General features: G+C 41.5%; 1 protein-coding gene and 1 pseudogene across 1 annotated transcript; both read left to right on the top strand.

Moving 5' to 3' along the window:
- Positions 1-31,160: 31,160 nt before the first annotated feature.
- On the top strand, positions 31,161-140,050 carry Atp10b (ATPase phospholipid transporting 10B (putative)). The gene is made up of 22 exons (XM_052197450.1): positions 31,161-31,441; positions 32,822-33,016; positions 50,008-50,212; positions 74,269-74,354; positions 77,248-77,354; positions 80,543-80,674; positions 84,008-84,135; positions 84,871-85,123; positions 85,842-86,080; positions 95,260-95,448; positions 98,835-99,435; positions 101,719-101,828; positions 104,418-104,544; positions 107,762-107,946; positions 112,718-113,039; positions 116,792-116,868; positions 118,468-118,593; positions 126,474-126,674; positions 128,515-128,595; positions 129,977-130,081; positions 133,853-134,040; positions 139,561-140,050. The coding sequence occupies exons 1-22, from the start codon at positions 31,167-31,169 to the stop codon at positions 140,048-140,050; spliced, it is 4,422 nt and encodes a 1,473-aa protein (XP_052053410.1). The 5' UTR covers positions 31,161-31,166.
- LOC127695725 (uncharacterized) lies at positions 96,113-96,207 on the top strand (annotated as a pseudogene).
- Positions 140,051-144,179: the final 4,129 nt, after the last annotated feature.

The raw sequence follows: 144,179 nt of genomic DNA, 5'->3' as shown, positions 1-144,179 counted from the left end.
CCGATGTCAAGCTGAACAGAGCTTCCATATCCTCAACTGGCCTTCCTGATGTTCTCTGAAATGATCTAGCAATTTGTAGAAAGAAAAATCTTGCCTAGACCCATACCCTGCAATGGGATAAGCCTTCCTTCCATGTAAGCTGTTTCCAAAATCCCTTGTACCCCCATTCTCCTCCCCTAAGCTTTATGGAACTGTAGTCATTGAAAAAGCAAAAGACAATTTTGTAATTCAAAGCTTCAGTTTCCAAGCTGTTGAAATTCTGACTGAGTCAAAGGTTTTACCATTTGCTTCCCTTCAAACCTTTACAAAACTGTCACATTCAGATTGACCAGTTACCATGGGACCTACACACTGTCCACCTGAGATTCTAGTGGTAAGTCTGTGATGCTGATAGGCAACTGAGCCTGATAAGAGGACTGGATGTTCATGTACTGCTCTTATCTCTGCTGCAAGAGCATGATAGAGAATGTGCTTCTCCAAGCTCACAGCACGGTGATCTCTGAAGAGTAACTGAAGTACACTTAGCCAAGCATTTGTTTCTGTATATTCAACCTACTTATACCTTGCTTCTCCGGCTTAGCTTCAAATTATACTACTTCTGTTAATTGTCCTTCATCTGTCTCATGGTCATTTACTTTCATTCTCTTCTAAATTGATGGACATCATCTTTTCCATTTGTAAATTCATCAAGTCAGATGAGTAAGTCTTCTTGCTTAACATATTACTTCAATGGGTTATTACCTCCTGCATGCGGAGAATTTGTCTAGGCATTCTAAAAATGAAAAGATTAATGGCCAAAATCCCTGCCTTTGTTTAGTTTATTTTGTATTAGTTTATTTTAGCAGTGGAAAGTAAGCTATAAACAAACAAGAAAATAATAAAAAAAAATGGCTTATCAGACAATGACAAATGCTTTTTGTTCCTAATATATTTTATTTCAATTTCCATAATTACTATCTGCCAGCAATTATAATACCATTATTTTTCTAATTTTATATATTATATTTTTCAGTATTCATTTTTCTTCTTGAGATTCTAATGTAATCGAGTCGTTTTCCTTCCCCTTCCCTCCAAACCTTCATAAATAACTCTCCTTGTTTGTTTTCAAATCATGGATTTTTATTCATTAATTATTGTTACAGACATATATACTCCAACTATAACCTGCTCAGTCAGTATCACATTACTTGTATGTTTCAAAGCTGACTATATGGAATTGGCTAATCAGTTGGTGTGTTCTTCCCTGGGGAAGACTGTTTCTCCTGCTGTCAGCATTCCTTAGTTGCCTGTAGTCCTTGTGTAGGACCTCTGGAGCTTTTCCGCACCCCTGTCCACTTTAACATGTCTCTTGTTGTGGTCCTTGTTTAGCTCAGGTTCTGGCAGGCATGTTGTTGTCATGTGCTACCCTGGAGTGCTGATTTCCTTTGCAGAACTAAAACTAGTCTGATAACATGATGCATTGTCCTTCATCTTCTCATCAAAACATAGGCTTTGTGGGGTTGAGGACTTCATCCACATTTGATGAGTATTGATCAATGTACATTTGATGAGTATTTATGAGAAGCGTGAACAATACCAACAGTCAGGCAGTTAGCATTTCTCCACATTGCTATTGTGAGAGTGAACACAACATGGGCACTGTTTGTCTCACATGATCACACTTTTTCAGTTGTGGTTTGGAAAAATTGATGGTGGCCACTATTCTAACTAAAAGAAAAAAATCTTTCCTTGCCTCATCTAGATCAAAGGAAAGTTCAGCTACTCATCGACATCAGCAGGAACTCTAAGATTCCAGGCACAGCAGTGTAGCCTGCTCCTTCTGAAACTGAAATCAATGTACCCAGTTGGAGTCTAATTAGAAGTGTTCCTACCCTGCCTCCATCCCTGGATTCTGCTGTCAAGGTGTCCCACATCTCCGGGCTTGCTTGCCTTCCCTAGATGGTTTAGCTTGCCATGCATAGCTGGAGAAGTCGAGAAAAGGGCATGGAGCCAATTAGATTGAAATGGAATGTAGTCTTCAGAGGCCCTTGTCAAGGTAAAGAATATTGGATGTTCCCAAAGATGACAGATGCTTCTTTATTTGGGCTGACCTCAAGGGTTAAAGGTCATTTGTAAATAAGATTTGCTCCATTTGTTATGGCAAGTCCTGTTCTCTGTGTCTGTTTCTTTTTTTTTTTAAATCCCCGAGTCTTTCCCTGTATATTGACATGCCTACTTGCTAACAGAAAGGCCAATTGCTCTAGAATTAACATTTCATGTTCTTTGTGACACCTGAGATAGTAACCAACAGTTAGGGTGGATTTGGAAGGGCACTGGTGATTGCCTTACACTGTACTGGGACATCACATTGGAAGGGAAAAAGGAATGAATGCTATGGTGATACCATGGATGGGTGAGCCCCTAATAGTTATTTCTCCTGGATTAGCTGGGAGAGGGTAAAAATAGGCTAAACCTCATTATCAAGACTTATGCTGTTGATGAGATCTTTGATGTGGATGATACTCCATGGAATGTAATCTTCGAAGGAAATAAGACCACATTCTATGTGTGAACAATCACTTTTAATCCAAATTAACCCATATTTATGGACTCTTTGAATCCATGAACTCATCGACATGTGTGTCAAATATATTTAATTACCACTTGGAGGAGTGTGCTTACTGCTCACTTAGAGCATGGAGGAATAGCAATTGTTCCAGTGCTTTGGAATGCTATTTCCTCCAAGTGGATCAAGGACCTCCACATAAAACCAGACACACTAAAACTAATAGAAAACTGGGGAAGACCCTTGAGGACATGGGCACAGGGGAAAAGTTCCTGAACAGAACACCAATAGCTTATGCTCTAAGATCAAGAATTGACAAATGGGACCTCATAAAATTACAGTTTCTGTAAGGCAAAGGACACTGTCAATCAGACAAAATGTCAACCAACAAATTAGGAAAAGATCTTCACCTAACCTACATCCAACAGAGGGCTAATATCCAATATATACAAAGAACTCAAGAAGTTAGACTCCAGAGAGCCAAAGAACCCTATTAAAAAATGGGTACAGAGCTAAACAAAGACTTTTCACCTGAAGAATTTCAAATGGCTGAGAAGCACCTTAAGAAATGTTTTTTTCTAACAGTCAATGACTTAGAGGCAGTTAGTGTCAGTGTTACATAAAGATCTTGTCTGAGGTCCTCAGTGATTAGGAAGGACTCTTTGGGTCTATGGGTTGTAGCATGCTTATTCTTTACTTAATGGCTAATATTCACTTATAAGTGAGTACATACCATGTTTGTTTTTCTGGATCTGGGTTACATCAATCAGAATGAACATTTCTAGTTCCATTCATCTCCCTACAAATGTCATGATGTCATTATTTTTAATGGCTGAGTAATATTCCCTTGTGTAAATATACATTTTCTTTATCCATTCTTTGGTTGAAGGACATGTAGGCTGTTTCTAGCTTCTGGCTATTACAAATAAAACTTCTATGAACATAGTGGAATAAGTGTCCTTGTGGTATGGTGGAGCTTCCTTTTGGTATATGCCCAAGAGTCGTATAACTATTCCCAATTTTATGATAAACCACCAAATTGATTTTCAAAGTGATTGTATAGGTTTGTACTTCCACCAGCAATGGAGGTATGTTCCTCTTGTTCTATGTCCTCACCAGCATGAGATGTTGTTTGAGCTTTTTATCTTAGCCATTCTGACAGGTGTAAGATGGAATCTCAGGGTCATTTACCTGCTAAGGACATTGGACATTTCCTTAAGTGCTTCTCAGCCATTCAAGATTCTTCTATTTAGAATTCTGAGTTTAGATCGGTACCCCATTTTTAAATTGGGTTATTTGGTTTGTTGATGTCTAGTTTCTTGTGTTCTTTATATAGTTTAGATATCAGCCCTCTGTTAGATGTGGAGTTGGTAGAAATCTTTTCCCATTCTGTAAGCTGATGTTTTGTCCTTTGATGGTGTCCTTTGCCTTACAAAAGCTTTTCGGTTTCAAGAGGTCCCATTTATTAATTGTTGATCTTTGTGCCTGAGCTGTTAGTGTTCTGTTCAGGAAGTGACTCCTGTGCCAATGTGTTCAACTTTCTTTTCTATCAGATTTAGTGTATTGTTTTATGTTGAGGTCTTTGTTTGAGGTTGAGTTTTATGTGGGGTAATATATATAGATCTGTTTGAATTCCTCTATATAAGACATCCAGTTGGACCAGCACCATTTGTTGAACAAGGATGGAATACTTGGATCTCAGTGAGAAGGGGGAAATATATTAGACATCAGGTGTGGATGGATGATGACTTGGTGGGAGAAGGGTAAGGATGGGAACAGTAGGGTTGAAGTTGGAGGAGGAGAGAAGGAAAGAATACTTAGAGAGACCATTGAATTGAGGGGCACCTCTGGGACAAGCTACAAACAAACCTAGAAAAATGGACACTCCCAGTACTCTATGGGGGTGACCCTAGCTAAGACACCCAGCAATGTGGGATATAGAGCTTGAACCAGCCATCTCCTGTAACCAGGCAAGACTTTCAATAGAGGCATTGAGACACCAACCCAGCCACAAAACCTTAGACCCACAATCTGTCCTGCCTACCCCTACAAGATGTGTAGAGGTAAAAGACAAAGCAGAATTTAAAGGAAAGGCCAAGCAGTGACTGGCGTAGTCTGAAACCCATGCCATGAGAAGGTCCATCCCCTGACACTATTAATGTTATTCCACTGTAGGAGCCTAGCATAAACTGTCATCAGAAAGACTTCATCCAACAACTGATGGAAACAGATGCAGAGAACCACAGCCAAACATTAAGTGGAACTTAGGAGATCCTGTGGAAAGAGAGGAGGAGGATTGGAGGAGCCAGAGGGGTCATTGTCACTACAAGAAAACCAACCAGAATCAAGAACCTGGGCCTATTGGGGCTCATAGAAACCAAACTGCCAACTAGGAAGCATACATGGGACAGATCTATGCCCTCTGCACATATGTAATAGTTGTGCAGCTGGGTCTTCATGTGGGACTCCTAAAATAGGATCAGGGGCTGTCTCTGACTCTATTGCCTGCCTTTGGATTTGTTTCCCTAACTTGACTGCCTTCTTCTAGCCTCAATAGAAGAATATGTGTCTAATCTTATTACAACTTAGCATGTCAAGGCTTGTTAATATCCATGGGAGACCTCTCCTTTACTGTGGAAAAGGTGGGGAATGGACGTGGGGGGGGGGAGGTGAGAGGGAGGTACTTGGAGGCCAAAAGGGGAGGGGACACTGTGGTTGGAATGTAAAGTAAATAACTTAATCAATAAAATACTAAAAAGGATTCAGCCATTATGTGGCAGAGCTGTATGTGCAATGGAATAAGATACATAGAATTGTAGGAAAAGAGATTGAAATCAGGTTCTGAATTGTATGTTCTATATAAAGATAATATGCTGTAAGTTATCAGGGGAATCTCAGAGAATTTGAGAACAAAGACATCAAGTTTTTATATAAAGAGCTGGTGTCAGACAATGGAAAGTCCTCAGAAGTCTTGGCAAGCACATAGCTGGTCTCTTGGATCCTGTGTTTTCTCTGCAACACTGGTCTGTTAACTCCCAGCTGGAAGGCTGCCTTCCTGGGGATGAGCACAGGAGCCCCCATTCCTTCACTGCTTCCATCTAGTCTGAGACTTACTTCTCACCCGTCTCCCAGTCAAATGTGACTTCAAAGATGACAAATGTTAACCCAAACCAACAGGTGTTTGTAAGCTTAACTGTCTAAGCTCCATTAGAAATACGCAGTTATTATTTCAGCATTTCTGAACACTCCTCAGATCCATTCCTCTTCTGCCTTTATGTTCTAACACGTGTGACAAGGACTTAGGCACACAAAGGCACATGTATATGATTTATCCCAAGCACAACCATATTAGAGATCTAACAGTGCCCATTTTATACCTCCAAATCCTATTTTCCCATTTTATAAAAACCAACACAGTGGAGACTAGAGGGATGTAAAGTCCTTTTCCAGAAAACCCAAGTGTGGTTCCTAGCACTCCCACTAAGCATCCCATATGTCTCTGTAACTCTAGCTCTAAGCAATCCAATGTTCTCTTCTGATGTCTGAGAGCACCTACATACATATGGCAAAACCATACACACTCATACATAAAAATAAAAATAAAAAATAAGTCTTGAAAAAGAATCATTAACAGGATTATTCTAGGAGTATCAACATAAGGACAGAGCCACTGTACCCATGACTCTCTGTATGTTCTGAAGCAGTCAGTGCTATGGTTTAAACAGCAATACATAGATAATAGATATAGATGTAGATACATATCTCAACAGGCCAAGCCTATAAAGCCTCAGCTGCCAACTTTTCCACATCTATACTGTTTATTTCATATGATTGTTTAGCCAACTGTTCCCTATAGAAACAGAAGAGAATTCAGGATACCCTTGGAACTGAAGTTACAGATGGTTGTAAGCTACTTTTTAGGTGCTAAAACTCAAACCTGTGCCTCTTGTAAAAGCATCAATTGGTTTTCAGTGTTAAGGACCCCACCCACCTTGTCTCTTTTGAGAAAAGATCTCAACCACCCTGGGTTAGCATGAAATTCATAGAGATTGCCCTCTATTTGCATTTCAGGTACTGGGATTAAACCAAACCTGGTTTGGTATTTTTCTGGCCAGTGGAGGGAAGGGGAGGTTGTTTTGTTTTGCTTTGCTTGTAAATAATATCTTGGAACACAGACTTCTGAGGAAACCCATTTACAATGGCTTACTCATGGCAACGAGCTCTTATGCAAGCTCTCCTCAGAGGGAACCAGCACCAAGCCAGCATAATCAACAGTCATAAGAAAGGACGATGGACGGAGTCCCAAGATGGAATCGTTTTTAACTACATAGCTTTGGAAGAGAGCTTTGATACCCTGGGTTTCTCTGCTAAAATAATGCAAGTGACCAGAAACGAAAAACCCACTTCTGAAAAAAACAAAGAAAAAGAGATATGGTATGGCATGGAGGAAAGACTTCTCAGCAGGAACAAAGAGTGATTCAGCCTCTACAGGAAGAGGGGTCCACACACTCAGGACTCAGCTGCAAACAGAGCGGGAGCCAAAGAAGCATCTCTGCCAGCCTTACCTTGAAGCCACGTCTAGGACTTGCAAAGTGTATTTTACTTCACAAACAAATGACAAGATTTCTTCTCCAAACCCTGGTTTCTAGGGCTTTGAGTCATATCGACTCATAAAGAAAAGGTTTTAAGAGAGCTAACTTTAATCTGAATTCCGATTTTAAGGACCCTGGAATGAAGAAGAATACTTAAGAGGCCTGTCAGATCTTTTCTGGAAAAGTAATCTGGTGTTTTTTCATTTCAAACTTCATTGCGTTTAGGTGGGGTTTTTGTCTTATGTCTTTTAAAATAGAAACTTAAAAATTATAGTACACCTTCACCATTCAATATTTGGTTTTTGCTCCTTAGTATGTGTTTGTAAAACCAGGTCATTCTGGGGTTCATTTTTCTCTTCGCTTATGTTAATGATTAATGCTGGTATTTTGTGGCATGCAAAGAATTTTGATATACATAACAGCAATTTGCAACCTCACACCAATGGGAAATAAAGGCTTACAGTACATGAGTAGATTTGCTGGCAGGAAATAAATAGGTTAGGAATTGCTGCTGGAGTATAGAGAGCTACATTGAAGAGTGTTTTCTCAAGGAGAAATGTTCCTTGACTGCCATATTGTTGATGCTGCAGCCTATCATTTAAAGGGGGAAAGAGTTATCTGTTAATAGGGACAGCAGAATTGTAGAATTTGGGGTTTAAGAGACATGCCCACATGTTGATTCTAAATGAAATGACCCATTGAGATTTGATCTTTGATAAATCAATTTACTCTCCTAAGTCTGGGTCTCCTCATGGTAAAATTTTAATAATGGTGGTGGTGGTGGTGGTGGTACTATTCCAGGCAACACTAAGTTTTAAAGATAATCTTCTTACTAGAGTCTAGCACACAGGATGGACCAAATAAATGATAGTCACAGGTTTGGGGTTTTGTTTGGCTCATTACAAATTTGAGGTTATTTTACCTAATGGCAGCTCTTTATTTATGTTTTTGTTATTAATAAAAGAAGGCAGGTTTAGAAAGGATGCTGAGTGAACTGTCCTCAGACATGCTGTATCAGGAGAGCTAGGCATAGGCAGCTGCAATGAGGCTCTGAAGGGGAGAGAGCAAGCCTTTGGGTCCAGAGAAGAGGATTTTAGGAGGGATAGCACAGATACCATGACAGTGGTCTTAAAGAGAAAGAATGTTGAGTTTTCTTCACTTCTTAGAATATTAGGACAGATAGAGTCACCATGGAGAGCATCGTGTGTCCTGAAAGGAGACATCGTTTTATTCCTAAGGATTAAAGGAAATCCCTTGACCTCATAGATTTGGGACAGAGAAGAAGGAGTTCTATACCACGTGGCCTAGATGATGTGTCAGGAAGGTGCTAGACCAAAGTAAGGTTATAATTCAAGGTTATCTTGGGCCTGAATTTGGAACAGGGAGCTGAGCTTGCAGTTACAAGGAGGAGGCTTCAGTTCTGAAATGGGCTGCTTACCAACTCTTTTTCCAGAAAAGACAAGGTTTTTAGGGGGTCTGACAAGATTTCTGGGAAAGAAAGCTAAAGGATCTATGTGCTAAATCTATCTGTGTGAAATACTCCCCTACTATCTCTGCCCAACATTAGAAATCCTCTTTTTATTTGATAACCCATCTTGGTTCAATTTTGCAAGCCCAGGATGGTAGTACATGCCTGTAAACACAACACCTTAGGAGGCTGAGACAGGAAGATCATGAGTTCAAGGCCAACCTGGGCTATGTAAACAGTAAGTCTTATCCCACCTTAGGGTCCCTGTCTCAAAAATAAAAGAAGACCAACTCTTTTGGGGCACAAAGCTGGGGAAAACCATATAAGTAAGAATAATGCCTTGGTCTTTTCCCTACTCTCAATTTCAGAACTCTGGTACCTCAGTTTATACTCTTCTCAGCAGGACTGCCCAACCTCAGTTGCCTCCCTGGATTGTGCCCTGAAGAGGCCAGGCTGTGACTAATAAAAGATTGCCTTTCTTGTGTAACTTCTGGACTAGCATTTTCTGAGTGATTTGTCCTTTGCTTGCTTTTTCCTTCACTTCATCCAAACTCTATGCAGGCCTCCCAAAGTAAGACTCCACCAGACACAGGGCAAAGCCAGCCTTTTCTTCCATTCTAAACCCAGCACCCCCACCTTCACCATTGCGTGCTAGCATAAAAACATACACTTGCAGTGTCACTGTCCAGTGTGATATTTTCCTGGCCAGGTTCTCAAGCCTCCTGGGTGTGACTTCCAACCTAGGTCCTGGCATTGTGACGTGTGCAGTCTGAGGGAAAATTCTTCATTTCTTTAATCTCCGGTTTCTTCATCTGTACAGATGAAAAAGATTGTTCTTTTTTTAACACCAAGTATTCTTCTGAGGATGAAATAAGCTAATACTTAAAAATAGCTTATTTTAGTTTAGGATGTTTAATAGCATCTCAGCAAGTTTATTACTATAAGGCATGTGTTCCACAAAAAGAAAGAAAAAAAGAAAGAAAGAAAGAAAGAAAGAAAGAAAGAAAGAAAGAAAGAAAGAAAGAAAGAAAGAAAGAAAGAAGAAAGAAGGAAGGAAGGGAAGAAAGAAAGAAAGAAAGAAAGAAAGAAAGAAAGAAAGAAAGAAAGAAAGAAAGAAAGAAAGAAAGAAAGAAAGAAGAAAGGAAGGAAGAAAGGAAGAAAGAAAGAAAGAAAGAAGGAAGGAAGAAAGAAAAGAAAGAAAGGAAGGGAAGAAAGAAAGAGAAAGAAAGAAAGAAAGAAAGAAAGAAAGAAAGAAAGAAAGAAGAAAGGAAGGAAGAAAGAAAGAAAGAAGGAAGAAAGAAAAGAAAGAAAGGAAGGGAAGAAAGAAAGAAAGAAAGAAAGAAAGAAAGAAAGAAAGAAAGAAAGAAAGAAAGAAAGAAAAGAGAGAAAAGAAAGAAAGGAAGGAAAGAAAGAAAGAAAGAAAGAAAGAAAGAAAGAAAGAAAGAAAGAAAGAAAGAAAGAAAGAAAGAAAGAAAGAAAGAAAGAAAGAAAGAAAAGTTTGGCACTATCTCACATCCGATGAGGACTTGAGATTCCAACAGGAGAAATCAGTTCTTTGAGATGAAGACTCTTTCTACACAGACAAAAAATGAGACCAGAAGAGTGAGTAAACTAGACAAAACACAGAGAAACCGGCACACTCACATGTCCCATGGACATACATAGGCCTTAACCTCCATCCACCTGATCAGGTTTCTTGTCATTCTTGAGTTTGGTTTTTTAAAATTGGTTTATCACATATCCTCCTTCTTCCTCCTTGAAACATATATTGTCCTAAATTTGGTATCAATTTTCATACACACACTTATTTAAGTATGAACTCTAAAAAGGTATCTATATATGAATAATACATAATTTTGTTTGAAGCATTTTATATATATAATTATACATGTAATAGTTAAAGCAGAAACTTAATTGTTCAGTATATCCTTTTTTCTATAAATAACATGGAGTGTATTCTAGATAACAATGTTTCTAACTAAAGAACTATATACCCCAACTTCTCTTGAAAAGAGAGGGGCAGCTAATGTGATTAAAGCTTTTAGGTCACAAAGCCTTTCCTTAAATCATCAGAGGGACTACACTGGCAGGTGTACATTAGCCTGTCCTCCCATTTTTCTTTTTCCTGCTTGCAGGGAACATGACTGATGGATGAAGCTCTCAGAGCCCTGTAGTTCTTAGCATTAAACAGCAATTCTAAGGATAATGGAACAGAGAAATCTAGATCCCTCATGACTTAGGAACCCCCACATATGCCTTAGATTACCTTCTCAAGGTGTTGTATGTCATAAGTTTATGCCACTTGTTTATGCCACTATTTTGTTAAATGCAGCTAAACCTAACACTAAATGAAATCTACACTATATATATCACGTTCATGGTTGAAAATTTGACCTTAGCTATACTTTCATTTGTTTTCTGAGATGAGTGTAGTGATTACAGTGGCAATTCTAAAGCTTGTCTGTGGCTCTATTCTGCCACTAACAACTGGGAGATATGTCAGTAATTAAATTTCTCTGTAACTTATTTTGATCATCTATAAAACACAGATGCTAATAGTGTCCCTGTCATGGGGTTGTCATGAAAATGATAAGTTAATATACACAATGTTTATGGAGGTACCTAAAGGAAAATAATAACTCATAGTGAGACTCTCTCTATTTTTTACTATTTTCTGTGGTCTACTTCTGTCTTCCATACAGAATCCCATTCTATTTATGTTACCATTTATTTTTCCTTCTATATTAACACTTCCATTTATAAGTTTCCTAAATGATGATGGAATTAACATTTCCAAATATGTTTCCTTATACATATTTGGATAGGTTACTCCAGGGTACTCACTAGAAGTAGAAATACTGAACTATGAGCATATGCACTTTCAACCTGCCTTCAAAAGTTATATCACTTCCAAATGTACCATAACAGTTTACAAATGAAAATGTCTGTTGTATCCCATCTTTGCCAAATCTAAAATTCACTAGGCTTTTGTACTGGCTGATTTTGTGTGTCAACTTGACACAGGCTGGAGTTATCACAGAGGAAGGAGCTTCATTTGGGGAAGTGCCTCCATGAGATCCAACTGTGGGACATTTTCTCAATTAGTGATCAAGGTGGTAGGGCCCATTGTGGGTGGTACCATTTCTGGGCTGGTATTCTTGGGTTCTATAAGAGAGCAGGCTGAGCAAGCCAGAGGAAGCAAGGCAGTAAGAAACATCCCTCCATGGCCTCTGCATCATCTCCTGCTTCCTGACCTGCTTGAGTTCCAGTCCTGACTTCCTTTGGTAATGAAGAGCTGTGTGGAAGTGTAAGTTGAATAAACCCTTTCCTTCCCAACTTGCTTCTTGGTCATGATGTTAGTGCATGAATAGAAACCCTGACTAAGACAGCTTTACTCTGTTTGCCAATCTGGTGTTATGACAGTTACCACTTTATTGTTTTAATTTGTGTGACCCTGATTACTAGCAAAGCTAGGAATAACTTCGTATGGCAGGCACCATGTGGGTTTTCCTCTTCTGCTTCTTCATTCATCTTTCTCCAGCCTTGTTGAGTATTTCCACATTTTAATATGGAAATGAATCAGATCTATCAATCTTTAGTCAAATTATTGATGTCTTCACCTTTAGCATTTCTTCCATGCCTCAGAATTATAATGCTGTTCTCCTGGGTGTGTTTTAAATCCATCCCTCCTTCCCTCAAGAGGTATTTGATATACCGTGAATTTACTTCTATGTATGATAAGAGGTGAAACTGTTCCTTCTTGTTATTACAGATGTTAAGTTACGTATCAATGAAATCAATATGTATGAGTCCATGCATCTGTACTGATTTACAAGGCTACATCTGTCACAGGCTCAGTCCATGCTTACATTTGGCTGCTGTGCTATTCTATAGTGTGTATTATTTGTCTATTTGCTATCCCAATGCTGGTACTCACTGTGCAAATCTCAGTCTCCTAAGGGTCTTTAATCTACAAGATAATTCACAAGCTTTGTTTGGTTGGCATTTTGCACATAAATTTTAGTTAAGATATACTTCCCTGGTTAGACTTCCAGCTCTATGCAGGATACACATAAGAGCCACAGGTACCCAGTAGATGAGAAGAATTTCTCATCTCATTTTATTTATATTTATCAAACTGTATTTATTTATCAAAATAATATTTCTCATCTCATTTTATTTATATTTATCAAAATTTATTATATTTATCAAAATTGCAGTTTGCCTCCCTTCTCAACACACCCTTTGATGCCTCCTACCCCAAACCTATCACCCCTTCTGCTATCATCAGAAACTGCCTCACATGACTCTGTGCTCCACAATAGTCCACCTCGCGTTGATGGATAGCAAAGCCATTTGCCTTACTACTGGTCTGTAGACAGAAATGTTTGTTGCCTGGATACAACATTTATAGCCTTGGTAATTGGGGAGCACCTGTTACAGCAACCATTCTATATGAGATGTGAGACATCAGCTAACTTTACAGCAGCTGTTAGAGGAATCACAAATGTGGAAATGCATTTCTACTCATCAATTCAACCTTTCGTGAAAGGACAAAATGAAATTACTAAAGGGTAGGATAGGCAGTTGAATACAGCTACCTGCAAATGTTTATTTACTTTGATTTTTTATTTCCTATATCAGAAAACCCAAAAGACCCCAAATAGACCACTGATTCTGTGCCATGAATCAGATAGTGAAGCCTCCATAACACACTAAACCTGGCTAACTGGATACCAAGTTCCCTAGGCATCAGGAAATGCATTGGGTCAGCGTCTCCATCCTCACTCAGAATGAAATCACAGTATACATTTCTAACACCAGGAATCTCTTGCCAACAGTTGGAGCTTAATGAAATGGGAAAATTAAAGCCTTGGAGACTGAGTCTTCAAGAGGATGTATATCCTGAAGACCTATGCATCATCCCTAGGCCCCTTTCATGCAATCTGGCCTGGGGCCACCCTACTATCTTCCTGGAGGCAACTGGTTACTGGTAGCAGACTCATGACGACTCTGCTTTCTCTGTCTCCAGAGTCTTGCCAAGTAGGCCAGGAGAGTATTTAAGTGATAAAGTCATCTACACTTCTTGACATTCCTTTTTATCTGTTTCCTTTCCTTGTTGCTGGGCTTATGATTTCATCAGAGAACATTCTTTTAAAAAAAATTAGTAAGCTTTTTTAAAAATTTATTTAATTTTATGTATATGAATACACTGTCACTATCTTCAGACAAACCAGAAGAGGACAATCCCATAACAGATGGTTGTGAACTACCATGTGGTTGCTGGGAATTGAACTCAAGAACTCTAGAAGAGCAGTCAGTGCTCTTAACCACTGAGCCATCTCTCTAGCCCATCATAGGACATTCATAGTCATATTCTCTTTTACAATCATATAAAGCCTCTTATAGGGTCTTATAGATTTTTATAGGATTAAGGGAGAGACAATCTCATGTGAAGGAACCTTGTTTTATCTTTGCAACATAAAAGATTATTTTAAAAAAATATTCCCCCCGAGGACCCAGCTATATCACTCCTGTAATAAGGACACATACTCCACTATGTTCATAGCAGCCATATTTATAATAGCCAGAAGTTGGAAACAACCCAGATGTCCCTCAACAGAGTATTGGATACAGAAAATGTGGTACATTTACACAATGGATTACAATTCCATTATTAAAAATAATGACTTCATGAAATTCACAGGCAAATGGATGGAACTTGAAATTACCATCCTGAGTAAGGTAACTCAGTCACAAAATAATATACTCACTGATAAGAACATATTAGCCCAAAAGTTCAGAATGCTCAAGATTCAAATCACAAATCATATGAAGCCCAAGAAGAATACCAAAATGTAGATGCTTTGGTACTTCTTAGAAGGGGGAACAAAATACTCATAGGAAGAAATATGGAATCAAAGTGTGGAGCAGAGACTGAAGGAAAGGCCATCCAGAGACTGCCCCACCTGAAGATCCATCCCATTTACAGCCAGGAAGTGCTTGCTGACTAGAGAGCCTGATACTGCTGTCTCCTGAGAGGCTCCGCCAGAGCCTGACAAATACAGAGGCAACCAACAAATACAGAGGCTGTGAGTATGTACTTACAGCTAACCACTGGACTGAGCACAGCGTCTGCAATGGAAGAGTTAGAGAAAGAATTGAAGGAGCTGAAAGGATTTGCAACCCCATAGGAAAAACAATATCAACCAACCAGACCCTCCAGCGCTCCCAGGGACTAAACCACCAACCAATGAGTACACATGGGGGGACCCATGGCTCCAGCTGCATATGTGGCAGAGGATGGCCTTGTTGGACATCAGTGGGAGGAGCCGCCCTTGGGCCTGAAGGTGTTTGTGTTTGATGCCCCAGTGTAGGGGAATGGTATGGTGGGAAGACAGGAGTGGGTGGGTAGGTGGGGGAGCACCCTCATAGAGACAGGGGGAGGGAGGTGGGATAGAGGGTTTCTAAAGGGAAGACCTGGAAAGGGGAAAACATTTGAAATGTAAATAAAGAAAATATCCAATAAAAATAAAAAATAAAAAAATAAAAACTGAAAAAAATTATTCCCCCAGGGTAATCACAGACTGTGAGGTAAACATAGGTATATTTCTAGTTCAAATACGTAGAACTAAGAACCACAACATACATGCTGAGAGTAAAGCTGGTTTGCTTCTATTGCTCATTGTCTTGTGACTTTGAGCAAATCATACTACTCCTCTTCATCTTTTTTATCATTGCGAGAACTTGCATATATATTACATATTTAGTATTATCATGTTATATTATACATCATATGCTATCATGACTCTTATTCCAGAAGAAAGGGAAATTAGATTCATCTACACAATATAGACAACCTCTGACTTACCCACAGTCATACTCCCTAAGTCAGAGTCCATCATATATGATAATTCAATACAAGTGCAAACTCACTTCTGAAGCTCTTCTAAATGACCTAGTCTATTTCAGTTCCAGTCTATACAAATATCAAGTCACTTATAAGGAAAGAGGGAACTAAAGGCTCATGAATAATGAAGGCATCTGAGAAGTAAAAGATAAGGCGCAGTGAAGATTGTGAATTTTGACTAGGAAGCATGCCCTGAGTCACCTGAAAAAGAGCTCATAAAGATGGCAGGGGCATCCTACTGTGAGTACTTAGAGCAAGAGTAAAGGGTTTTTAATCCTGAGCAATGGGGACAGGCCACAAAAACTTACCAATTAATTCCTCTATCTCGAAACTCCAGTCACTCTTAGTCACTAGGATCCCAGGGGACAGAAGTGATAAGATCAAAGTACTTTCATTAAATGCTTTGAAACAAGTGTCAGCTATGGAGAAAATTAATTTCAAGTTTGTTGTGTCAAGAGAGGAAAACATTAAAAACTTCTAGGGACTAAGTCCTCGATGAAATTGAATCATATATTATTTAAGTGAATTACATGTGATTTATTGATGTTAGTTACTATGCTTCCTGGATTGTTTCATTACAATGCTTCATATTATCCTATCAAAATGTGATCCCAAGCCAAAGGTCTCAAGTTCCTTAAACTGGTACATATAGGAATATTGAAGAATTTCATTCTGATGTTAAGAAGAATCGCTATCACACAGATATAACTAACCTCAAAGAACTATTTAGGGAGAAAAGTTCAATAGTAAGGATGCTTTTTGGAAAGTTTTTAAATCATTGCTAAATCTAAATTATTGGGTTTTTTATTCATCAAACAAACCCAGTGCTTCTTAGTATTGGTCACTGTACCTTGGGGCATGTAAATGAACAATTGTTCCCAGGAGGCTCTGAGATAGAGTGGTGACTGTTCCCAGGAGGCACTGGGTTAAAATGGTGACTTTTCCCAGGAGGCACTGGGAGAGAATGGTGACTGTTCCCAGGAGGCACTGGGGTGGAGTGGTGACTGTTCCCAGGAGGCACTGGGGTAGATTGTGAACGACATGCAAAAGCCTTCAATTCAGACAAGCACGTTGCTGATTACACAGGACTAAGAGCTAAAACTAGATATGGGCAGAGCACTACAAATCAATCACACTTTTCATGAGAATAAACATAAATGAGCCTTTCCAAATGGATGTAGGGATGCAGAGTGCTGGTGTTGATGCTGAGGAAAAGATGTACATGAAAGGGAAAGAATTCCCCATGACTTGATTATTGAATGAGTAAATAATGAAGCAGAAGCTGAGAAGACAGGCTAGGTGTGATAGAACATTCTGAAAATTATGTAAAAGTTTTATTGGAAGTTATATTACTCATACTTTATTTTGGGAAATTCAAAGCCAAGAAAGCGTAGTACAGTGATAGTTTGAATGGATTTACACTTAAATAATGTCTTCTAACTTACCTGAAGAACAAACTGGGTGAGAGAAAACTTACTTAGAAAGAAAGGAATAAACTGTAGTAATATTTAGGCAACCAAGACAAGAAGGGAGTATGGCCTGGTGTGGTATGGTAGGATGGAGTATGGTGTGGTTTGGGGAGGTGGGGTGGGGTGGGAGGTGCAGGGGTGTGGTATGGTGTGCTTTGGTGGAGTAGGGTGGGAGTGTAACAGGGTAGGGTGGGGTGTGGTAGTAGTGGGTCCAGAGAAAAACAGACAAAACTGACAAGTGTTTGTGGTTGGAATCAATAGGACATGGAAAGTGTTTCAATACAATACAGTCAAAACTGAGAGCACTCTGCCAACCCATGAGCTATGAAGGATAGATATCACAAATGTATCAGGAAAGATAATGAGTCTTTTTGGAAGCAAAATGAGATTTGCATCCTTAAGATAGCCACATGGCAATGTCTAGAAAGAACTGGTTTCTTGAGATTCCTCCTTGTGTTGGAATGAGCTATTTTAAAATCTTGTTATATGTAAAGATGATAGAGATGAAAGAGTTTAGTTGTTTATTTTTAAAATCTGAGAATGTCCATACCCAAACACATATGCAAGTAGAGTAACTCAAGCAAAGCAAAGTAGATGAAAAAATGTGTTCCTTTCTAGAAAAAGAACAATGTCCCGTGAGTTCCTTTTTGCTCTAAAAGGAGCCAAGGCTGTAATCTGGATGCAGGTGGCGGGGCAGGTTCTCATTAGGCTGTGATGTGAGGTCGATGTGAGAACCTGAATGAAAACATAGGAAATATGCACGGGCCATAGCAATGCCTTTGTCTTATAAAGGAAGGAACTAGGGCCAATAAAACGTCATATGGGATGCCATCCCAGGGTCACACAGGTGAGTGTAGGATGAGTATACAGACAACGTCACTTGGCCTACCCTGACCTTAAGGATCACCATGAGGTCAGCGTGAGCCCTAATCCCATGTCCCTACTTGGTCCGTGGTTGGACTGGTTAGCCTTTTCTCTTTCTTCCTCCCCTCCTTCCAGCTGCCTTTCTCACGGTCCTTCCTCCTTGTATCTTTTCCCTTGTGTTGTCCTAAAGCAAGAGACAGCTCCTCTTCCTTGCCTTGAAGACCTCCTCTCCCAATCAAATGATATCATTTGAGGTCGACAACCCTGTTGTAAAGTTTTAGTAACCATTTTAAGGTTACATAGAAGGACATTATACCTTATTACCATATCATATATATTTTAAGTGAGCATTTCACTCTTCTGCGTGTAGTCCCAATACCTATCTTTTAATTATAATTTTCCTAAGTGATTGTCCTCCCCTTGCCTTTTCCTCTTCTTCCTCTTCCATTCTTGGACTTCCTCCCCAGTGTGTGGTCATAGAACATTTCTTCAGGAAGGATCCTCTGGAGGCAGCAATCCTGCAACATTTTTTTTCTCACTTTACTTCACAGGTCTGGCCACACGTTCATTGTGCAGAAACAGGTAGTTAGTTCATTTGCCTTTGATAAAGCTCTTTCCCAAATTTCTGTCCCCTGCTGCCCCCACCTTTATCTTTCCTGGATGTATTTATCAGTGTGTGCCTTGTTCCACGTGGACGTCTCGTCAATCAAGCTGGCCTCTTGTCTTTTAATTGCTTGTAGCCCTAATGAACTTTGTACAGCTTTCTCCACCCTTCAACTAAGCACTGATTTATTCCACATCTGTGAGCAATTTATTCCCTTTTAATTAGACCCAACTTAATTATTTTGCCATTAAAGCAAACCAAAAGAATCTATAAAGCAACTTTTAAGTGAAATCACATTTCTGCCTGGAGGGATATTATCATGAAATTATGACGTTCATTTTACCTGTCTCACACAAAGAAAAGATTGCCTGCATTGTCTTTTAATTTCCCCTGATCTTTTATCTTTCATCAGAAAGATAGCTGGGAAATCAAGGTTAGACTAGGGAGGGAAACTGGGACAAGGAAGCTTCAGTTTTCAACAGAGAGCAGACATCTGAGTGCAGGTGATGGTGTGGCTTCAGGTTTGCTGTGTGGTAACTTCTCTGCAATGGTTAAACAGGTAAGGGTCTCACCTCTGTCCCTCCCCATAGCTCATTATGCACAATTTACCTAGGTATGATGAAAAGTAGAACTTCCCCAGTTGCCTATTCTGGCACTTTCTGGATCCTTGCTTGCCTCTAGACACCCAAATCTGATTCACTGAATTGCCAATTTTACTTGTTCAGAAATCATGCCTTCCACTTCTAAGAGTCTCCACATCAGTCATTTATTCAATTCCCCATTGACTTTTTCACCCAGCTAACTTTGCATGTGAATATATCCTATCTGTCCAATTATTGCACTCACTGGCTCAAGAACCCTGCCTTCTGGGGCATTCTCCCTGTGATAGCCATTTCTTTCAAGAAATCCATAATAGCCTTGAAGAAATGTTTAGTACATGCAGCACATATGAATTTTCTGTTGTCTGATTATTAGTAGACTACCTCAGGTCAATGTGTTTCAAAGCTAATCTCTTGAGTTCAATTTGGGCTATATCACTCAGATATCAGAGAAGGAGAATAGAGATAGAAATTGTAGACTATCTATTGGCTAAAATAAAGAGAAGGATATGCCCATATCCTGTTGTCAGGCTGCACACTTCTCCTGTGGATCTCACTGGACTCCTTTCCTAAATGTCCATGTTCTTTCAAAGGAGCCAAGCCTCCACTGCAGTCAGGATGAGGCTTGTTCTGTCTTTGAAAATTAGACTATGAATTAGTGCTATATATAACTTCTGAGTCCCTGACCTGGCTATATATACATGTTGAAATGACAAGGTGGAGGGAACTTGGATCCCTGAGTCACTGGATAGAGGATAGTCACCTCCACTTGAAAACTCTTCAGAGGTTACTCTAAGCCAATGAAATTTGTTCATTGATGTAGTTCCTAGCTTAGCTTCTCCCACTTTGACTCATGCCAAACAGCATGAACAAAGACTCTTCAAGGAAGAGAAGTAGTCAGAAGTCTAGGTACACACGCACAGTAGCATATGGAGACTACAGAGCCAGAAGGAAAGAGGTAGGCAAAGGCAGCTAGACCATATGAAGTCACAACACAGATAACAGTGGAATCTAAAACCTAGATCTTACATAATTACAAAGCTCTAAGAAGGAAACTGTTGTGGGCTGACTTACTCATTAGAACATAACTCTGGAGCTATTTGGAAGCTGATGGCAAACCGGAGTGAGCAAGGATGCAAGAAGTTAGAAGCTTATGGTTTTGTAAAATATTTAGGAAGCAAATATGGATGGAACTTAAAAATTGACTGGCCATAGTAGAAGAAGGGGAATCAAGATGGATGTTAACTCATCAGATAGAGACCCTAGAGTAGAAATGGGAATTCCTAAAGTCAAATTGATCTTTGGAGACAATCTCAGTTTTAGGAACATTCATGATGTAACACCCAGAATGCAAGAGAAAAGACAGTGGGATTCTGTGGTCCAACTGATGAGAGACTTCTGATCTCCAAAGATACCAAATGGGAGATAAACTTGCTGGGTAATAAAGATATCATGAATTCTAGTGAATTTTAGAGATGGGGTATAGCACAATAGACTAGAAGTACCTTTTTGTATATTTAAAAGTGATTTTCCCTTGAAAATCTGTTGGAGTAAAATTTACTAAAAATAAAAATCATTAACTCATTGTTTTTAATGGCTAAATAGTACTCCATTGTGTATATATACCACATTTTCTGTATCCCATTCCTCAGTTGAGGGACATCTGGGTTCTTTCCAGCTACTGGCTATTATAAATAGGGCTGCTATGAACATAGTGGAGCATGTGTCCTTATTATATACTGGAGAATCCTCCGGGTATATGCCCAAGTAGTATTATGCCCAGTTTTCTGAGGAACTGCCAAACTAATTTCCAGAGTGGTTGTGCCAGCTTACAATCCCACCAGCAGTGGAGGAGTGTCTATTGGGGATGCCCACAAGTGCTGGCTGACCAGAGCCGCATATACCTATCACCTGGGAGGCTCTCCTAGTTCAAGACAAATATAGAGGGGGACACTCTCAGCCAGTCATTGAAGTGAGCACAGGATCCCCAATGGGGGATCTAGAGAAGGGACTCAAAGAGCTGAAGGGGTTTGCAGTGCCACAGGAGGAACAACAGTATGAGTCACCCAGTACTCCCAGAGCTCCCAGGGACAAAACCATCAACCAAAGATTACACAAGGAGTTACCCATGGCTCCAGAAGCATCAGCAGCAGAGGATGGCGTTGTTAGACAACGAAGGGAGGAGAGGCCCTTGGTCCTGGAAAGACTTGATGCAGTAGCGTAGAGGAATACTAGGACATGGGGGGGGGCAGGGATTTTTGGGGAAGGAGAGACAGGAGAGGGTAACCAGGAAAGGGGACAACATTTGAAATGTAAATAAATAATATACCTTTTTTTAAAAAAAAAAAAAAAAGAACAATTTATTGCAAAAAAAATCATTAACTCAACTAGTGATGGCTGAACATGGTCTGCTGGTGATTTGAGAGAGTTTTAGAGGTCTTCCTTTTCATCATTTTTCTCCCATATGTTGTATTATCTTCTGCAGAATTGTATCCTTTGGTTAATTTTATTTAAGGTCTCTATGCTTTCCTTTTCACTCTTGCAAAGGCTCTATTCTCTCCAACAAAGACAGCAATCCCTTCTTTGCACTCATTCTAATGTGGTATTTCCTCTTCTCTGTTAGATAGCATCAGCATATGGCACCCTAATTATAATTATATGTCAAATATTATAATTATAAAATATATATTATAATTATAAGACAAGCTTTGTCATCTGTGAATGAGGCATAACCACAGCTCATACCCTTCCCCCGGGAAGATTTTTAGTGCCTAAAAGATCTGGTTGGGAAGATGACTCTATTATAGAAGTGCTTGTCTTGTAAGCATGAGGACTCAAATTCAGTCCCCAGGACCCACATTTTTAAAAGAGCCAGATATTGTGATACAAAGTTGTAATCCCAGAACTGGGGAGAAAGAGACAGATGGATCCTTGGGCTCCCTAAAAGGTTTCTACATATCCAGGCATCTTTATAAGTTATTCGGTCTCTGGCTAAACTAGTCCCAAGAAAACATTGTTGACTGCATGGGTCTCAGAATCATAAAACTAACTAGGGAGTCTCTCCAATACTGATTTCTGTCTTCTAGAGTATGCTTTTACAACTGAGACTATTTTCTTAAATTTTAATCACAATTTCTGAGAATGAAAGTAATAATAGATGATACGTTAATTATGTGATATAGCCTAAGTTTAAAATGTTCAAATATGGGCAGGGAAAAAAAAGGACATCTTGGAATCTAACAGACATAGCTTTTCCTAAAAGAGACTAGAAAGAAAGAAAATGTTCTGGAGAGAAATCATTCTGCCCTCCCCTGCTGACATCCATCTCTGCACCTGTAAAATAAGCAAAAGACTACAGGCAAAAAATTTTGAATCCAATCAAAATAAGTGAAAAAAAAAAAAAAAGAAACAAGATAACTAAGATTTCTTTCCTAGCAGTCCTCTGGCCTGCTTGAATACTTGCATAATATAAAGGGCCAAGGGGAGCTGAATTTTAATTTATTTCAAGGCTAATGAATATCTGCTGTTGTGGTTGTTTTGACCCTTCTGTGGGAGTGGAAAGGCTCCAAAGCTAGGAGCTTCATCCCTGCTAATAGGCAAGCTTCCATATGAGAAGGACCAAGGCTTCCTGGGACATTGAAATGCTTCTGAACGGTGTTCCCAGGACATCAGAGACTGAGATGGTACAGACCGATACTCTAATAGACCAATAGTTTTTTAAGTTTTTTATCTTAATGGATTCAGATCCTGTTCATGCCTACTTATGACATTAAAAAGCACATCGAACTCCTTAATTTCAGTTTACATGTAGTCAAAGTCAACATTTAAGCCTCAAAATCAGTTGACTTAAATTCTATCACATTTGAATAAACAAATGGTATTTGGACAAGCTGGAAAATAGGAAAGTGATTCAAGACCAATTGTAGTTTAGGGGTAATTGATAAAATGGTTGATTTGAAGCTATGTCCACACGCCTACTCCCGATCCTTTCTTCTAAGGTGGATACTATTAGTTAACCAGCTGTTAAATAGAAAAGTGTTTTTTTGAGATTCACCCATTTAGCCCTCAGTATGTAGCACTTAGAAAATTCCTGCTTATTGATGGATGTCTGAACTTTCTTATATTCTAATTCAAATGTCAGGATAGTATAGTATTTATTAAGAAATACATAGTGAGGGTCTGTGTCATGTCTGAAGAGGTTAGGGGAGTATTACAGGTGCACACATACATGTGTGCACACGTACATGGATGCCAGGGATCAACCTCAAATGTTGTTACTCAAGACGGCTATCCGTCACTTATTGCTTTGTTACTTTACTTTTGAGACAGGGATTCTCACTGGAACCTGGGATTGCTGTTTAGGCTAAGACTGAGTGACCAACAAGCCCCCAGGACCCTCCAGTCACTGTCTTCTCAGTGCTGAGATTATAAGTGAGCCAACCAACCTGCCACCCCTCAGCATTTTGTGTGTTCTAGAAGTTGAACCCAGGTACTTAACGGTCACAGAGTCAGCCCTTCATAGACTGAGCTATCTCTTTGGTCCAAGAAATTGAGTTTAAATTTAATTTTAGAGTTCTTCTTTCCTCTTCATGATCCTGCTCAACTTGTGCTTTTTAATATTTATTTTAGAAAGTTATAATATGAAAAGGTCTGTCAGTGTCTGGCTTTTCTTATTCCACTTTCTAGCTTTCTTGGGTTACTTTCCATCCCCCTATCCCCAATATGACCACCGATTCTCAGAACCCTGAGAATCCCCGCCCCCCCCATCCTTCTCACTCATATCACACCTATACATCCCTCCCTAACTGCCTCCCATTGATCTCCTGACCTCACGGAAGCCTCACCTCCTAAGAAATAAAAATCACATCCTCCCTGCTGAGTGTGAAGTCATTGTCCAGTCTTCCTTTGCAAGTTCCTCGACACTGGTGAATAGACATGCTTGCTTCTATAAATGGGTACTTAAAATTTCTCAGCTACAGTAAAGTAATTTCAGGAGAAGGACACCCATGTGGGTCTTACTCATCCTGTTCAAAGCAAGGGTCCAATAAGCCTCTGTTGACTCCATGAATAATAGTCAACTCCCTACATGAGAAAATGAAGTGTGCCAACACTGAAAAAGGAAAGGAAAGGAAAGGAAAGGAAAGGAAAGGAAAGGAAAGGAAAGGAAACGAAACGAAACGAAACGAAAGGAAACGAAAGGAAAGGAAAAGAAAAGAAAGGAAAAAAGAAATCAATAAGAAATATGAAGCAGACAAAACAAGGAAGTTAAGGTCTGAGAAATAACATTCCTTTTTAATGTACTAGACTAGGCTAGTACCACTTCATGAGAATGACCCCTACCACCTAGCAGACATTCTGCACAGAGAAAAATAATTCTGGTACTTCAAGGCAGGGTGGTTTTGTGTGTAAACTAATGGATCTAGGTAATCCTCAAGTTTACTGGTAATGGGAGGCACCCTTTAAAAAAGTGGAGCGAGAGACATGACTTTACAACAGGAAGGACCTTGGACAGTCAGATATGCCCTTCCTGGCCATTCTGAGAGCAGCAATAAACCACACCTCAGATAAAACATCATACACTCCTGTTTCTTGTTCCACAGTTGGGAGGAAGCATATAACTGAGAAGAACATCAATGGGGTGGAAGGCTACGGAGCTAGCTGCCAGCCCTCACTCGCAGTCCCTCAGATCCTCCCATGCTTGCCATCCACGCTCTCCATCCCATCCTACTTTAGCCTAACACTCGTCAGGACTCCCTCCTCCTCTTCCTCACAGCATAAAAGCTTAACTAGTCATCCCACCCAGCCCAGCCTTCCGGTCTCAGCCTCTGGCCTCTGCCACTGTGAGTAGCCAATCTTCTTGACCTCTGAAGAAATTGCAATTTCTGCTTCTAGGTCCAGCCATCTGCCTGCAACACCATTCCCACTAACCTGCTTGACTTTTCTCAAGGAGTCTCCTCTGGCTCAGGAAATGTGTGTGTGTCCATACATATCTGAGTTCATAAGAAACACATTTTTATCAACCATTGTGCTAGCTTGTCCCCATTCTTAAATAGTTCAGAATGAATAACCTAATAACAAGAATATTTTTATATAACCAACATGTAATCACTGAAAATAGCCCAAGTAAAATAATTAACATTACTAAGTCACTATACTACCAAATCTGCACTTTGTTTTCAAATTTTACCCATGTCCTAATGATGATTGTATTTTCTTAATTCATGGAACCAAGTCTTTATTTCTGTAGGATTTGTTTTGATTTTGTTGTTTGTTGTTGTTGAGACAGGAGTGGGCCATGTATCCCAGGCTGGCTTTGAACTCTAAATCTTCCTCTTGTCTCAGTCTCTTTAGTGCTAGGATATTAGGTATGGTCCACCATGCACTGCTCCTTATAATTCATGTATCTCTTGCCCTCCAGGCAAGAATCCCATTCAGAATAATATTCTATTTTGCCTTTAAACTTTCATCTCCCACAAGCAGTTCCATGGCTTTCTTTGATCTGTGACACTTTAAAAGCACAGGCTAGTAATTTTGTGAACTAACCCCTAATTTGAGGGTTTTTAAAATAATGTTTCTGACTCATACATGATGTCATGTTCTCTTTATATCATAGCAGAAAGGCACAAGATGTCAAAGTTTCCCAGTATTATTCTTTAAAACTATGAAAGTATCCAATCCATTCTCAAACTTTCCTCCATTAATTTGACACCCATTGTTCGTATCTGTTTTCCCTCCTCCCTAATGCTGGGGATTAAGTCCAAAACCACCATGTGTACCTCTAAATGAACAACATCCCGGCTCTCATCTGCCTAATTTTAAGGAAGATTATCATACTTCGCATATTTGTAGGAATTAAGTCCAGGGTCTTACAAGTGCTAAGCAAGCCGTGTACCTCTGGCCTGCATTTCACTTTTTTTTTTTTAATTTTAATTTTAACTTTTGTTTTGTGGCTGTCCTTCTCTAAGTTTCCAGAGCTGGTCTTTAACCTACTCTATAGCCCAGAGAAGCCTTAACATTGTGATCCTCTTTCTTCAGACTCTTGAGTAACTAGGATTGGCCCTGTACCTCAAGGCCCAGTCTTTTATTAAAAACAAAAATGTTATTACAACAAAGAGTGTTTAAAACTACCCCATAAACAAACACCTACATCTCCTGTATCAGTCCAATGTCTTTATTTTTAAAAGTCATACCACACAAAAGAGAGAGATTTCTGATGTGTATGGCATTAGCCAAGGCAAGATTTCTCATTTACATTTTCAACTCTGTTCATGAATTATCTTTTCATTTCCTTTGCCTTTGCAATAAAAAGGAACCCATGAAAAGAACATGTCTTTTTGTAATGAGAAAGAAGATACACAATATTCTTTCTGGCTTCCAAAATGTCATAATATTGCTTTTGGTCCCATTATGATGGGCATGTGTAATTACATCTACTTTTTTTCATACCCGATAACAGGGGTTTATGTAGTCTCTGAAGAGCTCCCCATAGCTCTGGGGTCTGTAGATTGAAAAAAAAAAGTTCAGATTGCTTAAAGCCAGGAGGAGAATGAGGATTAGGATCAGGTCATGTGAGCATCAGGAAAGTAAAATATTATCATTTAAACTACAAATGGAGCTTTTTTTTTTTCTTCCACTAAGTGAACAGATTTACAATAGCAGCCTGGGTTGTTCATTGTAAGATTAATAACAGCTGACATTAAGTCATGTATTTATTCAAGAGAAAATAATCCCATGAGCCCAGTAAGTGAAAAAGACCATTATATACAGCTTCTGACTTCACAAAGTACATCTTTGAGTTATTTGCTTCTAGGATTTCAAGCAAAATTAGTCTAGAGGAACTTTGAGGGTTGAGTTGTGGATTCTGTTAGAAAGCCTGGCGTCTGGGAGATCTGGAGCACAGCACCCTGCTCTACAATTGCTGCTTACTTTTAAATGACTGTGACCAAAAACCCAACAAAAACGACTTCTGCAAAGCAGCCTCTTCATGGCTCATTAGAGTTCAGTCCGTGTCCTATTACCATGCGTGACCAAGGCCACTTCTGAAAGGAGCATTTAATATGGGGCTCCAGTTCCCAGAGGATTAGAGCCCATGTCCACCATGGCAGGGAGCCTGGCAGCAGGGAGGTAGGCATGACAGATGATGAGGCGGTGACTAAGAACTTACATCCTGATCCACAAAGAGAAAGCAGAGAGAGAGAGAGAGAGAGAGAGAGAGAGAGAGAGAGAGAGAGAGAGAGAGAGAGAGAGAGAGACTGGGAATGGTGTGGAATTTTTAACCTCAAAATTCACCCAGAGACACATCACCAACAAGACCATACCTCCTAATCCTTCTCAAATAATTCCACCAACTAGAGGCCAATATTCCAAAATATCTGCCTATGGGGCCATTTGCCATTCACATTCAAACCACCAAACTTCATGAGCTTAGGCAGAACTTTGTGGTAGAGGGAACAATGTATAGAGGCTCTGGCAGTGGCTAAGCTTCTTCTGGGAAGGGCCTAGTGTAAAGCAAACTTATGGCCTGAAGAACTGGGTCCCCACAAGACAAGGGCCTTTGAGGATATTTGTGCAGAATTTCCTGACCTTTCCAAAGGGATTGCTTGGTTTTTGCAATTTTTTGACTTTGCCATTGGCAGTTTTTACTTATAATCTGTCTGTGACAGACATTTCTCTAAAACCAGAAAAAGAAAGCTTGAGTCGTGATTCACTCCTGTTCATCTCTGAGAATTGTGGGAGCAGAAGAGATCATATTCCTATGCTTGTTAATAAGGATGATTTGGTTGAGTCAACACAAGGGTCTGCTTTGGGTATGTCAGCTGATGTCCAGATGTTCTCTATCGATGGGAACTTGGCTCTGACAGCAATTTGCCCACGCAACTATTACAAACAACAGTTAGGTAATTATCAAAAATTGAGAAAGGTCCTGCTAGATCATTGGGTCCAAAAATAAATGGGTACATTCAGAGATGCTCAAAACACGAGTGAGCAACTGTCTCGGGTTACTAATTTGCTAGGGACCCTAGGCATTAAAGGAACTAGATCTTCTGATCAAGATGTAGAGAGACATTAGGTTCCAATAATTAAAGCAAATTTCCTGGATATGTAGTCTATCACCTCTTTATACAGTAACTGTAATTGCTGCCTAGTACAGTCACTTGGCTATGTACAGCTGTACTGGGTTAGATATTAAATGCTTGCTGAGGCCAGGTATATTATGGGTTAGCAGAAAAAGCAGGGATTGAGGAGGAGAAGGAAGGGAAAAGTACACTGTGTACATTATTGATGAATGTAGGAAGTTCTTGAAAGAGGTTGTTGATGAGAAAATGAGAAAATGAATGTAAAACCTTTTCAGTTATGAATAAATGGTGGCCTGAGTGTATGAACTGCACTCCTTGGTACAAGTCTTCTTTCACAGACTCCACACATCTTCCTTCAGGTCCTAAACCCACTGGAGCTGGGCTTCAGCCTCTCTTCTTCATTTTCTGATGGATAGGAAGCAAAAAGAGAAGATCACACAGGCCAGGGTCAAAACAAGTTACCTCCCTGAGACCTACTTTATCTGCAAATAGGTCCCACCTCCAATTTACACCAACTCACAATAATACCTTCACAGTGCAAATACATCAAGAAGCTAATTTATTGACTGGAGCAGGAGCCATCAGGGGCACAGGCATCCCTCAAACAGGGATTCTCAAGCTTCCTAATGCTAAACCCTTTAATATAATTTCTATGTTGTAGACCCCAAATTTACTTTTATTGCTACTGTTATAAGTTATAATGTAAATGTTTTTGGAGTCAGAGGTTTGTCAAAGAAGTTACAACCCACAGGTTGTGAACTGCTGCCCTAGACATGTCTTAATCCAAACATAGTACCAGTCAAATCAGCCATCTAGGAAGAATATCTTGGCCAGGCATTCAGTTTTTAGATCTGCCAAATAGAGTTATGACCCCCAGGCCAAAGAGGTTAGAAAAGGCTAGCTGATATTTATGATACTAGCAAGGGTCACCACAGCCCCGTCACTTCATGCCCAGGTGTTCTACAAAAGTATCTTTCTGCCTCATTCCACCTTCCATTCTCATTTAAAGGTGTTGAAACAACAACAACAACCAAAACCAGAAAGATGGAAAGAAAAAGGAGAGAGGAAGAGAGAGAGAGAGAGAGAGAGAGAGAGAGAGAGAGAGAGAGAGAGAGAGAGAGAGAGAGATCATGTATCCATTCAACCTACTAGGCTACATTAAAGGTGCTGTATAGTTCACAATGACAATGCGCTGCTGGGCCTCCTGCCTGTCTCCTGAGTGCTGGGATTATAGACGTGTACCTCTACACCAGGTTTACGTATGATGGAACCCAATTTCTCACGCTTTCTCTACTCTGACTCCAAGCTACATCCCCAGCCCATCCATTTGATGTCCTGCTCTGAAATGTTATGAGGTTAAAAATTGTACAGCCAACGAAATCCTCAAGAGTAAAGAGCTCTTGGTACTAGAATTCATGGAAGCTGAAGGAGGCAGCTATGAAGGGGGGAGGAGAGGACCAGAAGAAGGAAGTACAGAGAGCACCCAGAGGGAGGGTGGGTGGGGCAATTACAACAAAGCATGGTGACATAAATGGATAAAAATGTTCTAATAACGCCGGGAGGTGGTGGCGCACGCCTGTAATCCCAGCACTCTGGGAGGCAGAGGCAGGCTGATTTCTGAGTTCGAGGCCAGCCTGGTCTACAGAGTGAGTTCCAGGACAGCCAGGGCTACACAGAGAAACCCTGTCTCAACAAAACCAAGTCCAAAAAAACCAAAAAAAAAGGAAAAAAAAGTTATAATAAAACCTATTACATAGTAGGCTAACTTTTTGTTTTGTTTTTTTGTTTTTTTTTTTGGTTCTTGGTCTTTCAGACAGCATTTCTCTGTGTAGACTTGGTCGTCCTGGAACTCTCTCTTTAAATACAGCTGGCTTTGAACTCATAGAGATCCACCTGCCTCTCCCTCCCAAGTACTGGGACTAAAAGTGTGTACCACCATAATCCAAACCAAATGTTAACTAATGTGTTTTTTTAAAAAATCAATGAAAAAGTATTAAAAATATAAACATTTCTCATTTCATCTTAAAATATGTCAACACAATTTCATGTACTGCCCAATTTGTTCCTACATAGATAGGGTTGAGAACATGACTATTCTTCTAGAGGACACGGGTTCAGTTCTCATGCCCACAAATTACTGTCTGTAAGTCCAGTTCCAGGGAATCCAATAACCTCTTCTGGCCTCTGCAGGCACCAGACACATAAGTGGTACACAGACATATGCTAATAAAATACTCAATATATAAATAAATTTTCTAAAAATTTAAATTAATCACATGAACAAAGGATGATAAAAATAGCTTTCTTCATTTTTCAAATGGAGAAATAAAGCCACTTCATTATTTTGAAAGTTTATTTGTTTTATATCATGTATATGTGTACATGCCTAAATGTATATATACATGCATATATATATATGTATGTATGTATGTATGTATGTATGTATGTATATGCCATGTATACCTAGTGCCTACAGAGCCCACAAAAGAGTATCAGATCCCCTGAAACTGGATTTGCATGTAACTAGCAGCTATCTGATATCTGGGAACTGAGCTTGGGTTCTCTACAAGAATAGCAAGTGCTCTTAAGCACTAAGCCATCTCTCTGGCCCCTCTTTCTCCTTTTTATGTTGAAGATAAACAAGGTAAATGGAGGTAGTTTACCATTAAGAATTAGTCAGAGCTCAAATTTAGCCTCCCAGAATCCCATGCTTGCATACCATGTTTGACATTTTAGTGACAGTACCAACCATATCAACACCTGTCACATTGACCCCATCACTCAATTTCACAATACTGATCCTTGTGGTAGTAGTATATTGTTTTTATTGGCTATTTAATGTATCTGACCTTAAAATCGATGCACTGCAGGGACTGTTTCTATTTTTCTAAGACTGGACCTTGCATGGACAAAAGAAGAGGTGCCATGCTATATATTCCTTTCTACTGTAGTAACTTGTTGTGTTCACACTCCATTCTGCTCTCCTGACCACAGCAACTTCCTGTGTGTTTGCAGACTGTTATCACCTGATTCTGGAAATGACTTTCTCCCTGGACTTTTCTTGGCTCCGGTGGAAATGGCAAACCCAAAATGGCTTTTCTCAGTCCCCTTCAGAAACCACACCACTGCTTTCTCCAGAGATGGACAGGCAGAGCTACAACCCAACAGAGCAGCGGTTGGTGTACCCCAACAACAGCATGTGTCACCAGGACTGGAAGAAGGTCTCCAGGAGGTACCCAGGCAACAGCATCTGTACAACCAAGTACACTCTCCTCACCTTCCTGCCCCAGAATCTCTTTGAGCAGTTTCATAGGTATGCAGCTGTGTCTCCCAACAATACATACCTTGGCCTAGCATTGCCACTGAGATGATGCAGTTCCCTTTGATATCCAAATGTACATATGGAGCAAGCTTCTCTCATTTATCAAGTGATGACTTGTCATGTGATGTGTTTGCATGGCAAACGTATATGGGAAAAAAGAGACTGAACTCATTGTTTACCCCGTCAACTGAAGGAGACACATATTAATTTTTAAATTACCAAATAGATTTAAATCTATTTAAAAATAGTTGCAAGGAAAGGTCTATGGTGCTTTACAGTGTGAATTTGGTGGACAAAGCAGTTAACAAAGACATCCTTGAAGAAGTAATAATTCAGATGTGACTGGATGAAAAGATAGTCACCCTGGGTAGATGACTCACTGAGGGGTACAATATTCAATGAGTCAAATGTGAGGACCAGAGAGTTCAGATCCCCAGAACCCCTCTATAATCTGGGCAAGTATGAAGGTGCCTGCCTGTAGGCCCAGATCTTGGGAGAGGGAGACAAGGGTGCCCCAGAGCAAAATTGGCTTATTTAGGTCACTGAAATCAATGTGCTGTAGAGTCAAGTAAGAGACCCTGCCCCATTGGTAAAGTAGAGAGTGATGGAGGAAGACTCCAAAGAGCAACATCTGGCATGCACATGTGTGCATGTGTACCCCACATACAGGTGGACACATTACATATAATCCACACCTTTTTTTTTTATTTTTTAGAGAAAAGAGTAAACAGAAAAGTAGGTGAAGGGAACCAGGAAAATGTTTCTGATCACATAGCTTCATGTGAAAAGACACTGTAGCAGAGAAAATGAGTCACTTAAAAACTCTGAAAGTATAATCTGTCCTTTTCAAACAATGTGCAAAATATCATTATTAACTAAAAAAATCAGATATTACTTTAAAATCCTAAAATGTATTACAATGTGTAACTAGCATGATCAGCTGTTATGCTTCAGAAGTCTTTCCCACTAGTAAACAGTGGAAACAAGGCTGGTGAGATGGTTCAGATGGTAAATGTGATTGCTACCAAGACTAATGCCCTGAGTCAATCCCTAGGAGATTGAGAATCCACTCCCGCAAGTTGTCCTCTGACCTCCACATTCACACCATGGCAAAAGGCACACACACACACACACACACACACACACACGAGAGAAAAAAAGAGAGAGAGAGAGAGAGAAGAGAGAGAGAGAAAAGATGTTATTTTTAAAAAAAATCTATAGTATTTTTCTCTAAAGCCTTTACTTTTTGACTTGAGTTTGCAGTAAAAGAGAAGATGTTTGAGTTGGATAAGAGCCAATAACTAGGAAGAAACTGGAAGGGTATAATTTTCTCCTCCAGAGTCCCCATTCCTACTTTGCTTGTCCCTCTAGGTGGGCCAACCTCTACTTTCTGTTCCTGGTGATTCTGAACTGGATGCCATCCATGGAAGTCTTCCACAGAGAGATCACCATGTTACCACTGGCCATTGTCCTGTTGATCATCATGGTCAAAGATGGCATAGAGGACTTCAAGAGATATTGCTTTGACAGGGAGATGAACAGTGCCAGCATTCAAATATATGAAAGGTAAGGGACCCTACTACTGTTTTTCTGCTGCAGAAGGTTAAATAAACACACCAGCAGATTTAAGGGACTGATCTTCACTAGCAATATGGCTTTTAAACTTTCTTTCTTTCATTTCTTTACTTTTTTACTTATTTCTGTGTGTGTGTGTGTGTGTGTGTGTATACCACGCATGCCAAAACAAACATATGGAGGTCAAAGAACAACTTTTATGAGTTCGTTTTCTCTTCTACCACATAGGGTCTGAGTATTGAACTTAAGTTATCAGACTTAGTGACAAGCACCCTTACCTACTGAATTAACTCTATATACTGGTTTTAAACATTTTTAAAATTTCTTTTAAATTACTAACTTTATTTTTTAAATTATAATTATACCAGTTCCCCTTCCTTATCTCCCTCAAATCCTTCCACATACCTTCCCTTTCTCTTTTTAAAATCCATTGCCTCTTTTCTCGTTAATTACTGTTATGTATACATATGTATATGTATATGCACATTCTTAAGTACGATCTGCTAAGTCTGCATAATGTTAGTTTTGTATGTTTTCAGGGATGACCATTTAGTATTAGAGAGCCAACTGGTAGGCTCTTCTCTGGGGAAGACTATTTCTCTTGCTCTCAGCATTCCTTAATTGCCTGTAGTTCTGTGTGTAGGGCTGGCGCCTTGTAGACTTTCCCTAGTGCACGTTAGCATGCCTATTATTCTCATTCAAACTTATGTTTGGGTATTCATGTTGGTGAGACTGGATGTGTTAACTTCTGACATTATCTCACAGCAAACTACCTCATCCCCTGGCTCTTATATTCCCATGCCCTCTTCTCCAAAGTTTCCTGAGCCTTCAGTGAGGGAGTATTTTGTAGATGTATTAGTTGACCCTGGGCATTTTTATTGGTTGTGGTTTTCTGTAATGCTTTCTACCTGTTGAAAAGACAATCGGTAGAAATAAGTCCTTATTCCTAGATGAGAGTATAAGGACAAACATTTAAAGTGTAGTTAGGGATTATGCTGGTTTAGTAAAGTGAAGGTTGTGGGCTCTCTTCCAAGATCCATGACTTCACTAGCCTTGGGTAATTAGGCATTATTTCCCTCTTGTTGTGTGGGACATAGTCCAATGAGATTTATTAGTTATTCCCAAGGTGTGTGTGCCACTACTGAACACTGAGGGTTAGTTGTGCCATGCTGGTCACTGTTGTTCATAGGTATTAGAGTAGGGCAAGACTGTCGTTGGTGTCTCTCCTTTGGAAGCTTGAATGGCGCCTTCAAGCTATCGTTCGCCTTCAGGGCTCTTTCTTTCTTTTTTTATTATTATATATTTTTATTTTCTATATTCTTTGTTTACATTCCAAGTGATTTCCCCTTTCCCAGTTCCCCCTCCCCATATGTCCCATAAACCTTCTTCTCTCCACCCATTCTCCAATCACCTCTCTCCTTTTTCTCTGTCCTGGTACTTCCCTCCAATGCTAGTTCAAGCCTTTCCAGGACCAGGACCCTCTCCTTACTTCTTCATGGGAGTCATTTGTTATGCTAATTGTGCCTTGGGTATTCAGAGCTTCTGGACTAATTAATATCCACTTATCAGAGGTTGCATTCCATGTGTATTCTTTTGTGATTGAGTTACCTCACTTAGGATATTTTCCAGATCCAACGATTTGCCTAAGAATTTCATGATTTCATTGTTTTTAATTGCTGAGTAGTATTCCATTGTGTAAATATACCACATTTTCTGTATCCATTCCTCCATGGAGGGACATCTGGGTTCTTTCCAGCTTCTGGCTATTATAAATAAGGCTGCTATGAATATAATAGAGCATGTGTCTTTATTGCCTGCCCGGGAATCCTTTGGGTATATGCCCAGGAGAGGTATAGCAGGGTCCTCCGGAAGTGTCATGTCCAGTTTTCTGAGAGGGCTCTTTCATCTATCATGAAAGCTAGGCCTCAGAGAGCAGCCTTTCAGGTCAATTCCAGCTCTAGGACCTCTGGACTATGTGTCTAAAGTGCATGGTGTCCTTATCAATAGGGACATACCTTTCACCTCTAGCAAGTAGACTGTAATGTTTTGAGAATCTCTTATACAATCCCTGAACAACAACTCAAGACTTCTTCCAATGCCTGGTGTAGGGGGGTTGTTAGATGAGCCTTCTTTGCTCTTGGAGGGGACATTATCAGTTCAGATAAGAAAATTTTATTTAAAGTATACTATATATATATATATATATATATATATATAGAGAGAGAGAGAGAGAGAGAGAGAGAGAGAAAGAGAGAGAGAGATGTTGTAGGGCATTTCTTAGATGATAGTTTGATTGCTTAAGACTCTTTTTTTTAGACATTAGGTTTGCTTAACTCAGTGATGATCAGCTGGAGGTGATTTTGACACATACCTCCTCCCTCCCCCACCACCCCTTAACCATATGGTGATAGGTTGGGGATAAGTTGTAGATAGAATACTACTGGCATCTAGTGGATGGAAGCTGGGGGTGCCAGTACGTATCCTAACAGAACAACACACACACACACACACACACACACACACACACTATCTAGGGCTGAAGTTGAGAAACCTTGATGTAACTCATGAAAACCCTCATATTCTTAGCTACCCAGACATTGTGTTCTTATTAAAATTGGGTTAGAAACCCAAGAGGTAAACTCCAGAATGATTAGGTCATTTCCTAAGAAACTCTTTTGAGGGTGTTAGGTGAAGTGTCTCACACACACACACACACACACACATACACACACACACACACAATGTATGCCATTTTAAAAGCAGCAGGATGCACCTGGATAGAAATCCATACTGTTGCTTAACCTGGTAGGTTTTAGGACCCAGCGTTAGTGCACCTGTGTAGGAAAGGAAGACACCTGTGCCTGATGACGCCTACATTCCAACAGGTGGAGTCTCAAACGGGCAGAAGGAAGTGCCAGGTGACACACACCCATTCTCACCAAGCTCCTTCCAGAGAGTTCTCCCACGCTGCTTGCAGACCAACTTGCTGTTTTTCTTTTTTCTTTTCTTCTTTTTCTCCCCTAACTTTTTTCTTGTTAGTTTTGAAAGAAGAGAGAGAAGTTTTAAGCAAAGAAGGGGAGTAAAAGATGCGAATTAAATTATGAGAATCAAAGAGGCAGGCTTGAGTAGAGATGAGGAAGGAAGGGAGGAAAAGGAGGAAAAAGAAAGAAGACAAGAAGAGGGTCGTGGTCTCCAACCTACCTTTCGAAGGATGGCCCCTCAAAGAAAACCCCAACGGCCATTATCGGGGGAACCAAGTCAAGACCAGCAAGTACACAGTGTTGTCCTTCATACCCAAGAACATTTTTGAGCAGCTGCACCGGTTCGCCAATCTCTATTTTGTGGGCATCGTCGTTCTGAATTTCATCCCTGTGGTCAATGCGTTCCAGCCGGGGGTGAGCATGGTTCCGGTCTGCGTCATCCTCACAGTCACGGCCATCAAGGATGCTTGGGAAGACTTTCGGAGATACAAATCTGATAAGGTCATCAATAACCGAGAGTCCCTGGTCTACAGCAGGTAAATCTAAGATCTCTGGGCAGTCTCATTGTGATTATCGGCCTAGCTTCCTCTGGCTGCCACCCCTGACAGCAGAAAGGATAGGGGCGGGGCTCTCATCATTTTACCTGAGTGAAGTGTTAGTGCCCCAGTGTGAGGACTGTAGTGGAAAACATGAGCAAAAGAAGACTAAGGAGGGGTTTTCAATATAGGAAGTCTTCGTTTTATGGTATTTTTCTTTGAAGATTTTTTTCTATGAATTTTCTTACCTAATTAGTCCGGTGTTGTTGTGAGTATGTTTAATCCCAGGAGGAGAAAAACATCTGTGTTTCAGGAGAGAGATGGAGCTTTGAGTTACAACTGGAGCCTGAGGAAACATCCCAGGCTGAGCACTGTCTGCAGTCATGTGGTGGCCTTAGGCAAGTGATGTAAATGTCCTAAAACTTAAGGAATTCTTGATGACTTCAAGATACAAAATACTCCTAGGGATGGCTTACCGTTAATGCCAAACACGTAGATAGGAGCCACAACTGACTTTTAGAATGCCCAGACTGCCTGGGTCTCGCCACACTGTTTACTAATGCTTTTGGCTTTGTTTTAGTTTTTGTTTTTGTTTCCTTTTTTTTTTTCTTCGCTATATTCTTTATTTACATTTCAAATAATTTCCCCTTTCCTTGATCCCCTCTCCCGGAAAGTCCCATAAGCCCTCTTCCCTTCCCCTGTTCCCCCATTCACCCCTTCCCACTTCCCTGTTCTAGTATTCCCCTACACTGTTGCACCATGCAGATATTTTGCAAAAGTCTGTTGGCCAAATAGCCCAATGGGGCTCTTTGGGGGCGTGCTTTTCTTTGATCAGGGGAAAAGGACAGAGCTAAAGTAAGTTTCTATTTCATAACAACCGGGGTGATTACAAAAGAACCAGGGGAGCTGAGCTCAGGCTTGATGAAAGAAGGGGAGATTGCCTGTGGAGTGAGCTAACAGCCTGAAGCCTGACCGGCTTGGAGATGAAAGGCTTAGTTTCTTATCAAATAAGGAAAGTCAGTCATCTCGCTCATTCATTGATTCCTTTTCCCTCTTCCCCTTCTCTCTTTCCTCTCTCTCTCCCCTATCTCTCCTCGCTCTCCCCTCTCTCTCTCTCCTTCCTCTTCTCTCTCTCCCCCTTCTCTCCCTCTCATCCCTCCCTTTCTCTTCCTCTCCCCCTTTTCTCTCCCTCTCCTCCTTCTCTCTTTCCTCTCTCTGTCTCTGTCTCTCTCTCTCTCTCTCTCTCTCTCTCTCTCTCTCTCCTCTCTCCCCTCACTCTCCCTCTCCCCCCTCTCTGTCACTCTCTCTTTCTGTCCTCCCCCCTCTCTGTTTCCTCCCCCCTTTCCTCAGATCACCCTGGGACTATTTTATTCCCTCTAACTTTATCGCCTGCATCTGCTCGGGGTTTCTCTGATGCCCTGGTCACAGGCTGAAATGAAAGGGAATTTACTCTGAAGTGTGCACTCTAGCCGATTAGGATCTGCTAACTTAGAACAAATTCTCTCCCCCGGGGAACTGAAAGCTTAGCTACTAGAACTGGATTATGGAAGGGTTTAGGAGACAAGGTCCACTGGAGAAGTTATGGCCAGGGGGAAGCCTCCAGGGAGACTATCACATACAAAGAACCCCTCAGTGAAACCCTGTGCTCGCTCCCCCACGTGCTTAGGTGCTGAAGAACACTAAGTTTTGGCCATCTTTGCTGACAGGTCCACAATTTTATGTCTTGAAAAATTAGTATAAGGGAGAGTTACAAACAAACAAACAAACAACAACAACAACAACAAAAAAAAAAAAAAAAAAAAAAAGGAAGGCCTCTCTTTGTATGCCCAGCTGTGGTGGTGCAAGCCTTTAATCCCAGCACTTGGGAGGCAGAGGTGGGCAGATTTCTGAGTTTGAGGCCAGCCTAGTCTACAGAGTGAGTTCCAGGGCTACACAGAGAAACCCTGTCTGGAAAAAAAGACACAAAACAAAAAAGGGAAGGGAAAGTTACTTACTTTGCTTTTGTTTCTTTTTTTCTTTCTTTTTCTTTTTTTTTCCCCCTTCCCAGCTAGATCTAATTGTCAGGAGCACACCAGTCAGTTACAGGAGAGGAAGGAAAGACTGCCTGGGTACAAAGCCTTTCCTTACAGGCAGAGCTTTTAAGAAAACATTCCTTTTGGCTCCCCACACACCCATCTTACTTTTTTTTTCTCTAACCATCTTCCCTTTTTATTGTTCCTGTACTGTGGCTCAAAGGCAAGCAGGAAGTTGTTCCGTTTCTGAGGAATGAGAATCCTGCTCTTCCTGCTTGGCTGACTGTCCCAGCCCAGTGCCCCTCTTCTTGGCACCAACCCTGAGGTTGATGAGACTGTAGGCTCGCCTACGCTTTGAGACAGGATGACCTGTTCTGTTCTCAAAAAGAACTAGGGGAACTCAAGATTATATCCATCAAGGATAGGTAATAGCATGATTATCTATTAGATATGTCTAATAGATAAAGTATGTTGCACATGCCTGTAATCTCGGACCTGGAGAGGCTGAGGCAGCAGAATCAGGGGTTCAAGGCCACCTTGGCTATATAGTTCAAAGCTAACCTGAACTACATGAGAACCTGTTTCAAAATTTAGGTGTTAAACCTCTCACTGTTAGGGAGAACAAAAGGGGATTTTAGTGTTTCTAAAGGGATGTTCACTAGAATGACTGCAAAGGACATGTTCTTAAGACATCCCATTCTGAAAGAGTTGCTGGTCTTCACAAACCATGACTCATGGATGACACAGATCACAGTAAAGAAATCTGTATACTTTTGATCAATTTTATGTTGCTCAAAAATACTTTTAGAACCTAAGTATGGGAATGCTTACTTTTTTCCATTACAGCAAGATTATTAACTACGGGGACCAGAGAGGCAATCAGTGTTGGGTAGTGATGGAGATGGTGTGACCTCCGGGGGATAAGTTCTGAAGGGTTCATCTCACAACAGAGCTGGCTGTTCAGCTAACGTGCTTTGTTCCATGTGGAGATCCAGCCCAGTGCTCTTGGGGGGAACTAAAAGTTGCTACTTCTTTATTCTGGCAAATTCGTTTCTCCTTTTACAATTTCATGCGCATATATGAACATATATAAATAATTTGATCATATTCCCCCATCATCCTTTCTTACTCCTGTCCATCTCCTATTGAATGCTTTCTTCTCCCCAGCCTCCTCCTCTCCTAGTTCATGTCTTCTTCACTCTCTTAGGTGCCAGGCATCCCACTGCACTTAATTAGAATTGCATACATGAACTTACTTAAGGCTGGGGTATCTGATCCCTGTCCTCCTCCAGCAATCATTAACTGCCTGTTGCTCCTCTTCCAGAGTTGCTAATGACATAATGGATATAAATGCTTCGGATAGTTTATTTGTCCTAAAGTCCTGTTCTGTCTGGAAGCCTCTAATCTCCCCCACTTTGTTTTATAATGTCCAGGGAATCAGAAGTGATGCAAAAGAATAATTATGTTCTTCTGAGGCCAACCTTCCAACCCTCAATGAAGGGATGTCTTTAGACACAAGGGGCTGTGACTTTTAGGGGAGAGCAGGCTTGGGAATCAGCTGCCTGTCCTCCAGGCCCAGATCCTCAATTATGAATATACCGGGAAGGTCACTTGAATCTCTGCATTCCTTAAGGCTTGTGGGTCCGGAAAGATGTACTGTTAAAAAAAGAGAGAGAGAGAAAGAGATTAGAATCTACAGCCAAATAATTCAGAATATAGCATCTACATGCCGCTGCTCATTGGTCTAATAACATGTGGTAATATAATTATGAGTCAGGTACAACCCTCAGTGAGAATCATGTCTGGCACTATGTTACCTCAGCTGTTTTCTCCCACCAGTGGTAGAAACCTCAATCATAGAGATGTATACAACAAGAGATTATGATGACTGAAGCCAGCACAGGTGACATGAGAGGAACAAGTGCTTCAATGAGCTTCTAGATCCAGACTCAACATTTCTCCTGTCTTTGTCAGCTGGCCCCTCAGACAACCGTGCTTCATGACAATGACAGAGCTGCAGAAGGATTAGCCCCCAGAACTACTTCTCATAACCCACCAAGGGCTAAGATAGATATTTCTGGTGGCCTTCATAGAAAGTCCAGGGAGGGACGGGCAGTGATGGCACACGATCCCAGCACTTGGGAGGCAGAGGAAGGCAGATTTCTGAGTTTGAACCCAGCGTGATCTACACAGTGAGTTCCAGGACCGCCAAGGTGACACAGAGAAACCCTGTCTCTAAAACCAAAAAAGAAAGAAAGAAAGAAAGAAAGAAAGAAAGAAAGAAAGAAAGAAAGAAAGAAAGAAAGAAAGAAAGAAAGAAAGAAAGAAAGGGGGGAAACTTGCTCCTAGCTCCTTTCATCTCCCCACTGACTCAATCCCTGGGAGCAGGAAACAAGATTATGATAAGTTATGCCTAAGGCAAGGTCCTCATCCAAAGAGCCCAGCCATGATTTCCAGGAAGAAATAAAACCCAAATCAAATAACTTCTGAGAGAGAGAAACGGACACTGAAGAGGCCACTTCTATGCCCCTCAACTCTGTCACTTCAAAATTCCAGTCTCTGTCAGTTGTTTTCCATATAGTGATGGGAACATACCCACCCTGGAGGACCCTGTACTAGAAAGCTGTTTGTCTTATTCTGGAGTACACGAGTTCGGTGAAAAACCATGGCTGGTGAAGCTGAAATGCAGCCTGTGTTAATGATTATCTGAACCAATAGATACTAAGGGCCCTACCCCATTACAAGAGACCAGTGTCACAGGATAAGCTATCAGAGGACTGAGAGTAGAGAAAGTGACACATTTGCTGAGGAACACTGAGAAACGTGTGTCTCAAGCACCGGCTCTTCCCTCTGATTCGGGACTCTGTGAACCTTTCTATACTGTTCTCCGCTTTTGCAATTAAGTGCAAAGGCCTGTAGACTTCTGCTCACTACCTAATCCCATGCATCTTCCAGTCTAGACTCGTTTCTCCTGTGAGGAAATGCCTTTTGCGAACAGCAGAAGCCTTGTTAACAGAATTACAATCCTGTTAGAGCATTTTCTTTTAATATAGCAACAGCGCTTATGGTCGAGAGGTGACCCATTAATCAGATTTATGGAACGACTTGGAGGGGAGATTAGCTTCGGAATTGTATTAGCTTAGCTTCTCCCAGGGCTCTGTTTAATGAATCCAGAAACTATACCCAGCAAGAGACTTGTATTTTTTCCAGCTAGCTTAGGGAAATTGTATTTATATTCAGAAAGCACGTTGTATAGGAGGAATGTGAACTGAGGGAATTGGGGTGGGATTTGTCCACAAATTGAAATAAAGAACAAAGTGCAGCCTGAGTTACAGCAGTCAGTCACTGACCTATTCAACTGTCTAGCAAAGTGTGTGTGTATTAGTGTAAATATGTCTATGCATAGATATACATGTGTGCATATGTATATAGAGGCCAGAGGTTGATATCAGGTGTCTTTTTCTTTTGCTCAGCACTTTATTTAATGCAACAGGGTCTCTCACTGACTTAGCACTTATGGGTTTGACTGACTATCCATCAAACTCTGGGAATGTGCCTGTCTCTCCACATGTGATGCTAGAGTTACAGCATGTGTGCAACTCACTTGGTAGTTTACATTGGTGTTGGGATCTCAACTCGGAGACTAATGCTCATATGGCAGACACTGTCCAAACTAAACCACTTCTCTATCCCCTGTTCAGCAAATATTAACTGGTGCCATCATTAATAGGTACCATCATGACAGTGTGTCCTCAAAGGGCTCTCAGTCCAGGGCACATGAGATGCTTACAATTACAATGCCCCCTTGTACTTTGGTGTCCTATATACAAGGGGCCAGGGGACATGGTACTACAGAGGAGAATGTAGGGATTCTTCTACCTACATGAAATGTCAAAGCCAAGGGAAGCCTTCCTCAAAGAAGTGACCCTTCAGGGGACATCAAGGCAAGGGAAATGTTTGGCTAGGCCCAGGGAGCACCGTTCAGTTTACAGTCTGGTCATATGTCAACTGAAGACTACATATGTGGATTATAGTGGTATCAAAAAGACCAGAAGGGACCAAAAATGCTTCAAAGTTGAGAGTAAATGAGAGAATATGTTACTGGTTTTTAGCCTTATTCTGTGTGTGCGTTTCATATTAGTATGAACATGCCCATGCAGCTTTGTGTGTGTGTATGCACACACTTGCTTTCCGGGGTTCAATGTTAGGTGTCTTCCTCAATGTTCTCCTTGTTATTGGTTGAGACAGTGTCTGCCACTCATCCTGGAGCTCACCAATTGGCTAGACTAGTTGAGCAACAAGTGCCAATGATCGTTCTGCCAATGATGGCTTATCTGAACTCAGGTTCTTATGCTGACATGGTAGGCATTTTACAGACTGAGCCATTTCCCCTATCCCTCAGTCTGACTTTTTAGCAGGATATGGAGAGTCTTCCTTCTAGAAATAAGATACCTTTGATGTCAAGATAACTCCATGTGCTGCAAGAGAGGCCAGTAGTGCTGGCCTGGTTGTGCCTTCACCATGGTTTTGACAGTTGCCTGTCCTGCCAGCATCCACAGTGGGCAACCTGGGGATGAAAGAACTGAACATGCTGGCACTGATTGCCTCCCTAATTATCTAGTGACTTAAATGGAGCCATTTCAATAATGGAACCCAACTGGTCTTACCTTTCAATACTGATCATAATTCTCCCTAATGTCTATTTCAAGAGAAAATAGGCAGAAAACATGCAAGAGAGTTCCGAAATGACATTCCTGTAGAAACGAACTTTAGAACATATGGCCACAGGATTAGGAGTACAGCAAGCAAAAAGTATCATAGTGACTTGACTGAACACATCCATTAAATACTCCACATCAAACCGGCACTTGGACAGAGCTGCCCACCACAGCCCTATCTAGTGACTTGAGCCTCTGTTTCAGCATCTGGGCATCCCCATACTGAGTATCAGGCTCAGGGAAGGTAACATGTGTCGTCCTCTAGCCCAGATCCTAAGACAGTTGGTCGAGCATAATTTCCAAGATGCCCTGAGCGTAAGAATGCCAGGAGAGCAGTGCCGTGGTCCCCATTTGTCTTTATCTGTCTCTCCTCAGTAGTGAGCTATAGAATCTAAAAAGGGAAAGACAGGAAAAATTTGGTCTTTCCCGGAGACATGCTAACATGAAACTACCATTATAAACCTACCTTCACCCCAAAACAACTTCCTGGGGGTGCTCCTCCTCATACAAAATAAGCTAGTGCATATATTAGCATGTACTACTAAATCCTTGGTATCGTGTCTGGCCTTCAGCAGCATTTAGATAACTGTCTTAGTCGGGGTTTCTATTCCTGCACAAACATCATGACCAAGAAGCAAGTTGGGGTGGAAAGGGTTTATTCACCTTACATTTCCATACAGCTGTTCATCACCAAAGGAAGTCAGGAAAGGAACTCAAGCAAGTCAGGAAGCAGGAGCTGATGCAGAGGCCATGGAGGGATGTTTCTTACTAACTTGCTTCCTGTGACTTGCTCAGCCTCCTCTCTTATAGAACCCAAGAATACCAGCCCAAAGGTGGTACCACCCACAAGGGGCCCTTCCCCATTTGATCACTAATTGAGAAAATGCCCCACAGATGGATCTCATGGAGGTACTTCCCCAACTGAAGCTCCTTTCTCTGTGATAACTCCTGTGTTAAGTTGACACACAAAACTAGGAAGTACAATAATATTAGCTAAAGTACTACTGAGGAGACTTCCAGTACCTTGACAGCAAGGAATCTCCATGAACTTGACCCAAGAAAAATACAAAAAACGGCCATTGGCTGGGTTTGAAAATATATGAGAAAAGGTGTGAAAAGATTATTGTCTGTGGAGCTTAACTTCAAGGTCCAACTTACAGCAAAACAGGCATTAGGAGAGAATGTGAGAAATGTAGGCAATGGAAAAACATCCAGGGTCATTTCAAGTGTGACAATGAAAATTATCACAGTCTAGAGGTCACAGACCAACAGACCATGGCATGTGTGGCCCTGGTCATGGCTGTGTACTTGTCTAACCCAGGGTCCAAAGTACAAGTGTCTCCCACCCGCACACTAGCCCCTCTCCCTTGCCTCGTGCTCACAGAAGGCTATAAATAAAAACCACTTGGGCCAATTCAGTTTGTCATTTCAGGAGAGACTACATTAGGTTCCCCCAAACTCATAGGCTCAAGAGTCATAAACAAGAGTCCAAGTGTGCCAGAAGCTCTGAACTCTTGTCACCAGAGATGGGTTGTGTGTCAGCAAGGGGGCATTCATGGCCTCCCCCTTGCCATTACTGAGCCTAGGACTCTTAAAGGTGACACGCATGGTCTCATTTAGCCTCTGTTAGGCTTCTGTCACCATCTTTAGCTTCATCTACTGTGTACCTCATTTCCAAACAGAGCCAGAACATCTATTCCACATTAAGCTGTGCTGCCCCTCACTGCAACTCACAAGTCCTTGTGTAATCTTACCTGAGGAAGGTAACCCCTCCCAGCCCTGTCTTTCTCATCTAAAAAGGGGAAAAAACAGTAATAAAGAAAGTTGCCTCCTAATTAGGTAGATAAATGAACATGTATGTCTGTCTGGTGCCAGGCTTCTTATAAGCACTCCATACATGTCAGTCAATAATATGAGATCTCATTATTATTATTAGTCTTTAGTGGGGAGACTATAATGGCTAATTGTCAGTGTAGCTTCAAACAGCTTCATTTGCATAATATCCAAGATGAGTCTGTAAGACATCATACTTAACACACACTCAGCTTACCCAATCATAGGAACATAAACGTAGACTTTCCCATCTCTCAGGAAGGTCATCCCACGGTGAAAATAAAAAGTGCGTGAAACCACAAGGCAACAGAAATGCGATATGTAAGCAGCATGCCAACAATCCATGCAACACTGATGTTCACTGCCTGGGGCTGTAAAGAGAGCAGTAGGATTTGGATCTGCTGAGGTTAGAGGAAGTTCATACACACTGTGCTATGTGCTCTCAGACACCCCCAGGCTGCTTATTCATAATCCAGTGGCCATGGGCTTAGGGAAAGGCTCCTGTGACTCCCTGTCCTGTGAGGTATGGTGTGCCTGTGGCCATCACTTTTTGATGATGGTCTGCTCTAAGTTATTCTTTCTGAAGGTGGCAGCTACATAGTCAGTGAAGCTAGAGGTGAGTGCCGTCGCAGATCTTGGAGCTTTAATTCCTAACATACATATGAGACACTGGTGTGGCCAGGCTTTGGTAGCCTCTGGATGAGAACAGGGTGGTGCTAAAACAAAGGCCACACTGTGAGGGATGCTCAGCCTTAACATGTTGATTTAGGAGTTGGGTCCTCTCCAGCCAATCAATTCCAAACTTCCCTGCAGAGGGCTGGGCATCTCCAGTGAAGTGAGTGCAACTTAACTTCCACAGTGTCTCCAGCCTAGACATGGTTCCTGCCTCCCTCTGTTCTTCGACCTCAGCTGTTCCTTTAAAGAGTTTCCTCAACTCCTCCATGTCTAACAAACTCCTCCACTGTGGTCTACAGACAAGCAAGTCTAGACAACAAAGGATTTTAAGGCAGGAAGAAAGCTTTACTGTCTAACCCCAGCCCCTGCCCCTGCCCCTGCCCCTGCCCCAGCCCCAGCCCCAGCCCCAGGCTATCTTTAATGCAATGCCTTCAATCTCAGTGTCATTTACTGGGATCAGGTCAAGAACTGAGAGGACATCACCCTTTTCAAGCCCAACTCCCTCTCATCAGACATTCCTCCCAGCCACCAAATCTCATACCTCATTTGTATCTGCTAACAAAATAGACAACTACCATAGTTCCTAGTCCTCAACTTCATGTATAAAGTAGCATGAAGAAGAAACTGTAAGGACACAAGAAGGGTGAGAAGCCCTCACTCTACCATAAACAGTCATTTCTCTCAGAATCATGAAGAAAGCTGTGTCTAATGAGCACTAACTACAAAGCCCCTAAGTGTACTCCCTCATGTGTGCCAGGCCCCTGTCCCCACTCCACAACCTTCTGAGGTGATGCAGATAAAGAAATACAGGTTCTGAGAAGTTATGTAACTTGACTAAGGTGTCACAGACAATACTCAGTGAAGCTTGGATTCAAACATACTCATTTTAAAAATTACTTCATTTTTAATTATGTGCATCTATGTTTGGGTATAATCACGTGTGCAGGTACCTGCGCAAGCCAGAAGAGGGTGTCAGATCCACTGAACTGAAATTACAGGTGGTTGTGAGCTGCCAGACATGGGTGGTAGAACCAAACCCACGTTTCCTGCAAGAACAGTATGAAGTCCTACATTGAGCCATGTCTCCAGCCCAAATGCACATTCTTAATCCCTGAACTGCCTTCATTTGTATTAGTGGTTCCCATTCACTCTAAATAGCCACCTGGGATTCAAGGCTTCCTTTTTTAAGGATACTAAAGGACAACCCATGTCGGACTGTCATGTTTGTTAATCATAAGTTCCATAAGACAGTTTATCCTTCTGGCAGACCTAGTCTTCTCCAGTTCCCCACAGTTCTTTAGGACCCAGGCATAAAATAAATGGAGCCTTGAGCATCCTCTCCTCCATCTCTCCCTTTCACCCATTCCCACAAAGGGTTAAAAGCCTTTCTTGCTGTTATTTACCTTATTTTTAAAGACCTGTCTTCTCCCAGAAAGCTGTTTAACACTGAACCACTTAATTTCTCCTCAAGGTAGAATCTGCCAGATGGAGTCTTTGTCCTAAGCCACGTGAATTTATCTTATATTTAAACAGCAGTGAACATTGCAGGAAACGAAAATAGCAGTGAGTTCCCAGGTGCAAACTCACTGAGCAGGGGAACAGCAAAAGTCTGTGTGTGCATCCACCTGGGGCAGCTGTTCCAATCCGGCCATATTAATGAGGGAATGATTCCAGCTGGCAGCTCCTGGCCAGCTGCTGGTCACATCTGAGTGTCACTCAGTGTAGAAACATGCAGCTTTTACACATCAGCTAAATTCTGCTACTTCTCACCTCCCTTGGCTGGACACCCTTGGGCTATGCATCCCTGACTGCTCCGCAGACATGCTGCTGACAGATGAAGTGACAACGTGTGTACCCCAGAGCATTGGGCAACCAGAGCAAAGTAGCCAAGTGTGAAATGGAAGTGTCCCTAAAGGTCCAGTAAAATATGCCTATCATCCTAGACCATAGCTGGGTTGGGTTACTATAACATACCATTTTATAATATAACACTACTACAAATAAAATTTCTTAAATGATATACCCAATAAAGAATGTCACATGCAACCATATTAAACTGCATGCCCCCTAAAAATACTTTTTAAATGAATACCTATAGCTCCAGTACTCCAGACTCACTCTGAGGACTCCAGGGGAGAACATGGGCCTGTTGGAGAAGAACAGTATTGCTAGGCTCTGCATTTTGTGGAAAAGGCACAGAAGTAAGCTATCTCCCTAGACCCAGGGACACTTAGAGATATCAACTTCAAGCCATCAGAGCTCAGATAAAAAGACCACATGTGGAATATTGGTCTAGTTTCAAATCCCACATTAAAAGAGGAACATTAGAGATACAGTCATAGAAGAGCCCACAGGTCTAGGATAGGTCTTGAAACTGCATGAGCCAAGGAATAATTAAGGATGTCTTAGACATTAGATGTGGCTTCGCATGGCCAACAGACTTTATGGGACATGGAGGAATATTTTCAAATAGGTTCTTTTTCTTTTATTCCATATATTTTTTATTTACATTTCAAATGATTTCCCCTTTTCTAGACCCCCACTCCCGAAAGTCCCATCAGCCCCCTTCCCTCCCCCTGTTTTCCCACCCACCCCTTCCCACTTCCCTGTTCTGGTTTTGCCTTATACTGCTACACTGAGTCTTTCCAGAACCAGGGACCACTCCTCTGTTCTTCTTGTACCTCATTTGATGTGTGGATTATGTTTTGGGTATTCCAATTTTCTGGGCTAATATCCACTTATTAGTGAGTGCATACCATGATTTATCTTTTGAGCCTGGGTTACCTCACTTAGTGTGATGTTCTCCAACTCCATCCATTTGTCTAAGAATTTCATGAATTCATTGTTTCTAATGGCTGAATAGTATTCCATTGTGTATATATACCACATTTTTGGCATCCATTCTTCTGTTGAGGGATACCTGGGTTCTTTCCAGCTTCTGGCTATTATAAATAGGGCTACTAAACTGGACACGTCACTTCCAGAGGATCCTGCTATACCACTCCTGGGCATATATCCAGAGGATTCCCCAGCATGTAATAAGGATACGTGCTCCACTATGTTCATAGGTTCTTTTTTTTTTAAAGATAGAAAATAAGAGCTTCTGAATTACTCAAGAGAACAAAATTTGTTAAATAGTTGGCTGGGTATAAGAAAGACTTTCTGATACCAAGAGCTCTGTGTAAATGCAGTGTGTATTGGAAAGGAGACATGGAAGAGTGAATGCTGTTATACTAGCTGGGAGAGCTATACTAGCTGAGCTTTGACATCAAGCTGGATACAAGTTCAGGTTGTACAACTCTGGGTTTATAAGACTTGAGAAAAGAAAGTTTTGATCCTCAGTCTTTGTGGAATTCATATAATGTCTACACCAATGAATTGTCATGAAAGCAAGCCAAGGGTGACATTAGTATTCAGTGTGTTTTAAATATGAAATTGGCAGGTTTTGTTGCTACTGCTATTATCTAAGTTGGTTAAATTACATAGAGGTAAGTATATCCTTTCCTTCCCATTCCTTGGTCCTCTGATTTCCAGTTATGGTGGGTCCTATGTTGTCAAAGTCCCTGGTAATTTCTTACTAATTCTCTAAATGTGTCTAGAGGTTTCCATTTATCAGTATCCCAAACATTCTTAATGACCAATATCTTCACATTTACTGCCTCTCTGCTCTCAATAATTGAGAACAGTCAAAGAAAGGACCTTTGCTTTCTTCTGTGCTAACTAAACATGCAATATAATGTAACAGTTAACATCCCCTTAAAGTACCCTTCCTCCCAGGAAAGAAAGACTCAGCCCAACACCTAGTCAACACCCAGTAATTGCTTACAATTCTAAATAATCAAAGAACAGATCTTTTACATGTGGGATTTTATAAACCATGACCAAAAGTAACTTAGGGGAGGAAGAACTTTATTTGGCTTACAAATCCAGGATACAGGCCATTACTGCAGAGACACCAAGGCCAAGAGCAGAGAGAAAATCAATTCCTAGATGGATGTTTGCTTGATCACTCTCTAGTTAAAGAACCTCACCCTCACCCACTACCCACATTGGGCTGGATCATCCAATAATCAAGACATGCCTGCAGGCCAACCTGATCTTCCCATTTCCTTAATGGAGACCCTTCGCCTGGTGATTTTTAGATTGTGGCAAGTTGACATCTAAAGTAAATCACTGCACTGAGGAATCTTAAAGCTTGCTTAGACGCCTGTCTTTCTTGCACCCCAGAAAAGAACAAAACTACATGCAGAAGCGCTGGCAGGATGTGTGTGTGGGAGACTTTGTCCAGATGCGGTGCAATGAGATCGTTCCAGCTGACATCCTCCTTCTCTTCTCCTCAGACCCCAGTGGGGTCTGCCATCTGGAAACTGCCAACTTGGATGGAGAGACGAACCTCAAGCAGAGGCGTGTTGTGAAGGGCTTCTCACAGCAGGTAAGTGCTTTCTGTATAAACCTTCCATGGTGAGATCAGAAACAAGAAGCAAGCTTGTCTCTTAGAGTGCTGAACCTACTACACAGGCAGAAAGAAGGTGAAGGCAGCAGATGCCTCTTCAGAAATTCAGCCCTCTCAGCAACCTTCTGGGTGATATCATGCCCATATCACAGATGAAGAAACCGAGGCTAAAAAGTGTCTGTACCCTGACAAAGGACTACATTCATAAGTGATGACTAACTGTCCTCCTAGAAAACCTATCTTGTATTGAAAACCAAGTCCAACAACTGCTCGGGTAAGAATGTAGCCAACCCTCTCTGTTCTCAGCCAACCTTGCTCATTCTGCCTACTTCAGATCTGAGCACGGATCTTTGATATTCCGTTGGCTCTTCCTTAACTACAGCAAAGTAGTAGCTGTTATTCCCTGTTCCTTCTGCCATGTGTGGGTGTGGGGGTCCTCAGTGGTATAAGAGTAAAGGAGACCGGCTAAGTATAAACTAGAGAGTGATCAAGCAAGCACATATCTAGGAATTAATGTGCTCTCTGCTCTTGGCCTTGATGTCTCTGCAATAATGGCCTGTATTGACTTGTAAGCCAAGTGTGTGCATATGTGTGCATGTGTGTTCCAATATGGATGCATATGGGTGCCTGTTTGTACAAATATCTGCGTTTGGTACCATGTGTCCTCAGAAGCCATCCATCTATTGACTGAAACAGGGTCTCATGGATGTGGCTTACTGTATAGGCCGTGCTGGCTAGCTGGCAAGTGCCAGGGACCCACCTGACTCTAGCTCTCCTGCATTGAGTTTGCAAGCACATATCAAGCTGTTTTTTTAATGGGTTCTGGGAATCAAACTCAGCTCCTCATGCTTTTGTAACAAGCACTTAACCAATGAAGCTGGGACCCAGCTCCCACTTTTCCCTTCTGTGAACCTACCTCACGGAAGGCCCTAATCCTCTCCTAGGTCAGCCATTGTTGACACCTTTGTTAATTCTTCACACTTAACCAGCAGTGCTGGATGGTAGAGGAAACACAGAGAGTTTGATGGTGACCAGCTCCAACTCTATATTTTGACAAAACTGGACTTAAGCTGTCTCATTGCAGAAGTTATCACGATCTCATATTTTGGTTCCTTTATCATGGAAAAAGAAGACAAAAATAATACCTTTCCCCTTAGAGTCACTCTAAAGACTAAATGGTATAGACCTGATGGCTTAGCATGGACAGAACACTGAAAGAGACTAGTAAGTAGTTGCTATTAATATCAGTGATTTTCATAAGCAGTTCGTGTTGGCTAAGTGGATGTGATATTCTTGTTTTCAGTTCCCATTCTCCCTATATAGCCTGATTTCCAACCTCTCTCTATTGATTGAAAAAAAAGGTTTCTGTCATTTTTTTTATTCTGCCAGCTTTTGGCTATGAAGGAATTAAATGAGTCAGGGGATTTGGGGGAAAGAAAGCAAATGCTCCACTCCTCCAAGAGTCTCGTGAGCTGTAGTTCTGTGGTCTATATCATTTCTCAAGATGAAACAGTATATTCTAACTCAGCTTGCCTCCTCCACAGTACCTGATGGGCATGTCTTAAATGCTTCCTATGTGACTGACAGCCACCACAAATCTGGTCCCTCCTCTCCACTTGTGGGCAGGAATGCTAGCAAATACCCCCATAGCTTTGCATGAGAATAAATAGAAATAAGGAAATAAGAGCAAACTAAGAGCTTGGGGCATGCTGCAGACACAATAAGTGGTCTCTGTGGCCATCAGAACAAGAACACACCTGCACCACACCATCAAATGTCACTCACACTCTTGATCTCCCAGCCCCACTGATCTGACCTGGCCCCTGTTGCTTTTCTTGGCTTGTCCCTTTCCCATTCATGAGTCATTTTAGTGTCTATAAAGAGGAAAACAAAATCTGGTGTATGGTCACAAAGTCCTTCAAGGCAGGCAGGAACAATCTAGATCTAGACTTGGGACCCTATGACCTACTTCCTTGATGAGAAGCTTTTTTTAACTGATACTTACAGTAAAGTTTACACATTACACACACCCACTATGTGTGCACAGGTGAATCTGACACCTTAGTCTGAGGACAGGCAACGATCTCTTAGACTTGGTATTTGTTTCTATTCCTTTTCATCTAAGTCCTGGAACTAAGAAAGCTCTGTTTACATAGACATCTCTGTTTTAACCCCTCTGACTGCAACTGCATCCTCATCTAATTTTGAATCTCATTTCCTCTGTCATTTCAAAGGTATTGAATTTCAGCCATTGACTTTCCTTCTTCCTTTTGCCTCAGCTGTAGACTGTTTCTTGTATATCAGATACTTTGGGATTTAACTAAAGGGAAGTTAGGTGAAAGAATTCTCATACTCCAGCACCCTAACCATTCCATTTAAAATACATTTCAAATTCTCACCCTGACATCTCATGTGGTACTTGGCATTTCTTGAAAATGTATATTCATATGTGAAAAGTGGATATTAACCTAGAAAACTAGAATACCCAAAACATAATCCACACATCAAATGAGGTACAAGAAGAACGGAGGAGTGGCCCCTTGTTCTGGAAAGACTCAGTGAAGCAGTATAGAACAAAATCAGAACAGGGAAGTGGGAAGGGTTGGGTGGGAAAACAGGGGGAGGGAAGGGGACTGATGGGACTTTTGGGGAGTGGGGGTCCAGAAAAGGGGAAATCATTTGAAATGTAAATAAATATATCAATAAATTAAAAAAAAAGAAGAAGAAAAAAATATGTAAAGCGGCCCCAAAATGCCTTTTGTTTCCAGAAAAAGTATTGAACTAAGAAACTTTGGGACTTTGCGATTATTAAAAAGATTGTTCAATGTGTGACTGTTTTGATCCCACAAAAATTCCAGTTTTATAAAAAAAAAAAAGAAGATTTACTGAATTGGCTTCTAGAGCTCTTTATTCTTTTCCTGATTTTCCTCTGCTCAAGACTGTCTGTGACTCACTAATAACAACAACAAGCTTGAGTCCATGCTAAGAACTTCTTATGATTAACTCATCCACAGCAGCCCACGGCTGGACAGCATCATTGTCCTCGTTATGCAAATACAAGACCTAGGGCTTAGAGAAGCCACTGAGACTGTAGAGTTAGAACCAGAATTCAAAAACCATGCTTGTTCTAAAAGTCTATGGCAGCTCACCTTCCTGGCCCTTTGGCTGTTACCTTGCATTTACAGCGTGGTGCATAGAAGAAGGCACTTATTTATCATTTACAGATTCCTTCTAGAATTAAGTAGCAGGTTGCTGGAAGAACAAAAACAGCAGGATTAAAGGATTAAATCCCAGCCCACTCTCTGCACAGGGGGTATCTTGGCTGCTCCTGGCTCCCCTGTTTCTCCCTATTATCTCTAATGTCTAAGGTTTCTGGATATGCACAGAATTCACTATTAGCTAATGCTGTACCACAGATTTCTCCCAATGTATTGAACAGAGGTATAGATGAGAGTTGCAAGGAAGGAGAACACTGCACAGAAAAACAAGACCAAAGATAACAGTAAACACGTTTTAAATGCTGTATTCTGAAGGACTTCTCTGATCCTTTAATAAGCCCTAAGGAGGTGAAGGAACACAGTAGCTTCCTAAATATTTTAGCACAGAAGTCTTTTATTCCAAGGAACAGATCCCAGAACTGCCTTAGGAAGGATGGAATCACCACTTAGAGACTTGCTGCAGATACTTAGTGAGCACGCAGAATACACCATTACTGTCCCTAGGGAGCAGTCACAAATACCCAGACCCTCTCCCATGCCACAGGAAAACAAGGCCCAGAGTAGGCATGCCTTGAAAATGTCCCCCCACATATTCTTGATATAAACTCACTGACAACTTCTTGAAAACTGAAACAAAGGAAAGGCACCATTCTCGTGAAAACAAAAACAAAAAACAAAAAAACAAAACAACAACAACAAAAAAAACCAAACAAACTCATCATAGTAAGAACAAACGGAAAATTGCCATCCATCCATGTTTCTCTTACTACATCACCGCCCTTCGGAACACATCATCCTTTGGGTCCATACAGCCACCTTGTGAGGAGGGCATTGCTACCCTCTTCTGAGAGATGAAAATTCTGGGGAACAGTAAGGGCAGATCTCATTACTGTCTCAGAAGATTTTAAACACCTCCTAATATGATTTCTGTAGAAACTTAGAGTCTTGAATAATGAATTTCAATGGCTTTTTGTTAACTCATTTTCTCTCTATATTTCTATTATCTATGAGACCCTCATTCCTCCCAAAGGACTTTTACTAACCTCCAGCATTGCTAGAATTCCCCACCTCAAATCATATTTTTATTATCCAGAAATGGTGAGAAATTGAAGGTGGCTTCCTTGAAAAGCATTTCCCAAAGCAGAATAAACCCAACACGGTCCCTAGCTCTTGAAAATTATGGTTCATGATCAAGTCACTCTAATTAGAATTCCACAGATACCATCCTCATGAAGGGTTCAATGTAAACTATATTAAGGTCTCTGGGGGCATTTTTTTCTAAATTGAGTACTTATTTACATTCCTATAAAACTTTAGGGAAGGGGACATTTTCCTGGATTTGATACAGACATAATCAGACAGGTGGAAGTGACCATTTCCCTGGCTCAAGTATTTTCTCCTTTTTCCACAAGTGGAATTCAAGTACAATTATAAAGATTAGTAGCCACTGAAAAGTGTCTGCTTTCTAGGACACTGTGGGGACCAGAATTTTTGTTCAAATCCTTTTCCTAGAGCTAAAGTTACACTACAGTCATTACTTTTTCAGCTGGAATCTTCCTTGGGAGGAGTAATTTTTAAATGCACAAAATCATTGTCCCATATCACATTGCCAGGGAAGAGTTGAAAGCAAACAGTTCAACCTTACTACAATGCTAAGTTCTACCCAACATGCAAAAGGACTTGCCCAGAGAGATAATTTATTTATTTTGTTTTTTTTTTTTATTTTTGTTTTTTTTTTTTTTTTCAAGACCGTGTTTCTCTGTATAGCCCTGGCTGTCCCAGAACTCACTCTGTAGACGAGGATGTCCTCAAACTCAGAAATCCACCTGCCTCTGCCTCCCAAGTGCTGGGATTAAAGGCGTGCACCACTACCACCCAGCTTTGTTTACTTTTTCTATTTGTTTTTTAAGATATTTTTCTTTATTTACATTTCAAATATTATCCCCTTTCCACATTTCCCCTCCAAACACCCCCTATCCCATTCCTTCTCCCCCTGCTCACTAACCCACCCACTCCTGCTTCGCTGACCTGGCATTCCCCTACACTGGGGCAATGAGCCTTCACAGGACCAAGGACCTCTTCTCCCCTTGATGTCCAACCAGGCCATCCTCTGCTACCCATGCACCTGGAGTCATGGGTCCTTCCAGGTGTACTCTTTGGTTGGTGGTTAAGTCCCGGGGAGCTCTGGGGGTGCTGGTTGTTCCTCCTATGGGGCTTCAAACACCTTCAGCTCCTTGGGTCCTTTCTCTAGCTCCTCCTTTGGGGACTCTGTGCTCAGTTCAATGGTTGATTGGGAGCATTCCGCCCCCCCCCCCTCTGTATTTGTCAGGCACTGGCAGGGCCTCTCAGCAGAGAGCTATATCAGAAACCAGGCACACTGAAACTAATAGAAAAGAAACTGGGGAAGACCCTTGAGGACATGGGCACAGGGGAAACGTTCCTGAACAGAACACCAATAGCTTATGCTCTAAGATCAAGAATTGACAAATGGGACTTCATAAAATTGCAAAGTTTCTGTAAGGCAAAGGACATGGTCAATAGGACAAAATGGCAACCAGATTGGGAAAAAAATCTTTGCCAGTCCTACATCACATAGATGACTAATATCTAATATATACAAAGAATTCAAGAAGTTAGACTCCAGAGAACCAAATAATACTGTTTAAAATTGGGGTACAGAGCTAAACAATTCTCAATTGAGGAATACCGGATGGCTGAAAAGCACTTAAAGAAATGTTCAAAAGATCAAAAGAACTTAGATGACAGAAGATGCTGGTAAGGATGTGGAGAAAGAGGAACATTCCTCCATTGCTGGTGGAATTCCAAGCTGGTAAAACCACTCTGGAAATCAATTTGGTAGCTCCTCAAAAAATTGAACATAGTATTACCTGAAGACCCAGCTATACCACTCCTGGACATGTGCCCAGAAGATGCTCCAACATGTAATAAGGACACATGTTCCACTATGTTCATAGCAGCCTTATTTATAATAGCTAGGAGCTAGAAAGAACCCAGATATCCCTCAACAGAGGAATGGATATGGATACAGAAAATGTGGTACATTTACCCAATGGAGTACTACTCAGCTATTAAAAACAACGAATTCATGAAATTCTTAGGCAAGTGGATGGAACTAAAACAATATCATCCTGAGTGGGGTAACCCAATCACAAAAAAAAAAAAAAACACACACACATGATATGCACTCACTGATAAGTGGATATTAGCCCAGAAGCTCAGAATACCCAAGATTTAATTCACAGACTACATGAAGCTCAAGAAGAAGGAAGACTTTGGTCCTTCTTAGAAGAGAGAAGAAGACGACTCTTAGAAGAAGACTCTTTTTAGAAGAGTACAAAATACCCATGGGAGGAAAAACAGAGACAAAGTATGGATCAGATTCTGAAGGAAAGACCATCCAGAGACTACCCCACTTGGGGATCCATCCAATATACAGTTACCAAACCCACAAACTATTGTGCCAACAAGCACTAGCTGTCAGGAGCCTGATACTTTTTGTATTTGTGACATTCTTGAAGCCTCTAAAAATAAATAAATAAAAATAAATACCTGTGCCTCTTATGTTAATAAATACAAAATTCACTAAAGCAAAAGAATCAGAAATGAATTTTCCAAATCAATACTCAGATCAAGCATGTTCTTGGTTGTCTGGCATCTAAATGATTGAAACCTAAGCCTATCAAAGCATGTATCTAACCATTTTCCCATATCAGGAATGTGCTAGGCTAAGCCCAAAAGTTGCCTGGCCATTTTAGCATCATCTAAGAGCTACTTAGCAATGGAGGATCTCAGTGATTTTAACAAGAGTCCCTGGTGAGTCACATTCCTATTGGACTTGAAAGGCATTGCCCTAGGGCATCGCTGATTAATAATTACATTTTCAATTCTTTGTTGAATATCTCTTTTAACTAGTACAGCTTCCACCCTACCAATAGTTACTGCTTGAAAGCATTTGTTCAGTTAGAAACAGTCAGTTATTCTCTACAATAGAACTACTGATAATAGCATTTTTAGAAACATGAACACTTGCCTACAAAGGAGTTGTGGTCCAGAACGGGCAAAAGAACCACCAACTCAAAGCCTCAGCCTGGTTGCCAGCCCTCTCAATCTCACCTGCCCTGAGAACTAGAGAAAATGTGCTTCCCTAGTAGAAATGGAATCTAGTAATGAGTCCTGCCATGACAGGTTGTTCAAATTTTCTATCAAGAATATTTAGTGCTTTCTAGTTTATCACTGTTGAATAGTGGTTACATTTTGTGGGCCACTTAATATATAAATTATATAATAGTATATAATTCTATATGGCATTAATTGGAAACTTAAATCAAACTTACACTGTATACAATGGATACTTTTCTTGTTATTTCTCACAAAACCCTATGTGATAAGCACTTCAGTGTTGCCCATTAGAAGTGAAGCAGTAGCAGCTCTATTGCCCTGCTGTGGTAGACCAAACTCATATTAAACTCAGAAAGGTTTTTCACTACTGGATTTTATTGTAGAAATTTTCAAGTATACATAGAATCTAGAGAATAATTTGATACATGTTCATGTACCCATTGACCAATTTAAACAAGCAATATATATGTAATTAAATCTGTTCATCTCTTTCCTTTCCCTCATTGGCTCTGAAAGTTATTTTTAATAACATTTTAGCATTTCCCCCAGCAAATATCTAGCATGTATTTCTGAAAGATAACTTTTTCAAGTACACCATTTTCATGCCTGTAAAATAGCAATAATTCTTTGATATTAACTTTCAAGGCAGTGGTCTTAGTGATTTCCCAGAGTGTTTGTTTGAACCAGGCCAAATACTGATGTTAGTATCTTAGATTTCTTTTACTTTAGTAGTTCTCACTTATCTCTCTTCTTCCTCTGCACAATTGATATCAAGTTGCTTAATAAACTCATAACCTTGATTTTTCTGATTTCATTGTATCCCTGTGGTATAATTTATCATGTTCCCCTTCCTAGTCTATTTCTATAAGTTTGTAATTGGATCTAGCACATGAATCACTCTTCAATGGCCTCTCTTCTCTTCTCTTCTCTTCTCTTCTCTTCTCTTCTCTTCTCTTCTCTTCTCTTCTCTTCTCTTCTCTTCTCTTCTCTTCTCTTCTCTTCTCTTCTCTCTCTCTCTCTCTCTCTCTCTCTCTCTCTCTCTCTCTCTCTCTCTTTGACTTTTTCAAGACAGGGTTTCTCTGTGTAACCATGGCTGTCCTGGAACTCACTCTGTAGACAAGGCTGGCCTCAATGGCCTCTTTTTTTCTCTCCCTCTGAGTGAGTGTGTTTGTGTGTGTGTGTGTGTTTGTGTGTGTTTGTGTGTGTTTGTGTGTGTTTGTGTGTGTTTGTGTGTGTGTGTGTGTGTGTGTGTGTGTGTGTGTGTGTGTGTGTGTGTAAAGACTGATGGGTCATAGGAAACATGGTGTGTTGGTTACTTTTCTGTTGCTGTGTTAAAAGACTGAGCAAAAGCAACATAAGGAAGATTTTTACTTTGACTTACAATTTGAGATAGAGTCCATCCTGGCAAGGTGGCATGGCGTGGGAAAAAAGCAAGAAATGAGTTGATCACATTTTCATCCACACACAGGTAGCAGAGGTAAAAGAGGAAGTTGTACAAGGCTGTGAACTTTCAAAGCTCTCCCCCAAGTCATATACTTCCTCTGGCAAGGCTGTATCTCCTAAAGGTTTTATAACCCTCCAAACAGCCAACTTGGGACCAAGTGTTTCAATACACAAACCTTTGGTGAATAGTTCTTATTCAAACCACCACACATAATGTATGAACATTTCGTGTAAGATGGTTGTCTTTTCTGCCCTGTTGATAGTCATTGGTGATAATTGGTTATATCTACAAATTCAATGGAGTTTTCAAACTGACTATATACTAATTTAATTTCTTTCATGGAGCATTTGGCTTTTGCTGAGATGTCTTCTGTCCAGGAAATGTAGAAGACATGATCATATTCATTCATGTACTGATTTTCAAAAAACCTTTCTCCAGCATCTTCCAAAAATGTCTAGTGAGTTTGAGTTTTTCTGCTTTAGTGTTAATGAAAACTCAAAGATTTAAACAGAAATGATATATGTCAAATCTGTGCAGTTGCTGTCTTTATTGATTGTCCTCTCTAACCAGTAATAAGTTCTTCAAAAATAAGTGTCACGGTGTCACCTGATTTGACTTCACTAGTCTCTGGTAGATTTGGTTCCTCACCATATGAACCTGTATTCAATGAGGACTATCAGTGCCTGCCAAAGGTGCTCATTGCTTTCTGTGATCATTATTCCTGTGCATTCAAGCAGAAAAAAACTTAAATCCAGAACTCAAAATTTTAACTGGACCTCACCCACACACTACATGTAGATCTTCCTGCTACTTCAGACAAAGTCCTTACCCAGTGCAATGACCAGTCCCCTCCAAGTAGATGTCACAGAAACATTCTCTTCTAGAAAAACAATATGTTGGGAACATTTTAGACATGAAAAAGAAAAACAATTTGAGAGATGCTAGATTTTAGTAAAGCTTAACTAGTAAATATAGCATTTAGTCTGAATTAAAACTCAATTTTTATACACAGAACTGCTCTCCTCAATACTAAACTAATTCTATGTCCTTTTATTTATAGTTTTTATTTCTTAATTGATTATAACTTTTCTGTACATGAAAATGCCCAAGTTATATGTTTTAATTACTTGCATCAATAATGATAATTTAGTGGCAGAACAACCCAGTGAGAACCAATAAATTTTACCTTTGACTTATATTTTATGACTCTCTGGTCTCTTTTTTAATAGACTATCTCCTATAGTTTTTTTTTTCCCCCGAGCTACATCACACAATTATACACATGCACACTGAAATATATATATATTCAGAAGTATATATATGCATGTACAACAGCACAAACATATGTATCCAGATATACATATACATATATACATAGAAAGAGAGATAATCAAACACAGAGACACAACAAGCATATATGCATAGTAACACACACAGATACATGTAGACAGATACTATTCATGTGACCATATAGATCCATGCACACTGACATAATTGTATATGTCTATACAGACACACCTGCAACAACATCAACATTGGATGCCCTCTTCCCAGTGTTAGCATTATTTACACACAACTACATAACAGTGCTCTACCATTTATATCCATTCAGAATCCACTCTGCCACATTATGTGAAAGATGTAATCTCATTAACATATTAATGGATGGTAGCATAAAGATTTCAGGTTTTCTCTATTCCACCATCTCCATAGTTTAGAATAACATACTTAAATTTAAATGTTGGCCTACACAACCTTAACCAGTAAGAAAAATTATGTGTATTTAAACTCAATATGGAAAATATTTCTTGTCTCAAATGATAACCTTACCTATCATGTGGATTACTCAAAAATCTCCCGTTGCAGGATGGCTCAGGCAAGTAAATGCTACACAGCCATCCCTGAGGACAGAAGCTGGATCTCCAGGAGCCATGTTAAAACTACAGAGGTGATGTGAGCCTGGAACCCCAGCATCATCAAGGAAGAGTCAGGACGATTCCTCCCTCAGCATGCTTGATCACCCAATCCAATCTAATCAATAAGCTCTAGGTTTAATAAAAGGCCCTGATCCAAAACATTTTGTGGAGAGAAATGAAAGAAGACAGCTGTGTCAACTTCTGTCCTATACAAGACAAAACACACATATGCATACAAATGCTCACACACACACACACACACACATACACACATTACCTTGGTATTTGACAAAATACTGACTAAACATACCTTGCCCCAAATGAAAATTGTTGGAAAAAATACAAGGTGAGCATGCCTTAGACCTCATGGTACCAGGAAGTCAGAATCCATCAGGATAAGCCCTACCCTTTGGGTTCTTTCTTTCCATCATTGACCCCAGCTCCCATTTAATTCCTAGAGAGGAGTAATCAGTCTTCTTGACATCTATGTCAGGAAAGCAACCCAGGGAAATAGACTGATTGTTCCAGATTAGGTATCACATACCCATTCCTGGATCAATCAACTATGGCCAGAGTGGCAGGGTTCTCTGAATTTGCATCCTCTACCTGAAAGTCACAATGAGGACTTATCTGTGGAGAAAAAGGTTTCTGATCATAAAGCAATGGATATTCATCACATCCATTACAGACCCAGACTGTAAAATCCTAAATTACATATGACCATGGCTGTCTACTATATTGGGGGAGGGTCTGGATATCCTCTGCCTCTCTCTTATAACCCCACCCCAATGCTAGTCTTTCTTCCCCCAAACCTGCTTCCTGTCTTAGCTCCTCTGCCTTCCCAGTATTCTGTATAGAGTACTCTTCTCAGGGCTTCTATAAATGTTGCTGCTTCTCATTCTTCTTCACCACTGTCTTCCAGTTAATCAATTTATGTTCTCATGCAATGCTGTATGTAGGATGTCTAACCGTTGCCTGGTGTGGATTTTCATTGCCATTATTTATTGGCAGAGGTGACACATTATGATTGTATCTTCTGTGAACAGCTCAATATAGCTTCTCGAGTTGAAATTTATACTCTGCTTTTTATGACCTCTTTTGCCAAAAACATTGGGTTTTCCCATTGTTTTCTTGTGTTTTTGTTATCTCTAACAAGACAGTTTTATACAGAGAAGGTTTGTCTTTGCAGTGATTACTCCCTTAAGACATCACTGCCCCTCTGATGGCAGCTGTACAAAGTTTATGTCTCATGTCACTTATTTATTTGTTCACTGCGTGTAGATGAAAGGCCTTCTCTGTAAAGTAATGCAGTAACATATTCCTGGGGTCAGAGGAGAAATAAACACAGGGCAGGGGATAGACTAAGCTTGTGAGTTCTAATCAGAAATTAATGATTGAATGGCATAGTCCTTAGTAAACAACTATACTAATAATTCCTTTTAGAAATGATCTGGGGACAAAAATCTTTCTTTTTCCAATATTTTGTTGGAATGTCAAACAGACATTATTAGGAAAATGTCACAGCAAGGCCTTAAGATTTATTAGCCTTGAATAAAAAAAGAAACAGAATATCCATCTACTTGGTAAAAGGAAATTCAATTTGCAAGGAATCATTAGGGTCCCATTTAGATGGCCTTCCAGCCCAAGCCATGTTCCTGTATGCCAGTGGCTATGGCAGGAAGATTGTCCAGGTGACTCAGAATGTAGACCAGCCCCTCCTCCAGAGACACAGGGAAGGAATTACTCATCACTCCCAATGGGTATCTTGAAAAGGACAATCATGAACCAGGAACTAGAAAGGTTTTCAAGTACCAGTAACTGTCATTAGTTTCAGATAGGATTCTCAGAAATTAGAACTTATTTCATTTGCATTCCAGGAAGGAAACAATCCTTTAGCTCAGCAGATGAGGTATAGCAAACACTTGCTTTCACATCTTAGCCTAGTAAAACACTTTTTTTTTCCCCTTTAAAAGACGGTGGAGTAAAGAGAATTTTTTTTCTTTTTTTCTTTTTTTCTTTTTTCCTTTTTTCTTTATTTTTATTTATTTTTTTATTTTCTACATTCTTTGTTTACATCCTATAGCATTCCTCCACACTGCTTCTTTAATTGGCATGGTGTTCTGCCAGCCTTGTAACCCCATTTTGGCATGGCCCATTGATCAGATTAAGAGAAGAATCCCTACCCATGCTTTGTAGGGCTAATCCAGGTCCAGGAATCTTCATGGTGACCCCTCACCTGAGTACCATGAAGAAATGGACTCTGCAGTAAGCAAGCACAGAGATAACTGATTCCACCCCTCTCTTTGACAGACATCCTTGGCTCATACTAGAATTTGGATGAATGCATGTGTGTTCCGTGTTAGAGGAAAGCCTGGCTGTTTCCTTTCCTTTGATGAACACAGAATTTCTTGAATGACAGAGGGGTTTCAAAATGATCTGAAACATGAATCCTATACTCCAAGAACATAACAACTGTGTGTCACTGTTACTTTACAGCTGTGGTTCTCAGCCTTCCTACTGGCGCAACCCTTTAACATGATTCCTCATGTTTTGGTGACCCCCCCCAACCATAAAATATTTTTGTTGCTACTTCATAACTCTAATTTTACTACAGTTATGAATCATAATGTAAATATCTGATAGGAAGAATTCTGATACGAATGACCCCTCGATCATTCAACCCCCAAAGGGATCATAATCCGCAGGTTGAGAATCACTACTTTATAGCTTCAAGACCTTGTGTGGCTCCAAAATATGTAGTAATGCTTTCAGTGTTCATTAGCAAAGACAAGACAGATTAAGCAAAACTGCTGTGGAATTGGTGATCTTTTATGGAAATTAGTCATTTACCAATCTTGATTAAAAACAGGAGTCTCTAAACAAAAGGGAGGCACAGGAAGATCAGGAGGGCCACACTGGTGAGAGTGAGGTAAAATGAGGGCCAGAGAGAAAATAAACAGGATTATTAAACATGTGTATGAAATGGTCATAGAACAAATTTAAACACTTAAAATATAAATCATTTGGAGCAAGACTAATTAAAAATAAAATTCTCACAAAAGTAATGCTACATTTATGTATTAAGTCCTGGTTTTGCCCTACAGATAGCACTGGGGTTGACTAAGGGGGACCTATAGACACTACAATCTACCAAGTAGCAAACACAGAAACAGTTGGAGATTTGGCAGTTTAACAAGATGTTATACGTACATGTGAGTGGTTGGATATTAAGAATTGCCTAAGTTTAAAGAACAGACTATTACAGTGTGTGGCAAAGAGATGGGGCCTTGGGAGATAAAACCATTGGGCAGATGTCTGAAAATGAAAGTTTTGAAAGGATAGCGAATTCAGAAAATTTGGGAATAAATCAACACTCAGGTTTCTCTCCAATAAAAATTGGACTAATTTGTTCTGAATACTTGGTAAAGTCTGTAAGGTCAAAGACAATAAAGTAAATATAGAGTGTCATTCTGTGAATCAGAATTTAAAACACCCAAAAGAAAGTGTGCCGTGCAGCCATGGGATTGAGTGGCCACCGCAGTGATTTGTGTTTTTCCTTCACAAGTAACAGAATTTGGTGGGACTGGTTCCAGATAATTGAAACAAAAGAGAATTGTTAGAAGAATGTGGTAGGAAAAGGAAGGGAAGGAAGAACATATAATAAGGCTTGGAGGTTGAAAAGAAAGCTTGAAGATTTGGGCTTAGAAACCACAACCGGAGCTGGAGAGATAACTCAGTGGTTAAGAGCACTGACTGCTCTTCTGAATGTCCTGAGTTCAAATCCCAGCAACCACGTGGTGGCTCACAACCATCTGTAATGGGATCTGACGCCCTCTTCTGGCATGTCTGAAGTCAGCTACAGTGTACTTACATATAATAATAAACAAATCTTTAAAAAAAAGAAAAAAGAAAAGAAAAGAAAAAACAAAACCACAACCAAGAATCCAAGATGGCAGAGGAGGATTGGAAGCAATAATGAGTTAACGGTCTTGGGTGATTTTCCTTCCTGGAGTCATTGGACTCAGCTCATAGTCCCACAGTGAGACAGCAAAGCAGGCAGGATGTCTTGGCTTACCTCAAGATGTGAGCAGAGGAACACAGTGGCTTCAGGAGCTTTTTTCGCAAAGAAGAAAGGAGAGATAAGTAAACATGGAACAGTGGTGACTAGAATTTCAAAAAATGAAGCATGAACCTGTTAACCAGTTTTTTGAATGACTTGATAATCCATCGTGAAAATAACATGATGGTAAGTAAACTTTAAAAAGTAAAACTACGAAAACATGTAAGGGGTTTCCTGTTCTAACCTGTTCTAGATGTTACAATATGCTTCAGCCCAATTGCTTTAGATGGCATTTCTGTGGCCTTGACAGCAGCCAGCTTACTGTATACGAGACAAAGGTCAACAAAGAGTAAGACGACACAACCTGGGAGGTTCTGTCACCCTGACTTTTGGCCCACTTTGTTTTGCTTTCAAAGGTACCATAGAGATACATAGATATGCCTAATCGAGACTGGGAACTGGGCATTATCGCTATAGTAATTGTCCTGTGTCAATGTCCACTTCCTCCTCTCTGAGTAGCTTCCTCTTTCCCCAAGATTCATATCCTGATATTCAATAAATACTCAAAGTCAGGAATGGGAAAAGAATAAATGCTTGAGACCTCCACTTTGAAGACAGTTTTTATGAGTCAGCTGTTCTAATTTGCATTCTGTTGCTATGGTCAAGACATGCCCAAAAGCAGTTTGAGTTGAAAAGAGTTTATTTCATCTCACAGCTTATCCATCATAAAGGGAAGTCAGAGCAATAATTCAAGGTGGGAACTGAAGGAGACAGAATAGAGGAGTGCTGTTTACTAGTTCATTCCTCCTAGCTTGCTAACTTTACTTTCTTATACACCCTAGGACCATCAGCCTAGGGATGCCACTACCCACTGTGGGCCCACAGATTTTCCCACAGGCCAATCTGTTACACACCAACCTGACATGATGTACATTTTATTCTCATCTACACACTTGCCCATGCCTCCTAAATTTACCTTGGGAAGTTATTAGCATGTTCCTGACACAGAGAAAGTATGCAAGATAGCCTGGTGTTCCCTAAAGCCCTGCAGAGGCATTTGCCTTCCTCTGAAAGAGGTTTATCTCTCCCTGGGCTTTGGTTGTAGTCAGTGAAATTCTCACCAAAGAGCAGCAGTTTAAGGAGAAAAAAAAACCAATTCAAAAGAAGTGTCTTGCTTAGATTAGCTTTATTCATGAACTAAAATAATCTAGAGGTTATTGAGATGAGCCCCACCCAAGCTGGGGGGAAATCAAAGTTGCTGAGCCTGGTTGACATTTAATGGCCTTGTAATTACATACCTTTGGCAGTCACAAAAGCTTCCCTGGAGGAACCACAACTTGTCCTTACAGGAAGTAGGCCCACATAGTCATGTTTAGAGAACACAGTGTTGGGGGGTTGAGAGATAACTCAGTGCTTAAAAGAGCATGCACGGCTCTTGCAGTGGACTCAAGTCTGGTTCCCATAACCACAGCAGAAGGATGACAGCTGAATTTAACTCAAGTTCAAGGGGATACAACACCCTTCTTTGCACTCTAAGGACACCTGCACTCGCATGTACATACCACATGCACATAATTTAAAAATTATATGAACATTTGGAAAAGCAGTAATCTTGTATCTTTGCATCCATTTTTGAGAGGACAGGAAGGAACCAAGGAGACAGGTAGCAAGAAAGGGCAAAACCAGCCCTCCATGAGATGATGATAGAAGACCCATGGACAGTGACTGGAAAGGAGAAACCAGAGAAAAGATACAGCAGGTTTGCTCTGAGCAAGCACAGGGCAAGAGAGTCAACTTTCTCTATGGCCATGGTCAGAGCCCACACAGGGTGTGATTCAGTGGGCAACAAGGACTCAGAGCTGCTGAGGATTATTAGCTGCCACTCCTTTCTGAAACCCAGCAATGAGCTTAGTGGACCAAAGCACATGGCTTAATCAAGAGCGCAAAAGCAGCTGACAAATTACAGCATGATTTGTCATCATCTCAGGACTCACTGTTTGTCCCTGAAAGAATCAATACCTGGGCGGACAAGAGCCATATTTTTAGAAACTCCTGTATGGGCAATTTATTTCAAGTGAGTAGAGAGTTTATTTATGTTAGCACCCCCATGGGTGCTTTTGTCTTTACACAAAGACAAAAAATGCTATCATTTCTTCTAATCAAATTGCCCCTTTGAACAGCTGTAGTTTACAACCCTGGGTGATAAATTTTACTCACTCATAGCCTCAAAACTCTACGCAGGAACCATGCCCACTATGGTCTTCAGCATTGCTGCCTACTATTTGGATAGAATAATTTGCATTGCAGAATTCTTCCATATAGATTCTGTCTTCTAAGGCACCAATGAGACAGGCAGGGCTGGTGATATTAGCTTTGTTCTACAGATAAAAAAATCAAGGCTCAAGTGTTAAATGCTTTGCTGAGCACTAGAGTTGGAAAGCAATATCTCATCATCCCTAGCTGATTTTATTCCTACTATTCTATATCTGAAACAACTTCAAGAAAAGTTTCTTTTTTTAAAATATTTATTTTCTATATTCTTTGTTTACATTCCAAATGATTTCCCCTTTCCCAGATCCCCCCTCCCCATATGGTTCATAAACCTTCTTCTCTCCATCCATTCTCCAATCACCTCCCTCCTTTTTCTCTGTCCTTATATTCCCCTCCAATGCTAGATCAATCCTTTCCAGGATCAGGAACCGCTCCATACTTCTTCATGGGAGTCATTTGTTATGCGATTTGTGCCTTGTGTATTCAGGGCTTCTGGGCTAATTAATATCCACTTATCAGAGATTGCATTCCATGTGTATTCTTTTGTGATTGGGTTACCTCACTTAGGATGATATTTTCCAGATCAAACCATTTGCCTAAAAATTTTGTGAATTCATTGTTTCTAATTGTTGAGTAGTATTCCATTGTGTAAATATACCACATTTTCTGTATCCATTCCTCCTTTGAGGGACATCTGGGTTCTTTCCAGCTTCTGGCTATTATAAATAAGGCTGCTATGAACATAATGGAGCACATGTCTTTATTTCATGCCGGGGAATCCTTTGGGTATATGCCCAGGAGAGGTATAGCAGGGTCCTTCGGAAGTGTCATGTCCAGTTTTCTGAGGAACTGCCAGACTGATTTCCAAAGTAGTTGTACCATCTTACAGCCCCACCAGCAGTGGAGGAGTGTTCCTCTTTCTCCACATCCTTGCCAACACCTGCTGTCTCCTGAGTTTTTGACCTTAGCCATTCTGACTGGTATAAGGTGAAATCTCAGGGTTGTTTTGATCTGCATTTCCCTAATGACTAATGATGTTGAGCACTTCTTAAGGTGCCTCTAGGCCATCGAAATTTCTTCAGGTAAAAATTCTTTGTTTAGATCTGTACCCCATTTTTTAATAGGATTATTTGGTTCCCTGGGGTCTAACTTCTTGAGTTCTTTGTATATATTGGATATTAGCCCTCTATCAGATGTAGGTTGGTGAATATCCATTCCCAATTTGATGATTGCTGTTTTGTCCTTTTAACAGTGTCCTTTGCCTTACAGAAACTTTGTAATTTTATGAGGTCCCATTTGTCAATTCTTGATCTTAGAGCTTAAGCTATTGGTGTTCTGTACAGGAAGGTTTCCCCTGTACCCATATCCTCAAGGGTCTTCCCCAGTTTCTTTTCTATTAGTTTCAGTGGGTCTGGTTTTACATGGAGGTCCTTGATCCACTTGGAGTGAAGTTTAGTACATGGAGATAAGAATGGATCAATTCGAATTCTTCTGCATGCTGGCCTCCAATTGAACCAGCACCATTTGTTGAAAAGGCTATCTTTTTTCCACTGGATGTTTTCAGCTCCTTTGTCGAAGATCAAGTGACCATAGGTGTGTGGATTCATTTCTGGATCTTCAGTTCTATTCCATTGGTCCACTTGTCTGTCACTGTGCCAATTCCATGCAGTTTTTAACACTATTGCTCTGTAGTATTGCTTGAAGTCAGGGATACTGATTCCCCCAGAATTTCTTTTGTTGTTGAGAATAGTTTTAGCTATCCTGGGTTTTTTGTTATTCCAGATGAATTTGAGAATTGCTTTTTCTAACTCTGTGAAGAACTGAGTTGGGATTTTGATGGGAATTGCGTTGGATCTGTAGATCGCTTTTGGCAAGATGGCCATTTTAACTATATTAATCCTGCCGATACACGAGCATGGCAGATTTTTCCATTTTCTGAGGTCTTCTTCAATTTCCTTCTTCAGAGACCTGAAGTTCTTGTTGTATAGATCTTTCACTTGTTTGGTTAGAATCACACCAAGATACTTTATATTGTTTATGGCTATTATGAAAGGTGTCATTTCCCTAACTTCTTTCTCAGCCTGCTTATCCTTTGAGTATAGGAAGGCAACTGATTTGTTTGAGTTGATTTTATAACCAGCCACTTTGCTGAAGTTGTTTATCAGCTGTAGGAGTTCTCTGGTGGAGGTTTTTGGGTCACTTAAGTAGACTATCATGTCATCTGCAAATAGTGATAATTTGACTTCTTCCTTTCTAATTTGTATCCCCTTGACCTCCTTATATTGTCTAATTGCTCTAGCTAGAACTTCAAGTACTATATTGAAAAGATATGGAGAGAGAGGATAGCTTTGTCTAGTCTCTGATTTTAGTGGGATTGCTTCCAGTTTCTCTCCATTTAGTTTGATGTTGGCTACCGGTTTGCTGTATATTGCTTTAACGATGTTTAGGTATGGGCCTTGAATTCATGTTCTTTCCAAGACTTTTAGCATGAAAGGATGCTGAATTTTGCCAAATGCTTTTTCTGCATCTAATGAGATGCAGATGATCATATGTTTTTTTTCTTTGAGTTTGTTTATGTAGTGGATAGCATTGATGGATTTCCTTATATTGAACCATCCCTGCATCCAGCAAATGGTCTCAGGAAACAAGCTGGAGTAGCCATTCTAATATCAGATAAAATTGACTTTCAACCCAAAGTCATCAAAAGAGACTCTGAGGGACATTTCTTGCTGGTCAAAGGAAAAATACAATAAGAAGAACTCTCAATCCTGAACATCTGTGCTCCAAATGCAAGGGCACCCTCATTCCTAAAAGAAACTTTACTAAAGCTCAAAGCACACGTTGCACCTAACACAATAATTGTGGGTGACTTCAACACTGCACGTTCCTCAATGGACTGATCAGGAAAACAGAAACTGAACAGGGACACAGTGAAACTAATTGAAGCTTTGGACCAATTAGATTTAACAGATATATATATATAGAACATTCTATCCTAAAGCAAAATAATATACCTTTTTCTCACCACCTCATGGTACCTTCTCCAAAATTGGTCACAAGACAGACCTCAACAAATATAAGAAGATCGAACTAATCCCATGCCTCCTATCAGATCACTATGAAATAAAAGTGGTCTTCAATAGCAACAAAAACAATAGAAAACCCACATACACATGGAAACTGAACAATATTCTACTCAATGATACCTTGGTCAAGGAAGAAATAAAGAAAGAAATTAAAGACATTTAAGAACTTAATAAAAATGAAGACACAACATACCAAAATCTATGGGACACAATGAAAGTGGTGCTAAGAGGAAAACTCATAGCCCTGAGTGCCTCCAAAAAGAAAATGGAGAGAGCATACACTAACAGCTTAATGATACACCTGAAAGCCCTGGAACAAAAAGAAGCTATTTCACCCAGGAGGAGTAGAAGGCAGGAAATCATCAAACTCAGGGCTGAAATCAATCAAGTAGAAACAAAGAGAACCATACAAAGAATCAACAAAACCAGGAGCTGGTTCTTTGAGAAAATCAACAAGATAGATAAACCCTTAGCCAGACTAACCAAAGGGCGCACAGGCAGTATACAGATTAACAAACTTAGAAATGAAAAGGGAGATATAACAACAGAAACTGAGGAAATTCAAAAAATCATTAGATCCTACTACAAAAGCCTATACTCAACACAACTGGAGAATTTGGAGGAAATGGACAGTTTCCTAGACAGATATCCAACATCAAAACTAAACCAGGATCAAACAGTCCCATAACACCTGAAGAAATAAAAAGGGTCATAGAAAGTCTCCCAACCAAAAGAAGCACAGGACCAGATGGCTTCAGTGCAGAATTCTATCAGACCTAACACTAATACTCTTCAAACTATTCCACAAAATAGAAACAGAAGGAACTCTACCCAACTCGTTCTATGAAGCCACAATTATGCTGATACTGAAGATTTTCTTTTTTTCAACATCTTTATTGTTTCTTCGTGAATTTCCCATCATGCACCCCAAATCCACTTCAGCTCTCCCTCTCCTTGTACCTGCCCTCTACCCTTGCAAGCTCCCTCCCAGCAAAGAAAAAGAATCTCGATGTGGAAGTTGTAATGTGTCACAGTGTTCCACAATATTCCATTTTGTCCACACTTGTTTTCAAATGTTCATTGCAGTGACTCCTTTGTCTGGTCTCTGGCTTCTGCTATTCTATCAATACTGGAACTTCACTGGGATTCCTCTCACATAATCTGTTGTTGGTCTGTGTCATGGAGATCCTGTAGTTTGGGATGTTTAGAACTCTCCTCTTCATGAATTTCAGAACCAGTTCAAAGCCCTAGATCTGAAACTGAGTGACATCTGAACTGGTCAGCGTACTGGCTCACTGACACCCAGCAACCAGGGCCAGATCTTCCTAGTGTTACAGCCATTGAGCAACAGAGACAGCGCTCCTGCTCTCATGACCCAGGGCCAGGTATCCTGCCTGTCACAGGCTTAGATAAGGGACAGAAAAGGGCATCTCTCCGTTGCTCACAGTAGTACACTGCACAGCAGACAAGTTGTCGGCCAGCTCTCTTGTATTCATACCCTCAGGTCCATGTCACTAATGTTCCTGACACCAGGGTAAACTCTACTGTACCCTCTGGACAAGGTCCAGAGTCTATGAAGAGAGAGTTTCTATAGTCAAAAAAAAAAAAATAAGATACAAATATTCAATCAGAAAAGAATGAAAATAAATAAGCATGTTCAAGGCAGGCTGGGAAAGAGGGTTTAGTAAGCAATATATTTGCTATAGGTGCATGAGGACCTGACTTGGAATCCTAGCACCTATGTGAACAGACGGACATAGCAGTGTCTGCCTATAATCTCAGCGCTAGGGAGAATGGGCTAGGAAGAGCTAGAGCACGTGGGCCAGCTGGACTAGTCTCATCAATGACTCAGCAAGACACACTGTCTCAAAATAAAATAAATAAGGTATTGAGCAATAGGGAAGGCATGAGATATTGACTTCTAACTTACACATATGCAGATATACATATGCATCACATGTACACGTGTTGTTTGAAGGAATATTCCAGATTTAGGACCATGAACTCATTTTTGAAAAGCGACTGTATATGAATATGCATACATGCATATGTGTGTGGCTAATTCTAAGCCCTGGAAATATATTATACATACGGCATGTATAATACAGAAGTATACAGTTAGTATGCCCATTGCCCCTTCTTTTACTGCTGTTGGTGTTAAGACAATGGCTTGCTATGGAACCAGCTTGGCATTGAACTTGTGTCTCTTCTGCCTCAGTGTTCTGAGAGCAGGAATTACTACCAATACCATGAAAAGCCCTTGCTTTCCCCCATATATTTCTGTGTCATCCAGTATGGTAGCCACTAGTCACATATTTAGTTTAAATTCCATTACATTTGAAAAAGAAAGTCTAGGTCAAACCAGCATACTGCACATGCTCAGTGGCTACACTGGTGGCTTCCATATTGGATGAAGCTGAATTAGAGTGTCCATCATTGGGCAGCTCTAGACTACACACAAACCCAAAGATGCCAGAGAAACATCAGTGCTATCACATTGCTTTTTTTTTTTGTATCTTTTATTCTTTGACAGTGTCATACACTTATACCATGAATATTAATCATATCTATTCATGACTACCTCTCTTCAAGTCCTCCCTAGTGTCTTCAACTCAATCTCCCTCCCAACTTCATATCTTTATTTACTGTTATTAATAATCCCTGAATCTGATTAGTTCTGCCTACATGTGCATGGTCTGCTCCATGGGAGGGAGGGATTTTAAACCTGGTACTGTAAACCTTGTCAGAAGCCTAGGACTATAGAGATTATAGGCCTTAGAATAGGAATCTACAGTCATTTTTTGCTGAATGTTCATGCTATCAAACTGCATTCTATGACATGTCCTTGCACAGCTTGAGTCCCAAGGAAATGAAGAAATAATGGAGACATGTATAGAAAAGCTGGAATCAAGTTATCTGGGCTCTCAGGTGGGGAAGGCACAGCACCCTGGAAGCTCAGTGTGTTTATCATGCACAACTGAACAAGGTAGTGGGTAAAATCAATTGCCTACAGTTAAACAAGAAGGCAGGGTTATTACATACATATAAGCAAACAGGTAGCATTGTTATATAGAGCTGAAAAAACAAGGAGGCATGTTTAGCTAATCTTGGTGTGAGGGGTCTCTATAGGGCACCAGTCTTTAAGCCATAAACATGGGAAGGAGACCTATGTGAAGATTTTCTCCATACACTGTTAACACTCACACTCACACCAGAAGATTTAGCTACTTCCCTGTGTCTAAAGCATTGATTTCTTGCATGGCTTTTCCCATGGTAACAACACACATCCATTCAGAAATTCATCTGCTTCTTACAATTCTAAACATTTTTTTATATTCATAGATTGGCGCTTATCTCAATCAGGGAAGGCTCTTTTTATAGTGGGTGATGGTCCATGAGGAAACTCATGAGGTCAAAGCAACAAAAATAGTAACTGCATAGCTGAATAGCTATGGGTGGGTCATGGATACAAGCCTCCCATGGGAGGGATTTCAAGCCTGATATTGTAAACTTTGCAAAAACCTAGGACTATGGCCATCATAGGCCCTATATAGGAAGCTATAGTTATTTTAGCTGAATGTTCACACTGTCAATGCTCAGGGAACTTCATGGAAGAGAGAGGGAGCAAGACTGTGTGAGCCTGTGGGTGAGAGAGCTGTGCAAGGCTGACTTCTACTGCAGCCACCTGCCTTTAATCTACACCCAAATCCAAGTTCATATCGACTTTCCTCTCCTTAGTGAGGAGGTAACTTTAACCTGACGTGCTTCAAGCATCGTGATGTGACAAAGCACAGTGGCCACATTTGTGATGCCCTTAGCAGCAATTAGCTCTCCCTGGGAGCCTATGAAGGCTAGATCCCTTTGATGCAGCTGCCTCATGGGTCTTTTTCTCTTTCCCAGGAGGTGCAGTTCCAACCAGAGCACTTCCACAGCACCATCGTGTGTGAAAAGCCGAACAACCATCTCAGCAAGTTTAAGGGCTATATGTAAGTATCCAGGGCCGCTAGTAAACATCTCCTCTGCTGCGGGAGTGAGTATTTCCTTGAAACGACTAGACAATGAAGGGTCCAGATCCTGAGGTTACAGATGTTCGAGTCTTACAGACTTGGGCTTGTGTTTGTAGTTCTCCCCACAATAAATGGTGTGGACTGGATCGGTTTATTTACCTGTGTGTTCCTTGGTTGCCATCTTTGCAGAGTAAAATTTATGACACACCTATATAGCAGGACTTCTCTTCCCTAAGAATCAAATTGTACATCATATGCAGAGCTCAGATTAGAGAAATTGGGCAAAAAAAAAGGCCCAGTTCATCATAGATGTTTGTGTTAGAAATGTTGTTACTCTTCAGCTTTGACTAAGCCTCAGAGTTTTACTGTAATTTTGACCCACATCAAATAGCTGATCTATTTGCTATAAGTAAATACGCTAAGAGTCAAGAGCATGGATATAAGTAAATATCTAGCCTTGTCAAGTGCCATGGGAGTTCTCAGAATGCCATCATGTGTGGCCTTTACAGCCACCAAGGAAGTAGGGACCATGGTCTCCATGTTTCAGATGGGGAATCTTATGCTCTAGACTTATGAATTCACCCAAGATTTCATGGCAGGGAGCAAACATCTCCAAATTGCCCTGCTTCCCACAGCTTGGCTGCATTGTGCCTACTCCTTACCAATAGGGTTCCAGTCTACTGGGATGCTTCTTCTTTCCCAGACTTGTGCTCAACCCATGTGTGATATCATGAGGAGGAATGTGAGAGAGGGGAGAGAAGAACACAGAAGATGCATGCAGTACCCTTGAAGCTATTGACCTTTCAAATACACAGTAAGGGTGGATAGAGATAGTGAGAGAAATATGAGAACTGGGGAAGAGTTCTTTGTACACATCTACCATGGGAAAAGCTGTTCATTGTCTCTGGCAAGCACAATTCCCCTCCTGCCTGAGTTGCTGGATTTGGTTGCTCCAAGTTACCTGTGCCTTGAACCAATCTCCGTATTCTCCTAGAGATCTGCTTCATGGCCTGGGTTTTCCCCATGGCACTTTCTCCATCAAACTCATTTGACTAACAGGTGTCCCTGTATCACTGTCAACGCAGCCTCAGGCCTGCCTAACCCACACAGACTTCAGACAGCGCTTCCCAGCGCCACTCATCTCAGGGCCCCTTGTTCTAGCGGCTGCTCCTAGAGAACTGTCTTCCCCCTGCCTCTGAGCCTTGAAAGAAACCTTGACTAGCTAGCCCATGGTCAACACAAAAATTATAAAAGATTCTACTATCTTGGCCTACATCCCCACCTATGTCAGACAAGTAGACAACTTTTAGTCCCAGCACCCATAACCAAATGTCTAATAATTCTGTATACCAGAAGCCTTTATGGACCTCCTTAAGTTAGAAATCCCCTGTTATTACACAGATTAGCTACAAAATGAACAGCTTCTTATGGTCTACTTGAAGATAATGAGCTTGAGATTTTAAATGCAAGCATTTAGGCTGGGTGGGGGTAGTTTAATTAATAGAGTCTTTATCTAGTTCAATCCCCATGGGCAGATAAATTGGAGATAGTGACATGTACATGTAATTCCAGCACTTAGAAGTTAGAGGTAGAAGAATCAAAAGTACAATGTCATCCTTAACTATATAACAACTTTAAGGCTAGTCTTGGCTATATGACATATTGTCTCAAAAAATAATTGATTAAACAAAGGAATCTCCACAGGATCACAGTTCTCAGTTTGAGACAACATGCTTCTCCTTAATCAGGAGTCTTTGGAATGTCTGGAGGCAGTATTGGTTGTCATGCTGGAGAGCTATTCCACTGGTCTTTTGTAGACAGAGGCCAGGGTGCCACCCAACATCTTGCAATATATAAAACAATCCTACAACAAAGAAATGCCCTGCCCAAGTGTTAATGCAAAGACATAAATGATACACTTTGACCATGAACATCTCTGTTCACAAAGAGTGCTCAGTGGAAAAACAGCTATGAGATAGCTAAGCCTTTTCCCCCATATATTCAAAAAATGGATACAGAGAGAGGGGGGGCTCAGCAGCTCTAGAATATTACCCTTAAACCTGCTGAAATCCCAGGGAAAAGGAATCCGGTTAGAATGCCATGCCGAAGGTCATAAATGGATGGAGTCATTATGCCTCAGAACTTTCTAATCTGAAGTGGAAAGCTGAAATACTTCCCGAGGTTGGAGGAAGAAAGTTGCTTTATTTCCTCTTTAAGAATCTGCTTCCTGTAGTTATAGAAAGGGTCAATGTGCCTTCCTATGAGGCTTGTGTACTTTATGAATGGCTGAGTAATAGAGGAACTATTATAGCAAGAGAGACCCCAGGAAGAAGGGAGCTCAGATGTGAGAGGGCTGTAACCCATCCTCTCTTGCTTTATGTTCCTTCCTACGCCTGTGCCATGATGTAAAAGGCAAGATGATCTGGCATCTCCTATGGACCAGGATGCTCACCCAGTATGGGTCTGGTCCCCAGCAGCTAGACTTTGTGGGTTGGGGTGGTGAACACAGTCCAAGGAAGACACAGCACCAGACCTGGAAGGCCCAGAAGCCATTCCTTACATTTTATCCCTGCAACCAATTTGATGGCTAAGAATTAAAATCTGGGATTTTTCTCAGCACAGCTCTGTCTTTAATACGAGTAAATTAAGGATTCTTCAGAAGGAAAAATTCCCTCTGATGGTTTAACATCACCCAGGAGCAATGGTGAGATTCGCCTGGACACAAGAGGTGGGATTCCCAAGAGCAGCCATAGTTCCTGAAAGGGGGGAATGGATTGCTTTTACTCACAGCTTCTAGTTCCATTAGACTGACCAGAAACCACATAAGGAGACCAACAAAAAGCACACCCTGACCTTCTCTCTTCATTCCCAGGGAACATCCTGATCAGACCAGGACTGGCTTTGGCAGCGAGAGTCTTCTGCTCCGAGGCTGCACCATCCGAAACACCGAGGTGGCAGCTGGCATCGTCATCTACGCAGGTCATTTCTTCTGTACAGTTTTTTTCCCCAACCTGTCACCCCTCTCCAGCTTCTCTAAATTCATCTTCAGACAATGGCAACTCGCAGGAGTTCCTTGGGGCAGAGCCATGCGACTTTTCATTGCTCAGCTAAGCTCACAGAAGCTGAGAGCCACAGGACCTCACTCACTCCGTCCACAGGAGACAGAATGAGACACGTGTCAATACCCAATACCACGTATCCCACCAGCTAGGAAGAGGGACTCAGTTCATCACTCCAGTGGTGGCTTGGGGACATAAACTTGGGCAGATCTTCATAATTACCCCACAAATAGATAGCTTTTCCCTTTGTGTCTCGGCTTTCCTACTTACTTGTATAAGAAGAACATTTGTATCTTCTTTGTAGACTCCTGAGAATCAAATGGCCTATCCCATGCAAGTCACCTAGTGCTGTATCTAGTGAAGGGAAGACTTGCTGAACTCCAGTTTCTGGTCGCTTTGGGTTGTTGTTGTTTTTTTTTTTTTTTTTTTTTCAGCTATGATTTTAATGTTTTCTTTATTCACTGTTAGGTTCTGGATATAGAGACATTTTCTTCACTATATATTGCTATACTACAATAACTAAGGCAGGATAACTTTAGCTCACAGTGTGAGGAGGTATAAGAACTTGACACAGGTATTGATTGGCTCAAGTCTAGTAAGGACCTGTGTCATATCATGATAGGAAAATCCCCTTGCCACAAGGAGCCAGAGAGAGAGAGAGAGTTTTCCAGAAGAATAAGTTCTAGAGGTATGTGCTCCTCACAGAAAATATTTATTGAACCCTCCCTACTTGCCTGGAGCTAAGAGACTCTTGTAGGTTAATTACACACACACACACACACACACACACACACACACACACACACCATCCCATTTTGCAGCTAAGAAGTTCAAGTGTAGAAGAATCCATTTGCCTGAGGTCCCACAGTTCTAGGATATAGCAGAGCCTCTGTAGACCCTGATTAGCTGGGGTCAAAAGTGTAGCTTAGTTGGAAGAGTACATTCCTAGCAAACAGGAAACCTAGGTTCCATCCCAGCACCTCATGAACCAAGTAAGATGTTGCACACCTGTAATCCCAGCACTTGCTACATAGTGAGTTTGAGGACAGACTGGACTACTTGAAAGCCTGTAATTAATTTTTAAAAATTAAAGTGTGAAGAACTCTCAAAATGGAGCTCACACAATGTTCTGTCAGCATGCACTTTTGTTATTTCCAAATGTTATATATTCCAAATGTTCCACATTTGGAAATTTGGAGGCTCTTTTATCTTAAATATTAATTTATCCTCTTCTAAAATTGAATTAGAAACATCCCCTGTACTAATCCAAGGTTTCCTCATGGCGATAATTAACTTGAGTTAAGGAATCCATCCCTCCTAGGCTGGCACAGTCCTCAGTTCCTGGGAACCCCTCCCTCCTCCATTTGTCAGAGCCCTGGCTGAGAGCAGAAAACCTCCTCATTATGCACACTTTTCCAATTATAGAGCTAAAAGAAAGAATAAATATTTGTTATGTCTGTACTTCCATAAACTAGGAAGACAAAAGGCTTAGGTCTTTTAGGCTTTGTGCACTTGAAGAAAGGTAAGAGAAAATATTTTAGGAGGAGTCAAAGAGGAATTTTTAAAGAGCTGGGAAGTGGATATCTATATCCAACTTGTCTAGTTGCTTCCTTCCCTTAGATTAGTTCTGTGTTTCTGATGTGAGAGTTCTACTTTGATCTGACTTTTGTCTTTTCACTTTTGATCCCTTTGAAGCCATTGCTAGGCATCCAGTAGCAAATGAAGGTCCCACACCTCTTGAGATGCAAGTCCCAACTCTAACACCCCTTTCCTAACTGTCTTGCCTTTGACCTCACTTCCTGCCAAAAGAGTGGAGTGGTCTTAGAGGGTGAGGACCCCAGAAGGTGAGCCTGAGGCAGGTATTGGAGAATGAATGCAGCAGCCTGTGCCCATCACGGTCAGAGCCCATCACAGCTGCAGCACCTCCGATCTAATTTAATAAGCTGAGCTCCTTCGTTCCCACTGTTGCTGATATCTTGAATCCTCGAGGCAGCTAACTCAGTAGGGTTGCAGCCATCGCTTCTGGAGCTGGTGTACTGTTTTTTTTAAATTTTACACACACAAAAATATGAGTGGCATCATTTCACTTTGACTGGTGCTGCACACACAGAGACTTTAAAATCCAGTAGCTCCTAAGAAGAGTCACAGTCCCAGGGCCACATGTTAGTTTCTCAGCACCTCACCTGAAGTTCCCTTGGCATCATGAGTTGGTAGAAGATAGGAACCTGGCTTCCCATGTGATTCCAGTGTTGTTATCCTTTTGCATTGGACAAGTTCCTTCTAACCTGATCCTCAGTTTTCCCAGCTAGAAAAGAAGTAACTAGGAAAAATGATAGTCTCCCAAGTTTGGCATATTTTTTTTTCTTTAAGCAAGATGTTATGTGGAAGTGTAGCTGGTGAACACCAGGGTGACAGATTTTGGCTCTACCGCTCTTCTTCAGCACCTTAGACACAAAGAAACAAACAGGCAAACTACTGGCCCCCAGCTCACCCTCCTGCAGGAAACTTGCATACACATGACTTTCCATCTAAACCTCTCTTCTCGGACTCTTCTTTCACTCTTGATAAGTGACTCTCTCTGAACAGCTCTTCCTGATCACTCATCTACCTGTCATCGTGGCTCTGCCTTAGCCCTTTGGTTACTGTTATTATTGATCTCAGGGAAGCTGTTAATAGCTACACTCATCTTATTTGTTTGTGTCTCAGCCAGACTGTGTTTATCATTATTTCCTACCAGAAGACAGGATATCATGCTCTATGCAAATTAGGAAAGGATCCCTTTTTCCAGACAGCATTATCATTTTAACCATTCAGATGCATAGTACCTAAAAAATAAAGGGATTCATTATAGAGTGATGTAATGTGCATCCCATGGCATAGGAAGTCTGGTGCTATCCACCGCAGTGCCTGGCATGTAGATGATACCCAACTACTGAGTCCTGCTAACTGACTATGTGAGTTCTCCTGACTGACTATGTGTGGCCTCTGCTACCTGTTCTGAGCAGACTCCCTGAAGCAGGACAGGTTCAACATAGCGAATGAAACCTCTCTTTTATCAAAAGCCCCTGCAGGAGCCAAGAAACTGATTTTCCCAATTTTCTCTCAAAGGCCATGAGACAAAAGCCATGCTGAACAACAGTGGCCCCCGATACAAACGCAGCAAAATCGAGCGGCGCATCAACACAGATATCTTCTTCTGCATCGGCCTCCTCTTCCTCATGTGCCTCATTGGAGCTGTAGGTATGGGATGTTCTGAAACACACACACACACAAACAGAAATCTGTTACTTTGGGCAAGTCACAATAATTCTGAGTTTTAATTTCCTGAAAGAAAAATCATGTCTGTACTGCCTACTTTAGATCTGATTCTTTCTGAAGAGACAGAAGGAGGAACCCAGCCCTGTCTGTGGATTTCTGGAGGCTTTTTGCATGTCTCTGTTGCTAACAGTAACAGTATCCTTCAGTCCCTGGTTACACCTCCCCAGCCTTGTCTGTAGTATCTCCCTTTATAAACACATTGTAATTACATCCTTGATCCCACCAGGAGAGTCCAGGCTACTCCTCATCTCAAATTTCATGAGTTAATCACATCCTCAATTCCTTTTGGCCTCATAAGAGTCTCTTTCCAGGACCCCCTGGTTAGAATGTATCTTAGGAAGAGTGATGTGTTATTTTGCCTCCCGTGGGCACTGTGGAAACACCAGTGAGAGCAGTCTTTCCTGGAGTGGTCCCTGCTCTAACTGATTCCTAAATGAGGTAGATATCTGCTACAGAAGATAGGTAGCACACAAAGTTCAGGCGCACAATGAGGCAGGGAACTCTGGGGAGCAGCAAGGCGAGCACAGAGGTGGGAGGAGAATGGCTGTAGAGAGACAGCAGTTGTCTATCCAGTGCATCAGAGCAAGAGCAAGCTTCAGAAGGCACCGGCGGGTGTGAGCTAGAGCCATTTAAGTTGATCTTCAGAGCGGAGACGAGAAAGGCTCTTTCATGGAGCTCTTAACAATCATCTTAAATCTATGGCTGTTCCCCAGAAAGCTAAAGGAGACCCCACAATCAATCACAGAAGAGCAAGAGAAAAAAAAAGAAAAACTCATGAGCTCAGAAACACCTGATGACCCTGACCTAGAAAGCAGAAATGATGTTTGCTGCCAGTCTTATTCTGAAATCATAACCATCGCCATATTTAAAAAGATGGTATCTGAAAAACACATAGAGGAGGGAGAGAGGGAGGGAGGGACAAGGGAGGGGGAGAGAGAGAGACAGACAGACAGAGAGACAGACACAGAGAGAGAGACACAGAGAGAGAGAGAGAGAGAGACAGAGACAGAGAGCTACTGTGTCAGCATAGTGAGGCACTAGAGCCTGTCTCAACAAGGCCAGGAGTGTTTATTTAATGTACCTCCCACGTGAGTCTAACAGCTGTGCCTGAGTAGGCAGCTCACAGCTGGAAAGGCAGCGAAGACAGAGAAAATCATAGCAAGGACGCAACTCCTACCCATGCCTATACGGCCATAGGAGCTATGTCTCCATATTGAGTGATTTTTCAGGCATACTAGGACTGAAAGGACATTTGAGATCACTGTGTCTCTGGAGTGGGAGGGAGAGTTAATGATTACATGGCCATGCAGAGATAAGGCACAGGCCACCCAGAATCAGCTTTGCAGGCTCTCCAAAATGATAGAGAATATCAATGGAAAAGAAGGGAAATTTTTCTATTGTAAATAGTAACTTTTATAAAACAGGACTCTTGGCAGCCTCACTAAAGCATAGCCCATGAAGAAGAGAAAGTTCTCCCATGCAACTATCGTTCCAAGGTTCCTTGCCAAGCGTTCTCTTTGTCTTTATAACAAGGTGTGTCTTCCTGCTTTGCCCATAAAGCTCTGACACACACACACACACACACACACACACATACACGCACACAAACATTCTTGCCAAGCTCTAAGACCTCTGAGGCTTCCTGTTTCGTTTTTCTAGCTATTCTGCTTTCTTCCTCTGCTTTCTCATCCTACTAAGGCGGCCTCTCCTCTGTGCATGCCTGTGCTCTATACGATTACCATGAAATTACAGCATGTCTGTAATTCCCTTGTCTCCCCAAGTGACTATGAAGAATTTAACCCAGCTTCAGCAGGAGGTTGGGGGGCCGCTTTGGGCCAGACAACATATTCTCTATGTGACTCTGCTCTGCAGTTTGTGCCCTGAAGCCAAGAGCATTTGGTTTAGTTAAGATTTATTCCACATCGCAGACCATCATCAAGGGAAGGCAGGGCAGAAACGTGGAGGCAGGAGCTGAAGCAGAAGTCATGGTGGAGTGTTGCTTACTGCCTTCTTCCTCATTTCTTATACGATCCAGGACGATCTGTGCATGGATGGTATCACCTCAGTGAGCTGGCACCTCCCACATCAATCATCAATCAAGAAAATGTACAATAGATTTGTCAATAGGCCAATCTAATAGGGGAATTTTCCCAGTTGAGGTTTCCTCTTCCCTGTACTTACAGCAGCAGAAAACTAGCCAGCATAGAATTCAGCACAATAGATTATTCCAGTTTCACAATAACCCTATAGGATAGCTATTACTAATTAACATTCAAGGACATTCAAGCTCAGATAGATCTGTAGCAGGTGCTGAATGTAGCTCATCTTATATAACCCTGTGATAATGGGTGTTATCACCCCTTTAGCAAATAAGGAAACAAAAGAGTTCAAAGTGTATATGGTGTGAGTTCTGTGGACTCTCTTAGCATTCCATATTCTGGCACACACACCCTCTTGGACCTTCAAGGTCATGGTCCTTTGCTTAGTGGGGATTAATAAGATCAAAAAAACAGGACAGATGCAAATAATAATTATTGGATATAAGAGAGAAGATTGGGAAGAATTGGGTGGTACAGTAGATGTCTGGATGAAGGGATAGGTAGATAGGAAAAGGAAAACTGGAGGACAGATGGGTCAAGACTGCCCAACCACACACTTCTTACAACAACATGATGAAAAACCACATGTTCCATCGAAATATAGGTCATCTTCATGCTAGTCTTCTCCAGTAAAAACAGAATTAGTGTCCCTCATTCCTTCAAGGGGCTGAAGAATAAAGAATTGGATACAGGAAGGAAGAGAAGGGGATAAGGAGACTACACTGGGTCATGTGGAAGAAGAATGGGCTCTTCCAGGGGCTATCCCAAAAAGTATTGCCAGGCTGTGGGATATGTTCCTCTAGCTAGACTGCCTTGTCAGTCCTCAGTCAGAGAGGATGTGCTCAGGCTCATCCTAGAGTCATCACACAGACTTGATGTGCCAGAGTAGAGGGATACCCAGGGGCCCCCACCCACTCAGAGGAGAAGGGGAGGGGGATGGAGGGAGGGATTGTGGGAGGGGGTGATGGAGAGGGGGGCAGTGAGCAAGACATAAAATGAATAAGTAAAATAAATAAATTTTAAAAATTGAAATAGAAAAAAAAACAGGAATGGGCTCTTCAAGTGCCCACACCTGTCCAGGAACTGACTATGGGTACCTGACAACTTAAGAACTAAGCAGATATTGTGCTTCATGTCTAGTTTTGCTTCTTCTCAGGCCACAGCCTCTGGAATGGTACCTTTAAAGAGCATCCTCCCTTCGATGTACCAGATGAAGATGGGAACTTCCTCTCTCCTGCCCTTGGAGGTTTCTATATGTTCCTTACAATGATCATCCTACTCCAGGTAGGAGCTCCCAAACTTCTACAGCTTTAAAGAAAAATAAGGGCTAGCCTCAGAACGAAGTAACAAGGACGCAATGGGAAGATCATTACCACTTTCTGATATACTATCAAGTATTCGCATTGAAGGTAACGTCAGGGCAGCCCCTCAGATAGCTGTAGGGAAAGGTTTAAAGAGTGAGACAGCAACATGTTTGTATCCCTTTGCCAGACACAGAACAGGAAAAACACTAAAACCCATGGCCAAAGGAAGATTAAATAGCACAGGGAGCTACCAAGGACTCTCCAGCCCCAAGAGTTGGAGATAAAAAGAATCAGAAGTTAGAAGTTAATTCATCAGGCATTGGACTAGTGAACATAATCAGCAAAAGCCTGAACACTCACAATGGTGCCTGTGACTCTCCCTGGCATAGAGATCTGAGGATCTCAGAGGTCTCTCAAGGGTGGTGCTAGACCTGCTATACTCCACCATGCTGTGGTAAACAACCAGTGATGTTCACATCAGTGATGGGTGTCTGCCTCACCCCAGGCAACACGGGCTGAAGAGGCATGTCTCCTCTCCATTTGCCCTGAGAATTCTGAGGGATGCTGAAAGTCACGGACTTATAATTTCTCAGGAAAAAGTCACACTGTGTGCTGTCCTCACCTTTCTTTCAAATGCCTTTGCTACATACTATAGAGGCTCTGGGGGCAGAGATCAAGCTGGTCTGTGACAAAGTGTGACTCTCTCTCCCCTCAGGTGTTGATCCCGATCTCCTTGTATGTATCCATTGAGCTGGTAAAGCTTGGGCAAGTGTTCCTCCTTCACAACGACCTTGACCTATATGATGAAGAAACTGATTTGTCCATTCAATGTCGAGCTCTAAACATTACAGAGGACCTGGGCCAGATCCAGTACATCTTCTCTGACAAGACAGGGACCCTGACAGAAAACAAGATGGTGTTCCGGCGTTGTACTATTGTGGGCAGTGAATATTGTCACCAAGAAAATGGTATGAGGGTCCATAAGCACCCTGCTATCTTAAGAGAACAGAGGGACAAGGACACTATCCTGATCCCATTCCCCTCAAAACACACACACACACAGAGAGACTCTTGTGGCATTTTGGCAAGTTTATTTTACCCCTCTATACAGCAAATTATGTTTACATCAAAGATGGGCTAAGATAAAATCAGTCATGAAGCCAGGCTGAGAAATTTCTTCTGTGACATTACCTGGTGTGTCAGAACAGATCTATATATAGGCACGGGGTCAAATTTGGCATATTTAGAAAATGCTTTCTATTTAACAGATGTCTTAGGTTTTATAAACAGTCTGGACTGTTACATTTCATGTCTGAAGATAACCTGTAGAACTAAGTTAGTATACACACACACACACACACACACACATGAGAAAGCAGGAGATATTATAGATGACTCTCCTCTTTACTATGGTGATCATTCACCCTTTATATGGGAGCCTCTTACTGCTTTTTAATAATATAGCAGCTACTGCTGCAGGCACCCAGCTCGCTAGTCATTGTCACATATTAGGTTACTAAATGATCTTGAAGTGGAGTTGAAGAATGAGGTCACATAACTTTCTCCAGTCTTAGCAGCCCAGATAAAGTTTTCCATAGAACTTTCCAATACTCTATCCCAGGCCCTGAAGTCTAGCATCCCCCAAACACAGCTCAGCCAGGACATGACAAGATTCCTTTCTTACAGCCAAGAGACTGGAGATGCCAAAGGAGCTGGACTCAGATGGCGAGGAGTGGACCCAGTACCAATGTCTGTCCTTCCCACCTAGATGGGCCCAGGGCTCAGCAACGATGAGAAGCCAAGGAGGTGCCCAGCCTCTGAGGAGGTGCCACAGTGCCCGGGTTCCTATCCAGAGCCACTCCCGGCAAAGATCTGTGGGGCGCTGGGAAGTTACACAGCCTCCTGTGGCCTTCAGCAGCTCAATAGTAAGTACCCGCCTGTATTCACTGAATCACAAACTAATTATTTCATAATTAACAGAAAGTTCTAGGATATAGCAGAGCCTCTGTCGACCCTGATTAGCTGGGGTCAAGAGTGTAGCTTAGTTGGAAGAGTACATTCCTAGCAAACAGGAAACCTAGGTTCCATCCCAGCACCTCATGAACCAAGTAAGATGGTGCACACCTGTAATCCCAGCACTTGCTACATAGTGAGTTTGAGGACAGACTGGACTACTTGAAAGCCTGTAATTAATTTTTAAAAATTAAAGTGTGAAGAACTCTCAAAATGGCGCTCACACAATGTTCTGTCAGCATGCACTTGTGTTATTTCCAAATGTTATATATTCCAAATGTTCCACATTTGGAAATTTGGAGGCTCTTTTATCTTAAATATTAATTTATCCTCTTCTAAAATTGAATTAGAAACATCCCCTGTACTAATCCAAGGTTTCCTCGTGGCGATAATTAACTTGAGTTAAGGAATCCATCCCTCATAGGCTGGCACAGTCCTCAGTTCCCGGGAACCCCTCCCTCCTCCATTTGTCAGAGCCCTGGCTGAGAGCAGGCAACCTCCTCATTATGCACACTTTTCCAATTATAGAGCTAAAAGAAAGAATAAATATTTGTTATGTCTGTACTTCCATAAACTAGGAAGACAAAAGGCTTAGGTCTTTTAGGCTTTGTGCACTTGAAGAAAGGTAAGAGAAAATATTTTAGGAGGAGTCAAAGAGGAATTTTTAAAGAGCTGGGAAGTGGATATCTATATCCAACTTGTCTAGTTGCTTCCTTCCCTTAGATTAGTTCCGTGTTTCTGATGTGAGAGTTCTACTTTGATCTGACTTTTGTCTTTTCACTTTTGATCCCTTTGAAGCCATTGCTAGGCATCCAGTAGCAAATGAAGACTGCAAATTTCACAGCAGTCCCTAGAGGACAAGGCCAGAGCTGAAGCAAGCTAGAGCCTGCTGGCTCCTGCTCCTCCTTCCTCTACACATTCTCAGAAACATAGCATCACAAATCCTAGAAAATGCCACAGTATGGACCTGGAGAGATGGCTAAGCAGTTAAGAGTTCTTGCTGCTCATACAGAGAACCAGAGTTCTGTTCCTGGCACCCACTTCTTTAATTCTACCCCTCTGAATGAAGTGCTCTTCTAGATTTTTATATGATATTTTTTCAGTTACTTAAATGAAGTTTCATTGGACCTAGACTATATGTCTTTGGCACTTCATAGTTCTACGTATAGCAGTCATCTTATGTGTCTAATATTGAATACCTCCAACCCCAAAAACATTAGAGAGATTTTGAAGCATTCTGGCAGCAGTGGTTAAAAAACAATCTCTACTAGTCAATATAAATTTGACAGAGGGCCTTTCTTTAGTTGATGGCAGTGAATGAGATGGTCTAACCCCAAACTGTCTCTAGAACATAGACTATAGTCAGTGTTCTGCACTGGCTGGCAGTTTCAAAAGCAAGTTCTACATTCATTCCAGAGCAATAGGAAAGTGGATAATGAATAAAGACTCACTGCCTATGGCATGGATAGATAGACAGTGATGTGTTTGTTCTATGTATAGCCAAGAACCTGGTATTAGTAAAACATCATCTTTGGGTCATTGTTCAGGAGAGGGCTGGACTTTAAGTCTGAAAAAGTAGGTTTATAGCTATGCTGGTACCTTATTAATACGTAATATGATTAATCTCTTTTTAATCTCTTTTTTGATCACCTGAAAACATTCATAAAATTCTTTCCAGAATGTTCCCTAAAACAAATAAGATGTTTGTGCTGACCTCAAAATCCTGTCCAGTTACAAATCAAGCCCATCTGGCTCCCCAACCTCCTCAGGTCTCCGTCTCAGCTCTCCTATGAATAAGCTTACTTAGCAGTTCACTCAGCAAATAGAGTGAACTGGAATCCTAGCCACCTCCTTCATTAAATTATGGGCAACTCTGGTTCATCAAATTTCTAAGAAGACAGACAATCAGTAGTATGCATTTGAAGTGGCCTTTCTAAAGAAAAGTTCTTATTTGATATGATGTATAAAAAATATGTTGTTATGGAATATTGACCTCACTGCCCTGAGATTCTGATACATGTTGTCTATGGATACGAACATTATAATTCCCATTTCTAGTGATTCTAGGGGCAGTGAAAACTGAGATTCTCTCTAGATAGACCAATGACATCCCGACTAAAACCATGCACACTTGGCTCATAAAAGCACTTGAAGCCTTGGCTGAAAGGGGAGACTTGTATTGTCTCTAAAGATGCTCATTGGATTGGTGGCCCCATGCTTAAGAGTACCCACTGCCCATGTAGAGGACCTCCGTTCAGTTCCCAGTATTCATATGATGACTTGCAATCCTCTATAATTCCTGTTCCAGGAGGTCTAATGTCCTCTGGCCTCTGTGGTCACAATACAAACATAGATGAGGACACTGCAGACTTGCATGTCAGCCCCAGGTAGTTCTTCAGGGGTCTGCCTCCTTTGTAGCACCCTTCCCACCTATCTTAGTGCTTTCCTCCACCTGCCCATTCAGCATCCGGCCTGGCATAAGCACCTCTCAGAACCGCCCCATCTCCACCTTCTCTTTGGAACTGAGTCAGAGCGTTCCTCAGAAACTCCCAAGGTACCAGGAGTTGGCAGCAGTCTACAAGCTTCTCAAGAGACTAGCTATTGGTTTCCCTATCCCTTGAATCGAAACCCAAAATAAAGCAAGAATCAATAGCAGCAGCAACAACCAAAGCTGGGTCTGCTTTGTTCGTTAGCTACTAAACACAAGGAAGCAACAGTGGTTACCTCCTAATTACCTGCCATAAACCTGTGGTTTTAAGGTAGGTTTAATATACTTATGAAATTGGCACATCCCCAGCCAATGTTTAATAGCACTGGCAGATGGAAAATAAAATGCCTTTTGCCCTGCCCTGCAAGCAGCCAAGAATCAAGCAGCATCCTTGATTCCAAGAGCTACTTGCACAATATTTCACAAAAATCATCAAATTAAAGAACATCATCCCAATCATGGGGTAGAGCAACTTGGGCACCTCCAGTCTCCTCCACCACTCCCCTCTATGGGCATGTCCCCTACCCTGCCACCTCTAGGGAGAATGCAGTAGACACAATTGAAAGAGGTGCCTAGCAGCAGCTTCTTTCTTAAAAATTCCTCTGTGAAACACTCTCAGACTCCTGCAGATTGGCAGGGCAGCCAGCATATGCCTCTGTCTCTGCGAGGTTAGATAAGAGTCCTGATTAAATCAGGCAGACACACATATCTTTCTGCAAGTAATGTGACCACACAGGGCAGGACTGTCGTTAGTCTCCATGGACTCAAATGGAAGGGCAAAAACTATCAGAAAATACCTTCTTGGGTAGCCACAGTGAATTTGCCTTATACTTACCTAGCTTGCTTTAACAAGCTGTATGTTATCTGGGTGAATGTTTGTGCTTTCCTGGTTTTTCATCCAAACTAAATATCACCAAGACCACAACCTCAGAACAAAAATGTCACTATCTTGAAAAAAATTCAACCTTCAGTTCCCCCAGCAACCAGAAAGCTCTATTTCCATGCTATTACTACCAACATACAGCTAGGAACAGAAAAGGATCAAAGGCCACTTGGTGCTGTCTTCCATCCCACTCCACCTGAGGAAATCATCCTCACAGTAGCCTATACAGCCTTTCTCGAGGAGCCTTCCTATACAGAGTCCTCAGTGGAGAATAGACACACACACACACACACACACACACACACACACACGCACGCGCGCGCGCACACACACCTGCATGCACACACACATGAGGGCACACACACACACACATACACATGGGCACACACACACACACACACACACACACACACACGCACACACATGAGGGCACACACACACACATACACATGGGCACACACACACACATGCAGGCACACACACTTGCACACACATATCAGTAGATGATGATACTTTGATCAAAGAACCTTTGCACTTTGCCTTTTCTCTGTTTTCGTGTATATGTGTATGTGTGTGTGTGTGTATGTGTGTGTGTGTGTGTATGTGTGTGTATCTGTGTATGTGCATATACAAGCTAAAATGTCTAGGCACACATGTGTGTCCACATGGGTGTGCATGCATGTCTGTATGTTCATGAATATGCACATACACATGCAGAGACCAAAGATCAGCACATCATCTTTAACCACTCTATTACCTTACTCAGTGTGGTAAGGTCTGTCAATCAAACACTGAGCTTGCTGATAGGACTACTCTAGTAAGCAATTTGCTATGGGATTTCCTGTCGGTCTGCCAAGGCTGGAATTACAGGTGGTCTGTCAAGACCACCCAGCATTCATGAGTGCTAGGGGTCTGTATTCCAGCCTTTACTCTTCAGAGCAAGCACTTTAACCACCAAACCACTTCCCTAGCCCCAACTTTGCTTTAAAAAAAAAAAAAATCATGGGGCTGTAGAGATGACTCAGCGGTTAAGAGCACTGACTGTTTTTCCAAAGGTCCTGAGTTCAATTCCCAGCAACCACATGGTGGCTCACAACCATCTGTAAAGGTATATGATGCCTTCTTCTGGTGTGCCTGGAAACAACTACAATGTACTCATATAAATAAATAAATCTTTAAACACACACACACACACACACACACACACAAGTCCTAGAGAATGCTTCTTGTGTTCAAGCACACTGAATTCGGTAAAGATCAGCCTAAATTTCCTTCTCAGTGGCTGTTGGAACTTAATTGGATAGTGAGCCATTTGTGGGTTTAGACATGTGTGACAGGCTTTATACAATATCAATTTTTAGAGCACAATAGCTAAGTTGGAGTGTTTGTGCAGTTTTTAGTCGATTGGCGTTTCCCAAGATGTTGTATATGGCCCCAAACAACAAAGAGAAGGGCCTGCTCCCTCCATGCTATGTCAGCAGTATCTATGGTTACTGTCAGCATTTTTTTTTAGAATATCCTTTCATTTATTTGGTCAGTTGATCCATCAGCAATTGTTAACATCTATTCAATTGTGGTTGCAATAGCTAGATAGTAGAGATATAAATTTTAATAGGGCAGGGGTCCCTCGATTCAGGAATTTGCAAACTAATGGAGGAGCAAGTGAGACATCGGTAACTACTATTAGGACCATAGGTGCAGATGTATTATAAGAGATCAACAAGCCGGGCGGTGGTGGTGCACGCCTTTAATCCCAGCACTTGGGAGGCAGAGGCAGGCAGATTTCTGAGTTCGAGGCCAGCCTGGTCTACAGAGTGAGTTCCAGGACAGTCAGGGCTACACAGAGAACCCATGTCTCGAAAAACCAAAGGGAAAAAAAATAATAAGAGATCAGCGGAGGGGAGCTCCAGCCTCCTCTTGGCCTCTGGGGAGCTTCCTGGTGAAGCTAGCACCTGAATGGACTTCAAGACAAGAGTGGAGGGTAACCAGGAGAAATTAACCAGTGGCAGACATCTAATGAGGAGTGGGTGCAAGAATGCAGTTTGTGACAGGAGAGCAAGGGGGAGTGTGTGGAGATGCTCATGTATGGCTGGACGGAGGGTACAAGTTGGAGAAGTAAGGAAGATGGAATCACAAGAGGAGCCATGCCTCCTTGTAGGCCAAGGGCCAGGCAGCCTACTTCTGTCTACCAATGACTTAGTGGACTTCTGTATGGAGAAGATGCTATCCCCAGTCAGTAACAGTGATGGTGGGACTTGAGTGGCTTATTAAAACTTACTCAAACCAACCTAGCCAATCAGGGAACTCCATTGAATAGATTTGTTAACATCTATTCAATTGTGGTTGCAATAGCTAGATAGTAGAGATATAAATTTTAATAGGGCAGGGGTCCTAAAAAATAGTATAGAAAGCAATTGAAGACACAGCATATAGCATGACCTCAGGCCTACACACACACACACACACACACACACACACACACATCTGAAAGAGAATAGCAGAATAGAAGCTGACCTGTTCTCCCAAACGTCAGTGCAGGAATATATCCCAGGCAGAAAGGAAGAGCAGCCACTGGACGTCATGTGGCCCACACTTGTGCTGTTCGAGCTGTGCTCCCTCCTTTGAGCAAGTTAGGAGTACAAGTGCCCAGGCCCATTACAGGCAGCCTGAATTCAACCCCAATTTGGGAGGAATCATCATAATATTTAAGAGGTCAGGTTAATGGATAAGGAAATTTGGGATCCTGGCACAGGATCTGCGATCTTGGACAAATTACTTAATATCAATGAGCCTCCTTTGCCTCATAATCAAAATGGAAAATGACAGTAGCTGGTGTAGATGATATAAAATGAGAGTACTTAGCAAAAGACTTGGGTATGTGTCTAATATCAGCAAAGGTGGCCTAATGATAACAGCTTCCCTTCATGTGGGCCCTGAGCTTACACAAGATCTGTGTGCTCCAGATGACTAACAATAGAAGAAAACTAACCAATTGAGAGTCTGGTACCACAGAGCTCTGGCTCAAAAAACCTGCAAATGCCCTCCATAAATGGCCTCCTGTTTCTTTTCCTTCAAAGTTACCAGCCATGTGGGAAGAACCTGCCTTTTCTTCTGTTTTAAAGGCCAAGTTCCCAATTGCTAATAGGCCACACAGAAAAAGAGTGGGCCAGAGCAAATAGCACCCTGAAGAGACTTGCAGAGCAGCAGCTGGTCTGGTGACTAGGTAAAAGTTGATTGCTATATGTCTCAACACCTGCAGAAGCCTTTATTATAACATGCTGCCATGTAACCAAGTAAAAATGTATTTTTAAAACAGTTATAGTAAAGAAATGTCAAGGGCCCATGAAATAGCAAAGCAGGAAAAATTGTCTGCCACCTATCATGATGGCCTAAGTAGTTTGATTCTTAGGAGTCATGTGGTGGAAAGAGAGAGCTAACTTTCAGACCATGTCCCCTGGCCTCTACTTGTGGTACCCCAACACGTGCACACACACTCAAAAATAAATAAAAGGAAACAGTAACAACAGCATGAGTCAAGAGCTCATCGGTACTCTAGAAAGGAATCATTCAAAATTCTTCATGTCCCTAACTCCAAGCACTAGAGGCACATCAGACACAAGCCAACATCCTCATGACACTGGTAGACTCTAGACTGCTTAAACAAGGAACAAGCACCGGTTAAGTGATTCTGGCTGTGTGATCGATTCATGATGTGGCGGCTGGTGGAGGGAAAGCTGGCCTGGTTCTGACCTTAAGGCAAGGCATGATTATGAACAGCTCACTTTCTGCCTCTCTGTAGGAAAGCAGAGAATTGAACTTGGATGGCCTCTGAGCTTTCTTCCTACTTCTGGATGTCTGTGCAAAGGTTTAGAATCCTATTCATACACCATCCTCCCACCAAAAAAAAAAATCCATTTTTCAGGAAGAGGAATATTTCCACAGTCTCCCAGAGTACTGAGAACTAAGGTTTGATATTCGAGCCACTCCACCGCATCTGTGTTGATGCCAAACACTCAAGGCTCTGTCTCTCAAGAAGACCCAAAGGCCACTTCCTTCTCATGGAGGATCTTGCCTGGTATAGGAGCGAAGAGATATTCTAGAGTCAAACTACCAAGAGTCAACTGAGGAAATACCTCCTCAGAGGTGAGAGTTTATCATGAGAGTTTAGATGAGACACTAAAATTTGTTAGGCATGAGTTTCCTATTCTACAACTAGAGGTAACAGCACCGAGACAATTGCATGTATACGTAGAGATGGTGGATGTACTGGGAACGTATGAAACACTGCATGAATAGGAGCTCTCATTATCAAGAAAAATGGGCTTAGTATTTAGGTAGTGTTGGCTAGTCTGGCTACAGAACTTTAGACAGAGTACTGATGAACCAACCTCCTGTGCCATAACCCCAGGAAGAAAGATGCTCTGCCTGTTGCACAGAGATCTGATATGTAATTTAGTCTTCACCCTGTCTTACTAAGAGCCAGTGATTAAATCAGCCCACATCTCTGGGCTTTGGTTAAGAGAGGATTACATACATCTCCACCCAAACCTGTGCCAATCTCATAGGTGTCACACAAATGCCCTAAGCTTTGGAAGGAAGAGAATACTTCATAAATGTGAGCTGCTTTTAGAAGTACAATATTCAAATGTAGAGAAGATGGATAGCACCAATTTCAGAGTGACAGTTCAAATGGAAAGTTCTACAAAAAATGTGAAAAATTGCAAAACTGTGGATCAGCTTCAGCTCAGAAAGTTAAAAAAGAAGAAAAAGAGAAAACAGGTCACTCATCATCTCTGCTTTACCCTGAAGACTCAGAATTCTTGGCAAAAGGACCTTGGAGCATTTTGCTAAGCAAAGCTGGCGGCACTATTTAGTGTGGCTTGCCAGTTCAACAGCACTTCCATCCCATAATGAACTCAGCTGTGCCTTGGCCCGCTCCCTGCCTCTGCCTTACATGCCTGGTACCTCTGGACAGTGTCAGTATAGAACTTGCTTCTGTGATTCAGAAGAGGCCACCGTGGGTTGGATAGTCATATAATGGGCAGCTGGCATTTCTGTGGTCATTAAGATCTAGGTGAGACTCTGATGGGTAGGAAAGGATTCTTTTGTTGATGTGGCCAGAAGCATAAATGGAGATTGTGTGTCCAGATTGCAACAGGGACGTCTAGGGTCCCTGGAGGAAAAGATCTTGTGAGAGTGTGTAGAAGCAGAAAGAGTTGATGATGCTGATGGTGATGTTCTGGAGACCTTTTTAGAAGTTAGAAGTTGCAGGGAGAAAGTGCTGTCCTAGGAATACCATACACACTACATGTGCATGGAAAGAAAGTGGTGTCTCAGGAACATGGCACAGCACATGTGCATGTGTAGGTTGAGAAGGGTTGAGTTACAGCAGTACTGGTATAAAGTTGGTGCAAAAATATTCAGTTGAGGGCTGGAGGGTCCAGGCTCTACTGGAGCAAGAGGAATAAGGAACAAGCGATGAGAAGATGGTAGATGAGAAGAAATGTTGGCAACTTATGGGTCCACAGAGCCGATTGACAATGAAGAATCAAATAAAAAATGAGCAGCGATCTGTCCAGCAGAAGGGAGGAATGTGCTGGGTGCAAGACTGCAGGGATGGGGGTGTTATCCTGACCCTCTACAGACAGAGCCTGCTGGGAGGGAGCTCCCTTCCTAGTCCTTTCAGGAAAAGACCTCACTAGGGCTTCTTTCTCTTCCAGGAAAAAGATGTGACTCCTGACAAAAACCTCCTGAGCAAGGTGCGAGATGCTGCCCTGTGGCTGGAGACCTCAGATACCAGACCCGCCAAGTCTTCGCACTCCACCACTGCCTCCATTGCTGACTTCTTTTTGGCCTTAACCATCTGCAACTCTGTCATGGTGTCCACAACCACTGAGCCCAGAAAGAGGGTAAGGTCTAATGGTGGTTGAAAGTGGGGAGGGGAAGGAGAAGTACAAAGGCAGATGGGAAAGGGGAAATCCCTGATCAGAAAGGCATGACCCTTTGGTGCTAGCTGCAGCGTCATCAGCCCATTGCGGTGAAAGTTGGATCAGCCCTGTTCCAGCCCTGTTGGATCTTCCTAGGTCTGTTTCCCTCTTTATAAATCAAATGGGAAAAGTTACACAGCAGCTATTTGTGCAAACTTCAACCTTGGTCTATCACCTATGGGGCAAGGACTGAGTAAACAGTGATTGAACATGTGGCTGGAGGCCAGGTCCCTTGCTACCTACTTTCTCTATATCACTTACAACCCTGGAATTCAGAATGGAATATTTTTGGATTTTACAATTGAAGTTCTGAAGTCTTGAGTAATGTGACTTAGAAAGCATGGTCAACACATGGTAGAACCACTCTGTTATGGTTCCCAATAATATCAAATCATGCTTGAATCTACTTTTATACAGGGGTTAAAACTAATTAGCTTGTGTGTCGTGTGCTTTCCTTGGAAACAATGCCGAAATATGGCTGTCTATATGAAGTTAAACGATGAAAACTTGTGAGGGTATATGAGCCTTCAGTTATCTACAGACCCAGCCAAGATCCCTACAAATCAGTGATAAGAATAATGATTTGCCTGCCACTAGAAGCATTTCAGGAATGGCTGCGCGTGTCACATGTGCATCAGTATGTGGCAGAGAGGCAATCTAACCTATGAACATCCGAATAATTAGTGAGCCTAACATTGCCTGAAAAAAGCAAGCCTGAGACAACCACCAGTCTGTGGCTACACAGGTCCCTGTAGTTCCCAAGACCAGAGGCATGGCTGAGACTAGAAGAACCCCATCTGAGACTGAGGGCCCTGGGTGGCAGTAATCCTGAGACAGACAAGCCTCACATGGGGCTACTAGGTCAGGCAAGCAAGGAGTTAGGCTGAGATGACCTCCAGACCAGTGCCATGGGGCCTTAACAGGGAGCTAGCCTGAGATGGCCATCATTCAGACTCTGAACGGTCTTGTGGGAGAATGGGGGAGCAGGCCATGCCTGAGATGACCCCTGTCTGGCACCAAAATTCACAAGTGGGGCATAATGTTCCTGAGATGACTCTGGACACTCAGACCGGAAGCACTCTAAGAAGAGCAAGTAAGTGGTGGAGAAACAGAAGGATGTGAGCACAATGAAGAGAGGCAGAATTGGAGACTTGAGGGTAGTGAGGAACAGCCTGATGCGAGTAGCTGGTGATGCCACTTGGGTGCCACGTCTCTGTCCATGGCCCTGAAGCAGCAAGGGTCTGTTGCCACCAAAGGCCAGGTAGACATCCCTGGTCTGCTGCCTGGGTACATGTTGATATCTGAGAGCTGTAGAACTGGCTCCATTCCTCAACTGGGCATCTTGGAAGCACTAACCCTGGGGTCATGAGAGCAGGAGATCTGTCCCTGCCCCTCACCAGTGGCAGCACTTGAAAGACCAGACCTTGCTCCTCACATGGGTAGCACAGTAGAGCTGAACCTGGTGAGGGGGAGGGTGTAGGTGAGCTGGCCTGGTGGTGTGAGGATGGGAGAGCTGGCCCTGCCACTTGTCTGCTGTGCAGTAACATGGAGAGGGAGAGATGAACCCTCTTGCCCCTTGCCATCTATGACAGGTGGAAGACCTGGCCCTGATATCATCAGAGTGGGAGATCTAACCCTATCCCTCACCAGCTGTGGCACTTGGAGAACAGGCCCTGCACCTCACCTGGGTATCACAGTAGAACTGGCCCTGAGTGTGGGGGTTATAGGTGAGCCAGCCCCAAGGACTTGAGTGTAGGAGAGCCAGCCCTGCCTCTCCTCTGCTATTCAATAGTTTCAGAGAGGGCGACATCTTCTCCCCTCCCTTTTGCCCTTAATACTGGTGTCAGGCAGGAGAGTTGGCCCCAATGGCATCTTAAAAACAGTAGAGTTGAACCTGTTCCTCACCTGAGCATCTCAATAGAACTGGCCCTGGATGTGGCAGTTGAGGGTAAGGCAGCTTCAAGGGTATGAATATGGGAGAACCATCCCTGCCTCTTGTCTTCTGAGCAGTGGCACGGATAAGGGAGAGATGTCCTTCTCCCCTCCCTTAACCCTCACCATCTATGGTAGGCAGGAGAGCTGAACCCTGGACCATGAGAGTGGTAGATCTGGCCAAATGCCCTCTCTGGCCCAGATCCAGGGCTTGGAATTGGCTGTCCCACCGCAACATCTCCTCCATCAATGAACTGATGGAATGCATGAGGGGCTGGTCCCACAGATCCAAAACTACAGGATCTCCATGACACAGGTCAACAACAGGATATCTGAGAGGAGTCTCAGTAAGGTAACAGTATTGATAGAGTAGCAGAAACCAGAGGCCTCATTCCAAATGAACAAGTCATTGCAATGAACATTTGCAAGCAAAGAAGTGCAAACAAAATGGCATATTGTGAGACACACTGTGACATACTATAGCTTCCAAAGTGAGATTTTTTCTTTCCTCTGTTGTAGGGGAGGTTGTAAGGGTAGAGGATGGAAATGAGGGAAGGGGAAAATTGAGTGGGATTAGGGTGCAGGAAATAGAATTCACAAAGAACCAATAAAAAGTTTTAAAAAAATGATTTGGTACAACTTGTGGCTATAAAACCAAGAAAATAGGATTCACTTGACTATAATTTCCTCTCATTATGCCAAGATTTTCAGACCACCCAGAAAAATCACCTCATGATCAAACATTTTCAGTGATATATAGGATGCAGAAAGCATTATCTGAACAAGCAACTATTTTTTGAGAAGTACTATTTTGGGAAAGCTGGCATCCAACTTCAGTTTCCAAGTTAATGAGAAGGCTGGCACTGGCTCATAGCTCTAAGCTAATTGCTGGACCCAGACTCAGAACTGAGTCCCAACTCTATTCCCAAAACACTGAGGTATCATGGCAAATCTATTCAACATCTGGGTGCCTGGTTTCCACACCCATCCTGACAGTAGCCCATCAGATTTCAGGGAAAATTGAATGTGATGCTTCACATAGAGAGAAAGCAGTACCATACGATGAACTGAGAAATGGGTGCTGTAGAGTGTCTCATTTTCACCCCTTTGTTTCTTTCCACCATGACCAGAGTGGGATGTTCAGAAACTATACGAATATGATCACTATCCACACCTAGAAAGTTAGGCACAGATGGAAACATCTGAGCCAACACCTTCTTTGTGTGGGTGGGTAGGCTGAGAGCCACAGAACACATGGATCTGTCTATGACCACAGAAATCACAAATAGTGCTCTGGAGGCAGAATGACTTTCATATTTTGTATAAGACAGCTCACATGCTTAGAGTAATGTTGCACTGTCTTCACTCAACCACAGGTTACCACTCCACCAGCCAGCAAGGCTCTGGGGACATCCTTGGAGAAGATTCAACAGCTCTTCCAAAGGCTGAAGCTTCTGAGTCTCAGCCAATCATTCTCATCCACAGCCCCCTCTGACACAGATCTAGGAGAGAGTCTGGGACCCAACATGCCTGCCACAGACTCCGATGAGAAAGATGACACATCTGTGTGTAGTGGAGACTGTTCTACTGATGGTGGCTACCGGAGCAGCACGTGGGAGCAAGGTGACATCCTGGGGTCTGAGTCAGGCACTTCTCTGGAGGAGGGGCAGGAGGGCCCAGCTCTCAGCCTAGATGGACCAGAACTGTGCTACGAAGCTGAAAGCCCTGATGAGGCAGCTCTAGTGCATGCGGCCCGTGCCTACAGTTTTACACTAGTGTCTAGGACACCTGAGCAGGTGACTGTGCGTCTGCCCCAGGGCATCTGCCTCACCTTTGACCTCCTTTTCACGCTGGGCTTTGACTCTGTCCGGAAGAGAATGTCAGTAGTGGTGAGGCACCCACTGACAGGTGAGATCATCGTCTACACCAAGGGTGCTGACTCGGTTATCATGGACCTGCTGGAAGATCCATCCTGTGGTGAGTTCACATATTGGGCCAGAAACACAAGTGCTATAGTCCTAATGGCAATGTGGAATGGTGACAAGGAACACAAGGTTAAAGTCACTTACCCTAGAATAGGGAAATGCAAGTCAGGAAATTTGGCAGCGAGGAGGGAGGGGTTTGGGGGGATAACGAGGCAAGGGGATGCCATTTGAAATATAAATAAAGCAAATATCTAATTTAAAAATATGAAAACAAAGTCACTTACTCTAGCATCAATGGGACCCAAGCCCATAAGATACTCTCAAGACAAGGTCCTTTGAAGACACTGAATTTTCCATCACCTTGACTTAGAAAACTGGGGTGTTCATTAATACCTTTGAGACTCTGTAGAGTCTTTTATAAGAGAAGCCATTTTACCTTCATATTTCCCAGTTTCCAGGTTTCTACACTCATTAAAATATTCATTAGCCATATCCATATCCAGGTTTCTTTCTACAAAAACATCCATTAGTCACATCCTAGAGCACACTGTGGTCCCTCAAGTGTCCCTCGTTATTGTCATTTCCCCAGTGCCCACCCCTACCAAGATGGATTTTCATAAACTTGCACAGGGGCCAGAATCAAGTTCCCAAGTCTCTACGTATCGGTGTCCAATTTTGGAGAAGCATGAATTGGTATGCAGCCGCATCCTGAATGCTAACGAGGAGAAGACAGTGATAGGGTTATGATTCTCCCAGGATGGTGGATCCCAGCCAAGCTTCAGAATTGCCCAGGCAGCCCAGAGCCTCCAGCCTTATCAGCTATGGATCACAGCCAAGAGGTTCATGGGGACTGATTAGTGTTTAGAATGAGAAGGGAGCTCATTAGTTCTCTTCATCCCCAGACTCTGGCAGACAAGTGCTTCTGAGCTGAGAAAGCCATGGCGCTCTGGGCAACAGAGCCACATTGCCCTGGAGATGTTTGTTTATTCCTCCTTCACCTGATCGCAGAAATGGGTTGGAGATGCTGCCAATAAAAACCACAATTGCAGTGTTACTGCCTTAAGAAAGAGACAATGTTTTGAAAGGGAGAAGAGAAATAAGATCAAGTTTAGTGTATTTATGTTTGATCAGTAAGTTTGGCTATGAGGTTCCTGGCAACCTGGTAGGGGAAATCCCAAGGGCTCACAAGGGCAAGCATCCAAAGGGATGGTTTTGAAGATAAGATACTGTAGTATTCAATTAGGCACTGCTTATATGAAGACTGTACTTAGGTCTTTTGATCAATGAGGGAATAATATTTGAAAAGATGTTTATATTGTATAGAGATATACTTATTGGACTTCCTTGTACTTAGTGAGAACACTATTAGAAACTATATTTTTAGCTTGGCATTGTATGAAGGAATGGGTGTGGTGTTCAAATTCTCTTCACTCCTTATGATCTCTCTAAAACCTCTGTCCAGCGCTGGTGAGGGATCCTAAAGGCTTCATTGCTCAGATTTACAGAGCACCATAATTGATGACCGATGCCTATCACAGCTTAGATGAAGAAAAGAGAGTATCAGGTCCTGTACCCTCCCAACCAGCCTAGCCCTAAACTATTCTTACTGTCTAATAGAGAAAAATAAATGATTTTGGAAAGAAATAAGCTATGTGGAACTTTAACACAGAGATTTTTGAACAAGGCAGTGAGGTATTTTTCACACTAAAGTTACAGGAAATGCAAAAGCTATTTTTTTTTTCCTAACACCATCCTTCGTAAGGAAAGAAAGCCTAAGTCAGCAAACCCAATGCACTGAAGAAGTCCGCTAATGAGATCCAGGTTTGCAGCTGTCTTGAAACTGAGCTTGACAAGAACAAAAGTAGATGACAGGGTGGATGATGGGTTGTATAAGTTTCAGAGAAGAGTTTGCAAAGTTGGGTGGCTCTCCAAGCAAGGCTGGCTACTGAAAATATATCTTTGGTACGAAGAAGACTGAAATTCCTAGCCCCCAACCCTCCACCTAACAATGGCATTGTATTAACTTTCTAGGCAGTTGTCTTGTAAGCAGATTTAGTCGAACAATTTCTTAGATTACCTCCCTTCTTTAAGTAGCACTTATTCCAGCTAGGCTTCTGAAGAAAAGCTCTAAGAAGCAGACAGTGTGAGGAGTCGTGGAGTTATCATTTTCCAAGGCAGTCTGTCATCAAAAGACCTCTTCCATGTTCCTAGGGGGGGCTAGGAAGGGTGCTCGTCTTTTATGGCTGTGGTAGTTAACTGGGAAGACTCCAGGGAGCTAAGGGTGAAGCTCCCTGCGTGTTCGTCCATGGCTTCATGAGAAACAACTATTTGGCAGTGAGTGATATTGATGTGGAAAAGAAGCTGAAGAGAATCCGAGCCCAGACCCAAAAACACCTGGACTTGTATGCAAGAGATGGCCTTCGAACCCTGTGCATCGCTAAGAAGGTGAGAACTGAGGCCTGCTGGCATGCTCCAGATGTTAGCAGTAGCTGAGTGGCCCTCACCCACTTTGAGAGAGAGAGAGAGAGAGAGAGAGAGAGAGAGAGAGAGAGAGAGAGAGAGAATGTGTTTACCTCATTCACTCCCACCTTATTTTTGAGACATGGTCTCTCACTAAACCTGGAGCTGCACTGAGCGGCTAGCAAGCCCCAGGAATCCTCTAGTCTCTAGAACCTCTGCAGAACTGAGCTTACACAGAAGTCTTCAAGCTTACATGGCAAGCATGTTATTGACTGCTCTACCTCCCCAACTGTTCTTTCTTTCTTTCTTTCTTTCTTTCTTTCTTTCTTTCTTTCTTTCTTTCTTTCTTTCTTTCTTTCTTTCTTTCTTTCTTTCTCCTTCCTTCCTTCCTTCCTTCCTTCCTCCCTTCCTTTCTTTCTTCCAAAAGATTACTTGTTTGTTTTATTAATAGTGCCAAAGTTAATCTTCTTGACTATTGACTCTAGGACCATGCACATATATTAAATAACGACTCCTCCCTAGGCTCTATTTCCAACCTTTGCTTGGTTGTGTTATTTATATCCTTAGTAGCTTTTTGAAGCAGAATCTCACTGAGTTGTCCAGGCAAGCCTTGAATTTGTCATGATCACCTGCCTCGACTTCCTAAGTCACTGGGATTATGGCTCTGCATCACACCTGGAGAGATTTAACTGTTCTAATTATCTATGATTGTGACAATTTTGCTGAGGCAGAAATCTGAACATAAAAACTAGATACCTGTTCCTTTATCCACTCTCTATCTTTATTACATGTGTAATAGGTGGCCTGCAACTCATAAAATTATTTATTTATTTATTTATTTATATTTATTCTTTGAAATTTTTATGCATATACTCAAGGTATCTTGATCCTATCCACCCATTCATAAATATAATTTTACCTTCAAAGTAGTATTAAATAATTCAAAGTAATTTTTGAATTATTTGTCTAAATTAAAATTTGGAGAGGGTGTGTGTGCATGTTCACATGAAAAAAAATCTAGCTTTCTGGTTTCTATTGAGAATCTGAGTCTTCATTGATGGTGCCAATTTGCATAACTGTGTAACAGCTGATCCCTGTGATGAGGATTATGCAGCTGTGTTCTGATCCTGCCTATAATCCCCACCATTAGCTATTGTTTTACCCTTGGCTCTGATGTGGCCATCCAGATCCCTCACCTCTTGCTCTCAGATACTTGACTTTGCAGCCCCTACAAAAGAGGTAGGAAAAGTGGACAGAGCAAGGGCATCTGATGAGATATGTAATATCTTGTAGGAATGCCGTAACACTCACACATTTTTAGGTGACCATAATCAGTTTCTCTTCTACAGACTCCCAGGGCTGCTCATCTGATTCATAGAGATTAAATATGCTCACTTTAAAACCAGGCCCATCTGGGTACAAGTCCCAATCTCTCCATTTTTCGATGTGTCTTTAGGATAGCTTGTTACAGTATAACTACACCTTTACCATGGTCTGTTTTCCATAAGTTGGTGTCTAGTGTGTCTCCTGTTATACACTGTATATTTCTCAGATGCAAAAGACCTACTCATGTCCCGGATTGTGGTGTATGCCTTTAATCCTAGCACTTAGGAGGCAGAGATAGGTAGATCACTGTGAGTCCTCTTGATTTTCCCTATAGTGCCACAGAGAAAGACTCAATTAATATTTTGTGCTTGTATGAAAGAACCATTCATTTATAAAAAGAGAATGCATACATATAACATGGTGAGCCAAAGGTGCTCTGGGACTCCAAAGTATAAAGTATTTGACACTCTGCTTGATGGATTGGTCTACAAGACATGGAAAACATGGCTGCGGCTTTCTTGATGCATTACTGGATAAGAAATGGGGTCAAGTTCATTGCTGTTTCATAGTACTTAACTTTCTTTTCCTAATGATTCCTAGGATTGGGTCCTTTTTAAATATTTTTATTAACTCCTTCAGAATTTCAAGCAATATATTTTGACCATATTCACCCCTCCAACTCATCATCTTAACTTCTCCTGGAACTGGCCTTCCTTCCTACTCCCACAATACTATGTTCTTCTTTTGTTATATAATAACCTATCAACTTCATATTGTCTATATTCTGGGAATAAGGCTATCCACTGCAGTGTGGACTCCTTGAGTCTTACCTTACATGTCAGCTGTCAGTAAGACCTCACCATTCAGCAGAAAACAGGCCCCTTCTCCAGTTACAACATCAACAACAGACTCTATAGTACTGGTTTTTGTTTTTGTTTTTCCACTATTTACATAGTACTCCTTGAGGTCATTTAAGTCACTTACCCTCCATCTCAAATCATCTCACCCTCCATCAGCATATAATCTGTAGCATCCTGAGACCTGAGCACAGCAGGAACTCTGCAGATATTTGGTGATCATGGAATATAAGGTTTAATCTTTTGTCAATTTGTGCATTCAAAATATCACTATGGAGAATTCCATGCCCAATTCTGTGAAGTCCGCACAGGAAGCCTGCATATCAGGAACAAGGTAGAATCCCATTTGTTGATCCATTCAAGGTACTGATAATACTTTCCTGTCTCCTAGGTTGTAGATGAGGAGGACTTCCAGAGGTGGGCCAGTTTCCGTCGTGAGGCTGAGGCATCCCTTGACAACCGAGAGGAACTTCTGATGGAGACAGCCCAGCACCTGGAGAATCACCTCACTTTGCTTGGTAGCTTAAAATAAGACATCACTACATTAAAAACAAAGAGAGAGGAATGCTACAAGTTAGGAAAGGAACTCTTGGCCAGGATTCTGATGCTGCTACAATTTTATCTCAATTAGGAGCCTTCCCTGGGTTTTTCGATATTTGGCATAATTGGGCCATGCTAGCAACCAGCCCTGTTTCCTGGGCTTGTCCTGAGAGCATTCCTGAACTCCCTGCTGGAAAAAGAAGCCCATAAGTTTGCCTTCTTCCCCAATAGCAAACTCCTCTTCCCAATCAAATATTTGTTGTACAGCTTCGTGCTTGAAGTAGCCTGCTAGGCTCTGAAGCTGGTATGAGAAATTGGAATCACAGCTTCCACGTTCCCACATTCAGAATCTAGCCTGGATGATTAAGCAAGTCATATCATTACTCAGGACATGACAAGAGCTGGGCCAGAAGATGTACAGATGGGATATAAATGCAAAATAGGAGGTACCAACTCACAGTGGGGCCAAGAGAGGTTGGAAAGGCCACTAACTGAAAAGCAAAAGATAAGTTATTCAGAAAAGGAGGGGAGTGTTCATCACAGAATATAGGATCAGGTATAAAGGCAGGAATAAAGGCAGGTAGTGAGGTCTGAGAAAAAATAGAAATGCCACAGATGTGCTTTAGTTGAACTACAGAATATAGAGGAGAACTGAGAGGAGGTGAGAGAGGCCAGAGGATCCCAGTTAATGAAAGGCCAGGTAAATCATATGCTAAACATTCATGGAGTTCTTTAGTAAAATCGCCAGGGTAACCACTATATAAAGGGTATGCTAATGATCCAGGGGCAGGAGGAGAAGTACTGAGACGGGTTAGGAGACAGGCTGGATGTCTTTAGGAAGAAAAAGCATTGCAGAGCTAAAAAGTGAAAAGCTTTTAGCTTTTGCCTGCTTAGGAAAATGAATCTCCTCCTGTCTTGGGAGAGATGCCCTTGTCTTTAATCACTCTGGGGCCACTAGGATAGAGGAGAAGCAGCCAGAAGGAGTTTAGGTTTAGGGGATCTAAAGAGACACACAAGAAAGAATTAGGGCTGTGCACCAGCCACTAAATCAAAAGCCATCTTTCATTGCTACAAGATAGTGAGGCCTTGACATCTAAACGCTAGCAGCAGATTAGTTGGACAGCCTTCAAAAAAAAATTTTTACTCTTTAGCACCTTCTGCCTCTTGCCTTGTGCATTGGCTGTAGGAGCCTATGTTTGCTGTCTCTTAAGCCCTGACACTTCTAAAGTTGGGAACAAGAATCGTTTTTACAAGAACCAGAAGGCAGCTAGTCCAGAGTAGTCTCCCCACCATACAAGGCCACAGGCAGTCACCCTATCTGAGGTTCCTGCCACTCTTGCCTCCTGGACATATCTTTGGCTTTAGGGTAGCACCAAGTCTCAGCTGCAGAAGATATTCATCAGCTGGCTCTGCTGAAGGACTCACTTGTCAAAGCCTGTCAGCTTCTCTGTCTAGGAGAGGCGTTCACAGTCTTCCTGTTTCATTTTCTCTTTCACACAAATAAATGTGTTTTTCCTCTTCCCTCCACAGCCTCCCTGTACTGTAAATCGATTTCCTGAGCTCACCTTACAGGCTAAACCTCCCAGAGAAATGATATTTAAGTCATCACTGCCCACAGAGTTGTTTACCTATGTACTTGTACCTAAAATACAAAACAGGCACATTTGAAGAGAGATGAGTCCCTTTACCTCATGGTGGCTGGGAAATATGACTTGAAGGCAGAACCCTGTGACCACCAAAAATGCTCCGTGGCCTTTACACCAAGTCTCAAAATACGAGTTGTTTTCTCAATAGGCAGCCAATGTAACTGCTTTGCCAATGTTTCACTACCCTGGATTGTCCAAAGAAATAAAACCTTCGCTTCTACCCTAAATGAAATGGTTAGCCATCAGTGCATGGCCTGGAATGAATCTCATTTCAAATGCAGATTGAGTTTTGATTAAGCACTTAGCAACGATTCAATATATGGGTATGTATTCATCGAGGTTGAGAGCATCCACAGATGATGAGACCTGCATGTCTAATTGTATGTGAAAAGTAGTGAAATATAATGGGTGTCCTCATTAATTCTGCTGTGAACTGAACCAGAGCAAGTTTCTGTCTCATCTCCTCAGTACTCACTGCCTTGTGTCACTACAGGCCACCACCAGGTCTCAGTCCCTGAGAATCTCTCATCCTGACTCTCCAGTTTTCAATCCACTCTCTAGAATGATCTGACTATACAGCTGTTCCTGACCCTCCCCAACTTAGTGCCCTTTTACAGCTTCCTTTGCTGCCAAATAAATTGCATATCCCTCTAGGCCCTAATACGACACCAAAGCCCTTCTCCTTCTCTCTCACACTCTTTCTGACTCCTTTCTAGTCATCTCCTAATCTGAATTCTAGGCCTTCGCACATGTCGGCCCCTCTCCCTGGAATGTTCCTTTTTTTCTGCCATTGATCTTCCTGGTCTGAACAGAAACGGTCTTTTATCAACAAAGCTTTCCCTCAACTTTCTAGATGAAGCTCTGTGTCCACTCACAAAGCACTCTGATCTTGCCATGTAGCTCAATTACAAACCTTCATTCAGTGTCTTGAGTTCTGGGCAGGGCGCAACTAACGAGGGTTACTAGTGATGTGATGGAACACCATGACCAAAAGAGAGTTGAGGAAGAATGGGTTTATTTGGCTCTATGCTTCCACTTGACTGTTCGCCATTGAAGGAAGTCAAGTCAGGAACTCAAATAGGGCAGGAACCTGGAAGCAGGGGCTGAAACAGGAACCAAGGAGGAGTCTACCTTACTGGCTTGTTCCTCGTGGCTAGCTCAACCTGTTTTCTTATAAAACACAGGACTTCGAGCCCAAAGGTGGCCACACACACACACACACACACACACACACACACACACGAGAAGCTATACTGGGCTGGGCCCACCCACATCAATCACTAATTAACAAAATGCCCTATAGGCATGCCTACAGCCCAATCTTACAGAGTCATCTTCTCAATTGGGGTCACCTTCTCCAAAATGACTCTAGCCTATGTCAAGTTGACATAAAATTAGCCAGCATACCAATCATCTTTATCTAGTTGCTGGTTGTATCTAGTGTGCACAGACTAATATAGAGAGCATATTTGATTAACGGCTGTGTAATGCTGTGGGGGAGCAGGCACCATTTATCCTAACTGTGCTCCCACGTCTTTGTTGTTTCCAGGAGCCACTGGGATTGAAGATCGACTCCAAGAAGGAGTTCCTGATACCATCGCTGCTCTGCGGGAGGCTGGAATCCAGCTCTGGGTTTTGACAGGAGATAAACAGGAGACAGCAATCAATATCGCATATTCCTGCAAACTGCTAGATCAGACCGACACCGTGTACTCGATTAACACTGAGAGTCAGGTGAGGCCAAAGAAGGATTGAATGCTGAGACGCATAGCAGCCCTCAGCCAACTCTCTAGATCTTGGATCTCAGAAGATCTGAAAGACTTTCAGCCCAGTATCCAATAATCCATCCACATACTTAGTAAACTGGTCGTTTTAATGATGCTACTTATCAGAAAGTTTAGGCCTCCCTACTTTACAGGTAAGGACAGTGAAAACCACAAAGGCTCAGTCCCCTGCCCAACAGCTTTCCCCACTAGTCTGCTAATCTAGACACCAAATCTAGAGTTCTGCTCTCTTGCCAGGCTAGTGAAAGACACATATATCACACCCATTTACTCAATCACCAGTATCTTGCTGGTTGAGATTAACTCCCCTATTGAAAAGTCCCTCTTAATCTGAAATTATCCAGAGCTAAAATTTTGAACATCAATTCCTATGTCTTGGAGCAGCATCCTAAAAGGAATAATGCATCATAGGGGTATGTCGTGATGGGATGGGAGAGAAGGTGTCAGGAACAAAGCCAGAAATTCCCCACCAGAGTAGTTTGTGCAAAGTATGAAAACCAGGAAAGCACCGGATGAGACCTAACAAAATGTCCTCCGAGCTATCACAGAGTTTGTATTTGGGAGGCAGATACAGAAGTAAGTGAAGTAAGGAATGAGAAAAGTGAGTGCTGAGATGGATCCCCTGCCAGTGCAGCAGGAATGAGATTCGGAGGAGCTGAACAGGAAGAGTACTGTACCCATGAGGCCATAGGAAGAGGGAACCTGGGAACCTCATATATACCACAGGACAGGATGAATGGAAAGGCAGGTGAATGGAAGCAACCCGAGTGGGAGACAGAATGCTGGCTTCTTACTAGCTGAGGTAGACCCCAGAAGAGAAGTTTGGGAAGATTTATATTTGAGTTTTACCATAAAGAATGATACATTTATTTGAATTTATTTGAATGTGTGTTTGTATGTTTTTGTGTTGTGTGTGTGTGTGTGTGTGTGTGTGTGTGTGTGTGTGTGTGTGTAGGCTGGGGATCTGTTCCAGTTAGTAAAGTATGTGCCTCAAAAGCATGAGAACCTGGATTCAGTCCCCCAGCCCACAAAAATGAGGTAAGCATGGCAGCGCATGCCTCTAATCGCAGCACTGGGGAAGAAGAAATTCACTGGGACTCGCTGATCAGCCAGGTAAGCTGAATTTAGTGAGCTCATGGTTCAGTAAGACCCAGACTTGAAAATATGGTAGAAAGTGATTGAAGGCACACTACATCAATCTGTAGTCGCCACATTCACCCATGTGACTCGCACATGCATGATCATGTACATACACATAATACAAAGCATGCCTGTGTCCCTTAAGATGTAAATTTTGTCTATAAGCATCCTTTTCCTGTGGATAACTTTGAGGATCGAATATCTGCAAATCTGTAGGACAACCAGACTAAGGTGGTGCAGTGGGCTGGCTTCTGTTTAATGAAATGCATTCCTATAGGAAACTGAAAATGTTTGTTGATTAACAAGTCAAATTTCTAAAGAACAGTTGGCCACACCCCAATTCATTGTGGACTTAGTCACTGAATTTTCAGCCCCATCACTGTCAACTCCTTCAAAGCTGTCCAGGACTCTCTAAGACAGTGGTTCTCAACCTCTCTAAAGCTTCAACCTTTAAAGGAGTTTCTTCCTCACGTTGTGGTGACCCCCAAGCATAAAATTATATTTGTTGCTACTTCATAACTAATTTTGCTACTGTTATGAATCGTAATATAAGTATCTGTGTTTTCCAATGGTCTTAGGCAACTCCCACAATTGGGTTGTTCCAATCCCAAAGGGTACAACCCAAAGGTGGAGAACCACCACTCTAAGATTACACTTGAATCTTCACACCCCTCTACATCCCAGGAGCCACTAATCTGGTAAGAGTAGTCTGCCTTAGCCTTTTCCCTGGGAGTAAATAGTAGATATATAAATAATAGTAAGCCAGAAAATGAGAAAACACAATCTAAATCTCAGATTTATTTAAGCCTTAGTTTAATGTAATTATCTATTCAGAGAACATTTTCTCCACAGGTTTTAATTTACCTAAGTATAAACATATTTAGATTTACTATCTCTTTTGTATATATCTTAAAGCAATAAGCAACTTTTATGGGGCCTGCCAAGATTTCTAGGTTCTCGTGTATATAAGGACTTACTATTCTAAAACTAGAAATGCATTTTCCAAAAGGAACTAATAATAACAACCATTATTACTATTATTATTGACAATACCTTTGGAGCTTCAAATGCTCCAAGTCGTATACTCCATATCTTTCATCTTTTGCTGTAAAACTTGGATTAAAAATACTTATTTTGCATGCTGCAAGAAATATTAGATAAGATCACAGAGAGAAAGTACTTACTTAGTCCTTATATTTGTTAGCTAGTGCTTCATGACAAGTTATCCCCAAAGTTTAGCAGCTGAAGCAGACCTTTATGATCCCAAGGTTCTGGAAGTTAAAAATCCAGGGATTTCTGAGCTAGGGCTTTTAGGTGAAGGACTCAGTAAAACTATAGGCTACCTCTCGAGGGCTCTGAGGCCAAATGAACTTCTTAGGTTTACAGGTAGGAAAAAAGCCTAACTTCCAAGTTGACCCTCACAGCTATTACAGTTTTCTAGACCTCTAGATTTTGCCACACACTGCTACACAACATGACAGCAGGTTTCTTCCACAGCAAGCTATTAGAGTGAATGAGAAATAGTTCTGAAGTAGAAGCCAAACTTGTCAGGAAATGCACACACATACACTTATACATGCATATGCATATACATAGAGAGAGAGAGAGAGGGTGTGTGTGTGTGTCTAAAATTCTCTTCTTTGATGGAGAATCATTAGGTCTATGACTAGAAGAAATCACCACAGGACTGTTTACTGCAGGTTCCTGGCAAAATATTAAATATTCAGTAACTAGAACTATTGTGATTAAAACATGGAAATAAGTGGATTTAGGTTTAGCTGTGAACTTCACAGCTCCTGTGACTATGTGGTCCAGTCCAGAGGAATTTATGTAACTGGAACCAAGCCCAACATCCAGCAAGAATCACCCCATTATCTTTCTTAAATAAATGCTCTGGTAAAAATGTTATACTCCAGAACCAGTTCCTGTGGCCCTCCAGGCTCTTGCAAGTCCTACTGCCTGCAACAAGCAATTTAGCATCTCCTAAGGGAAGATTCAGGAAAATGAGCTGTATCTGCTCCAGGAATTACTCCAATGGTTGTTAGACAATAAATCGATCTGCCCCAGATCTGTCACTTAAGGAGTACCTTTGCAAAATCTGCCCAAACCCACATATTGCCTCAACTATTTCTCTTAATGCCTTTATTCAAATTAATTCATTTGAATAATACTTTACTTTTAGAATAGATTTTTAGCATTTTGACTAACAAATAAATATCATCCCTTACCATGGAGAAAGAGCCTGATAGGCTCATGGGGATAGCTCCAAGAATAAAGTGTTTGTAGCACAAGCATAGGATCAGAGTTCAAATCCCCAAATCCTGCATGTCAGGTGGCCATGGCCATGCCTGTAATCCCAGCAGTAAGACAGGGAATCCCCAAGGCAAGCTGGCTAAATAGACTAGCCAAACTGACAAGTTCTAGGTTTAGTGAGAAGAGACCTTGCCTTGGTAAATTGGAGAAAGTTTAAGGCAGGCACCCAACTCTGGCCTCCACATACATAGGACACAGGCACACACATCTACACATTCACCAACACATATGCAAACATCCATATAAAAATGCATACATGCCATACTTACATGGAAAATACAGTTCATATGAGTATAGCATGCTATTAAAGTTATTTATACTATTAATTAACAAAGCTTTATTAAAAGGTGATGTTTAGAAGAGTTGAAGAGATATCAGAAGAACAATTAGTACTATGATTTGATTTTATCATTGATATAATTCAAAGTGTTAGAAAAGAATTGCTAATTAAAAACAACTTCCTTTCTGAATTCAAAATAGTACCATTTATGAAAAAAATCATAAAACTAGCATGATAGTGGTACATCTTTAACCACTTGAAAGGGGGAACAGTAATATCACAAGTTCAAGATCAATCTGAACTGTATCAAAAGACTATCTCAAAGAAATAAAAAAAATCACAGAGAAGACTCTTTGAACCAGTAAGAATTTCACATTCATGGTCAGTTCAGACCAACATGAAAAACACTATATAGCACAGTTCTTAAGACCTCTGTGGAATAGACCAATAGATATACCCAGGGTGGTGGATTTCTTTTGAAGTTAAGAAGTCATGTTTAAAGAAGTAAGGCTCCTACCTCACTACTATTTGTCTGACATTGAATAAGGTACTAAGTTCCTCATCATTTCAATCTCCTCACCTCTAAACCAAGACCAGGGATACCTATAGCAATGCGTAAAGGTGCAATGAGGAACTGGGAAGGCCTGGAAAAAGACAGAAAACAGCTCATATAATAGCATGAAATATTGTCAGCGTCTACCAACATATAGTGCTGATTTTTATCCTATACCTGGCCCTACTCAGTTGCCATCTTGCAACAGCCACTTCTGCTCCTAATCCCCTTCTCCTATTCTGGCCACTAATGTCTCAAAAAAAAAGCATGATTTAATGCTTCTTCAAATACTGCAGACAAATGTGCAATGAACTTAAGAGGAAAAATTCCTGAATAACTTAAATGATAGCGTTTTATAATTATCTCACGAAAATAAGGATACAGTTTTAACATGCATGGCTGCTTACTAATATTTTATTATATGACACTCTGCAGGAAACCTGCGAGTCCATCCTCAACTGTGCATTGGAAGACGTAAAGAGATTTCATGAACCGCAGCAGCCAGCCAGAAAACTCTGTGGGTACCGCATCCCATCTACGATGCCATCTGTTAACTCTGGAGCTATGGCTCCTGAAATTGGACTGGTCATTGATGGGAAGACACTAAATGCAATTTTCCAGGGAAAGCTGGAAAATAAGTTCCTGGAATTGACCCAGTACTGTCGGTCTGTCCTGTGCTGTCGTTCCACGCCACTGCAGAAGAGTATGATTGTCAAACTGGTTCGAGACAAGTTGAGCGTCATGACTCTTTCCATAGGTACCCATCATGCTGGGGTGTGGGTTTATCTTGGCAGGATTGACCTGATCTGGATCATCTGTGAAAAGCAATGAGTAGGCAGAGGTTCACTGTCTTTGATAAAAATTGCAGTCTAGATGTTGACATTAGGAGGTGAAACAGAGACCACGAGACTAGAGCAGTGATCAAAGCTCTGAGAACTGGCCAGTTAGCTAAATAAAAATCAGATCTTAGATGGAAGTCACTGCCAAGCAAGGACCTTGAACTCAAAAAATGAATATAGTTTTAAAAAATATTTCTACAGAAATAGACAAGCAAGAGAGCTCCACTCAGAGACATTATCCAGTACCCTCCCAAAATTATGTTACCCATGGTAATACCTAAGATATCTATAAATTTGCTATTCTTCTGGGGATATAAGCCTGGTAGGGGTATTTCAAATTTTTAGATAGTCTCTTAATTTTGTATGCTAATTTCTACATCCAAGGCCATCACAAAGCATATTCTTAATTGACTCTTGTTGGTTGATGTTAAATTGGTCAGAAGATCAAGGACTAATCATATTAAGCACAGAAATAAAAATTTCCCACTAAGCATCTCCCAGGAACCACAAGCCTGTCTTCATGATCTGGTCTCCACTAATGGTGTTTCTTATCATAAGCTTTCATTACTTATCAGTGGGCTTTTCATATTCTGTTCAAATTAAATTAAATTACTTGCCATTCTCTATGGGCCTTCATCCTTATGCCCATCTCTCCAAGTCTTTGTGCAAAATGCTCTGCAAAACCCTCCACCCCCATCCCTATCTTGCCCTTTTGGGGGGATTCCCATTCTCTATCATACTACTACACATAAGCTTACAAGGATAGGGTATGTTTCATTCACTATTTGATCTCATGATGAGCACATTCATTACATGTATTAGACATAGCAACTCCATCCCCCCATCTCTCAACTAACATACAGCAACCTAGTCTCACTTTTTGCAATTTTAGTTGCCTTTGGGCCTAACAGTAGATAATTATAGCAATCAATATTCATGAGTTTAAATCACTATTATGATATATTGTTCTAATTTGCTATAATATTATATTATTAGTTATTGTTAACCTTTTATCAGACATAATCTATGAATTAAAACTCATCATCACACACATACACATACACACACACACACACACACACACACACTATAGTCTATAGAGTGTATCACTGTCCATGGTTTCAGACATACAGAGATAAGGGTAACTAAACTATTCTACTTAGGGTCATCTCTATAGATGGTTGGTTTTAGCCTCTCTTTTTTTCTTCTCTCCTGATTTGGAGATCTGGAAAATATTGTATTCTTTTTCCTAGTCTCCATGTGTAATATAAAAATGAATTTAATAACCGGGAGGACCAGGTACAGTGGCATACACCCATAATCTGAACACTTAGGAGGTAGAGGCAGTAGGACCAGAAATTCAAAAGTTATCCTGGCTTATGCGGAGAGGTCTAGACCAGTCTGGGATGCATAAGATCCTATATCAGAAGGAAAAAAAAAAAAAAAGAAACGAACAGATCCTTAGCAAGTCCATAGCTACTTCAATACTGTGAACTGTCCTCTTCTATAATTCAGATACACAATAGGCAATAGCCCAGCACATACTCTCTGAGGTTAGAGATTGGCTTCACTCCCATAGCAACAGAAACAAAACCAACAGGGCGAGAAATAGCATGATTCCACACCTCTGCTTCTCCTGGTGTGCCAACAGAAGTAGTGAAAGCTTAGGCTTATTCTGCCTTTGAGAGGATTAAAATTATGGACTTCTGAGCTATGGAGAAAAGAATCACTATTATAAAGGCAATGCCTACCAAGAAAGACAACTACTACATCTTCAATTGTCACATAAATTATATAAATTTGTGGAATACAATATTAGTGAAAACATTGTAAAGCTCCATATACTTGTTGCCAAATAACTGGGGAAGAATTATTCTCTTCCTCTCCAATTTCATTATTTTCTATGATGAGCAATGTAAACTTAATTACAGCTTATATATGGGAAGCTACTAGGGGAAAATAGTAGGTTCCAAAGGAAAATACAGTAAACACTGTCTCTAATAAGGGTTACCAAAACATAGCCCACAGGCTGACTCCAGCATACTGCATATTTTTATATGGAAGCTTATAATGGTTTTGGTATTTTTAAACATAAAATTTAATACTACCAGCCTTCTGGCAACAATTACTTCACTTTGCTTTGTAGCTTACAAAGCCTAAAATATTTATCCGATCCTTCAGAGTTTACATTGCTGTGCTCTGGCTTACAAGATAAAGCACCAGGGTGACTTGGGCTCTGAAAGATGCCCTCACTGTATAGAACTGTATACATGGCTTCTTAAATAGAATTTTACCAGCCACATTTCAATAAATATAAGATGGTATCTATTTCTGTATTATAGGTACAGAGTTTTTTACTATATCAAGGAACAGTCTATTTGATAGTCCTGGTATCAGAGGTAGGGTGTCCGTGTATGGGTGTGTGTGTGTATGTGTGTCTGTGTGTGTGTTTTCATGGTCTTACCTCCAGTTTCATGAAATCTCAATTCACTCAATGTGACTTGTATATCTCAGTCAAAAAAAATTCAGTGAATTAAATCTCTTTTTTTTATATATATATTTATACAGAAAAACTGAAGGTTATCCATCCCTTTGGTCTCAGATGAGCTGGGTGTCTCCGAATTCTAGTTATCTTGATATGTTACTTGGTTCAAGCCAAACTAAGATAGAGAAGGCTCTTAGGCCTTGTTTCAATTACCTCTTTGTCACTGTGATAAAAATATCTGACCTGAACAGCTTCAAGGGAGTGACTGTTTATTTTGCTCATGGTTTGAGCAGTTTCAGTTCTGGCTACACTATGTCCTCCTGAAGGTGAGGCAGGATATCAAGGGTGATGATCTAGGGATGTGACCCCACGGTACAATCTCACTTAGCATTTGTTCTAGCTCTAACACACACACACACACACACACACACACAAACACACACACATACATACATACATACATACATACATACATGTCATGGTGGAGAGTGTGTGATGGAATAGAAGTGTCACCTCATGTCAATCAAATATGAGAGAGACAGGAAAGCACCTGAGAGAAGACATCCTTCAAGGGCATGTCCCAAGTCACCTATTTCCTTCAGCCAGGTCCTATTTTCCACCAGCTCCCAAAAATGACATCAAATTATAAATCCATGACTGGATTCCTCCACTCATAAAGTCAGAGCCCTATGATGCAGTCACTTCTCAGTGTGTAGATCCACCAGCTGGTGACCACCCTTAAACACCCAAGCCTTTTAAGGGACATGTTATATCAAATCCCTAACAGCCCCAGAATCAGAAAGTCCCAAGTTCCGGTACTACTGCATGCCTTCACTGGATGGACAGCCCTCACCGAGTCTCAAAACTGGTCAGAGTCTCAATTTACTCTTCAGCAAAATCTGTTCTAAGATTTGCAAAGGCCTTTCTGTACATTGTAGAGGACAATTCATGACACTTTTGATCACCATTGATAGAGTAAAAAAAGCAGTAAGAAGTATTCATTGAGAGATTTTAAGTAAATTGGGGTTTCTTATCTGTAGCTGAAGAACAAGAAACCTTTCAGGCCATATCCTCTGTAGGGAAATGTTAAAAAGATTCATCTGTACAAATGGGCTACTCTGAGCCTTCTCATCTCTGAGCAGATGGATCAGGTATAAAAACACTCAATGGCCTCTTTTCTTTCAGGGGATGGAGCGAATGACGTAAGCATGATTCAGGCTGCTGATATTGGCATTGGAATATCTGGGCAGGAAGGCATGCAGGTACTGTGCCCTCTCTCTCATCTCTCTTCTTGTCTGCTCTCCTTTATCCTTATTGTAGATTTGAGGAATATCCCACAGGGCTAAAAAAAAAAAAAAAAAAAAAAAAAAAAAAAAAAAAAAAACCTTCCTTTGAGCTTCACAGAAGTATTAACTGACTGTTGGGGGTCTTCCATACCTCTGTGTCCTCTTTCACCAAAATCCTACTGCTCAGTTCTTTAAAAGCAGAGGGATATTAAGGTTATAGGGCTTTCTACAAAAAAGCAGTGTTAGCTATAGTCTCAGGCTACACAGTATATGTAAGCCTTTCTCTGACTCCACATATCCTCCTTGTGATCTCTGTAAGGAATGGCAGACAAAGGGATATTTGAATATATTTTGTTGCCTCATAAATTAATTAGCATTTTCATAGTATACCTAATTCTCTAAAAATTCAAATTGGGACAAGCATACTGAAGTGAGATGCTATTCTTTGCCATTAAATTAGACCCTGTTTTCTGAAACATCAACACTCATGGTCTCACCACCAGAGAAGATACTGCTTTAATTTGGTTTTTTTATTTTAATTTTTTTAAGATTCATTTATTTATTTATTTATTTTATGTCTATGAGTACACTGTAGCTGTGCTGATGGTTGTGAGCCATCATCATGTGGTTGCTGCAAATTTGAATTCAGAACCTCTGCTCGCTATGGTCGGGCCCCACTTGCTCCAGCCAAAAGTACACTGTAGCTGTCTTCGGACACACCAGAAGAGGGTGTCAGATCTCTTTATAGATCATTGTAAGCCACCATATGGTTGTTGGGGTTTGAACTCGGGACCTTTGGAAGAGCAGTCAGTGCTCTTAATGTCTGAGCCATCTCCCCAGCCCTGATACTGCTTTAATTTGTTGCTGAGAATGAGAACGGCAGGCTTAGTTCTCCATCATCCTTCTGGTGCTTACCATATGCCAGCAATGTTGTATACTTTACATGCTACCACATGGGATTTCAGTAATAATTATATATTATAGACTGCCAATCATTTTTTCAGATACTAAAACTGACGCTCAGAGAGTTGACATAATCTGAAAGTATTCAAAAAATCCTAACAAACACATCTAAACCTCGTATTCTTAAGAGACCTCTGCATCTTACTATAAATGACCCCAAGGACAAGAATGCCCATCTCAGCACCATGTAAATGAACATTCAAACCAATGGTGTCATCTGTATAGTGTGCCAATGGTCTACGTAAGAGGCACCCAAGGGTGTTCAGAGGTTTGAGAATCACCTGGTGAATTCAGTTCTTTCTTTCATCCCTAGAACAGAAATGCCCGCTGGGGCTTAATAAATGGTTGCTGGTTAAATGAATGGGAAAAAGGAACAAGCAGAGTTCCAGCCCTTCTGGCTTCCCTTTCTTAGATTCTCATAAGGTTTCAGCTTCCAGAAAGGAAGGAGGGGTGTTGGAATCTAAAGAGCCACCTAAGAGAGAGCACACGAAAAGGGAGCAGGCAAGCCCGGAATGCTACAGACCTAGAAGAAAGCACTGTCTTTGAGAGAGTTTCTTTGGGGGCAGTGATGGTTGTAAGCTGAAAACCAGTGTCTCTGCTCTTTCCTCTTAGGCTGTCATGTCCAGTGACTTTGCCATTGCCCGCTTCAGCCACCTCAAGAAGCTGCTGCTTGTGCACGGCCACTGGTGTTACTCGCGCCTGGCCAGGATGGTAGTGTATTACTTCTATAAGAACGTGGTGAGTTCCCCCTGGGTACCTTCCCATACAGCCTTGCAAGAGCTCTGTCTCCTCAGAATACTGGGTGAAGCATTTCTGTGCAAGGAAATCAGTCAGGCTGACCTGGATTTGGGATCTCATTAACTGTCCAACTTTGGGTAACACTGTTCATTTCTCTGTAGACCATAGATGGACTCCTCTTTAATCTTAAGACGGGAAAGGCGGCAGCTCTTGCTTGCTTGAATATTGTCATAAGAATTGGTAATGCTGGCACATAGGAACAGCACGAATGCTTATGAATGTGGATTCTGGAGTCAGATGCATTCCCAACCCTGATTCCCATATCTGTGAAGGTCTCCAAAATTATGTTTCTCCATCTACAAAATGCAGATGGCAATGGTTCCTTTCTCTCAAGTGTTCTAATGGGGCAGCTCTTCATCAGTGTAGCAGAATCCTTAGGATAATCAACTTATAAAGGAGGAAAGGATTATTTTGACTAATTCTTCTGGAAGTTTGAGTCCGTGGTTGGCTGATCCATTTATTATGGGCCTGTGGCCTGTTATATGCTGTGTATCCTAAATAAAATTTGGTTTCTATCCCATAAGGCCCCCAAAGTAAGTATCTCAAGCAAGGGCCCATAGCAAACACCAACTGAAGCCTCAAAGCTTGTAACAAAGGCTTTTATTTTAAAAGTCTGTGTTTAACAGAGAGTATAAGAAGACATCAAAGAATAGTTAGAATGAGGAATAAGACAAGGGACTGAGTTTCCATCACCTACTGCAAGGATCTTTAATGACAATAGAATTTGATTCCTTTTTGCTTAAGGGAAATTGACAATCAACACTGGTGAAAGACAAATATAGTAGCCTATAAAATGATTATCATTTTCCTCTTACTCCCTGGTTTTAGACTCTGGCATAGTCTTCCTTATTCAGAAATGAACTTCTCTCTCCAAAGTCCAATGCATACGCATATGTAAAAGAACCACACAAAAAATTAGGTAGATTCAATGAGCTGGATGGTGGTATTGCCTCAGCACAGTCTGTGCAGACAAGTCACTCCACTTGACTTGAAATTCACTCTGAGAATGAAAGACAGTTTACTTGGAATTCAAAACACCCTGTTTAGGTTTTTCTTTTGCATCCAATGAATCATTCTTTTGAATCAGCACAGCCTCTTCTCTGCATTAAATTTGTGAAACAGAAAGAAAACCTCTCCAGCCAGCCACGCTCTCAAAGCTCAAATGATATTTATTTCTAGCATGTTGCCAAGCTCAGAACTGCAATACTGATGCTGTATCATCTCCCAGCTGTAATTAGAGGGTGGAGAACTATGACTTCCACATCCGAAACCAATTCCAAAGGGGATTAAAAACCTGCCTGCTCTGAAATTTGAACAATGAATTAATTACTGTAATGGAGCATCTAGGGAGGAAGAATAGGCACCCAATCTCAGCCCTGCTGTCATGGGGTTCAGTGTGCTCCCTATGAGATCCAAAGACCAGACAGGAAGTAGAAACCAGCCTCTAGGGGAAGGATATACTCTGTGATGTTAAATTTTCAAGATGCATGTCAGAATTAAACAAGGATGTACTTCCTTTATTCAAATACCTATTAAATGTCTGCTGGGTGCTAGGCAGCACGCTAGCCAGTTGGCACAGTGTATGGACTGAGTCAGGAAGAAAATCTCCTTATCCTGAGGAAATACTCTGTCCATACTGAGACAAGCTTCTTCCCATAAAGACTAAGCAATAAAATGTCTGCTTTGTTGGCTGCGGGTGTCTAAATGAATCTTAATATGTAACCTAAAGATAGGACGAAGGACCAGAAAAGGCCAGAGTGGCTAAAGAGAAAGAACTTTGAAAATTCAGATGCTTGCTTCTAGTTCTCAACTAGGATGAAGGGCATCTGGAGCCTTTATTTATCTTGGAGCCTTATTTTTAGACTGCAGTTAATATAATTGCTATAGTATTGATATTTTGTAATAACATGAATTTGATGATATTAGCAATAACCTCACCTGTGGTTAAAACTAATAGTAATTGGTGCTGCACATCAAATGTACTAGATACCAATCTGGTATATCTCACACATAATGTAGTTAGTGTTACCACTGATGAAAGTATTCAAGTCTTATTGTTATTAATGATAATGAATAGTCTCTTCCAAATAACATTGACCTTGTCAGATATGACGGCACTTAATCCCAGCATTTGAGAGGCTGACATTGGAGGACTGAGAGTTCACAGCCCTACCCAGACCATGTCTTTTAAAAAATAGTAATCCAGCAATTAATAAGTAATGGTGCTAGTTTGGCACAAATCTACTGAGTAAGTTCTTGTAAGACATCCCCTCCCACCCCCACCACTACCTTTAAGCCTTGGATCTTGAACTTCTCAGTTCCCTGAGTCTGAGTCCACACCTCAAACTATTTTACAATATGGTTGACCAGCACACGTCCAGTGGGAGAAATTTGGACAGAAAAAGTCATCGAGACAAAGGTAAAGCTGTTAATGCCAGCATGCACGGTCAGTCCCAGCTTTTGAGAAGCAGGGGCAGATAGATCTCTGAGTTCAAGGCAAGCCTGATCTACACAGTAAATTCCAGGCCAGCCAGGCCTCTGTACTGAGATGCTGTTTTAAAGAAAATGGCATATTTAAGACTTATAACTACCCACTCTTCTGAGTTATAAGGTCATCAGGAAGATATCACGTGGTAACCCTCATAAGGTCTCCTTCCCTTCTTAGGTTTCCTGCTCATGAACCAACTTGTATTAATTTGTGGTTTCGGTTTGCATCCATAGTAATAGATTTCCTCATGACCTTTTCATACAGTCATTATTCTTTGTTCCCATTCATTCATCCCCTCAACCCACTTCATGCCTCCTCCGCCCTCCAGCTGAACCCCTCTGTTCTCTCAATTACACCCTCTTATTGTTATATATATTACATTACCCTATCCTCCAATCCTTTAAAAATATCCCATGATCCTTTCCAGCATCATGAGCTAGGAATACACACATGTAATTACCTGTAGATATACACCACATTTTCCTTATGCATTCATCTGATTCCCTTCCCTGACCATTGTGTATGGTGTAACTATGAACATAGCTATGCAGTATCTCTGTGCATATGGACTTAGAGTCCTTGGGGTATATATCAAACATGAGCCACACGATAGTTCTAGCTTCAGTTTTGGAGGAAGGACCCGCAACAGAGATTTTCATAGTAACTGCCCAAGTTCTGTTCCCTCCAGCTGTGAGCAAGGGTTCCTCCTCCATCCTCCTCCCACCGTAAATGATCGAGGTCATTTACTTTCTTGCTGATGTCAGCTTAAATGTACACTCCCCTGATAGCTAAGAATAGCGAACACTTTTTCAAATATTAGCAGTTTGTATTTATTTTGAGGATAATCTAGTTAATTGGCCCACCTATTAGTTAGATGGTTATAGGTGGTTAACATTACAGTTACCTGTGTAGCCCGAGTGTGAAGTCCATTTCTCATACACAGTTGGCAGTCTTTCATTTGCATTACACAGTCAGTGTTTTCACTGTAGTGATGTTTTTTTAAGAAGCTTTGCTGGGCAGAAGCTTCTTAACTTCACCTAATTCTCCTTCTCAATTTAGGGGATTATTGCCTGAACCACTGAAGTCCTAGTCATAAAATCCTTTCCTGTGCCTGTGTGGTGTTTTCTCTCACAAACATTTCAAACTTTCAGCTTTTACACTGAGGGCTCTGACCTACTTAAAATTTACTTCCACACAAGATGACAGATATGAATCTAGTTTCATTCTTATACATGTGGATATATAGTTCTCTTAGCATACAACTTATTAAAGAGGCTGCCTTTTCTCCAGTGTACAGGTTTTGACAGCTTTTCTGAAAATTAGACAGTTGGGGCCCTAGAGAGATGGTCCAGTGGTTAGAGCACTGCTTCTCTTCTAGAGGTCTTGAGTTCAGTTCTCAGCACCTATATAAAGCATTTCACTACTATCTTACTCCTTACTTACTCAAGGGAATCTGATTGCCCTCTTCTGACTACAGTAGGCACCACACTCATATGTGTGGTATGCACATGAGCACACAGCATACACACACACAGAGAGAGACACACACACACAATGGAAATAAAAATAACTTCTATTTAGAAAGCAATGCTTGACATTTTTCTATGAAAATCAGACTGCTGTTATTGTGTAAGTTTATTTTCAAGTCCTCCAGTCTATTTCATTGGTCTATAGTCTGCCTTTCCAGACACTATCAAGCTGTTTTTATTACTATGGCTCTGTAGTATCATTTGGAATGTTACGTTGTCCCTGGCATTGCTTTTTCTGATAAGAATTATTTTAAGTATCCCAGACTTTTTGTGTTTCCATATGAATTTTAGTTCAAGTGGCATAACTTTAAGGTGTGTGTGTGTGCATGGGCAGATATGTGGGTAAGTGCGTGTGTGTGTGTGTGTGTGTGTGTGCGTGTGTGTGTGTGTGTGTGTGTGTGCGTGTGTGTGTGTGTGTGTGTGTGTGTGTGTGTGTGTGTGTGTATAATTTTAGGTAAATATTAAATGTTTCTGTAGGACTTTTTCAAGCCTTTTTTAGTGTTATTACTCCTCTCTTCCTTCTGCATTGACTTACCTCCTGATCCCCAAATAAGCCCCACCGCCATATTGCCCCATTCATACCACTTGGATCTTACCAGTCCCTTCTCTACCAACCCCTTGCCCATGGTCCATTTTATACTTCCTGGTTTCTTCAACTACTCCAGCTTTTACATTCCCATTGAAGACAGCAACCACAGAGAGAACATGTAACATTTGTCTTTATTTCTGTCAAATTGAAAAGTGCTAGGTACTAATCTCAGGGATTAAAATAGATCATTGTGTGATCACCCGATGTTAACAGTTTCTGAGTAGCTATCTGATGTTATTTTGGCATTTCTGCCTCTGTGAGTTGTTTTTCTCTTACAGCTTTTTTTTTTTTAAGATTTTACTTTTAGTGTGCGAGACATGGGATTTTTGCATGAGAGTCCAGTGCCTGCAGGGATCACAAAGGACAGCTGACCGTTAGAGATTGAGTAGAAGGCAGTTGTGAGCCTGGGTGCCTGGAACGAGACTCAGGTTCTCTCAGAAGCAGTTCACATGGCTAGCGTGACACAGACTTTACCACAGTGTGGTCTCTCCAGGCCTCCCATTACCACTTCTAATGTACTTTCTTAGCTTTGTATTTTTAACACGTTGACTGTATAGTATGTCAGAGTTCTCTGGTTATATCTATTTGGCGTTCTAAATGCTATTTCCTTCTCTGGATTTGGAGATTTTTCTGCTATGATTTTCGCTGACTAGATTATCTGTGACTTCAGTTTATCTCAGTCCTTCCTTCTGTCACGCATGCTAAGCTCTGTGTCCTGGCCACACCCCACAGTCTGTGGATGTTGCGGTCATATACATTTACTGATGTCTGAATGCAGGATTTCATCTTTCCTCACCTGCATCCCTGACTCTTTTTTTTCTGCTGCTACATTAAGCTTTTGGGAAATGCTTTCCACTGGGTTTTCATTTTGTTCATTGAGATTTTCATTTCCAGCTTTTTAAAAAATTTCTTCCAATATATCTTTCCTTTTTTTCATCTAAATTTTAATTTTCTCCATGAATTGTCCTCCTGTGTTAATGACTTTCCACTCTAGGATCCCTGTTGGATTTAGCAGCCTATGCATATGTTCTTTAAAAGGTTTTGAAACCTTCCACCAGAGTTTCATCTATTTGGTTATCTTTGAGTCCCACAGTTGAGGAATTGTATAATCATGGAGGAGTTGTGCTGTCTTGTTTTCTATGTATCTTAGATTACTGTTTAGCAATTTGTGCATCTTTCTCTCTGCCTCTCTGCTTGCATCAGGGAACCTTCCTTCATACTGAGCTCTTGAAGGCTCAATCCCCAGCAACACTCAGCCAGGAGAAAATTAATACAGCAGTGGCAGCATCTCAGCATGCAGGGTCTAGAAATATACTTAAGTTATAGTCCATCGATGACCACAGATCTGAAAATGACAGTAGCATGAGCTATAGAGTTAAAGATAATTCAGAGTCAGTATGAAAATAGTAATGGATGTGATGAAGAAGGGGGATGGGAAGAGGAGAGAAGGGAGAAACCTGATGGAACAGATAGAAATCAGGGGCACGGGAAGGATTGTTAGAAGTAGAAGAAGAAAGAGTTGTGAACCTAAACTAAAGAAAATGTTAAAAGTTCTAAATTAGATCAGTGAAAGAGGGATAAATAAAGAAGAAATTTAGAAGCATTATTTCTTAAAGCCCTGTAAGGTAAATCAAAATATTACTCAATATAGAAAAGGAGAGGGGAAGGAAACAAGGGAAGACCAAAGACGCAAATAAATAAGGAAACTTATAAATAAAAATGAGATTGATGGTGGGCTGGAGAGATGACTCAGAGGTTAAGAACACTGATTGCTCTACCAAAGGTCCTAAGTTTAATTCCCAGAAACTACATGGTGGCTCACAACCATCTGTAATGGGATCAGATGTTCTCTTCTGGTGTGTCTGAAAACAGCTACAGTGTACTCATATGCATAAAATAATCTTTTTTAAAAGTTAGATTGAAGTAAATTAATACAATACAGTAAATAAAAAACCTGTGCTAAATATATAAAAAAAAGAAAAGGAGTGGATATTAGGGTAGCTTCTTTCTAGGACTTCAAACTGAGAATTGCAAGTGTAGAAGGGACCATTGATCTGTGACCTCTCACCTGTTCTGTTGTTCTGATGTTCCCCAGAGCTTTCTGCAGGAAGAAGCATTCTCCTTCCTTGCATACCAGTGTGTCTGCTAGACACATTTAGGTTTGAATGATATGGGCTAGGTATGTTTGGCCATTCTGGAGTGGCTGTTTTACCTAGGGAAGGCAGGCTCTCCCAGATTTATTGAGAAGCAACTAGAGCTCAAAGGACCTGTGTTTATACTTTTGGAACTTGAAAGACTGGTGCTCTACAAAACAGGTGGTTTCAGAATTTGATCTAATCCCTGACTCACACTCAGTTATCATCAAACCAAAGGGTAATTCTGAGTGGGTGAGATTTTCCTTCTCTTCATGCTCATCCACCCTTCCCCCCTGGCCCAGCCCCCTGCACAGCATCTGAGCCTTCTTTCACCCAAGCCTTAAGGCAAGCTAAGTTGACGCTCCATGATCTTTGGATGTTTCCTAAACTCAGGACCCCAAGTATATATAGGTCAGTCTTTAACATGAAATTCGCTCTCAATATGATATTCAGCTGCTGCCCTCCTAGTTGCAGTGTGGCAAAACAGGAATTACTTCTGTTCCTAATCCATCTGCTGGAGGAATTTTCTGTCTCAAGAAAATCCACTGGGTCTGACTCTCATGAATGTTGTGGGAGTATCTTAGAGACTAGCTTATAGCTTACATCTGTCTTACCTTTTAGAAGCGGTGCCTGAGTCTCCTCCCTTCAGGCTGTGTCACCTGCTTCCCCTGTGCCCTGCATCTTGATCCCTTTCACTTTTGTCATGGATTTCCTAAGCTTTTGCTCTATCTGTCTTTAGGACGAAGTCTCTTTATCCTTGCTTTTACTCTCTCCTTTACAGAATCACACAGAGACAACCTATAATCTGCCATCTTACCTAGAAGTCCAAAGCTCAGCTCTCTATCATCCCTTCCCACTTTCTTTTACCACTGGGATACTGTTTGTACAACATGTACCATGATAGATGATAAAATGATGTTCAGAGAGATGACATAGCTTGCTCAAGGTCACAGAGCCAAGAATTGATACACCCAGGCATGTAGAATCCAGAATCTCCTCTTCCCAAACCTGTGCTATTAACTGTCATAGTCCATCACATGCAGGAGCCTCCCTCACAAAGCCTTGCTCCCTGCCTACAGTGCTACGTCAACCTGCTGTTCTGGTACCAGTTCTTCTGTGGTTTCTCTGGCTCCACCATGATTGACTATTGGCAGATGATATTCTTCAATCTCTTCTTCACGTCCTTGCCACCCATCATCTTCGGAGTCCTCGATAAAGATGTCTCTGCAGAAACACTCCTGGCATTGCCCGAGTTATACAAGAGTGGCCAGAACTCTGAGGTGAGGAACTCCAGAAGTCATGGGGACATAGCTTCAGATTCTCTCTGACCTCTGCATGACCTCTGGTCTAACTGTTCCCTGCATGTCAGAGAAAGAGAATTGTGCTACCAGTCAGGAATTCTATTGCCTAACCACAAATCTGTCACTTACCTCCTGTGTGACTTTGGGTGACTCTGGCCTGTTTCAAACTTGCTGCTAAGAATGTTAGATAAGAGTGGTAAGTATATTTTAATAACATCGTAATTATACCACATCAACTGCCATAGCTAAAGTGTACAGTACATAGGATAAGATCCCACCCCCTCCTGGCTGTGAAATGCAGCAATTAAACCTCCAAGATCTTACAAGTTCATATTCTGTTCCTCTAACAAAACACCAAGGGCAGGATAATGCTACAAAAGATTTTTATTTAGCTCATAGTTTTGATGCTAAAAGTCTGAGATCAGGCAGTTCTGTCTGCTCAGCCTTCTAGGTGAGGGCCTCCTCAGTTCCATCACAACATGAAGGTGACATCATGGTAGGAGCATATGTGAGAAGGACAGATCACATGGTGTGTCAGGAAGCTAGTGAGATTTGTAGGTCAGGATTGTTTTAACAACCCATTCTCGTGAGTACTAACTCACTCTGTAAAACCACCATTAATCCAGAAAGCACCTTTCTTCAGTGTCTGAACCACTTCCCACTAGGCAGCATGTCTTAAACAATACTACAATGAGGACCAGGCTTCCCACATGGGAGCCCTTGAGGACATGCTCAAATCATGACCAAACCACTGCTCCTGGTTGGGGGGTTGGGGGATTATGATTAACAGCTAGTTTTCTCCTCATTAGTAAGACACTGAGTGAATGCTATGAGGAAGGCATAACTAGACCATAAGATTATACAGAGTCTAGAACTACTTTAATCAAACAAACTTCAGAAGGCTTAGGATGTCACCATGCAGATTCCTATAAAGGTTTCTGAAGCTCTGAATGACTTGAAGACATAACCCAGTAGTGAGACTAGCAAAGGCACAGACAAGGAAACTACACAGAAGAGATGGGAACAACATTGGCCGCCTCCAAGGGAACTGTAACGAAAGAGCTTCGAGACTCCTGAGAGTCCAGTTCATGCCTTGGCACCTAATGTGAAGAAGAGCAAAGGTGGTATCTTAGAGCCATTGATTATTTTTGTGGACAGCCAATGAATCAAACCAAATCCTAACCCAAAGACAGAGGGGAGCGAGCAATACAGCAGTCCAAGCAGCCAAGATAAAGGGGAGGGGGTGTAGCCCATCTCAGGCTCTTCTAATTTTACCCTCTCCATAGCCATGCTGGCTACATAATGTGTGTATGTGTGTGTGTGTGTGTGTGTGTGTGTGTGTGTGTGTGTGTGTGTGTTACCTTTTCTTCAAGGGTGAAGAGCAGATACAAGATGAGAAATATTGTCTCTAAAAGGGTTGATCTCTGACTTTTGGGAACATTGATCCTGGTCTATGAATGACCTTGCCATCGTAGATGGCACTTAGTGACTCCAGAACAGCAGTACTAGTGTCAGAGATAATGTATGGCATTGACTGTGGCATTGACAGCACTTCCTAGATACCAAGGCGGAGTTGCATTTAGTGACCTTGTACTCCATATTTTATGGGAAAAGGAAGCATTTCTCAGAGAAGGTTCATAATTTCCACAAAATTTTGTGTATGTAGCAGAGCTAGAACTTTATTCCTCTGTAGCTAAGATGACAGGTTCTTATCAATGCAAAGTATCACATTGTCAAACCCAGACACACACAGAGAAGATGCTTGCAAAGACCAGAGACTGGCCAGGATGTTGAGTTGTTGATGTGTTCTTACCTGCAGTTCTACAACCTGCCAAAGTTCTGGGTTTCCATGGCTGACGCATTCTACCAGAGCCTCATCTGTTTCTTTATCCCTTACCTGGTAAGTCATATAGTCCCATCCTAGACATACAATTCACATGTAAAACTTGTCTTAGCTATACAAAACCAAAACTAATAGTGTCTTTTTTAAGTACATCGTGGCAGAGACTGCAAATTAGTAGCTGGGTACATCTGAACCAAAGAGTTTGAGAAGATAGAACAATTTGTGCAAAGCTTCATTTCTGATAGCTCGTGGAAAGCCAAATATTGTCACTACACTGGGTTATTATAGCTTGTGGGAAAACAGTTCAGAGTTGGCTCATGGCCCTGTTAGATATGGGATTGTATTGTCAGGGACCATGTTGCCTGACTTCCTCTGCCCTCTCACCTTACTGTGGCAACCCCTTCTCTGTGCATGCCTGTGCTCTAGACTATCACCATGAAATTATAACATGTCTGTAATTCTCCTGCCTTCTAAAATGACTATGAAGGTGCCCAGCCTCCCAAAGGAAGGAGGCACCTTGGGCAAGATCCATCCTATGCTTCTTAGCCTCTATAGTTCCTGCCCTTGAGCTGAAACCGTTTATTTCAGTTATGGTTCCAATTGCTGTGATAAAATATCATGACCAAAATTAACTTGAAGAAAAAAAGGTGTATTCAGCTGACAGTTCTACATTATACTCCATCACTGAGGGAAGTCAGACAGAAACTTGAGGCAGAAACCTAAAGACATAAACTGAAGCTGAAGCCACAGAGGAATGCTGCTCACAGCCTTGCTCCTCATCGCTTGGTCAGTTTGCTATCTTACAGCACCCAGGACACCTGCTCAGGAGTAGCAGCCTCCCATAGCAAACATTAATCAAGACAGTACCCTCCAGACTTGCCGAAAAACCAATCTTATTAAGTCATTTTCTCAATTCAGATTCTCTCTTCCTAGATATGTCTAGGTTCATGTCAAGTTCACAAAAACCATCCCTCTGGCCCTAGACTTGCCTTCTGTCTAGACTATCATTTTCTTTATCATACTCCAGTCTCAGCAGATAAAACCTGTGCTCCCAGGGTGTCTAGTCCTTACAGCACTCTTTCATCCTTTTAAAGTATGCCACCAACTGCCCTGTCTAAAAGACCATAAACGCCTGAAGGTAGACACGCATATGGTCAGCAATTATGCCATGCCTGGGAAATGCTCAGGAAAGCCTTTGTGCGCATTCCACCATGGTTTTCTGCTTAACCAAAGCAAACATGTTCCTAAGCAATTAAATGGCATGTACTCATCTCTTACCTTTCAGTTCCTAGAATCAACCCCAACTTTTCCCCTCTCTGTTCATCATGTTCCTTCCCCTCCCTTGACTCCCATCCTCACTGTTTTGAATGCACAGCCCTAAATCTGTGCATGCTTTGATATGCCTACTTGACAGTGCCTGTTTGTTCTTCCTCCTCAGACCTATTGGGGTTCAGACATAGATGTCTTTACTTTTGGAACACCAATCAACACTATCTCCCTCACCACCATCCTCTTGCACCAGGCAATGGAAATGAAGACATGGGTAAGGACCCCTACCGGCCATTTAGCTCAACACTCGTATTCTTGTTCATTGACTGCACTCAGATTTCTGAGTTCTTTTACTATATACAGTGGATCCTGCTCAATAAATTGATTGGTTTCTCACTGCACCCTTGTTAAGCAGTGGAATTGGCATTGTTGGCCTCAGTATCCAGCCATCCTGACAACACTAACTAACATAAAGCAATGAGAGAGTCACAAAACCAGAGAGATACTGATGAAAATTCACCAGCTAGGAAAGGCGAGCCTGAGCACAGCTGAGGCTGAGTCTATTTGATACCCAATGGCCACATTAAAGCCAGATATGGTGGTGTGTACCTGTAATCCCATTGCCAGGAAAAAAAAAATGGAGATTGGAAGATCTTTGCAGCAGATGGTTGGCTAGCCAGTCTAAGAGAATCATTGATCCTCATGTTCAACAAAAGACCCTGTCCCAAAAACCAAGATGGAGTTTGAGGAACACAAACACCAATATCAACCTCTAGCTTAGATAGATAGATAGATAGATAGATAGATAGATAGATAGATAGATAGATAGATGAGAAAGAGAGAGAACTACCAAATTGGGAAGTAAAATGGAAAACTCATCTACACTGACACACAAAAAAAGAGTTATGAAAAGAAAAGGTGGTTGGAAAACAGTGGCTCGGTGTCCACACTGAGAGAGTCACCAAGTGATAAGACAGGGAAAGGGGTAAATAAGCAATATTTGAAGAACTAAACATTCAGAATTAAGATTAGTCAAAATAGATCTGGCTATACCCCTTAAATGTGAACAGTCAAACTGTACAAGAACAAAAATGACATAGAAATGGTCTCAAAATCTGCTAGTGATTAGGGGGCATTCCGATGTAATCCCTATTAGACCTTGCCCAGAGGACCAGTAGTTTGTAAAACCGAAGCAAAAGCTGCTCAAAAACCAAGGCTTAATTCTAATCAGAGACGGGAGGGGAAGTAACTGAGATAACTCTGTGTGTGCATGGCCCATTAATGAATATAATTAATTCTTATTTATTTTGCTTTTTTAAATTAATGTCATTTTCAAATAAGCTATAAGGTTTATCATTCAGGTTTTTTAAGAAATGTATTTATTTTTTCAAGAATACTCAAAAACAATGGGTAAGTGATTTAGCAAAAAAAAAAAATAGAAATATTTAACTGTCCATGTTTCCATAGGAATCCTTAATTTTTAGTATGTTTAACTTCAGCTTAATCACTAAATAGCACATGGAGTAAAAAAGAAAATGATGAACAATAACCTCTTGCTGAGTGACTAAAATAACGTGACATAGGGTTTTTTTTGTTTTTGTTTTTGTTTTTTGTGCTGCTGGTAGGTGTAAAAAAAATTAGTATGAGGATAAATGTGAGTTCCACAGAACTCCAGTGAAACTACACTCAAGCAAAGCTGACTGGGGATGGGGGTTATACAAAAACCACAGTGGGTAGGAAGATGATGACGATGGTGAGGACGGGGTTTAAACCATAGTCAAGATCAACTCAACAAATAAAAACAAACTAAACATAAAGTGAGTTTGACCAAACTTAACATACTGTTCCTATCATTTACTAGAAAAATAAGAAAAGAGATTTGTCTTAGACTAAAAACTTTGTAAACAGTAGGACTTTCAGGTTCCTGGAAGGCTGGAAGTCCAAGATGAAGGCACAGAAAACCTACATTAAGGACAAGAAGTTGGGAAGGAACTATTGTCTAACTCCTCCATTTCCAAGATGACTTACTTTTGGGAAACGGAGCCAAAACTAGACACTGTGTTCTTATAATGGCAGAATGTTCTCCCTCCAGCCTCTTTTATAAATCCATTCTTTTCCCAGTGCCCTTGTGACTCAATCACTTCCCCAAAACATCCTGTCTCCTCTGGTCACACATAGGGCCTTAGGTTCTACCTAAGAGCCTGAAGGAATACCTTCATTCAAATGGCTAGAGTGGTTCTGAAGCCACCGGCAGCCCAAGGATAAAAACTCAGGCAACTAAAACATTCTGTTTTGGTAAAACTTCTCAGCAGTATGATAAAGGTGAGGAAGTACGGCAACTTTATCTTATTAGCAGACTACAAACTAATAAACCCTAGAGCAGCAGAGTTCTTAACCTGTGGGTCATGACTCCTTTGGTGGCCAAATGACCCTTTCACAGGGGTCACCTAAGACCATTGGAAAACAGATATTTACATTATGATTCATAATAGTAACAAAATTATAGGTACGAAGTAACAAAGTAATTTTATGGTTGGGGGGTCACCATGAAAACTGTATTAAAGAGTCACAAGATTAGGAAGGTTGAGAAGCGCTAGAGGGTTATTTTTAAACAATCAAAAGAGTTTAAAGTAGCCACAGGCTATGAAATAATTTCACTCCTAAGTATACACCCTACAAATAACAACAATAAACAAATAATCTTACTTATGTGTAAGGGAACATACAAAAATGTTTGCTACAACATTGTTTTTAATTTTAGATATGTATATATATTGTATATACACACACACACATGTGTTTGTGTGTACATACATACATACATACATACATACATACATACAAAGAGTATAAATGTTCATCAATGGTAAAACTCACAATGGTATTTTTGTAGTCCCAACTTAGCAATAGTTAATCTAGCATCTCTGGGGTTGGTTATTTGTTTGTTTTACAATGGTACCAACACTGCAGATGTAGATTAAAAGCTGTATTTCAAATGTTGAACTTAGATCTTTTCCTGAGCTGGCAACTGCAGAGCTAAGCCAGCAGGTTCCACTCAGCTTTATAATCACAATGACAAACAACACATTCTACACCGCGAGGCTGGGGTGCTCACGTACACTATTTTCTGTTTACAACAGGTTTATAAGATATAACTCTGTCATGAGTCAAGAATCTTCCATAGTTAAAATGAACAAGCTAGAAATATAACATCTGTGTACACACTGATCTCAAGTAGATGTTGAGTGAAAGAAAATGCAGAGTTATTTTAAGTCTGCCTGAAGCTCATAACAAATGCTGTAGATAATGGGGCTTAAACCGGAAAAAAAGTTATATATTACCATTTTTGAGGTTAAAAGTCTGAAGTCAGCATCCTGGCCCAGGAATTGTCTGGAGGAAAGTCTTCATCCCAGGTTATAGACAGCTGCCTTTTTTATACATCTCTGGAAGAAAGAGAAAGAAAGGGGTCTTTTCTTTTGTGTGTCTTATGACAGCACTAAGTTCATTGATGGGGGACTCCTAAAATATGTCCAAAATTCTCATATTCAAATACTATTGATTAAGAACTAGAGCTTCATTATGTAGATTGGGATGAAGGCACAAACATTCAATCCATAAGCAAAAGGGATTCCTGTAGATGAAGAATTCATCCACAAACACGGATGTGTTAACATGTACAAATGTCCTAAAAATGATGAACCCTGAAACTTAAGCTCAAGAATAAAGATAGGCGGGCCATTTACCAAAAGATAGGTTGTCACCTGAATTTTATCTTAGTATGCTTGAAGTGTGCATCTCAAATCCTACTGCTTGGGATGCTCTTAACCATTACATTTTTCTTTAAAACAGAATTTTACAAGTTGAGTTGCTTTTTACAACCCAGCTAGGCAGAGCTTGCTCCATTATCTGATCATGTTGTGAGTGGTTGATATGTGTATGCCTTTTCAAAATGGTTTAAAACAAAGGCTAACTAAGCTGTGTGCATTTCCTGCTCCATAACCTAATTTTATAACCTCTAACAGCATCTTCCCTGTCCCCTCCACAGACTGTCCTCCATGGCCTTGTCCTCCTCGGCAGCTTCCTGATGTATTTCGTGGTTTCCCTAATATACAACGCCACTTGTGTCACCTGCAACAGCCCCACCAATCCCTACTGGGTGATGGAAAGGCAGCTCTCAGACCCCACGTTCTACCTCATCTGCCTCCTCACACCAGCTGTGGCTCTTCTACCAAGGTTTGAGCTCGTGGGCAATGTCTTTTCTATTTTCCAGTCTCCCCTAAGTTCGCATACCACAAATGTATTAGCTTCTGTCAAGAAATTCCTGGCAAAATCAACTTAAGGATAGAGGGCTTTGTGTCAGCTCACAGTTTGAAGAGAGTCTGTCATGAAAGCAGACAGACGTGACTATTGGTTCTCAGCTTACTTTCTCTGCATAGGTCAGGACCCCAGCCCACAGTAAAGGCGGTTCTTTCCGCTTCTGCTAAACCTTTCTAGAAACACACATACAGATATACCCAGAGGTGTGTTTCCATAAAGCCTCTAAATCAGTCAAGTTCACTGGAGCCTTGAGATTGTTGTCCAGAGGCGAGGTGCTAGGATAAAAGAACAATAAGCCAGAGGGTAAATAACACAGACTCAGGTCCCAGGTCAGCCATTGAGAAGCAAAATGGCCTCCGTTGTGACATATGTAATGTGGGAGTGATCATTTTACCTCCCTGGCTTATAAATTTTGTTGTGTGGTGAGGGAGCATTTTTTTTTTTTTCAAGCGCCATAATGTTTCTCTCTTAGTCGGGGAGTCTTGCACTTCAGTGCCTGGAGGAAAGGCCGCAGTCCCAGCAAGCCACATGCAATACACACATGGAAACTAGGAACTTCCTGTTATTACAGGAAAGAATTGTGAAGCAGAACCTCAGATCTCTCTCAGAAATTTTAATTATTTTTTCATGAAGCAGCCAACATTTTATCATCACTTAAGTTTAAAATATAAGTGTAACATTTTAAAGGTTCTGTTTTCCTGATAAATCATTCATAATCACATATTATTTCTTGACACTTCCCACCTAAAAACTTCTGCTTTCACATTTTCAAAGAAAATGCCAACAATAATGGTGCTTCTTCATGGGGTTCATGTTTGTTACACACTGTATATCCTCAAAGCTAGAAAGAAATTCATAAGCCCAGTGTTCTTCATTAGAAAAATAAGTAGAACCAGCGTCTTACTAGCCTGCAGCAGCAGCTTAAGATAGGCCACTGAAACGTGTGCACAGACAGTTGACACACATGGAGAGAACAGATGGACATCAGGTTGATGGCTTTCTGCACAGACAAGGGAGGAGTTAGGGAAACTTTAGCAAGTATATACTTGCTACCAACCATGGTATCACCACAAAGTTAAATTCTCATCTAATTCTATTTACTAAGGTCAAAGGGATTTCTTCTGATAATGAAGGGATTATTTTAATAGTTATAAGGACTGCTGACTTACAAGTTTGGCATAATTTTTGTTTGTTTATATAAATCCACATGATAGAATGTTTGCTGAGGAAAACTGTTCCTGGCTTAAAGTTGAAAGTCACATTACTCATAATGGGGATTGATCTTTCTCGCCAATCTTAGGATAATAGACCACCAACCTTAGTCTAGCTAATCCCCTCAGGTCAAAGGGACATTACGAATTCCTTCAACTAGAGCATAGATGTATGCAAACCATTTTACAGATTTAAAAACAAAATAACATACCAAGCTTAAGCCCTAGTATATTCTCTTAATCTTTTTAATTGGTTGTAGCAAATTATAACAGTCTCTGGGCCCTCTACCCTTGACTTTTTTTTTTGCAGGTTGTATTTATGTATTTAGGGGTCTGTGTGTGTGTGTGTGTGTGTGTGTGTGTGTGTGTGTGTGAAAAATGAGGCCATGAATGTGAAAGCGAACAAGGAAGATTATATGGGACAGTTTGAAGGAGGAAAGAGACCATGGAAATTATATACTCTCAAAAAATAAAAGAAATAATTCTGACCTAGAATGTAGGTCAGATGGGGTGGAGAGGTGGTTCAACATGAGCAATACTTGAAATCTCTTACAACTTCTCTTTCTTTCCTTTACAACTCACACCCTAGATACAGTGAGTGGCAAGCCCTCACAACAGGCTCTCTGGTCTCCTCATTTTATACTTTCTCCATGCATGCAAAAATCACCATTCTGAACTGAAAAATCCTTCATATATGCTTCCCAATGTGGGTGTCTCGTTGATTCCAGATGTATTTCTCTGGATCATTCATCAGCTGCACACAGTCTAACAAAAACAGAGAGCACCTACAACTTTATTCTAGGTTGACCCTCCAAAATCTCTCTTCAGAGTCCCCTTCTTCGAATGCCAGAGCCCAGATGGCCCTCTAGCCATTATCTTTGGCATCCCTTGGGGCTGCATATCCATAGCTCACACAGCAGCAAGTCAACACTTCTTTCTCAGATACATCCTTTCTAGAGCTGCCATCATAAACAGGCTACTTTCCTGACACCCCAAGTTATACAATTTGTCTCCTCTTGGGACTTTTCTCACTATACATTATTAATGTATCAAAGTCTGGTCTACTCACAAGTTTGCCAGCCAACAAAACCTTCCCTGGGCCTCTATAATAAAATCCAAATTGCAAACCACAGTCCTTGCCTACTCTAGTCATCCTTTCCCTATCTAGGATCTAACTGTCATTTTCACACTTCAGCTAGTTTGCCTTGGTGTCTCAAACCCTACCCCACCCCTGAGCTTGACTGTACAAAAACATCAGTCCTGTGCCCAAATGCTTCTTCTTCAAGGATGGTCTTTAGATGAGACCAAGTGTTTAAGTCTTCTCTCTGTTGTGATCATAAAAAAAGAGGGGTGAGAATATGTTCTACAGTGGTGTGGGGGAAGGGGGTGCCTCAGAGGGCCCATGCCAAGGCATCCCTTCCCCGTGAGGGATCAGACACACGATAGTATAGTATAGAATAGAGTTTATTCAGGGCATGGGAAATGAAGTTAAGGGGGTAGTGGAGGCAGAGAAAGGCAGGTGGAAAGAGTAGAGAAGCAGAGGCAGGCCATGACCATGTGGAGAGAGAGAGGGAGGGGAGGAGGAGAGAGAAGAGCCCAAGAGAGCAAGAGAAAAGATGAGAGTGAGAATAAGAGATGAGAGAGAGAGAGAGAGAGAGAGAGAGAGAGAGAGAGAGAGAGAGAGAGAGAGAGAGAGAAGAAAAGAAGAAAAAGAAGAAGGAGGAGGAGGAGGAGGAGGAGGAGGAGGAGGAGTCACAACCCCCTTTTATAGTAGGCCAAGCCTACCTGGCTGTTGCCAGGTAACTGTGTGGTGGAGCTTAGACAGAATCCTAACATTCTCTATCAGAAAGACACTCTCATGCAACAAAAAAGTAGGAGTTCTCTCTTATCCAAAGCTTAATCCTATAGGACCTGACTGCTGTGGGAACTTGACACATATTTGTTGACTGGAGGGTGGAGAACAAAGGCCGTGTCCTGTGGGAGAGATTTAGACTAGGGAAACTTCAGTTTCCAGAAAATAAATCCAATCCTTCCTGAAGCATACACTTGGCCCCCTATTTACTCACTTGTGAAATCTACTAAAGTCTGGAGAAAACCCTTGGCCCCTGTGGGTTCACCAAGCAACTTCTTCAAAAGACGATAGAATAATGAAAGACTCTTGAGGGGCTTTCAAATTAACATTCTAAATGTCCTCCAGGCAAGGTGGGCTGCTTCTTAGATAGTACTTAGAAAGGGGAGTGTGGGTGGCCTGTGACACAAGATACTGAACATCCTCACTCTTCCACTTGGAGAAGTTTGATCCAGGAGATGGATTTAGAGTCAGTACATGTAGCTTGGCAGGAAGAAGACAAGCCAGGGTGAGCTACAGAGGCCTCAGACCTTTTCAGGAGACCTTGGCAATCTCTCCTCAGCACCTAGGGGTGGGTGTCAGTTTCCTTACAGGCCAAAGACTAATTATATTAAATAAAGTTCCATAAAAAATACTGATGCATGTACAATAAACTAGAGACTAGCCTGTAGATCTAGAGTACTTGAGTCTGACCATAACTTGACATCACACAAACTGCTAGATTAGTTTCCATATCTGTATACAAAAGGAAACAAAAGCATAGTTATGCATTGTGCAGACACACTAAGAAATGAAAACCACAGCATCAGACAATTTCATTATAGTACAAACGTCACAAAATGCACTCACATAAGTTGGCAATGTCCCCAGGTGATGGAAGCATGCATGCTCTATCATGAACAGAGAGAGCCTCGTGTTCCTCAACTGTACTAAGTACATGGATTTTTTTTTTTTTTTGAGAAAATTGCGTCAGTATTTAGACAAGTGCTTCGAGCAGTGCTGATATAGAATAAGCCTTAACTGCTTTGTGTTACTGGTCTTATCATGCTTCTGCACCACCAGAGGCAGCCACCCTTAGCTTTGCAAAGGGTCACTCGGAGTCCAATAAAGACGATCTCTGTAGAGTTAAATACTAAGACCCTTCCAATGCTGAAATTTGAAGAAGTCAATAACTGTTAAGGAAAGTATCAGCTCAGGATGCCCAAGACCAAGTTCTCAACACAAAGGAGATTTGTTTGCCCCAGAGGGACAGAGGGCAGGGAATAAGAAACAAAGACAGGAAATGGAGGATGGGGGAAAAGGGAAAGGGAACAAGGGAGGGGTGAAATATTTGTCCTGGAGTGGGACAAAGGACTGACTCTGGATAGAGAGGAGGCAGACTTGGTACACAGGAAACGGATAATTTGTAAACATACAAGAGGAAATTCTGTATCAGGATGGGGTATTTAATTTTACCTGGGCATGTAAATTAGATGAGCTAAAGGAAACTTTTGGTTGCTAGACTTCAATACTTTGATAGCTCGGAAGGAGGAAGTACCCAAATAAGGGAACAGACCTTGGTGGCTAGCTTTAGGAATGTAATCTAATGAGTTTTAGCAAGGCAGAAGGGATATAGGAGAAGGGCAAGGCCTACCAGAGCCATGCTCTCTATGCTCCAGCTGGCCAGAATCCCTTGGTAAGACTCTGAAAATCGCTGAAGGAAGACTCTAGACTCAGATAGTATGCAAAAACAAAGAGCACTTATTCTGCAGAAATTATCAGCATCCAGGGTCAACCATTCTTTAAAATGGCAACCTCAGACAAAGGTGGGGAGACCTTCTTATAAGGAACTAGGAGAACTCTCTAGAAGTATTAGGTAATCTCTAATGTGATCAACTGGGGCCAAAGCAGTGACATTAGTATAAATTGACTGGCTACTATGTTAGTTCTTCTATATTTAGAGAGTGAGTTAATCTAATATTGTATTGGTGGGTGCTAGGGAGGTCACAGGGGTCAGCTCCGGATTGACTTGTACTGGGTGGTGAGTGGTATGCATTCCAATGTCATGAATGTTTAACTATAGGATGAGATAGGACCATCCAACACAGATGATCTATCCTGGGATAAGGTATTTTCCCATTTCTGTGATTATCCTGAGGCTATTCTTTAGGAAGGGGTTTTATGACCTTATTTTGGATCTAATGGTCTGTTTCTGGAGCTGGTGTCTTATGGCCTAATTTTTAGAACTTATGATCTATTCCTGGAGCTGGTACCTTATGACATTCTTTTTCAAAATCAGGCTGATCCTTAAGTAGAGACAAATGGGATTGATGTTGTCCTTTTACCTTTAACAATAATTCAAAAACTATCCCTTTTCCTCCTTTTACTTCCTACTAGGTATTTTCTCCTGGCTCTACAAGGGACATATGGGAAGTCTCTAATCTCAAAAGCTCAGAAAATTGACAAGCTGCCCATAGACAAAAGAAACCTTGAAATCCAGAACTGGAGAAGCAAACAGAGGCCTGCCCCTGCCTCTGCTTCTGCCTCAGCTCCTGAGTGTGCTAGCCCTGTCCACACTGGGCCCCCATGCCATCCAGTGCCACCTGAAGCACAGCAGGACTTTGGAGCCAGTACCTCAAAGAGCTCTAGCCCTCCCAGACAGAAGCTTGTGGAAGACTGGGTTCTCCAGGGTCCACGATGTAGCAGAGAGCAGTCTAGGGATGACACCTGCTCAGGAGATAACTTGGCTAAACTTTCTTCTGGGGAATGCCTTCTGGACCCAAACAGGACAGTGGCTCCCATGGCCTATTCCAGGGGTCAAAAGGATGTATCTCGACACTCAAGGAAAGGCAGCCATCGACGATCTCAGAGTTCATTAACCATATGAGGGAGAGATGGATACAAACTGAGAAGAGACCATCCAATCACTGAGCAACTGACCCAGTCCCTTTTCATCTCTGTAGAGAAATGACCGACAGTTTTATCAATTCTCCTCACCAGGGTTGACTGCCTTCAGGAAATGCTAGCCCCAAAGGGTTTGAGGAAAACTTCACTATCAGACCATTTGACTCTGGCTTTATTTCTGCTGCCAGGAAGCACATCTTGAAAACGATAGTCTGGATGCAGATATGATTTTGTTGCATTGTGTTCTCATAGCCCATGCACATCCTTATGCCCTTCTAAGTAATGCATATTACCCAATGCGACAGGGCAGTAAGCATCCATGACTCCAACCAGTATTAAAGACCTTGGGAATGTATCAGAACGTGGAAATTACTAGGTTTATCGAATCATCAATTCACCCCAAACGTTCAAGGTTTAGAAGAGACCAGCACACAAGAGGACTTCATCTCAAGATCACTACAACACCATCTCTTCCATGCACAGAGTTGGGTCTGCTCCTTTCGTGTAATCCATTGGTTCTCAACCTTCCTAATGCTGAAACCCTTTAATACAGTTCCTCATGTTCTAGTGAGCCTCCCCCCAACCATAAAATTATTTTGTTGCTACTTCATAACTGTAATGTTGCTACTGTTATGAATCAAAAGGCAAATATCTGATAAGCAACCCACAGGTTGAGAACCACTGCTCTAAAGCAAAGATGACAGTGGGATTTACATGCAGTACAACAGATACTGCCAAAGGCTATGGGGTTGCAACTCATTTAAGTAACAGGAAGAATACGCACACTAAAGGTTTTCCACTAATGGGCCATTTGCCCCACAATCTAAGGAGTATTCCAAAAAATACATGGCATTCTCCTCATCAAACTACTTATTTATTTTGAAGTAAAATTACCCATCCTCATTCAACACTTTCAATGGGAAAATTCAGAGATGAGATCTTAACACAGCTTCACTCAGGAAGAGACTCATACGACAGAGCAAAGTGACATCTTCAAGTCTAAAACCTATACTAATCAGCTTATTCAAGAATGGCATGGCCATTGCTGACCCATGATTCAGCTAAGTTAAGCAGTCATGGGGAAAGAATTACATGTATTTCATTTTCCTATCAATTGTAAATGCTAGAAATGTTAAAGAACTCAAAGTATTTCTCTAAAAGGCTGTCAAGAGAATATAGGTCTGCTACGGTTTATTCCAAGTCTTCAGAGTTAAGTCAAGGAGTGTTCTTTGCCCAGTCTCCCTAAGACAGTGTCTATACATTGGGCAAAAAGTCCAAGGAGAGCCAAACCAGTCTATTAAACCTTTGTACCCAAGTCATCACCACCAGTCATGAGTTGGCCTGTCACTTAAGTAATTTCTCAACAATGACACTCACCAAAAGCTTCACAATCAAGATGGCAAATAGTAGAGTGAGCTGACCTGTCCATCCTGGAAACAAAGACTGGAGAAGCCATTAGGAGAACCATATTAAAGCTCTACTTTGTAATGATGCCAGCATGAGCCAGAAATGGGGCAGGGGGAGGGGAGGGGGGACTCGAGTACCCTACAGAAAAATTGATATGATCATGCAAGAGATTGGAGAATGAGGTATAGGTAATCCTACCAATTGGGTGTAAGTTGTTTCAAATGAAAAGATTCACCAAAACTTGGATCTTACCCCATTCCAACCCCAACCCCTTTCCCCCATGAGACTCCCTGCCTGCTGCCAGTAGTCAGAAATCCCAGTAGAATATTCTAAAATAATAACAGAGCATTGGCTCCAGTAGATTGGAGTTTAAGTGTTTGCTCTTTCCCCGAAGTCTTCAAAGGACCTTGAAGCAGGTCACCAAGCTTGCAAATTAAGTTTAAGCAGCTCTACCTCCTGGAAGAGGGACCAAGTCCAAATTGCATGCAGTGCACTTTGAAGCTTTCAGAAGCATGGGCAGTCCATAGTAGTAGCAGAGTCTCGCCCCAGAAGGAAAAGAGGGGCTAGATAGGCAAACCAAAAGAAAATGCAACACCCCAGCCCTTACTGAAACCCATGCTCTGCCCAGCACTCTGACGCTGCTCTTTTCTTGCCTGACCAGCCAAATCCATTTGCCCGTGATGGTCCCATTTTTACAGTTTCCCACATGCTGGGGAGCCTGGACTGATCTCATCGCAAGTGTTCATTTATTCTTGCCATTCTTCATGAACCAAACCAACTGTGTGATGTGCCACCTCACTCAGAGGGAAGCGCCAATGTTCACACTATACATGTATGTATACATGTTATATGTGTATAATCTTTTTACTGATAGACTGGAAACATGTCATCATTTTTTAGAAAGAAAAATAAACTTGATTTTTTCCATATTTCCCTACTGATCTGAAACTCTTTATTATTCTGCCTGTACATTATCATTACATATCATGAATATTCATTCATTCATTCATCTTTGTATTCACTCATGAATCTTTCCAAGGAACTTGAGAAAGTCCCATCAGTACAGCTTGGGCCTGCCCTCCTTGTACCTATCTTCCCGTTAGGAATAGTATGAGAGTGGAGTACAAACTACATCCCTGGGCTGCAAGAATTGGAAGCAGCACATACAACACATAAATTCTGGAATCTAATGCAACTACTTTTCTCTCACAAACCTAGCACACACCCCAAACCTAGCCTGACTTAGACCTCTGTCTTTGTCATTCGCTGTCAATGTAACAGCACAAACATGAGGGTATGAGTTTAAATCCCTAGAGCCTACATAAAAATCTATGTGTAGTGAGCACTTTTAACCCTAGCACTATGGCAGAGGTATGAGGTGGGCAGAAAGGAGAGAATCTCTGGGATTTTGTGGTTGCAAACCTAGGTGCAGTGTTTCAAGGCAAAGAATGATAGAAGGTGGATATCCAATCTTCTCTGTCTTCCATGTGTACAAATACCACACTCAGACACATGCACACACTCATGCATGCATGAGGGAGAAATGAAAGACAGAGACAGAGAGCAGAGTAAAGTGATCAGTGTGACTAGAACTCAGACAATGGTCTGGAATTATGTTGTCCTAATAACTATATTGGGTTACTTTAGTGTATGCTAGACACCATACATCACCTCCACAACCCTGCAGGGTAAAGACTTATCTAGCCTGGCTCAATAGCTTCAAATGCACCACCACCACCTCAAAGATCCATGTGTTGGCCTTATCCTTCCTTGCCTGATGTCAATGGAGCTCACATCTACCTGTTCTCTATCTTTTCATAAGAGGCACTGTAAAAAAAACTGAATTCCATTTGCAGTTATTCATACCCACCTCATAAAGAAGACAGTGAGGTAAAGAAAAGTCACATGAAGGCACAATAGTCCCAGAGTTAGCAAGTAGTCAGGTTGTATTCTAATCCTGGGAGTCTGAAAGTGGTGGCTGTGTGCTTAGCGAGAGATGCACAATCCAAGATAAAACCAGGGAGCACACAGGGGCCAGAACCAGATGACATTCTCTTGAGAGGCAGAGTTTCACAGTGGTGAGGGATGCCCAAATTTCATCTCAAATCTGGCACGAGCTACCAATGTTGTCTAAAGAAAGATAGTTTCAAACCAGGCTGCAACCCAAACAAAAGTAAGTATAATATCATCATTTAGGGGGAACCTGAGCTAATCCTTACACTACCATAAAATATCTCTCCTGACTCCAAACAGGCCACCAAGCCAGACTGTTCCCTGTGGAACTCTTTCCACCTGAAGCCTTCTGGTGCCACCTAGCAGGCTAGAAGGAGGTACTGCAACTGGGGTTGTGCAGGGGTGGGGATGCTTCAGACCTTGGAATCCTGTTGAGAACATTGAGTCTGCCAGGATCTAAGAACTGGGGGCCAGATTTCAAGTCTTGGTGTTGTGGTTTCTATGATAACTCTAAACAAATTCTTTCAGGAGTCTTTCCCTGAAAGTATTCTTCCAATTTTCCCCAATCTCTCGAATTGGGCCCTCAATTGGTTCTAGAAGTTATTTGGGGAGGCTGTAGGAATGTTCTTGGATGGATCCCAAGCCTGTGGTCTACTATCTGTGCAGCTGTACAAGTCTGTATCTCATTCACATATAAACACAGAGAATGGAAAAGCCCATAAAGACATTAGTTCCCTGCTGCGCCTCTGGTA

The sequence above is a fragment of the Apodemus sylvaticus genome, chromosome 10 (genome assembly GCF_947179515.1).
Source record: "Apodemus sylvaticus chromosome 10, mApoSyl1.1, whole genome shotgun sequence".
In the NCBI taxonomy this organism is placed as follows: domain Eukaryota; kingdom Metazoa; phylum Chordata; class Mammalia; order Rodentia; family Muridae; genus Apodemus; species Apodemus sylvaticus.
The sequence above is the reverse complement of the archived record's forward strand: the minus strand, read 5'-3'. Positions and strand labels throughout refer to the sequence as shown.

Bases quoted from the DNA above. Each gene is read 5' to 3' on its own strand.
- Atp10b (XM_052197450.1), top strand. From the start codon at position 31,167: ATGACTTTCTCCCTGGACTTTTCTTGGCTCCGGTGGAAATGGCAAACC. The intron at 85,124-85,841 runs GTATGAGGGTCC...CCTTTCTTACAG, and splicing joins ATATTGTCACCAAGAAAATG to CCAAGAGACTGGAGATGCCA. The intron at 107,947-112,717 runs GTGAGGCCAAAG...GACACTCTGCAG, and splicing joins CGATTAACACTGAGAGTCAG to GAAACCTGCGAGTCCATCCT.